General features: G+C 44.5%; 3 protein-coding genes across 3 annotated transcripts; all 3 read left to right on the plus strand.

The window, feature by feature from the left end:
- The first annotated feature begins 1,154 nt into the window (after positions 1-1,154).
- Positions 1,155-105,042, plus strand: LOC122120260 (signal-regulatory protein beta-1-like). The gene is made up of 9 exons (XM_042694434.1): positions 1,155-1,310; positions 16,365-16,712; positions 21,822-22,178; positions 37,890-38,249; positions 96,948-97,307; positions 100,840-101,157; positions 101,420-101,752; positions 104,062-104,168; positions 104,972-105,042. Exons 1-8 carry the CDS (start codon positions 1,235-1,237, stop codon positions 104,163-104,165), a joined length of 2,256 nt encoding a protein of 751 aa, XP_042550368.1. The 5' UTR covers positions 1,155-1,234; the 3' UTR covers positions 104,166-104,168; positions 104,972-105,042.
- Positions 105,043-115,362: 10,320 nt separating this feature from the next.
- Positions 115,363-128,738, plus strand: LOC122120393 (signal-regulatory protein beta-2-like). Its single transcript, XM_042694632.1, has 4 exons — positions 115,363-115,701; positions 116,945-117,292; positions 127,011-127,250; positions 128,611-128,738. The coding sequence occupies exons 1-4, from the start codon at positions 115,377-115,379 to the stop codon at positions 128,736-128,738; spliced, it is 1,041 nt and encodes a 346-aa protein (XP_042550566.1). The 5' UTR covers positions 115,363-115,376.
- A 487-nt stretch (positions 128,739-129,225) lies between these two features.
- LOC122120490 (signal-regulatory protein beta-1-like) lies at positions 129,226-132,848 on the plus strand. Its single transcript, XM_042694741.1, has 3 exons — positions 129,226-129,554; positions 131,857-132,171; positions 132,400-132,848. Exons 1-3 carry the CDS (start codon positions 129,260-129,262, stop codon positions 132,714-132,716), a joined length of 927 nt encoding a protein of 308 aa, XP_042550675.1. The 5' UTR covers positions 129,226-129,259; the 3' UTR covers positions 132,717-132,848.
- The last annotated feature ends 11,037 nt before the right edge of the window (positions 132,849-143,885 follow it).

A 143,885-nucleotide genomic window follows, 5' to 3' on the forward strand; every position in this document is an offset into this window, starting at 1 on the left:
TGAAAAGTTGTATTTGATCTTCCTGTCTCCATCTGGTACCAAGAGTACCAATAATGCCCTATGGTTATTTTTGTTTTTGTTTTCCTCAAGAATATTCCAGACAAGATTGCCTTTAATATCTGCTACCACACTTCAGGGCTAAAAAGTACCCAAACAATCAGAAAAAGACTTCTTATCCCAGGTTGAAGATGACAAGATGAAGTCAAGGGTGACCTGCCCAGCTCCTGGTCAGGTCCTCACCCCAGTCACTCACCCTGCCTTCCTCCTCAGCTCCATCTGGCGCAATGGGAAATGGCCTTGGTGCTTTCTATATAGAAAATACAGAGTCTGTGGTTGGAGGTTAGCTCAGTTGGTCACGCTCTGCCAGTGAGCTAATGCATCAGATACTGAATTTGAATCTGGTCTTGGACCAAAGAAACAAGAGAAAGAAAAAAGAAAGAAGAAGAGAAAAAGAGAAAGAGGAAGGAAGGAAGGAAGGAAGGAAGGAAGGAAGGAAGGAAGGAAGGAAGGAAAGAAAGAAAAGAGAACACAGAGTCTGTGAGGTGATGTGCCTGCCCAGGACTACAATATGCATAACCCTAGCCGCTTATATTAACCCCTAATCCCCAGCTTGCCCGACCAAGCAGCTATCCATCTAAACCCACTTTCTCCCCTGGAATGAATCAGCAAATGGTTCCTTTTGTTGAATACAGTGACGCAGATCCCTTTGGTCCACATCACACCAACTTTGGGTTATGTGAACCAGTTATCTCAGCAGAGGGGTTACAGCAGTGTGGCACTTCAGGAGCATGTGACTTCTGCTCCAACACTGAATGGGGCTGGGGAATGTTCCTTCTACCTCCAGATGAGTGGCTCTTCATGAAGCAGGTACAAGACAAAACCACAAGCCAACCAACCATATCTGAGGCTTAAGACTTAAGGGCAAATTCTTCGTAGCCAAGCAAAAGCTCAAAAACCTCAAGATGGGGTTCAGGTCTTAGTGGATGGAGCTCAAGCCCCAGTGAACAATAAGCATTCTTTCCATGAGGTGAATATTCTGAACTGTACCCTGGGTAACTCCTCCTTGTGTAGCTTCCTGTGTTAGTGGATTTCTATTTCCCAATACCAATACAGACTCTATGACAAACCACTTCCTCTTTCATGGAGAGAGGCAGGGTGCCTCATCTTTGCACACAGCAGAGTCTGGATTCTCCCCAACACTGACAGCAGGACACAGCAGACTGCTGAGGTCTCCATGATGCTCATTCCTGATTCTTGGCCCCAGTCTCCTTCTCCTGGCCTACTACTGATCCTCCTACTGGGATTCACAGGTGAGCATGGCCCTGAGCATATTCCCAGTTCCTAATCCAGCCCTGCCTGTGGACTTCCAGATAAACCCAGGCACAGCCACAGGAGACAAAGACAGGGCACTGAGAGCCTATAGAGCTAGACACTTGAGCCCTGTCTGTGGTGTCATCACCTACAGCAGGTGACCAGAGGCATCCAGTCAGAGTGCTTCCAACCATAGTCATGCCTGTATAATATTTTAGATGATAACCTGCTTTTCAATAGGATTATTATATTATGCATAATATATAATAATACTTATTATATTTACCATTCCTCATCTCTCGATGAAGCAACCTGCCCAAGGCCACAGAGAAAGCTTAGGGGCAGCTGCTTGAGTCTGTCTAGCTCTAAGGCTAGAATTTTCTGCTCATCCTCTGAAGACATGAACTCATTTGTCAGGCCTGACTATAACAATGCCCAGTGTGCTCAGTGAGAAAAGAAATAGATATGTAGCTCCTTGGCTGGAGGTCCAAGATCAATGTGTAGGCAGGGTTAGCTTCTCTTCTTGCCTTGCCCTGGGCATCTTCTCCCTGTCTTTGCACGTGGTCTGTCTTCTGTGCGTTTCTGTGTGTCTTCTTCTAACAGCACCAGTCCTTTTGGATGGCCCTCCCCCGACAACCTAATTTAAATTAGGTTAGTTAAATTAGCATCTGAGTAACAGCTCAGACCTTGTCTCCAAATAAAGTCTCATTGAGGTAAAGGGGCTCACAGGACTCACAAGTCAGCAGGTAACAGGTCCCCACAGACAGCCCTGCTCATCTGGCTTTTCTCTTGGGAACTTTTTTTTCCCTCTTTTAGGACAGCAAGATGGAGGCCTGTCTTAGCACAGGCCAGGACACCCTTCCCTGCTCACACCTCCCCCAACAGGCTGTTTTGCCTTTGTCCCCCTTTTGTCCATAAAGCTGACCCAAGGACCAAGTCCTGGGCATAACAGCCTTTCTGGCTCCACAGGTCGGGCCTGTGGTTATATGATCCCACACTTCCTAAAGGGCTGGGGGCCAACTTTTACAAGTATTTCTACTACATATACACTGCACCCAAATGAGCAGTGAGAGGTGACTGGCTGAGCCCATCTGAGGGGCAGGCAGGGCTGTCAGAACTTTGTTTATTCATTTGCTGAAAGCCTGCCTCGTTCCTGTGATAGATCCTCCTAGTATCCCAATTGCAAATGGGGAAACTGAAACCGAGAGTGGAACTTGTCCACTGTCACCTCCCCTGGTCAGTGGAGATGCTGAGATTGAAACTCAGTTTTGTAAGTATAGGTTTATTTCTTTTGTCCCCTCCTTCCTTCTTTCCTTCCTCATTTTATCCTTCCTTCTTTCCTTTGTCCTTCATTTTTTTCTCCTTTTTCCTCATTCTTTCTCTGTCTTTCTATCTCTGTTCATGCCTCTGTCTCTGTTTCTGTCTTTGTCTCAATCCCCCTCTCTCTGTCTCTGTCTGTCTGTCTGTCTCTCTCTCTCTCTCTCTCAGCTGGATATTGAGCAAAATGGCCCCATTCATGTTAAGCCATACCCTACCACTGGTGATACCCACAGCCCCCTAGATATCCAGATTTCTTTCTTCTTGCCGTGTTATGTTACTCAGCCTTTCAGTGCAGGTTGATTGCAGGAAGGAAGGCAAGAATGCAACCTGCACTGTGACCACTGCCTGTTGCACAACTCAGAAAAAAAAAACAAAGTTAAAACCCAGTGTTGTTCCCATGTAATGTGTGATGTGTTCTTTACCTGCATTTTATTCAACTTTCAATATGTAGCTTCATTAGGCCTCCAAAAAACCTTATATACTAGCATGGCAGATTACCCTGCTACATTTATGACTTGTGTGTGTGTGTGTGTGTGTGTGTGTGTGTGTGTGTGTGTGTGTGTACACTAATGTTAGTCTTTTACCAGGGTAGAGGTGAGGCGGAAATGAGCAGATGAAAGACACAGAGACACCTGGCTGCGGTACCTACATCTATGCCGTCCTTTGGATCTGAAATCTCTCAGCTCCTGTGTGTTAAAAGCTTGGTCTCCAGAATGGCCCACTGGAAGGCTGTGGACCTTTGAGAGTTGAAGCCAGTGGGAGTTCTCAGATCATGGTGGGGACACATCCTTGAAGGAGGAGGGACCCTGGCCTCTTCCCTTTCTGTCTCATGCTCCAGCATTGAGGTGAACAGGCTTTGGATCCCCTCATCCTCCTCACCGTGAGGTGCTGACTCCCCATAGACCCCAGAGCAACAGGGACAACTTAACCTTCACTGACTCCTCTGAAGCTGCAAGCCAAGGCAACCCTTTTTACTTGATAGGTTGATTTGTCTCAGGCATTTACAGTCACACTAATGGGAAGTTGGCTAACACAATCTATAATACATCCATGTTTGTTATCTATATGTGTGTCTATTTACACATACCCATCTATATCATCTAAGATAACTGAAAACTTCATACCCATCTACATCATCTAAGATAACTGAAAACTTTTTGTGGGCAATCTGGAGTGATAACTCCCCTCTCCACATGTCAGACACTGTCAGAAATGGTGTATGACTCTCCACCTCATGTGGTTAATATGTCCCTGTCACTCTACTTTACCAAAAAGGAGACAGGAACCCAAAATGCTCCAAGGCCACTCGATGAACTATCCTAATCTGAGGACCTCATGAGTGTTTATTGACATTTTTTTCCTTTTGATACTGAACTCAGAGCTTCATGCTTTTGAGGCAAGTATGCTATCATTTGAGCCATGTCCTTAGGACTTTGTTCTAAAGTTTGTTTTTCCAGTGGCATCCTATACTTTCTCCCTGGTTAGCCTTGGACTGAAATCCTCCCTCTGCATCTCCAGCAGCTGGGATTACAGGCCTGTACAACCACACCCAGTGGGAATGGTTTTAAGCATTAGTTTGTTAGACAATGTGCCCAGATATGACACATGATCTTTCAACAGTCTCTGTCAATTATGTGGAGGGGGAAGTGAGTTTGTGGTGTTCTTAGCAGGTCCTTTCTGCTTCCGGATATGCAAATAACCATTGGTTTTGGCCAAACTATTTACATAGGAAAGTCACTTTGTTACTGGGTCATTTCCACAGAAAATATCTCCAGTGGCCCATGGAGAGCTCACAGTGAGCAATCTATACACATGAATACTAGATATCTACTACATGCTGGTAACTCTTATGGGAACATGGATGCATTGGTGAGTAAAAGAGGCAGAGTCATTGTACTAGCCTCTACTAGGGCAAATGACAGGAATCAGTACCCACCACCACCACAAAATAAGGATAAGTGTAGTAAAGAAGAATTCACAGGTGGGTAAAGGGCTCAGAGAATCCACGTGAGAAATGCACAAAACCAGAAGTATCTGGGTGGTCATCACTGAGGGGAAAATCTGAGTAAAATTTAGAGCAGGTGCCGGGTAAAGGTTCTGGCTGCCTGGGAGAGGGGCTTCCTGATGGGGCACAGGCACATAATGCCCAGAGAATCATTTTGGCTTTCACACTTCACGTGGTCTGGAACATGAAATTGTATAAACTGAGATGAAGTACTGGTTTGGATTTTGTTGTTGTTGTTGCTTTTTCTTTGTACTGGTCCTAGGCTTGAACTCAGGACCTGTGAGTTGTTCCTGAACTTTTGTGCTCAAGGCTTTAGCATCTGAGTACCAGCTCCAAAGAAGAAAGATGAGACAGTGTGAGTGACTTTCCCATCATAGGTCAGATGAGGCCTGCTGCCTCCAGGAAGCACTTCTGCTTGGTGGCCAAGGCGTCTTTCAGGCCTCAGCCCTAAGGACTCACTGTGTGCCAGGCTATACAAGAAATTCATGGGAAGCAGCAAGTGGCCCAGGCGGAGGTTCTGCTCATCCTCACCTCCATGATTTCCTGATGTCTTCTTCACAAGCAGCACTGAGGAGACTCCTGAGGGCTCAGGTTCCCTGCTCAGTGCCTGCCCTCAGATGGAAGGGGCTGTGAGGTTGGGCCTCTGCCCTGGCTCTGTGTCCGCACCCTGAATTAGGTACTGAGGTGCTGAGGCTCTGAGCAGAGCTTTGTCATCCACCCAGGCTCAGTTCTCCTGTGGATGACATGGAGACTCGGGTGAGGCAGCAGAGTTGCTCCCTTGAATTTTTCTGTCAGGCCTAGGGACTTCTTACCTCCAGACCCTGTGATCCTCAGCACACATAGGATCATCCACCACCAACCTTAACCCCCTTTTCACACGAGAGAGCCAAATCCCAGATATGGTCAGGACCAGGAACTAGGATCAGATCCAGGTCATCTTCACAGCAGATGCTAGAAACCGTCTCCTCAGAGGAGCAAGGCCCAGCAGGTGCTGAATCAACCAAGAAAACAAAGGAAGTAAAACAACACAGCAACAAAGAGAAAAAGTCCTCGTGTTTCCATTTCCAGGAGTTCATGTAGATAAATATTATTTGATATACAACATAGCTATTGCACCTATATGACCCTAGCCTCACCCTGCATGAATGTCTAGAGACTTGAATAATTGATCATGGCCCAGCTTATTTTTTTCTTTTACCATCGATTGGGTTTACTTGTAGATTTTTGGAGGGTAAGTGAGGCACAGAAATGATGGGAAAAAGGGTGAGCAAATGAAACAGTGATACTCACTAGACACTATGTTGGAAATCAACGATACAACTTTTGGGTGGGGATGGGAGGGAAAAACTAGAAGAGAGGTAGGGAAGGGGTGACATTATCCAAAAGGAAATATACTCTTTAATTGACTTATTTAACTGTAACCCCTCTGGACATCATCTTTATACTAAAAATAAATAAATTTAAAAGAATAAAAAGGGATGGTAGGGGGAAAAACAAAGGAGGAGGCAACAATGCTTGATAAGAAATGTACTCATTACCTTGCTCATGTAACTGTAACCCCTCTGTACAGCATTTTCACAATAAAAAACTTATCTTTTTTTTTTTTTTTCATTCCTCTCTTTTATTTTTATTTTTATTTTTTTTTTCTTTTTTTATTGTAAAGCTACTATACAGAGGGTTACAGTTACATGAGTGAGGTTATGAGTACACTTCCTCTTGAACATTGTTACCCCCTGCATTGTTTTCCCCCTACCATCCCCTCCCTCCCTCCCTTCCCCGAGGTTCTTCTTTTTTTTTTGATTGTGATTAAATGATTACATAATTTCAAAGTCACAAGTTCATTCTAACTTCCCTAGAGCAAATTGTCTACCACAGTCTGTAATATATAACAGTGTTCACATGTTATATACCATATTTGTGATCAGCAGCATGAGGATATTTAGTAGTGGTTCAACCAGATGAGCGGGAGTTCTTTGTTCCTTAAGTCCTGTTAGTTTTGTCGTATCACCTAACCTTTTGGATTTAGCATCCACTTATCAGGGAGACCATGTACCGTTTGTCTCTTCGTTCTTGGCTTACCTCGCTCAACATGATTCCTTCTAGCTCCATCCATTTCCCTGCAAATGCCATTATTTTGTCATTTCTAATGGCTGCATAATATTCCATTGTGTATAGATACCACAATTTTTGGATCCATTCATCTGTGGTGGGGCATCTAGGTTGTTTCCATATCCTAGCTATTGCGAAGAGTGCTGCAATAAACATGGAGGTGCACGTGTCCTTGTATATTGGTTCCTGTTGTTCAGGGTAGATGCCTAGAAGTGGTATGACTGGGTCGTAAGGGAGGTCAATCTTTAGCTTTCTAAGGACCCTCCAGACTGCTTTCCAAAGTGGTTGTATAAGTGTACATTCCCACCAGCAGTGTAATAGGGTTCCTCTTTCTCCACATCCCCTCCAGCATTTGTCGTTGGCTGATTTGTGGATGTGGGACATTCTGACTGGGGTAAGGTGGTATCTCAGGGTTGTCTTTATTTGCATTTCCTTCACCACCAGGGATGATGAACATTTCCTCATGTGTTTCTTTGCCATTTTTATTTCTTCATTTGAGAAGTCCCTCTTTAGTTCCCTTGCCCATTTAGTAATTGGTTTGTTAGGTTTGGGAGGGATTAGTTTCTTGAGTTCCCTGTATATACAGGATGTTAACCCCTTGTCTGATATATTGCTGGTAAATATTTTTTCCCAATTAGTTGGTTGTCTTTCTAGCTTAGTTGCGATAGATTTAGCTGTGCAGAAGCTTTTTATTTTAAGGTAGTCCCATTTGTCGAGTCTCTCTCCAACTTGTTGTGACCCTGGGACTCTGTTCAGGAAGTTCCTTCCTGTGCCTATTAGTTCAAGTGTCTCTCCTACTCTGTCCTGCAGTAGTTTCAGAGATTCAGGTTTAATGTTAAGGTCTTTAATCCATTTTGAGTTGATGTGGGTGCATGGTGATAGGCTGGGGTCCACTTTTAGTTTTCTGCATGTGGCTGCCCAGTTTTCCCAGCACCAGCGGTTGAAGAGGCTGTGTTTCTTCCATTGTATGTCTTTGGCTCCTTTGTCGAATATCAGCTGGCTGTAGGCCTGTGGATTTATATCTGGATCTTCTATTCTGTTCCATTGGTCTTCGGGTCTGTTTTTGTGCCAGTACCATGCTGTCTTTGTGATTATAGCTCTGTAGTAGAGTTTGAAGTCCGGCATGGATAGCCCTCCCATATTGTCTTTATCCCCTAGAATTGTTTTGGCTATTCTAGGTCTTTTGTTGTTCCATATAAATTTTTGGACTGTTTTCTGTATTTCAGTGATGTACGTCATTGGGATTTTAATAGGAATTGCATTGAATTTGTATATTAGTTTTGGAAGTATCACCATCTTTACTATATTAAGTCGGCCTATCCAGGAGCATGGGAGGTCTTTCCATTTCCTAGTGTCTTCTGCAATTTCTTTCTTTAACTTTTTATAGTTCTTATTAAATAGTTCTTTTACATCTTTGGTTAGGTTAATTCCTAAATATTTTATTTTTTGGGAGGTTATTGTGAATGGGGTTGCTCCCTTTATTTCCCTCTCTTCCTGTGCGTTATCAGTGTATAGGAAGGCAACTGATTTTTGTGGGTTTATTTTGTATCCTGCTATTTTGCCGAAGTAACTTATGATTTCTAAAAGTTTGGGGATGGAGTTTTTGGGATCGTGGAGGTATAGTATCATGTCGTCTGCAAAAAGGGATAGTTTCACTTCTTCTTTCCCTATGCGGATCCCTTTAATGTCTTTTTCTTGCCTTATTGCCCTGGCTAAGGGTTCTAGGACTATGTTGAAGAGGAGTGGAGACAGTGGACATCCTTGCCTTGTTCCTGTTTTTAGGAGGATTGGTTGTAGCTTTTCCCCATTAAGTATAATATTGGCTATTGGTCTGTCATAAATGGCTTTTATTGTTTTTAGAAATGTTCCTTCTATTCCTATTTTCTCCAGAGCTTTTAGCATGAATGAATGTTGAATTTTATCAAAGGCCTTTTCTGCATCTGTGGCGATAATCATGTGATTCTTGACCTTGGCTCTGTTGATATGCTGGATTACATTTATTGACTTACGTATGTTAAACCATCCCTGTGTCTCTGGGATGAAGCCTACCTGATCATAGTGTATTATTTTTTTTATGTGTTTCTGGATTCTGTTAGCTAGAATCTTGTTAAGGATCTTTGCATCTGTGTTCATCAAGGAGATTGGCCTGTAATTCTCCTTTTTGGTTGGGTCTTTGCCTGGTTTGGGGATGAGTGTGATATTGGCTTCGTAGAATGAGTTTGGGATAGCTCCCTCCTTCTCTGTTTCTCTGAAGAGCTTGAGGAGTATGGGTATTAGTTCTTCTTTAAAGGTCTTATAGAATTCTGCTGTGAATCCATCTGGTCCTGGGCTTTTTTTTGTTGGAAGACTTTTGATAGCTTCCTGTATCTCATTATAGGATATTGGCTTATTTAATTGGTTAACTTCTTCTTTGCTCAGTTTGGGTAACTTGTATTTCTCTAAAAATGCATCCATTTCCGCCAGATTTTCTTCCTTTAGAGAGTATAGCTTTTGAAAGTAGTCTGTTAGAATTGTTTGGATATCTTGGGTACGTGTTGTGATGTTTCCCGTGGCATCCCTAATCCTATTAATATGGGTTTCCTCTCTTCTTTTTTTAATTAATCTTGCCAACGGGCCATCAATTTTGTTTATTTTTTCAAAGAACCAGCTTTTTGTTTGGTTTATTTTGGTTATGGTTTTCTGATTTTCTAATTGGTTAATCTCTGCTCTCAATTTGGTTATCTGGCTTCGTCTAGTAGCTTTAGGTCCCATTTTTTCTTGCTTTTCTAGCTGTTTTAGTTGCAACATGAGATTATTTACTTGGTCTGTCTCCATTCTCTTGATGTGGGCACTGAGGGCAATAAATTTGCCCCTCAGGACTGCTTTTGCTGTGTCCCACAAGTTTCTTTGTGAGGTGTTTTCATTTTCATTGAGTTGTAGGAAATGCTTTATTTCTTCTCTGATCTCTTCTGTTACCCAGGCCTTGTTAAGGAGTGTGCTGTTCAATTTCCATGTATTAGAGAAATTTCTGCGGTATGCTTTGTTATTGAGAGCTAGCTTGATTCCACTGTGGTCAGATAGGATACAGGGGATTATGTCGATCCCTTTGTATTTGCTTAAGTTCCTTGAATGAACTATGATATGGTCTATTTTGGAGAAAGTTCCATGAGCTGCTGAGAAGAATGTGTACTGTGTTGTTTTAGGGTGAAATACTCGGTAGATGTCAGTTAATTCCGCTTGAAGTATGGCCTCACTTAATTCGGTAGCTTCTTTGCCAATCCTCTGGTTGGTAGACCTGTCCTTTGGTGAGAGTGGCGTGTTAAAGTCTCCTAGTATTATCGTATTGGGATCTATTTTATTCTGTAAGTTTGAGAGCATTTGTTTAACATATCTGGGTGCACCGATATTTGGGGCATATAAGTTGATGATGGTTATATCCTCCTCTTGGATTGTTCCCTTTATTAATATGTAGTGTCCGTCCTTGTCTTTCTGTACTGATTTTAATGAAAAGTTTATTTTGTCAGATATCAGGATAGCTATACCTGCTTTCTTATTGGGGGCATTTGATTGGTAGATCCTTTTCCACCCCTTCACTCTGAGTTTGTTTGTATGTTTGGCTGAGAGGTGGGTCTCCTGAAGGCAACAGATGGATGGGTCTTGTTTTCTGATCCAGTCCTCAGTTCGTTTTCTTTTAATTGGCGAATTCAGCCCATTTATATTAAGAGAAAGTATAGAGAGATGCATTGTTGTCCCTGCCATTCCGTTTTCCTAAGTTTTTCTTCTTTCCTTTCCTCCTGTGCTTGCTCAGTTAGACTTTGAGTAATGCCTGTTTGGGGCAGGTCCCAGTTCCTGGTTGCTTTCTTCAGGTTGTGTCCCCCCTCTTAGAATTCTTTGTAATGCTGGCTTAATGTTTATGTATTCATTTAGTTTTTCTTTGCTATTAAAAGTTTTCAGTTCTCCATCGATTGTGAATGCTAGCTTTGCCGGGTATATCAGTCTGGGTTGGCAGTTATTGGCTCTCAGGGCTCGTATGGTGCTTTCCCAGGCTTTTCTTGCATTCATTGTTTGTGTGGAGAGATCTGCAGTGATTCTAATTTTTTTCCCGTTGTAGTATAGCTCCTTCTTCATTTTTGCTGCATGCAGGATTGTTTCCTTATTATTCAGATCCATCAGTTTTACTATAATGTGCCTAGAAGTGTTTCTTCTGGGATCTTGCTTGTTGGGTGTTCGATAAGCTTTTGTGATGTAGTTAAGATGGTCGTTTTTGAGGTGGGGAAAATTTTCATTGACTATCTTGTTAAATAGGTGTTGCATTCCCTTGCTCTGGAATTCCTCACCTTCGTCCACTCCGATTATGCGAAGGTTAAATTTTTTAGCATTATCTGCTTGCTCTTGAATTTCCCTTTGGTTTAATTTGAGTGATTTTTCCATATCTGTCACTTTTTGGTCCAGTTGGTGTATTCTGTCTTCTTTATCTGACACTCTACCTTCCATTTCATTCACTCTGTTGACCGTGGCTTCTATTGTGGTTTGCATGGTGGAGATGGATCCCTTTATGGATTCAATGTTGGTTCTCAGAGTACTGATCTCACCTCTCAATGAGGTGAGATCAGTATGCATTACCTCTAATTTGGCGTTTATCTCACTTCTTACTGAGGTTTGTGCAGCTTCTATTTTTGCATCCAATTTTTGTTTGATATCCTGTATATCTTTTGATAGTTCATCCTTGTGCTCTTTCAATTTCTGATCCATTTCTCGCTTTATTTCTTGAGTCATTGCCTCCAGCAACCCTTGGATGTAGTTTTTGTCTTCCATTCCTGCTTTGCTCCCACTGGGGCTCTCCCCTGCGTGGCTGCTGGCTTTTGAGGTGAGCTTGCTGTCCTGGGTAGTGGTAAACCTTGTGATTTTTCTCTGTGATTTTCGCTTGGGGGTTCAGGAGACTGCTCTTCAATCTTGTTTTGGTGTGTCTGTCTTTGCTAGGTTGCTGATTCTGTATTGGTAGAGAGAGTCTGTGCCTGATCTGGATTCTGTTGGGAGCCTATTTCCAGCTGCTATTCTGACTTACTTAGGATTCTCAGCTCTCTGCTGTAGCAATTCCCGGGAAGCCTTTGGAAGGGTTGAGCAGCCTAGACTGCTTGTGTTTGCTCCTGCGGGTGCTCTTGGGAAGATCAGATGCTCTGGATGCACTCTCCCAAATACTGGAGTCTGCTATGGGCTCCTGATATGTTTTTGTTTGTTTGTTTTGGGCTGGTTGTGGGCTTGAACTCTAGGTTTGGGTGCTGTCCCTCAGCTCTTCAGCTCAAGGCTGGCACCCTACCATTTGAGCCACAGCCCCACTTCTGACCCTTTTTGCTTTGTTCAGGCGCCGGTCCCCTGGTCTGGTTCCGGCCCCAGCCTGGAGCAGGCTCCTTAGGCCTGTGCTAGGAGGACACAGTTCAAATTTCTTCTACTGTTGGTAGTCTTGACCCAGGGGCGCTGTTCCTGGCTTGGGCATTTAAGCTCCCTTCCAGGGCCGCTCTTGCTCTGGCCTGGCCAGCAGAGTGTGCTCCACCGGCTGGTGGAGCTCTCGAAGAGTTCCCAGTTTTAGTGGGTCCTGTGGTCCGGATGTTGGGGTAGGGAGTCTAGGTCAGGGTCTGGGGATTCCCTCCAGCTCTGGTCTCCCTTGATGGATTCCCTGTCCCCTGATGGGTACTCACCCTGTAGGTCGTCAGTTGTTGTTGCAGTCCGTCAGTTGTTGTTGCAGTCCGAGTTCAGTTGGGGTGGTTGCGGGCTGGGTTGGGCGGCCCCCCCCCGCCAGGTAGTTGTGATCGCGATTGGGCGACAGGTCCCTTTGTCGCGCTGCTGGTGCCGGGCGGCTTTGGCGGGATGGAGCCTCTCCGCTCCGGTGGAGAGTGATGGGTGGGGTGGGATCCTCCTGGAGACTCCCGGCTGGTAGGTTTCTCTGTTCCTGGCGATCCGATGTTCTGCAATCCGGTACCTGGTGACCTGCAAGCAGCCCCCTGTGTCTCTGTGGCTCCGGCAGCCCCCGCCGGGCCGGCTGGCCGGCGGCTTGGCGCACTGCCGCGCGGTCAGTAAAGGTTGGGGGAGGGGTCTTCGCTCTTCTCTGTTCTGAATTTCTTCTTTTCCTCTCTTTCTTTTTTTGTTATTTTCCACCTCTGGTTTTTCTCTGAGTGTTCGTCTTTTTGTTGTTGTCGGTCTCTTGGGGAGATTAAGCGTTGGAACTCGAACTCTCTTTTTGGTTGGAGAGAGCTGTGGCGTTTCCCTACTGCCCCGTCGCCATCTTGGTCCCCCCCCAAAAACTTATCTTTTAAAAAAAGAAACAAAAACTTCATGAGATGATCACTGAGAAAGGGCCAGCACTGTGATCTTCATGAGCTTCCTGGGGCTCAGGTTCACTCTCCTCAACTCATTCCTGTGATAGCTATTCTTATTATTTCCAGATGGGGAAACTGAGGCAGAGAGTGAAAATTGTCCTTTGCCAACTGCCTTGGTCAGTGGAGACACTGAGATTAAAATTCAGGCCCATATTACACAGGTTTATTTCTCTTGTCATTTCCTTCCATTATCTTTCCTTCCTTCTTTCCTTCATCCTGCCATCCCTTCTTCCCACAATTTTATCATCACTCCTTTCTTTTTATCTTCCATCTTTTTTCTTCTCTTCTTCCCTCTTTTTGATCTTATTTCTCTCCCTTCCTCCCCCACCCCCTCAGCGTCTCAGCTGGACATTGAACAAAGGGCCTCACTCATGTTAACTCATACCCTACCACTAGCTACACCCACACCCTCCTAGATTCCAGATTTCTTTCTTCTAGCCATGTTATATCACTCTGCCTTTCAGTGGAGGTGAATCGCAGGGAGGAAGGCAGGGAGGCAAACCCCAGTGTGATCACTGCCAGTCGCACAACTCAGAAAGGACCAGAGTTAAAACCCAGTGCTGTTCTCATGGGTCACAGTGATGGATGTTTTTTTCTACATGTCAAATATTTTTACTTTCAAAATATAGTTTCATTGAACTCTTGATAAAACCTTACATACTAGCATAGCAGATCACCTATTACAGATATTTGTGACTCTGTGTGTGTGTGTGTGTGTGTGTGTGTGCGTGTGTGTACTAGTGTTCATCTACGAAGGTAGAGGTGAGTAGGAAGGAGGAGGTAAAAGATACAGAGGAGCCTGCCTGCAGTATCTACCTCTGCTGTAATTTGGATCTGAAATCTCCTCTCATCTGCCATGTGTTAAAGGCTTGGTCTCCTGAGTGGCCCCACTGGAAGGCTGTGGAGCTTTAAGAGTTGAAGCCAGTGGGAGTCCTCAGATCATGGTGGGGACACATCCTTGAAGGAGGAGGAGGGACCCTGGTCTCTTCCTTTTCTGTCTCAAGCTCCATTCTTGAGATGATCAGGCTTTGGACCCTCACATCCTCCTGACTATGAGGTGCTGACACTCCATATGCCCCAAAGCAACAGGGCCAACTGCCAACTGATCCTGAATGGAAACTATCTTGAACTCTGAAGCCATAAGCCATGACAACTCTTTTTTACTTGATAGGTTGATTTGTCTCAAGCATTTGTTATAGCTCATTTGAAATAAGGTATCATGGGCTTTCCTTCCTGAGCTGCCTTTGTTCTATGATCCTCAGATCTCAGCCTACTGAGTAGCTAGAATTACAGGTCTGAGTCACCTCTGCTCAGCTTGAGATGAGTTTTTAAAGGATTATGCTAGCGCTTGGTTGAACACAGACCATCACAGGACAGACAGAAGTCACCAGAGCATGCAGAAGGAGGAGAAGACAGCCAGTGCCTGTATCCACACACAAAGGGTGGTTTTGCAAAGACAACAGCAAGTAGAGCAAGGAGAAAGAGCTCAGATTATTTGGGTACATGTCAAAGAGGAACACTCGTAGAGGTGGAAGAAACACCAGGGTTTGGTTGGGTGTGTTGTATGCATGTATGGGCATGTTATGATGAAGCCCCTTCTGTACAATTAACGTGTACTGATATGAAATGTTTTAAAACTACACTGAACACAAAAGTTGCCATGTCAGGATTTCAAGTCGATGACATCGACCACACTCACTGTATTGTATAACCATCACACCCATTTCCCATTTCTGAAACAATATCCAAACTGAGTTCTGCACACGTATGTATCAACTTCCCCTCAGGCCTGCTAGCCTCTGCACATTCTGTCTTTGTGAATTTGTTGTGTGAGATGTAACCAGACCTATATTGTCTTTTTGTCTCATTTATTTTACTTACCATGATATTTTCAAGGTTCATCCATGAAGGACGTATTAGAATTAATTTTCTGTTAGGCCTAAGTAATATTCTATTACAAATGCCCATCTATTCACTTGTAGAAAATATATGAGCTATTTGTCTTTTCCCAATTATGAATATAATTTATTTATGAAGATTAGTTCAGATCCCTGCTTTGAACTTGTGGAGTATCTGCCTAAGAGCAGAATTATTGCACCACTGGGTAATTCTATGTTTAGAGTTTCTCAGCATTGCCACTGTTTCCCACAGCAGCCACACTGCTTTCTTTACTTTCCCACCAGGAAAGCCTACAGTTCCAGTTGCTCCACACCCTTGCCAACACTTATCATTTTCTGGTTTTTCTTTTTTGTTTATTTCATTTTACATTTGTCTTGGTAATAGTGATTCTAAGAGATGGGAATGGCTTCTTATTGTCATGAACTGTCCCAGCAAGTAGATTTGTCTAGTCTCTTTCCATGTGTTCATTGACTGCTCTATAGAGAAACATATGCTCCTGTGCTTGTTCTTTTAGAAGTGAATTGTGAGTTTTGTCATTCAGTTGTAGGAATTCTTTATATAGATATTTGGCAAATATTTTCTCCTTTTCAATTCTCTCATCTGCTTTTAAGCTCAACATATGAATTTATTAATGTTTATCACTTTTTTCTGATGTGAAAGAAATAGTTACCAAATCTGATATGATAAAGAATTTACTTGCACTTTGCATTTACTTAAGTTACCTTTTTTCAGAGTTAGGGGCGTTTTTTCATTTTAGAGGTTACATTTAGGATTTTGATTCATTTTCAACTAATTGTTGCATGAAATACAAGACAAGGCTCCAATTCATCCTCTTGCTTGTAGACATTTACTTTTCCCAGATGATTGAGTTGAACTGCATGGAGTTCGTTCCGCATGTTGGGTCTGTGGGGTTATGTTTGATCACATTTGGCGTGATATTGCATTGGGAGTTCTGACCAGCACCGTCAGTCTAGACTGTGGTGCTCTGGGGAGGAGGAAGCTGACCCTGAGTCGCCTGCTCTCAGCCTATTCTCTGGGCTGTCACCCATGCTCATTTCTTCATGGCCCACAGGAGTCACAGGACCCTCCTACTATCATGGACAGGAAGTACAGCGTACCATGAGGACAGAAACCATGAGTCCTACTGAGGACTCAGGGACTCAAAGCTGAGCTCTCCCATGTGTATAGCCCTCTCTGTGCCTCAGTTTCTCCTTTGTATTATAAGCTCCTGTGAACGTTCACCCTGGCCACATAGGCAGTGTGACAAGCTCATGTTGTACACTCAGTCAGTGAGAATCAGAGTTGATTAAATTTTGAGGAACTTCACAGAGTCCCATTAGGATGAATGACTTCTGTGTGTCCTCCAGGAGCAGAGTTGCAGGTGATCCAGCCTGACAGGGTGGTGTCTGTCGCCGCTGGAGAGACGGCCATGCTGCGCTGCACTATGACCTCCCTACGCCCTGTGGGGTCCATCCAGTGGTTCAGGGGGAAAGGACCAAGACAGGAGTCGATCTTCCATTTCAAAGAACCCCACAACCCACGCGTCACACCAGTTTCAGATCCCACACAGAGAGACAACATGGACTTTTCCATCCGCATCAGGAATGTCACCCCAGCAGACGCGGGCACCTACTACTGTGTGAAGTTCCAGAAGACAGCCACTGAGGGGTCCAAGGAGTTTAAGTCTGGACCAGGCACTGAGCTGTCTGTGAGTGGTGAGTACCGTGTGGCTTCTTTTGTCTCCTAGAGTGTGACAGTATGTGCAGAATGACACCCTCAGTTCTGTGAGCAGCAGCCTAGAAGCAGGGGTGGTGCTGGGTGGTGGTGTTCATGCTCTGGCCTTCCGTCTGTGGGCCAGTGAAGCACAGCTCTGCACAGGACCTGCTGCAGTGTTTCACAGCTGGCCAGTAGGGACCTCTCTCTTCTCTGCTCTTCCTTCTGCACAGCCAAGTCCCTTGGATCCAAAGAAGAAAGATGAGACAGGTCAGATTGGCTCGCTGCTTCCAGAGAGCATACTGCTTGGTGGCCCAGGTCTCTTTTCATGCCACAGCCCTGAGGACTTACTGTGTGCCAGGCTCTGTTCTGAAATGCATGGAGAAGCAGGGAGCAGTCAAGCTGTGCCTGGCCACTCTGGTCTGTCCCATGAGGACCACTGTGGCCAGGGAGGTGAGGGGCAGGGCCTGATTTCCTGAGGTCTTCTTCACTGGCAGCACTGAGGAGACTCCTGAGGCTCAGCTTCTCTGCTGAATGCCAGCCCTGGGGGGAGGGGCTGTGAGGTTGAGCCTCTGCCCTGGCTCTGTGTCCTCACCCTGGATTAGGCACTTGCTCCCACAGGTGCTGAAGCTCTTGGCAGAGCCGAGTCATTCACCCAGGCTCAGTTCTCCTGTGGGTCACATGGAGACTCAGGTGAGGGAGTAGTGAGGGTTTCTTGCCTGGTTCAGGATTTTCTTTCTACCTCCTGACCCCATGATTCTCTGCACACGTAGGACCATCCACCACCCATCCTTTTCACAGGTGAGAGCCAAATCCCAGACATGGCCGGGACCAGAACTAGAATCAGAGTCCCAGTCATATTCACAGCCCATGCTAGACAGCATCTCAGAGGAGCAAGTCTCAACACACGGCGAATCAACCAACCAGACAATTGAAAACAAAAACAGCAAGAAAGAGAAAAAAATTCTTGTTTCTAATTCTTGGAGTTCATGTCAATAAATAATGCTTTTAAAAATGATTATTATTTTTATTTTGCAGTTGTGGGTCTGAACTCTGGGCTGGGCGGTGTCCCTCAGCTCTTCAGCTCAAGGCTTGCACTCTACCACTTGAGCCACAGCGCCACTTCCGCCTTTTTTCTTTTTTCTTATGTGGTGCTGAGGAATCAAACCCAGGGCCTCAGGCATGTAAGGCAAGCGCTCTACCACTGAGCCACCTTCCCAGCCCGATAAATATTGTTTTATGTGGTCAGATGTACATGGCTATTGCACCTAAGTGATCCTCTCCTAAAATATCCTTCTTTGGCTTATAGAGTATATAGAGAGTGTACATGTAGGATAGTATAATTTTTCATATCCCAGTATATTTTTTCTTTTTACTATGCATTGTGTTTACTTGTAGATTTCTGGAAGGTAAGGGAGGCACAGAAATGGTGGGGCAAAGGGAGAGCAAATGAAACAGTGATACTCACTAGACACTATGTTGACAATCAACTATACAACTTTTGGGTGGGGATAGGATGGAAAACTGGAAGAGAGGAAGGGACAGGGTGACATTGTCCAAAAAGAAATATGCTCTTCATGTGACTTATATAACTGTAACCCCTCTGGACATCATCTTTATAATAACAATAAATAAATTTAAAAGAAAGAAAAAAAGGGATGGTAGGGGAAAAACAAAGAAGGATGCAACAGTGCTTGATAGGAAATGCAGTCATTGCCTTCTGCATGTAACTGTAACCCCTCTGTACAGTATTTTCACAAAAAAAACTTATTTTTAAAAAAAGGAAAGAAAAAGCTTCATGAGATGGTCACTGAGAAAGGGCCAGCACTGTGATCTTCATGAGCTTCCTGAGGCTAAGGATCACTGTTTTCAACTCATTCCTGTGATAGCTACTCTTATTATTTCCACATGGGGAAACTGAGGCAGAGAGTGGAAATTGTCCTTTGCCAACTACCTTGGTCAGTGGAGACACTGAGATTAAAATTCATGCCCATAGTACACAGGTTTATTTCTCTTGTCATTTCCTTCCATTATCTTTCCTTCCTTCTTTCCTTCATCCTGCCATCCCTTCTTCCCACAATTTTATCATCACTCCTTTCTTTTTATCTTCCATCTTTTTTCTTCTCGTCTTCCCTCTTTTTGATCTTATTTCTCTCCCTTCCTCCCCCACCCCCTCAGCGTCTCAGCTGGACATTGAACAAAGGGCCTCACTCATGTTAACTCATACCCTACCACTAGCTACACCCACACCCTCCTAGATTCCAGATTTCTTTCTTCTAGCCATGTTATATCACTCTGCCTTTCAGTGGAGGTGAATCGCAGGGAGGAAGGCAGGGAGGCAAACCCCAGTGTGATCACTGCCAGTCGCACAACTCAGAAAGGACCAAAGTTAAAACCCAGTGCTGTTCTCATGGGTCACAGTGATGGATGTTTTTTCTACATGTCAAATATTTTGACTTTCAAAATATAGTTTCATTGAACTCTTGATAAAACCTTACATACTAGCATAGCAGATCACCTATTACAGATATTTGTGACTCTGTGTGTGTGTGTGTGTGTGTGTGTGTGCGTGTGTGTACTAGTGTTCATCTACGAAGGTAGAGGTGAGTAGGAAGGAGGAGGTAAAAGATACAGAGGAGCCTGCCTGCAGTATCTACCTCTGCTGTAATTTGGATCTGAAATCTCCTCTCATCTGCCATGTGTTAAAGGCTTGGTCTCCTGAGTGGCCCCACTGGAAGGCTGTGGAGCTTTAAGAGTTGAAGCCAGTGGGAGTCCTCAGATCATGGTGGGGACACATCCTTGAAGGAGGAGGAGGGACCCTGGTCTCTTCCTTTTCTGTCTCAAGCTCCATTCTTGAGATGATCAGGCTTTGGACCCTCACATCCTCCTGACTATGAGGTGCTGACACTCCATATGCCCCAAAGCAACAGGGCCAACTGCCAACTGATCCTGAATGGAAACTATCTTGAACTCTGAAGCCATAAGCCATGACAACTCTTTTTTACTTGATAGGTTGATTTGTCTCAAGCATTTGTTATAGCTCATTCGAAATAAGGTATCATGGGCTTTCCTTCCTGAGCTGCCTTTGTTCTATGATCCTCAGATCTCAGCCTACTGAGTAGCTAGAATTACAGGTCTGAGTCACCTCTGCTCAGCTTGAGATGAGTTTTTAAAGGATTATGCTAGCGCTTGGTTGAACACAGACCATCACAGGACAGACAGAAGTCACCAGAGCATGCAGAAGGAGGAGGAGACAGCCAGTGCCTGTATCCACACGCAAAGGGTGGTTTTGCAAAGACAACAGCAAGTAGAGCAAGGAGAAAGAGCTCAGATTATTTGGGCACATGTTGAAGAGGAACACTCATAGAGGTGGAAGAAACTCCAGGGTTTGGTTGGGTGTGTTGTACGCATGTATGGGCATGTTATGATGAAGCCCCTTTTGTACAATTAACGTGTACTGATATGAAATGTTTTAAAACTACACTGAACACAAAAGTTGCCACGTCAGGATTTCAAGTCGATGACATCGACCACACTCACTGTATTGTATAACCATCACACCCATTTCCCATTTCTGAAACAATATCCAAACTGAGTTCTGCACACATATGTATCAACTTCCCCTCAGGCCTGCTAGCCTCTGCACATTCTGTCTTTGTGAATTTGTCTGTGTGAGATGTAACCAGACCTATATTGTCTTTTTGTCTCATTTATTTTACTTACCATGATATTTTCAAGGTTCATCCATGAAGGACGTATTAGAATTAATTTTCTGTTAGGCCTGAGTAATATTCTATTACAAATGCCCATCTATTCACTTGTAGAAAATATATGAGCTATTTGTCTTTTCCCAATTATGAATATAATTTATTTATGAAGATTAGTTCAGATCCCTGCTTTGAACTTGTGGAGTATCTGCCTAAGAGTAGAATTATTGCACCACTGGGTAATTCTATGTTTAGAGTTTCTCAGCATTGCCACTGTTTCCCACAGCAGCCACACTGCTTTCTTTACTTTCCCACCAGGAAAGCCTACAGTTCCAGTTGCTCCACACCCTTGCCAACACTTATCATTTTCTGGTTTTTGTTTTTTGTTTATTTCATTTTACTTTTGTCTTGGTAATAGTGATTCTAAGAGATGGGAATGGCTTCTTATTGTCATGAACTGTCCCAGCAAGTAGATTTGTCTAGTCTCTTTCCATGTGTTCATTGACTGCTCTATAGAGAAACATATGCTCCTGTGCTTGTTCTTTTAGAAGTGAATTGTGAGTTATTTTGTCATTCAGTTGTAGGAATTCTTTATATAGATATCTGGCAAATATTTTCTCCTTTTCTATTCTCTCATCTGCTTTTAAGCTCAACATATGAATTTATTAATGTTTATCACTTTTTTCTGATGTGAAAGAAATAGTTACCAAATCTGATATGATAAAGAATTTACTTGCACTTTGCATTTACTTAAGCTATCTTTTTTCAGAGTTAGGGGCGTTTTTTCATTTTAGAGGTTACATTTAGGATTTTGATTCATTTTCAACTAATTGTTGCATGAAATACAAGGCAAGGCTCCAATTCATCCTCTTGCTTGTAGACATTTACTATTCCCAGATGATTGAGTTGAACTGCATGGAGTTCCTTCTGCATCTTGGGTCTGTGGAGCTGTGTTTCATCACATTTGGCGTGATATTGCATTGGGAGTTCTGACCAGCACCGTCAGTCTAGACTGTGGTGCTCTGGGGAGGAGGAAGCTGACCCTGAGTCGCCTGCTTTCAGCCTATTCTCTGGGTTGTCACCCATGCTCATTTCTTCATGACCCACAGGAGTCACAGGACCCTCCTACTATCATGGACAGGAAGTACAGCGTACCATGAGGACAGAAACCATGAGTCCTACAGAGGACTCAGGGACTCAAAGCTGAGCTCTCCCATGTGTATAGCCCTCTCTGTGCCTCAGTTTCTCCTTTGTATTATAAGCTCCTGTGAACGTTCACCCTGGCCACATAGGCAGTGTGACAAGCTCATGTTGTACACTCAGTCAGTGAGAATCAGAGTTGATTAAATTTTGAGGAACTTCACAGAATCCCATTAGGATGAATGACTTCTGTGTTTCCTCCAGGAACTGCTGCAGATGAGCTGCAGGTGATCCAGCCTGACAGGGTGGTGTCTGTGGCCGCTGGAGAGACGGCCATGCTGCGCTGCACTATGACCACCCTGCTCCCTGTTGGGCCCATCCAGTGGTTCAGGGGGAAAGGACCAAGACAGGAGTCAATCTTCCATTTCAAAGAAGCCCACAACCCACGCGTCACACCAGTTTCAGATTTAACACAGAGAGACAACATGGACTTTTCCATCCGCATCAGGAATGTCACCCCAGCAGACGCGGGCACCTACTACTGTGTGAAGTTCCGGAAGACAGCCACTGAGGGGGACAAGGAGTTTAAGTCTGGACCAGGCACTGAGCTGTCTGTGAGTGGTGAGTACAGTGCGGCTTCTTTTGTCTCCTAGAGTGTGACAGTATGTGCAGAATGACACCCTCAGTTCTGTGAGTCACAGCCTAAAAGCAGGGGTGGTGCTGGGTGGTGGTGTTCATGCTCTGGCCTTCCGTCTGTGGGCCAGTGAAGCACAGCTCTGCACAGGACCTGCTGCAGTGTTCCACAGCTGGCCTGTGGGGACCTCTCTCTCCTGGTCTTCCTGCTGCACAGCCAAGTCCCTTGGATCCAAAGAAGAAAGATGAGCTAGGAAGGTAGCTCAGTGATAGCGTACTTGCCTTGCATGCATGAGGCCCTGGGTTCGATTTCTCAGCACCACATAAGCAGAAAAGGCCAGAAGTGGCACTGTGGCTCAAGTGGTAGAGCACTAGCCTTGAGCTGAAGAGCTGAGAGAACAGCGCCGAGGCCACTCAGGCCCTACAACTGGCAAAAAAAAAAAAAAAAAAACCCTCAAGGGAGGGAATTGGTCCAAAGAAGAAAGATGAGACAGGTCAGATTGGCTCGCTGCTTCCAGAGAGCATTCTGCTTGGTGGCCCAGGTCTCTTTTCATGCCACAGCCCTGAGGACTTACTGTGTGCCAGGCTCTGTTCTGAAATGCATGGAGAAGCAGGGAGCAGTCAAGCTGTGCCTGGCCACTCTGGTCTGTCCCATGAGGACCACTGTGGCCAGGGAGGTGAGGGGCAGGGCCTGATTTCCTGATGTCTTCTTCACTGGCAGCACTGAGGAGACTCCTGAGGGCTCAGGTTCTCTGCTGAATGCCAGCCCTGGGGGGAGGGGCTGTGAGGTTGAGCCTCTGCCCTGGCTCTGTGTCCTCACCCTGGATTAGGCACTTGCTCTCACAGGTGCTGAAGCTCTTGGCAGAGCCGAGTCATTCACCCAGGCTCAGTTCTCCTGTGGGTCACTTGGAGACTCAGGTGAGGGAGCAGTGAGGGTCCAGGGTTTTCTTTCTACCTCCTGACCCCATGATTCTCTGCACACGTAGGACCATCCACCACCCATCCTAATCCCCTTTTCACAGGTGAGAGCCAAATCCCAGACATGGTCAGGACCAGAACTAGAATCAGAGCCCAAGCCATATTCACAGCTCACGCTAGACATCATCTCAGAGGAGCAAGTCTCAACACGCGGTGAATCAACCAACCAAACAAATGAGAACAAAAACAGAAAGAAAGAGAAAAAAAATTCTTGTTTCCAATTCTTGGAGTTCATGTCAATAAATAAAGTTTTTGAAAATTATTATTATTATTATTTTGCAGTCATGGGGCCTGAACACTGGGCCTGGGCTCTGTCTCTCAGCTCTTTAGCTCAAGGCTAGCTCCCTAGCATTTGAGCCACAGCACCACTCCCAGCTTTTTCTTCTTATGTGGTGTTGAGGAATCAAACCCAGGGCCTCAGGCATGTAAGGCAAGCGCTCTACCACTAAGCCACCTTCCCAGCCCGATAAATATTGTTTTATGTGGTCAGATGTACATGGCTATTACACCTATGTGATCCTCTCCTAAAATATCCTCCTTTGGCTTATAGAGTATATAGAGAGTGTATATGTAGGATAGTATAATTTTTCATATCCCAGTATATTTTTTCTTTTTACTATGCATTGTGTTTACTTGTAGATTTTTGTAGGGTAAGGGAGGCACAGAAATGTTGGGGCAAAGGGAGAGCAAATGAAACAGTGATACTCACTAGACACTATGTTGACAATCAACTATACAACTTTTGGGTGGGGATAGGAGGGAAAAACTGGAAGAGAGGAAGGGACAGGGTGACATTGTCCAAAAAGAAATATGCTCTTCATGTGACTTATATGACTGTAACCCCTCTGGACATCATCTGTATAATAACAAATAAATTTAAAAGAAAGAAAAAACTTCATGAGATGATCCCCTGGGAAAGGCCAGTATTCTGATCTTCATGAGCTTCTTGGCGCTCAGGATCACTCTCCTCAACTCATTCCTGTGATATTGTCCAATTTCCAGATTGGGAAACTGAGGAAGAGAGTGTAAATTTTCTATTGTCACCTACGTTGTGTCAGTGGATACACCAAAATTGGAACTCAGGCCCATATTGCGTGTTTATTCCTCTTGTCATTTCCTTCCTTCCTTCGTCCTTCTATGCCTCCCTCACTCCTTTCCATCATGTCTCCTTTCTTTTCTTCCTTTTATCCTCCCTTCCTTTCCTACTTTTTTCTTCCATTCCTGCCTTCTTTTTCTCCTTCTTTCTCTCTATCCTCTCTCTTTCTCATTCCTTTGCTCTCTTAGCTTCTCAACTGGACATTGAATCTAGGGCCTCACTCATGTTAAACCATAATTTACCATTGGCTACACCCACAGCCTCCTAGATTTCTAGGTTTCTTTCTTCTATCCTGAATAACAGATTTCAAACTCTGTTACAGCACCATATTTTAAAATAATATACATACTGCAACGAACTTCAAAGATATGGCAACAAAGGACCTTTTTCTTAATTTTTTTTTGTCTCTGATGACTTTGTATTCTTTACCTTATTGTGTATTTACATGCACATCTGTGGGAGGGCCGGGGGAGGACACAGAATCTGAGAAAAGAGGTGAAAAGTGCAGCAGTGAAACACATTGGCTGCATGAGATATTGATGAAAGTGAGCTATGCCACTCGTGGGTGAAGATGAGCAAGAGAAGGGAAGAGAATGAGGGAACAGATGCCACTAGGCAAAAGGAAATGAACTTATTACCTGATGTGTGTAAAGGTAATCCCACTATTCTTTCTGGGTCTTCTAATCTGTTCCATTGATATTTGGGTCTATTTTTATGCCAATACCAAGGTGTTTTTGTTATTATGGCTCTATTGTAGAACTTGAAATCTGGTATTGTGATATTACCCCATTGCTTTTTTTCTTTGCCTAGAATTGCTTTAGCTATTCTAGGTCTTTTGTTGTTCCATATGTATTTTTTTTTTTTTTTTAGGGTGAAAATTTTAATTTAACAGAGTAAAGTAGGGAGAAACAGAAACAAGTTTCCCATGCAAGAAATGAAAGTTAAAGACTTAAAATAGCAGTTCCTATCCGATCTATCTATCTATCTATCTATTTTCTGTTGGTCATATTGCTTAAACTCAGGACTTGGGCACTGTCCCTGAGCTTTTTTTTTTTTTTTTTTTTTTTTTTTTTATTGTAAAGCTACTATACAGAGGGTTACAGTTACATGAGTGAGGTTATGAGTACACTTCCTCTTGAACATTGTTACCCCCTCCATTGTTTTCCCCCTACCATCCCCTCCCTCCCTCCCTTCCCCGAGGTTCTTTTTTTTTTTTTTTTGATTGTGATTAAGTGATTACATAATTTCAAAGTCACAAGTTCATTCTAACTTCCCTGGAGCAAATTGTCTACCACAGTCTGTAATATATAACAGTGTTCACATGTTATATACCATATTTGTGATCAGCAGCATGAGGATATTTAGTAGTGGTTCAACCAGATGAGCGGGAGTTCTTTGTTTCTTAAGTCCTGTTAGTTTTGTCGTATCACCTAACCTTTTGGATTTAGCATCCACTTATGAGGGAGACCATGTACCGTTTGTCTCTTCGTTCTTGGCTTACCTCGCTCAACATGATTCCTTCTAGCTCCATCCATTTCCCTGCAAATGCCATTATTTTGTCATTTCTAATGGCTGCATAATATTCCATTGTGTATAGATACCACAATTTTTGGATCCATTCATCTGTGGTGGGGCACCTAGGTTGTTTCCATATCCTAGCTATTGCGAACAGTGCTGCAATAAACATGGAGGTGCACGTGTCCTTGTATATTGGTTCCTGTTGTTCAGGGTAGATGCCTAGAAGTGGTATGACTGGGTCGTAAGGGAGGTCAATCTTTAGCTTTCTAAGGACCCTCCAGACTGCTTTCTAAAGTGGTTGTATAAGTGTACATTCCCACCAGCAGTGTAATAGGGTTCCTCTTTCTCCACATCCCCTCCAGCATTTGTCGTTGGCTGATTTGTGGATGTGGGACATTCTGACTGGGGTAAGGTGGTATCTCAGGGTTGTCTTTATTTGCATTTCCTTCACCACCAGGGATGATGAACATTTCCTCATGTGTTTCTTTGCCATTTTTATTTCTTCATTTGAGAAGTCCCTCTTTAGTTCCCTTGCCCATTTAGTAATTGGTTTGTTAGGTTTGGGAGGGATTAGTTTCTTGAGTTCCCTGTATATACAGGATGTTAACCCCTTGTCTGATATATTGCTGGTAAATATTTTTTCCCAATTAGTTGGTTGTCTTTCTAGCTTAGTTGCGATAGATTTAGCTGTGCAGAAGCTTTTTATTTTAAGGTAGTCCCATTTGTCGAGTCTCTCTCCAACTTGTTGTGACCCTGGGACTCTGTTCAGGAAGTTCCTTCCTGTGCCTATTAGTTCAAGTGTCTCTCCTACTCTGTCCTGCAGTAGTTTCAGAGATTCAGGTTTAATGTTAAGGTCTTTAATCCATTTTGAGTTGATGTTGGTGCATGGTGATGGGCTGGGGTCCACTTTTAGTTTTCTGCATGTGGCTGCCCAGTTTTCCCAGCACCAGCGGTTGAAGAGGCTGTGTTTCTTCCATTGTATGTCTTTGGCTCCTTTGTCGAATATCAGCTGGCTGTAGGCCTGTGGATTTATATCTGGATCTTCTATTCTGTTCCATTGGTCTTCGGGTCTGTTTTTGTGCCAGTACCATGCTGTCTTTGTGATTATAGCTCTGTAGTAGAGTTTGAAGTTCGGCATGGATAGCCCTCCCATATTGTCTTTATCCCCTAGAATTGTTTTGGCTATTCTAGGTCTTTTGTTGTTCCATATAAATTTTTGGACTGTTTTCTGTATTTCAGTGATGTACGTCATTGGGATTTTAATAGGAATTGCATTGAATTTGTATATTAGTTTTGGAAGTATCACCATCTTTACTATATTAAGTCGGCCTATCCAGGAGCATGGGAGGTCTTTCCATTTCCTAGTGTCTTCTGCAATTTCTTTCTTTAACTTTTTATAGTTCTCATTAAATAGTTCTTTTACATCTTTGGTTAGGTTAATTCCTAAATATTTTATTTTTTGGGAGGTTATTGTGAATGGGGTTGCTCCCTTTATTTCCCTCTCTTCCTGTGCGTTATCAGTGTATAGGAAGGCAACTGATTTTTGTGGGTTTATTTTGTATCCTGCTATTTTGCCGAAGTGACTTATGATTTCTAAAAGTTTGGGGATGGAGTTTTTGGGATCGTGGAGGTATAGTATCATGTCGTCTGCAAAAAGGGATAGTTTCACTTCTTCTTTCCCTATGCGGATCCCTTTAATGTCTTTTTCTTGCCTTATTGCCCTGGCTAAGGGTTCTAGGACTATGTTGAAGAGGAGTGGAGACAGTGGACATCCTTGCCTTGTTCCTGTTTTTAGGAGGATTGGTTGTAGCTTTTCCCCATTAAGTATAATATTGGCTATTGGTCTGTCATAAATGGCTTTTATTGTTTTTAGAAATGTTCCTTCTATTCTTATTTTCTCCAGAGCTTTTAGCATGAATGAATGTTGAATTTTATCAAAGGCCTTTTCTGCATCTGTGGCGATAATCATGTGATTCTTGACCTTGGCTCTGTTGATATGCTGGATTACATTTATTGACTTACGTATGTTAAACCATCCCTGTGTCTCTGGGATGAAGCCTACCTGATCATAGTGTATTATTTTTTTAATGTGTTTCTGGATTCTGTTAGCTAGAATCTTGTTAAGGATCTTTGCATCTGTGTTCATCAAGGAGATTGGCCTGTAATTCTCCTTTTTGGTTGGGTCTTTGCCTGGTTTGGGGATGAGTGTGATATTGGCTTCGTAGAATGAGTTTGGGATAGCTCCCTCCTTCTCTGTTTCTCTGAAGAGCTTGAGGAGTATGGGTATTAGTTCTTCTTTAAAGGTCTTATAGAATTCTGCTGTGAATCCATCTGGTCCTGGGCTTTTTTTTGTTGGAAGACTTTTGATAGCTTCCTGTATCTCATTATAGGATATTGGCTTATTTAATTGGTTAACTTCTTCTTTGCTCAGTTTGGGTAACTTGTATTTCTCTAAAAATGCATCCATTTCCGCCAGATTTTCTTCCTTTAGAGAGTATAGCTTTTGAAAGTAGTCTGTTAGAATTGTTTGGATATCTTGGGTACGTGTTGTGATGTTTCCCGTGGCATCCCTAATCCTATTAATATGGGTTTCCTCTCTTCTTTTTTTAATTAATCTTGCCAACGGGCCATCAATTTTGTTTATTTTTTCAAAGAACCAGCTTTTTGTTTGGTTTATTTTGGTTATGGTTTTCTGATTTTCTAATTGGTTAATCTCTGCTCTCAATTTGGTTATCTGGCTTCGTCTAGTAGCTTTAGGTCCCATTTTTTCTTGTTTTTCTAGCTGTTTTAGTTGCAACATGAGATTATTTACTTGGTCTGTCTCCATTCTCTTGATGTGGGCACTGAGGGCAATAAATTTGCCCCTCAGGACTGCTTTTGCTGTGTCCCACAAGTTTCTTTGTGAGGTGTTTTCATTTTCATTGAGTTCTAGGAAATGCTTTATTTCTTCTCTGATCTCTTCTGTTACCCAGGCCTTGTTAAGGAGTGTGCTGTTCAATTTCCATGTATTAGAGAAATTTCTGCGGTATGCTTTGTTATTGAGAGCTAGCTTGATTCCACTGTGGTCAGATAGGATACAGGGGATTATGTCGATCCCTTTGTATTTGCTTAAGTTCCTTGAATGAACTATGATATGGTCTATTTTGGAGAAAGTTCCATGAGCTGCTGAGAAGAATGTGTACTGTGTTGTTTTAGGGTGAAATACTCGGTAGATGTCAGTTAATTCCGCTTGAAGTATGGCCTCACTTAATTCGGTAGCTTCTTTGCCAATCCTCTGGTTGGTAGACCTGTCCTTTGGTGAGAGTGGCGTGTTAAAGTCTCCTAGTATTATCGTATTGGGATCTATTTTATTCTGTAAGTTTGAGAGCATTTGTTTAACATATCTGGGTGCACCAATATTTGGGGCATATAAGTTGATGATGGTTATATCCTCCTCTTGGATTGTTCCCTTTATTAATATGTAGTGTCCGTCCTTGTCTTTCTGTACTGATTTTAATGAAAAGTTTATTTTGTCAGATATCAGGATAGCTACACCTGCTTTCTTATTGGGGGAATTTGATTGGTAGATCCTTTTCCACCCCTTCACTCTGAGTTTGTTTGTATGTTTGGCTGAGAGGTGGGTCTCCTGAAGGCAACAGATGGATGGGTCTTGTTTTCTGATCCAGTCCTCAGTTCGTTTTCTTTTAATTGGCGAATTCAGCCCATTTATATTAAGAGAAAGTATAGAGAGATGCATTGTTGTCCCTGCCATTCCGTTTTCCTAAGTTTTTCTTCTTTCCTTTCCTCCTGTGCTTGCTCAGTTAGACTTTGAGTAATGCCTGTTTGGGGCAGGTCCCAGTTCCTGGTTGCTTTCTTCAGGTTGTGTCCCCCCTCTTAGAATTCTTTGTAATGCTGGCTTAATGTTTATGTATTCATTTAGTTTTTCTTTGCTATTAAAAGTTTTCAGTTCTCCATCGAATGTGAATGCTAGCTTTGCCGGGTATATCAGTCTGGGTTGGCAGTTATTGGCTCTCAGGGCTCGTATGGTGCTTTCCCAGGCTTTTCTTGCATTCATTGTTTGTGTGGAGAGATCTGCAGTGATTCTAATTTTTTTCCCGTTGTAGTATAGCTCCTTCTTCATTTTTGCTGCATGCAAGATTGTTTCCTTATTATTCAGATCCATCATTGTTACTATTATGTGCCTAGAAGTGTTTCTCCTGGGATCTTGCTTGTTGGGTGTTCGATAAGCTTTTGTGATGTAGTTAAGATGGTCGTTTTTGAGGTGGGGAAAATTTTCATTGACTATCTTGTTAAATAGGTGTTGCATTCCCTTGCTCTGGAATTCCTCACCTTCGTCCACTCCGATTATGCGAAGGTTAAATTTTTTAGCATTATCTGCTTGCTCTTGAATTTCCCTTTGGTTTAATTTGAGTGATTTTTCCATATCTGTCACTTTTTGGTCCAGTTGGTGTATTCTGTCTTCTGTATCTGACACTCTACCTTCCATTTCATTCACTCTGTTGACCGTGGCTTCTATTGTGGTTTGCATGGTGGAAATGGATCCCTTTATGGATTCAATGTTGGTTCTCAGAGTGCTGATCTCACCTCTCAATGAGGTGAGATCAGTATGCATTACCTCTAATTTGGCGTTTATCTCACTTCTTACTGAGGTTTGTGCAGCTTCTATTTTTGCATCCAATTTTTGTTTGATATCCTGTATATCTTTTGATAGTTCATCCTTGTGCTCTTTCAATTTCTGATCCATTTCTCGCTTTATTTCTTGAGTCATTGCCTCCAGCAACCCTTGGATGTAGTTTTTGTCTTCCATTCCTGCTTTGCTCCCACTGGGGCTCTCCCCTGCGTGGCTGCTGGCTTTTGAGGTGAGCTTGCTGTCCTGGGTAGTGGTAAACCTTGTGATTTTTCTCTGTGATTTTCGCATGGGGGTTCAGGAGACTGCTCTTCAATCTTGTTTTGGTGTGTCTGTCTTTGCTTGGTTGCTGATTCTGTATTGGTAGAGAGAGTCTGTGCCTGATCTGGATTCTGTTGGGAGCCTATTTCCAGCTGCTATTCACTTAGGATTCTCAGCTCTCTGCTGTAGCAATTCCCGCCTTTGGAAGGGTTGAGCAGCCTAGACTGCTTGTGTTTGCTCCTGCGGGTGCTCTTGGGAAGATCAGATGCTCTGGATGCACTCTCCCAAATACTGGAGTCTGCTATGGGCTCCTGATGTGTTTTTGTTTGTTTGTTTTGGGCTGGTTGTGGGCTTGAACTCTAGGTTTGGGTGCTGTCCCTCAGCTCTTCAGCTCAGGGCTGGCACCCTACCATTTGAGCCACAGCCCCACTTCTGACCCTTTTTGCTTTGTTCAGGCGCCGGTCCCCTGGCCTGGTTCCGGCCCCAGCCTGGAGCGCGCTCGTTAGGCCTGTGCTAATGTGTATACCACCTTGGTTATGCAGCCTGGAGGACACAGTTCAAATTTCTTCTACTGTTGGTAGTCTTGACCCAGGGGCACTGTTCCTGGCTTGAGCATTTAAGCTCCCTTCCAGGGGCGCTCTTGCTCTGGCCTGGCCAGCAGAGTGTGCTCCACCGGCTGGTGGAGCTCTCGAACAGTTCCCAGTTTTAGTGGGTCCTGTGGTCCGGGTGTTGGGGTAGGGAGTCTAGGTCAGGGTCTGGGGATTCCCTCCAGCTCTGGTCTCCCTTGATGGATTCCCTGTCCCTTGATGGGTACTCACCCTGTAGGTCGTCAGTTGTTGTTGCAGTCCGTCAGTTGTTGTTGCAGTCCGAGTTCAGTTGGGGTGGTTGCGGGCTGGGTTGGGCGGCCCCCCGCCGGGTCGTTGCGATCGCGATTGGGCGGGTGGTCTGCGGACGGGTCCCTTTGTGGCGCTGCTGGTGCCGGGCGGCTTTGGCGGGATGGAGCCTCTCTGCTCCGGTGGAGAGTGATGGGTGGGGTGGGATCCTCCTGGAGACTCCAGGCTGGTAGGTTTCTCTGTTCCTGGCGATCCGCTGTTCTGCAATCCGGTACCTGGTGATCTGCAAGCAGCCCCCTGTGTCTCTGTGGCTCCGGCAGCCCCCGCCGGGCCGGCTGGCCGGCGGCTTGGCGCACTGCCGCGCGGTCAGTAAAGGTTGGGGGAGGGGTCTTCGCTCTTCTCTGTTCTGAAATTCTTCTTTTCCTCTCTTTCTTTTTTTTGTTATTTTCCACCTCTGGTTTTTCTCTGAGTGTTCGTCTTTTTGTTGTTGTCGGTCTCTTGGGGAGATTAAAGGTTGGAACTCGAACTCTCTTTTTGGTTGGAGAGAGCTGTGGCGTTTCCCTACTGCCCCGTCGCCATCTTGGTCCCCCCTCCTCCCTCCCCATATGTATTTTTGGATGGTTTTCTCTGTCTTGGTAAAGAATGTCATTGCAATTTTGATGGGGATTGCATTGAATTTGTTGATCATTTTTGGCAGCATTGCAATTTTCACAATATTGATTCTACCTATCCATGAACATGGAAGGTCTTTCCATTTCCTGATGTCCTCTTTGATTTCTTTCTTTAGATTTTTATAGTTTTTGCTATAAAGATCTTTTACATATTTGGTTAGGTTAATTCCTAGGTATGTTTTTTGAGACCATTGCAAATGGGATTTTTTTTTTATGATTTCTCTTTCTGCTTGTACATTGTTGGCAAACAGAAAGACTACTGCTTTTTGTGGATTAATTTTTTATCCTGCTACTTTTCCAAAGTGGTTAATCAGCTTTATAAGTTTGGGGTGGAGCTTTTTGGGTCCTTTAGGTATAAGATCATGCCATCTGCAAGTAAGGATATTTTAATTTTTTCTTTCTGTATGCAGATCCCTTTTATGCTTTTTTCTTGCCTTATTGCTCTGGCGAAGAGTTCCAGAACTATATTGAAGAGGAGAGAAGAGAGTGGACATCCTTGTCTTGGTCCTGGCTTTAGGGAAATAGCTTTAGTTTTTCCCCATTTCGTATGATGTTGACTGTCATATATAGCCTTTATTGTTTTAAGGAATGTTCCTTACATTCCTAGTTTCTCTGTGAATGGGTGTTGTATTTTGTTGAAGGGTTTTTTTTGGCACCTATTGAGATGATTATGTGGTTCTTGTCTTTGTCTTTGGTGTTGATATGGTGAATTACATTTATTGATTTGCATATGTTAAACAGGCCTTGCATCTGTGGGATGAAGCCTACTTGGTCATTTTTTTATTAATAAGTTTTTTTATTATGAAAATACCATACAGAGGGGCTGTAATTACACGAACAAGGTAATGAGTACATTTCTTATCAAGCATTGATGCCTCCTCCTCTGTTTCCCCTTACCATCATTGCCCTCCCATCCCCACCCCCTCAGCCTACTTGATCATAATGTATGATTTTTTTTTTTTTTTTTGGTCATGGGGCTTGAACTTGGCCTGGACACTTTCCCTCAGCTCTTCAGCTCAAGACAAGCGCTTTACCACTTGAGCCACAGCACCACTTCATAATGTATGATTTTTAAGATTTGTTTCTAGGTTCTGTTAGGAAATATTTTATTGAAGAGCTTTCCATCTGTGTTCATCAGACAAATTGGTCTGTAGTTCTCTTTTTTTTGTTGGATCCTTACCTGGTTTGGGGGTTAGTGTAATATTGGCTTCATAAAATGAGTTTGGGTTTGTTTCCTCTGCTTCTGTTTCATGGAAAAGCTTGAAGAGTGTTGGTATTCGCTCATCTTTAAAAGTCTAATAGAATTCAGCAGCAAGTCCATCTGGGCCTGGGCTTTTCCTTATTAAAAGACTTTTGATTATTTCCTCTATCTGGTTGTATGTTATTGGTTTGTTTAGCTGGTTTATATCTTTTTGGTTCAGTTTAGGCAACTTCCTTGTTTCTAAAAATTCATCCATGTCTGCTAGGTTTTCCTTGTTTAGTGAGTATAGGTTTTGAATCATTTGGATTTCTTGGATGTTGTAATATTTCCTGTGGCATCTCTGATCTTGTTGATTTGAACTTCCTCTCTTCTCTTTTTCATTAATCCCGCAAGTGGTTTGCCAAGTTTATTAATTTTTTTTGTTATTGGAGTTTCTTTATTACATCACTTCATGTTACCATTAATGATCGCCAAATTCTACATTTTATTAATTATTTTAAAGAACCAGCTATTTGTTTCATTAATTCTATGTATAGTTTTTTTAGTTTCTGTTTCATTGATTTCTGCTCTAATCTTTGCTATCTCTTTCCATCTACTAGTTTTAAATTTGATTTTTTTGTTTTTCTAGCAGTTTTAATTGCATCATGAAGTTATTTATTTGAGATGTTTCTGTTTTCTTTATGTGTGCACTTAGGGCTATGAACTTTCCCCTCAGTACTGCTTTTGCTGTACTCCAGAGGTTCCATTACAATGTGTTTTTGTTTTCATTAAATTGTAAGAACTTTCTAATTTCTTCCTTAATTTCTTTTGTGACCTAGGTGTTATTCAGTAGTGTGTTATTTAGCCACCATGTGTGAGTGATTTCTGCAGTCTGTTTTTTTTGTTAAGAACTAATTTGATTCCACTGTGGTCAGAGAGGATGCAAGGACTTATATCAATCCTCCTGTATTTGCTTCGGTTCTTTGTGTGTACTACGATATGATCGATTTTGGAGAATGTTCCATGGCTGCTGAGAAGAATGTGTATTGGGTTATTGTTGGGTGAGAATACTCTGTAGAAGCCTATTAAATCCATTTGGGTTATGGTGTTATTTAGTTCAGAGGCTTCTTGGCTTAGCATTTGTTTGGTGGGGTATTAAAATCTCTCACTATTGTGTTTGGGTCTATCTTGTTCTGTATTTGTTTAATGTATTTAGGTGAGCCATTGTTTGGTGCATAGATATTGACCACTGTGATTTCCTCTTCCTGGATCATTCCTTTTACTAATATGTAACGACGTTCTCTGTCTCTGTACTGATTTTAATGATATCAATATGGCTACTCCTGCCTTCTTGCAGGGAGCATTTGCATGGAAGACCTTTTTCTATCCCTTCACTCAGAATTTGTTTTTTGTTTTTTGTACTTTTGGGCATGGGGCTTGAACTCTGGGCCTGGGCGCTGTCCCTCAGCTCTTCAGCTCAAGGCGAGCACTCTACCACTTGAACCACAGAGCCACTTCCAGTTTTCTGAGTGGCTTACTAAAGATAAGAGTCTCATGGACTTTCCTGCCCAGGGTGGCTTTGAACCATGATCCTCAGATCTCAGCTTCCTGAGTAGCTAGGATTCCAGGCATGAACCACCAACACCTGGCTGAGAATTGGTTTTTATCTTTGTGAGATGGGTCTCTTGGAGGCAACAAATGGATAGATATTTATTTGGAACCAATCTGCTGTCCTTTTTCTTTAGATTGGAGAATTGAATCCGTTAATGTTTAGGGTTAGCATAGGGAGATGTGTTGTTTCCTGATATTTTCTTGATTTCCTGTATTTTGTTTCTTTCCTCTTCCTGTGCTTACTAGATTTGTCTTCTAGTAATTTTTGTCTGATGTGTATCCCTGATTTTGATGGTTTTCTTCAGATTGTATTCATCCCTTTAGTATTCTTTGTAATGCTGGTTTAGTTTTCATGAATTCCTTTAATTTTTGTCTCTAATGGAAGATTTTGGTTTCACCATCAAATGTAAATGATACCTTCACTGGATATACCAGTTTGGATTGGTAGTTGTTGGTCTTCAGGGTTTGGGTTATAACATTACAGGATCTTCTTGCATTGAAGATTTGTGTACAGAGGTCTGTAGTGATTCTGATTTTCATGCCATTATAATATAGCTCCTTCTTTGATTTTTCAGCATTTAAAAGCAATTCCTTGCTATTACAAATCTAATATTTTCACTATGATGTATCAAGAAGTGTTTCTTTTTTTGAGGGGGAAGGGTTCGGTCGTGGGGCCTGAACTCTGGGCCTGGGCGCTGTCCCTCAGCTCTTTAGCTCAAGGCTAGCGCTCTACCACCTGAGCCACAGTGCCACTTCCGCTTTTTTTCTTTTTGCTTATGTGGTGCTGAGGAATCGAACCCAGGGCCTCAGGCATGCAAGGCAAGCGCTCTACCACTAAGCCACCTTCCCAGCCCTCTCTGTACTCTTGAAATTGTTTTTGCATCTCCCTTTATTTCATTGGCCATTTCTGCCATCATTTCTTTAATATTTCTTTTGTCCTCCATCTCTTCTTCAATCTTACTGTGGTCCTTCACTGAATTGTTGTTGGCTTTTGAATTTGGCTTATTGTCTTTATTGTTCATGAATCTTGTAATCTTTTATTGTGATTTATGCATTTGGGTTCAGGGATTGTCAGGACTGTGGCCAGAGCTTGGCTTTGTTTGCACCCAACAGATGACAGCCCTTGCTTGGCCCAGGCTAGCCCATACTGGATGGACTAGACCGCACTGGGTCCCTGGGTCAGCAAGCACCTAAGTGGGTGCTTGGCCCAAGGGTAGCTGAAAAGCTCTCAGTCCCTTATGCAGCAGTCCTGGGAAGATCAGATTCAGGTCTTGGGATGAGTGCATGCTTCAGAAGCAGAAAGGAAGTTTGCACTTTGGTTCTCCCTCTCAGGTGGCTGTTGCCTGGTGGGTGGCTTCTGCATGTGTGTGTGAGTTTGTGTGTGTGCAAGGGTCCAAGGGAGTGTGTGTGTATGTGCAAGGTTCCAGGGGAGAGTGTGTGTGTGTGTGTGTGTGTGTGTGCAAGGGTCCAGGGGAGTGATCCGCCAGCAGCTGCTCAAATGGGCCTGTTTGCTGCTGTAGGCTGGGGAGAGTAGCTTCAGGCCACTGGGATGGGCCAGATGGGCATGAGGCTTCAGAAGGGGCAGCCGCCCATTGGTGCATGGAATTTTGTCTATGTTGTTTTCAAACAGGCCAGGTTCCCCTGCTGATAGGGTTGTGGAGGTTGCAGGGTCCTCGGTCCCACCCACCATAATTGTGATGGCTTTCTGCTGGAAGCTAGTAGGTGGAGTGGGAGGAGCGAGGAAGGGCTCTGGCCCCTTCATCCTCTTCAACTGTGGTGCCCTTCTTGGGCAGGAGGAAGGGGTCTAGGCCAAGCTTCTGTGGGTGACCACCAGTAGTGGTCTCTTGTGGGCAGAGGGGAGGGGTCTCAGTAAGAGGGTATGATCCTGGGATGGGCTATGGACTGACCAGCAGCCCAGTGGCAAATCTCTGTGTCAGAATACTGCAGCTTGCAGACTAGGTCCAGAGGCCTGGGCAGCCGCAGAGCCAGTCTTGCAACTCTGCCCCATTGGTTGTGGGCTGACTGGTGGCACCATTGAAACTCTCTGAGTCATCACAGTGCCTTGCCACTGGTCTCTGTCTCTTTTATGTTTCCATGATTGCAGTCACCTATGACATAGATGCTTTGCAAATATTTGCTCCTTTTCTATTCTTTCATCTGGTGGTAAGTTTGTGACTTTGTTGTCATATGAAAGAAATAATTGCTGAATCTGATGTTATAAAGAGTGTGCTTATGTTTTGAGTTTACTTATATTTTCTTTTCTCAGAGTGTAGAGTTTTTTTTATTTTATTTTTAGTGTTGTCATTCGGGTCTTTGATTCATTTTGAGCTATTTTTTGCATGTAGTACAAGGTAAAGCTGTGAATTCATTCTGTTGATTGTAGACATTCAGTTTTCCCAGATTACTGAGTTGAACTAGATGGAGCTCATTCTACATCTTGGGTCTGTGGGGTTACATTTGATCAAGTTTGGCATGACTTTATCCTGGTAGTTCTGAGCACCACTTTCACTCCAGACTGATGGGAAAAAGCCATCCTGGTACCTGTGGCACTCTGGGGAGGAGAGAAGCTGACCCCGAGTCTCTTGTTCTCAGGCCCATTCTCTGTGCTGCTACCCATGCTCATTTCTTCATGCTTATTCTTCACATGACCCACCCACTATCATGGACCAGGAAGTACAAGACACCATGTGGACAGAAACCATGAGTATTGCAGGGGACTCAAAACTGAGCTCTCCCATTATGTTTTCTTCTCTGTGCCTCAGTTTCTCCTTTATATTACTAGCCCATATGAGATTTCATCCTGATCACACAGGCAGCGTGCTCTACTCATGTTATATACTTGGTTAGTGAGAGTCAGGGTTGATTAAACTTTGAGGAACCTCACAGGGTCCTGTCAGGAGGAATAACTGCTGTGTTTCCCCCAGGAGCAGCTGTAGATGGGGAACTGCAGGTGATACAGCCATACAGATTAGTGTCTGTCGCCGCTGAAGAGATGGTCACACTGCCCTGCACTGTGACCTCCCTGCGCCCTGTGGGACCCATCCAGTGGTTCAGGGGGAAAGGACAAAGCAGAGAGTTGATCTTCCAGTTCCAAGAGCCCTACCATACACGCATCACACCAGTTTCAGATGACACACAGAGAGGCAACATGGACTTTTCCATCCGCATCAGGAACGTCACCCAAGCAGACACGGGCACCTACTACTGCGTGAAGTTTGAGAAGACAGCCACTGAGGGATACAAGGAGTTTAAATCTGGACCAGGCACTGAGCTGTCTGTGAGTGGTGAGTAGTGTGGCTGCCTTTGTCCCCTAGAGTGTGACAATATAACCAGAATAATGCCCTCTGTTCTGTCAGCAACAGCCTAGAAGCAGGGGTGGTGCTCATGTTTATGCTCTGATGACCTTAGGTGGGCCAGGGAAGCCCAGGTCTGCACAGGACCTGCTGCAAGGTTTCACAGCTGGCCAGTGGAGACATTCATCCTCTGGTCTTACTAGACCATTGATGGCCAGTGAGAACATCTGTTCCCTGGTCTCCCTGCTCCACAGCTGACCAGTGGGGACATCTAGCCCCTGGTCTCCCTGTTCCATGGCTGTCCAGTTGGGACCTTCACCCCCTGGTCTTCCTGGGCCACAGCCAAGCCCCTTGGCTCCAATGAAGAAAGGCCAGACAGTGTGATTGACTTTCCCTTCACAGGTCAGGCAAGGCCTGCTGTCTTCAGGGAGCACTTCTCCTTGACGGCCGAGCTCTCTTTTCAAGCCACAGCACTGAGGACTGGCTTTGCTCTGAAAGCCATGGGGAACAGGGAGCATCCCAGGCTGAGGCTTTACTCCCTCCAAGCTTTACCTCATCCCTCCTGTCCCTCCTCTTCTCTGGGGACAAGCTGCAGCACCAGGACGAAGAGGGACAGGTCATGATTTCCTGTCTTTTTCACAAGCTGTACTGAGGAGACACCTGATGGACTCAGATTCCCTGCTGAGTGCCAGTAGGAGCCAGGCTTCAGTATGAACAGAAGTGGTCACAAGAACAGAGCCTCAGTGTCTCCAATGGATCAAAATCTACCAGGACCCTCACTATATATCCACAACATGGAAAGAAACGTTTCTGTTTGAGCTTCTGCCACCTTTAAACACCTTATGAGTTAAAGGATTCACAGACAAGGAAACGAGGACTGGGGAACAGTTAGGGTGCTGTTGATGACTCCTTGCCCTTAGAACAGGGGATTACACAAGCTTATCAAAGGACATCTGAGGTTCTTGAGGACCTGGCCACCAGCGGCCTGTAAAGCCGATGTGTGCTGATGGATGAAATGCTCCCCTCCAGTGCTCACTGCCCCAGTGGCTGGCTACAGTCCTTCCTAGAACCACTCTGTGTTATTTTCCTGCCATGGAATACAGGAGCGCTTTTCCTCTTTTTGAAAAGACCAGGATCCTCCCAGCACAATGAGTGTTGTGAGACTAATCTTCTGGGTCAATGCTGGGTCAGTGGTTTGATTGTGGGAAATGTAAAGATAAGAAGCAAAGAACAATTTCATTGCTAGAGAAATGAACAGAAGATGCATAATCACATCCACTAAGAGTTCAGGGCTGGCTGGACATCCAATGCAAACAGAGTCCAGAGTTGGGTGACCAAGTGATTAAAGACATTGTCCTACAAAAACAATATCACTCTCATAGTTAATAAGATTTAAAATAATTCTTCCACATCTAAAAGAGAGTAGTAGGTACTGGTAACTCACATTTGTAATCCTATGTCCTAGGAGGCTGACATCAAAGGATTGTGGTTTGGAGCCACCCTGGGCTAAAATGTTTGTGAGATGCTTGTTTTCAATTAATCAGCAAAAAACTAGAAATGAAGTTGTGACTCAATTAGTAGAGTACTAGCCTTGGGCAAAAAGGCTAAGGGACAGTGTCCAGACCCTGATTTTAAGCCCTAGTATGGAGATTAAACTAACAAACTAAATAAACAAGTAAATAACAGTACATATTTTTCAAAACAATTTTTGTTTTAATTTGTGTGTGTGTGTGTGTGTGTGTGTGTGTGTGTGTGTGTGTGTGTATTTGTGCACATGCGCATGTGCATGCCCTTCCTGGGATTGAATTCAAGTCCTTGATACTGTCTCTGAGCTTTTATGCTCAAGGTGAGCACTCTACCACTTGAGCTACAGTTCCCCTTCTGGCTTTTTGATGGTTAGCTGGAGATATGAATCTCAAAACTTTCCTTGCCAAGGCTGGTCTCAAACTGTGTTCCTAAGAGGTCAACCTCCTGAGTAGCTAGGATTACAGGCACCAGGGTTATTTCATCTTTAAATGGTAACATTTTCCTGTGAAAGTATCTGGGTGTTAAAAAATCTCTGAAAACCAGGAGCCCATCATTCATGCCTGTAATCAAAGCTAATCAGGAGGCTGAGGTTGGAGGATCATCATTCAAAGCCAGCCCAGGAGCCCTTGAGACTTTTTTTTTTTTTTGGTCATGGGGCTTGTACTTTGGGTCTGGGGAGACTCTTATCTCCAATTAAACACTCAAAAACCAGAAGTGGTACTATAGCTCAAAGGGGTAGAACAGAACACATTAGCCTTGAGCAACAGAGCTCAGGGACAATGGCAAGGCCCTGAGTTCAAGCCCTCAAACCACCAAAAAAAAAAAAATCAAAATTGTTAAAATGATGAATTCAGCATCCCTTAAGATTCTGGGCCACATAGTACTCCCTCTTATGTCAAATGCATGGTCCCTAGCCACTGATGCCATTTGAGGAGGTTCTGGAAACTTTAGGAAAAGGGGCCCAAATTGGAAGGATTAGGTCACTGGAGCATGGTTTAGGAAGCTCCGTCTTGTCCGAAACATTTTTTTCTCTCGCTCTTTCTCTGTTTCCCTTAATAAACCCCATGACACATCCTGAGTAACCCATATCACATGGATTCCAAGGCCAGGATGCTCTCTACCCAGGTGTCAAGAGTCAACAGAGCCCAGAAACATGACCTGAAACCTCTGTAAATGGAACAAAATCAATCCTCCCACCTTTTAAATTGGATTTCTTGGACATTAACAGAACCATTCCCATTAACTACATTAGGTTGAACCAATTGTAGGCAGTGGTGTTTTTTGATGAACTGTCTCCTCTTCAGGGTCAATTTTCTGCATGCAGAATTCCTCACTACATACCCTTACCATCCCTGTGATTTATCTAGGATCAGCCACGGGTCCCCTGGTTCCATCCTGATGAGATAATGTGTGCGTTTCTCCTGGGCATCATCAGTCTTACTAGAAGATCTCAATTTTATGACTCTTTTCAATGACCCAACTTCATGTTTCAGTAATCTTGGCCACTGTTTCTCTGTTTTCTACTTTCAGCTACTTCTAAAAAATTATTCCCTTTCTGTTGATTTTGCTCTTCAGTGTGTAGTATTGTGAGGTAGGAGATTTTGAGAGTGGATTTTAGACTTTCCTCTTCCTTTATCCTCCAGCTTGAACCAGGGTAGCCAGGACAGGGCCCAGGTTCAAAGTCTTCAGAGTGTGGTAGGCCCAGGTCACTGTGGATGGGGCAAGTGCTGGCTCTGGGGAGAAATAACTCCAGGGGGCTCTCTAATGGCTCTTCCTGTGTCTTGATTTTTCAGGTATGATGTATTTTAATCTTGCTGTGCTCCTGATAGTTCTGCTCCTCAGCTCCAAGGTGTTGCTGGCAGTTGGAGTCTCTGCCATCTACATCCATAGGAAACAGATGGTAAGTTGAAAGGCAGGGAGGGCAGGTAAATGAAGGGTCAGCTGGCAACCAGTTCACTGTCACACAGTGTCAGAGTCAATGGAGTCTAGAGGGGACAGAGGTGCCTCCCCACCTCAGAAGTCTCATGGAGCCTTGTGAGAGGTGCCCAGCTCCCAGAGCGAGTGTGAGTGCTGCAGGAGGGGTGAGGTCAAGGGTTTGGAAAGGGTGTCCACAGGGTCTCAGGGGCTGCATGGAGGAGATGGAACAAAGAGTGGGAGGAGGGACAAAGCACTCCATAGTCCCCTTGGAGGCCATCACTAGATTCCTTCAAGGCTGGGACTCCCTGGGACAAGGAGCATGCAACTTGGAGCAATGTGAAAAGTTTCAGGTGTGCAGATTAAGGGCTGGCCTTTCTCTGGCTGAATGGATAAAAGAGAGCCATTTGACCCAACACAATGGACAAAGAGTGGGCATGTAAGCAGGAAGCTGAGGGACGGGAACAGTGCTGTCCCAGGGGCTCCTGTCCTCTCTGGACAGCTGCCCAGGAGTGAGCAGCACCAGGAACATAAGAGCACTCAGGAGACACTTCATGAATGAGGTAAGGACTCAATGTGACATCTCCTCCACAGCGCTCTCCTTCCTCCAACTCTGCCAAACAGGACTCTCGGTCACTGACATCTTCACACTTGACAACATCCAACCTGGGGTAAAAAGTAGAACCAGAACTTTTCAAGGACTCTGCTCCAAATGCCCCCAGATTTCTGTTTCTCATCTGTATGGAGACTTGATGCCCACCCACCACCCCCACAATTTAGACTGCATTTCTGCTCCTGAACTGAAGCTATAAAACCAGCTCTGAGGACTGACTCAGAACATCGCTTCAGGATGTGAAAGATGAGCGCAGCCTGAACACATTAAGAGGCTCCCACCCATCACTTCTGGATGACCCTCCCACATGACCCATCAGTTATGGAAGCATGATTGTGTACCTAGGGCAATGCTCATGTAAGATCTGTGGTGGAGAAATTGAGGAGGTAAATTTAATATAGCTGGGTAGCGGATAGACATGAAAGGATGAGTGTGATTTTTTTCTGAGTTTAACCAACCCGAGGAGATGACATGACCACACCCTCAGCAGGAATGAGGTAGGAGATTGTAGCTCCATAAGAGCAGATGTCAAATTCATATCTGAATAGTTGATTTACACAAATAAAGATGTCAAGAAGGCTGAAGAATATATGTCCACATCATGAACTCAAATGACTCAAATAGCAACAGGTAGATTAAAAATTTTGCTTTTTTGTATTTGTTGGTACTCTAGTACTCTACTTCTTGAACTATAGCTCTGTTCCTGCCACTCCTGGCATTTTGGTAGTTCACAAGAGATAAGACCCTCATAGACTTTCAAACCATGATCTTCAGATCTCAGCCTCCAGAGTAGCTGAGATTACAGGTATAAAGGACCGGTGCCTGATGACAGGATTTTAACCTGGGTTGTATCTGGTTCAAAAACCGGGCCTCTTGCACATTAATTCATTACCCATCCTCTACAGAGCTCAGAGACACATGAAAGCAGTGTGGGATGATGTAGAGACTGACTATGTGTCTCTTGGAAGAATGTAGCTTTCCAGAACAATGGGATGTTCAGTAGGGGGGTGACATTAAAGGGAGAAAAGAGAGTTATCTTTGTACATTACCTAACAGCAGGTGTAGCCTCTGCTTTCCTTTCTTCCCTTGTTCTAATTGCTGGCTCTGAAACTTAGTGGGAAACAGAACAGGAGACATTAGTCCCAAAGACACCATGGATAGGGAAAGTGATTAATAGGAATGCTTGGTTGTTGAAGGCTTAGCAGCTGAGTATGAGAGTCTCTAGAAATAAGCTTGGTGATTGGGTAGAGCCCATTCCAGGGTTGAAGGAAGGAAGAAGGTTTATGCTGGTTCTGGTTTTGTTGGCATTGTTGTTGCCTTTATTTTTTTGCTGGCACTGGGGCTTGAACTCAGAGCCTCATCTCTCACTTGGCTTCTTTTGATCAAGGCTGGCGCTTAACCATTTGAGCCACACCTCCAAGTCTAGCTAGTTTTCTGGTTGACAACAGTGTCTCAGATTTGTCTACTCCAGTTACCTTTAAACTATAATTCTCAGACCCCAGGCTTCTCCGTAGCTAAGATTACAGGCAGGAGCCTTCTGTACCTGGCTTTGGTTCTGAAATTTCTCAGCTTTTATTCTGCCTATTTTTCCTTCAAAAGTTGGCACTAATTGGAAGGATCAACATCGTGAAAATGGCAATACTTCCCAAGGCTATCTACAAATTCAATGCGATACCTATCAATATTCCAACCTCATTCTTCAAGGAAATAGAAGAGGCAATCCAAAAATTCATATGGAACAATAAAAGACCCCAAATAGCAAAAATGATCCTTAACAGAAAGAATAGTGCTGGAGGAATATCAATACCAAATTTCAAACTCTACTACAAAGCCATAGTAATTAAAACAGCTTGGTACTAGCACCAGAACAGACCTGAGGACCAATGGAATAGAATTGAAATCCCAGAAATGAAGCTACAGACATATAGCCATCTAATCTTCAATAAGGGAGCTAAAAAAAATAGAATGGAAGAAAGACAGCCTCTTTAGTAAATGGTGCTGGCAAAATTGGTTAACTACTTGTAGAAAACTAAAACTAGATCCTTATATTTCAGCCTGTACCAGAACCAACTCCAAATGGATCAAAGACCTTGAAGTCAAAGCAGACACTCTGAAAACATTACAGGACGGAATAGGAGAAACCCTAGGTTTCCTTGGCACAGGCCGAAATTTTCTTAATAGAGACCCTGAAACACAACAAATCAAAGAAAGGTTGGACAAATGGGATTGCATGAAGTTGCAGAGCTTCTGCATGGCAAAGGACATAGCTAGCAAGATCAATAGAAAGCCCACGGATTGGGAGAAGATCTTCACTAGCCATACAACGGACAAGGGTCTCATATCTAAAATATACCTGGAACTCAAAAAATTAAATCCCCCAACAACAAATCCTCAAAGAAACAACTGCCCAATAAATAAGTGGACTAAAGACTTAAAGAGAAACTTCTCTGAAGAGGAAAGAAGGATAGCCAATATACACATGAAGAAATTCTCAACTCACTAGCCATAAAAGAAATACAAAACAAAACAACATTGAGATACCACCTCACCCCAGTTAGAATGGCTATAATCAAGAACTCTAATAACAACAGATGCTGGAAGGGATGTGGACAGAAGGGAATCCTACTGCATTGTTGGTGGGAGTGTAATCTTGTTCAACCACTTTGGAAAGTGGTATGGAGGTTCCTCAAAAGACTCCACATAGAGCTCCCTTATGACCCAGCAATCCCACTTTTGGGCATTTACCTGAATGATCACAAACAAGACCATACTAAAGCTACCAGCACGACTGTGTTTATTCCAGCATTATTTACCATAGCTAAGGTATGGAACCAACCCAGATGCCCCCTCAGTAGATGAATGGATCAAGAAAATGTGGTATATATACACAATGGAATTCTATGCCTCTATCAGAAAGAATGACATTGCCCCATTTGTTAGGAAATGGAAAGACTTGAAAACAATTATATTAAGTGAAGTAAGCCAGGCCCAAAAATAATATAGGTCCCATGGTTTCCCTTATTTGCAATAACTAGTATATATCTGAGACAAACAGAAACTGTCAGATAAGTTGATGTTAGGCAAAATGAACCACAAGATAAGGATTCAAATGGTTTTACTTTCTTATGATTGTTTCTAACATATTTATAAGATGATTTCTTTGTTGCTTTGTATGTCCTTCCCCTCACGGTATAACCCCTGCTTTCATTGTATTTGATGTTGGTATAATTTGTGGAGGGGAAGATAAAAAACAAATTGTTTAACTAGGGATACAGGTGGACCCATTGCAACAATGATATGTACAAGACGTTATGTGGAAAAATGAACTTTACAACTTTGGTGGGAGGTGGGGGGTGGGAGGTGGGGGGTGAGGGGAAGGAATGGGAAGGGGAAACAAAGGAGGCAACAATGCTTGATAAGAAATGTACTCATTGTCAAGCGGAAAAGGTCAGATAATGTGATGTCAGGAAAATGAACCCTTAGATGTGTATTTTAATGTTTTTTTTCTTTCATGCATGTGTTTCTAACACATTTATAAGATTATCTCTTTGTTGCTTTGTATGTCCCTCCTCCACAGTATAACCCCTGCTTTCACTATATTTGATGTCAGTATAACTTGTGGAGGAGATGGGGAAAAACCAGTTGTTTAAGGATACAGGTGGACCTGTTGCAACAATGAGAAGTACAAGTTGTCATGTCCAAAATGAGCTTTACAACGTTGGTGCGGGGGGGGGGGGGGGGGGGGAAGGAGAAGGATTGGGATTAGGGGGGAGGGGGGAGGCTGGGAAGGGATGTGAAGGGTAAACAAAGGAGGAGGCTGCAATGCTTGGTAAGAAATGTACGCATTATCCTGCCCATGTAACTGTAACTCCTCTGTACAGTATGTTCACAAATAAAATTAAATTAAATTTAAAAAAAAAAAAAAAAGAAATGTACTCATTATCTTGCCCATGTAATTGTAACCCTTCTGTACGGTATTTTTACACACACACACACACACACACTGTATATACATATATGTATATACATGTATATGATTTTTAAAAAGTTGGCACTAGAATCAGTGAACTCATTCAGGAAAATCTCCATAATCCAGTGTAGATAGATGACCTTCAGTTGGCTGAGAACTGAAGAACAAAAATGCAGAGGAAAGGCAACCTTGCTCTCTCTTCTGATGCTAGGATGCCATAGTCTCCTGTATTTGGACATTAGAATCCTTGGTTCTGCCACCCTCTGGGCTTGAGACTTGCCCCAGCACCTCATCCTCTCCCCCACCAGGTTCTCAGAACTTCAACCTCAGAATGAGAGTTATGCTACCAGCTTCCCCATGTGTCTAGCTTGCTTATGGCACAGCATGGGATTCTTCATTCTCTGTAGTTGTTTGAGTAAGTCCCATGAATCCAGTCATACCTATCATTTATAATATCTGTCTGTCTGTCTATCTATCTATCTATCTACCTATCTATCTATCTATCTATCTATCTATCTATCTATCTATCTATCTATCTATCTACCTGTTTACCTACCTACATATTCATCTATCCATCCTATTCATTGTGTTTCTCTACAGAACTTGGATTAATTTTATTTTATTTTTTTTGGGGGGGTCCGGTCTTGGGGCCTGAACTATGGGCCTGGGAGCTGTCCCTCAGCTCTTCAGCTCAAGGCCAGCACTCTACCCACTTGAGCCACAACGCCACTTCCGGCTTTTTTTCTGCTTATGTGGTGCTAAGGAATCGAACCCAGGACCTCAGGCATGCAAGGCAAGCTCTCTACCACTGAGCCACCTTCCCAGCCCCTCTTTCTGTGACTTTTCTTGTCTTTTTTTCCTATCTTATTGCTTTGTCAAGTACTTCCAATACTGTGTTAGAGTGCTCAGAGAGGAGGGCAAGCTCTCAGAAGAAGTCATATGGAGCTGAGGTGACACTGTACTCCTGGAGCACACAGTAGCCAGAGGGAAACCAGGTGTTCAACACTAAGCCTTATCCAAATGCTAAGTGCAATTGCCCAAACCCACCCTCTAAATGCACACAGAAAGGATGATTACCAACTAGGCTGTTTTGATGTTGAAGACCATCATAATAAAAGCTCAGACCAGATGATATTTATTATGCTAAGGCAACAAGGTCCCAGTGACAAAGTTGGAGTCATTAAAACGGAGAAGCTGACTGAATGGAATAATAAATTGCCATCAAGTAAGTTAGAGCCATACACAGAGCACCTGTGAATGGAGAAGCAAAGAGTTTGTGTTGGAACATGTTGTTTTCAATGACCTTTCAATATCTGTGAAGATATTGAAGTTAGATATCAATCTGGACTTTAGGAAATTGTATTGGGTTTGAGGTGTTAATTTGAGAGGTACTGGCATAGAATGATTACTAATAAAGGAATGGAGACATAATGCTAGAAGGTAAAAATCTGAGCCCAGAACTCCTCAACATTAAAGTTTCTCCTGCTAGTTACTGCTTTATATCTAATGGCCATAAAGTTCAGGGGTATATAACAAGTAGCTGTAGCTCAGCTGATTGAGGCTGGTCTAGGCTGAGATTGATTTGTTGAGCTTGGCTTTAAGCTGGGTTGTGGCTTAGTTTGTGTAACAATGGATTTGCTTTGTAATACAAGCTAGCTGTTGCTCAAGCCACATTTATTAGCCCCCATGGATCAAGGCAGGTCAAATGGATGAGTTCAATAAAATAAAGCAGGCAAGATTGACTTTCTGTGGAGTTAAGAGAAAGAGATTGAGCCAGGCTCTGGTGGCTCATGCCTGTAATCCTAGCTACTCTGCACCCTGAGATCTGAGGATCGTGGTTTTATGCCACCCTGAGTAGGAAAGTCCATGAGACTCTTATCTCCAATTAGCTACTAAAAAATCAGAAGTGGAGCTGTGGCTCAAAATGGTAGCACACTAGCTTTGAGCATGGAGACAGTGTCCAGGACCTGAGTTCAATCCCCACGACTGACAAAATTTTTAAAAACAAAAGAGTCTCACAGACTTTCTTGCCTGCACTGAGTTTAAACTGCGATCCTCAGATCTCAGCTTCTTGAGTAGCTAGGATTACATTGTGTGCTACTAGTGCCTGGCCCCTCTGAGGTTTCTTCCCTTCAGTGGAGCAAAACTCGAAGGCCCTGGAGCTGCACACCCCCTTGCCCCACATGGAAGACCAAAGGCAGCTGGTAAATCAGGCTCTGGTGGAGCCCACCAGGTTACACTCTGGTAAAATACTCTCTCATGTTGAACATGGAGTCTACAAATACCATGGGGAAAACATGTCTCAGACATGTGAACAGAGCCAGGCAGGGGCAGGATGTGGGAAAGTTTCCAAGAGCAGAGCTCACAGTTCACACCACACAGAGAGATGATACATCTCCCTTTTCAGCAATCTGCCTCCTCCAACCCTGTACACCAGCAAAGCAGGGAATGTAGAAACCCGTACATGCCTTAGATGTCCATCTCCTAACCCAAATGTATTCAAGCCATGTAATGTGGCCAGGCTTATACCAGGGGGCAGCCAAGGCCTCAGATGAAGCAGCTGCCCCTTCCATGCACCAATAAGGAATAGAGGTGCTGAGAATCCCAGAGGGCGCAATTGATCTCAGAAGTAAGTTCTTTGAGATAAGGCATCCTTGAAAAGCTGTATTTTCTCTACCTACCTCCATCTGGTACCAAGAGTATCAATAATGACCCATGGTTTGTTTGGGTTTTTCCCAAGAATATTCCAGACATGTTCCCTTTAATATCTGTTGAAACACTGTGGGGGTGGAGGGATGGTGATAGATAACTCCTTATCCCCAGGTTGGAGATGACAAGATGAAGCCAAGGGTTACTTGCCAGCCCCTTGGCAGGTCTCCATCCCCAATCACCCTTCCTTTCTTCCCAGCTCTATCTGGCACAGCAGGAAAAGGCCTTGGTGAATTCTATATAGAGAACCCAGAGTCTGTGGTTGGGGGTGTGGCCCAGTTGGCAGAGGGCTAGCCAAGGAGCAAAGGCATCAGACACTGAGTTTGAATCCCAGTCTTGATCTTTAAACAATTAACAAGAACATAGAGTGCCCAAGCAAATGTGCCTGCACCAGGACTTGCCCACAATATACATAACTCTGGCTCTTCATATTAACCCACAATCCCCAGCTTGCCCGACGAAGCAGCTGTTCATCTAAACCCACTTTCTCCCCTGGTACAAATCAGCAAATGGTTCCTTTTGGTAAATACAGGGACGCAGATCCCTTTGGTCCATATCACACCAACTTTGGGTTGTGTGAACCAGTTATCTCAGCAGAGGGGTTACAGCAGTGTGGCACTTCAGGAGCATGTGACTTCTGCTCCAACACTGAATGGGGCTGGGGAATGTTCCTTCTACCTCCAGATGAGTGGCTCTTCATGAAGCAGGTACAAGACAAAACCACAAGCCAACCAACCATATCTGAGGCTTAAGACTTAAGGGCAAATTCTTCATAGCCAAGCAAGAGCTCAAAAACCTCAAGGTGGGGTTCAGGTCTTAGTGGATGGAGCTCAAGCCCCAGTGAACAAGAAGCATTCTTTCTATGAGGTGAATATTCTGAACTGTACCCTGGGTAACTCCTCCTTGTGTAGCTTCCTGTGTTAGTGGATTTCTATTTCCCAATACCAATACAGACTCTATGACAAACCACTTCCTCTTTCATGGAGAGAGGCAGGGTGCCTCATCTTTGCACACAGCAGAGTCTGGATTCTCCCCAACACTGACAGCAGGACACAGCAGACTGCTGAGGTCTCCATGATGCTCATTCCAGATTCCTGGCCCCAGTCTCCTCCTCCTGGCCTACTACTGATCCTCCTACTGGGACTCACAGGTGAGCATGGCCCTTGGGTAGAATTCATTCTTCCATCTCCTAATCTAGCCTTGCCCCTGGACTGCCAGATAAACCCAGGCATGGGCACAGAAGACAAGAACAGGACACTGAGTGCCTAAAGAGCCAGACACCTGAGCATTGTCTGCGGAGCCACCACCTACAGCAGGAGACCAGAGGCTTTGGATCAGAGAGTGCTTCCAACAATAGCCATGACTATTATATTTCAGCTGATAAGTTCCTGTTCCAATGGGATTTTTATTTGAATCCTGGTCATTGCTCGTCTCTTGATGAAGCAACAAGCCCAAGGCCATGGAGCAAGCTCAGCAGCCACTGGGTCTCTCTAGCTCCAAGGCCAGAATTTTCTGCTCATCCTCTGAGGACAGAAAGTCTGTCATGGGGCCATCTTGATGTGGGCAAGGGTTTAAGGATCCCAGATTCTCAGTCATTGCCATTCTACAGTGGGGGTCCTCTGCCTCCACAGCCTCTACCTCTTTAATATATCTCACATTTTGTGCTGCACAGTTCATGTGTTCATTTGTCAGGCCTGGCTATAACAATGCATGTTGGGCTGGGTGAGAAAAGAAATAGACATGTATTTCTTCACAGCTTCTTGGCTGAAAGTCCAAGATCAATATGTAGTCAGGGTTGTCTTTTCTTCTTGCCTTGCCTTTGGCACCTTCTTCCTGTCTCTGACACATGGTCTTTCTTGTGTATGTTTCTGTGTATCTTCTTCTAACAGTACAAGTACCATTGGATGGCCCTCCCCTACAACTCAATTTAACCTCAGTGATCTCTTAAAGGCCTGATTTCCAAATACAGTCCCATTGAGGTAAGGGGGTTCACAGCTTCCACATCTAGGACAGGTCTGGCCTGTGGTAATATGACCCCACAGTTCCTAAAGAGTTGGGGGCCAACTTTTACAAGTATTTCTACTACATACATAATGCATCCAAATGAGCAATGAGAGGTGACTGGCTGAGCCCATCTGAGGGGCAGGCAGGGCTGTCAGAACTTTGTTTTATTCATTTGCTGAAAGCCTGCCTCATTCCTGTGATGATCCTCCTAGTATCCCAATTGCAGATGGGGAAACTGAAGCCGAGAATGGAACTTGTCCACTGTCACCTCCCCTGGTCAGTGGAGATGCTGAGATTGAAACCCAGCTCTATAATAATAGGATTGTTTCTTTTGTCCTTTCCTTCCTTCTTTCCATTCTTCCTTCCTTCTTTCTGTTGTCCCTTGTTTTTACTTTCTCCCCATTCTTTCTCAGTCTCTCTGGCTCTGGCTCTTATTCTCTGTCTCTCTATCAATTGGATTTTGAACAAAGGGTCTCACTCATGTTAATTCATACCATAACCACTGGCTATAACCACAGTCCCCTAGATTTCTAGATTTGCTTTTTCTAACCATGTTACATTAATCAGCCGTTCAGTGATGACTAATTGCAAGGGGGAAAGGCAGGGAAGCAATCTGAATTGAGATTGCTGCCAGTTGCACAATTAAGAAAGGAACAAAGTTAAAACCCAGTGTTACTCTCATGTTCCACAGTGATGCATGGGATATTTTCTCTTCTTGCCAAATATTTCATTCAATTTTTAACATATAGTTTCCTTTAGCTCTCCCCAAAACTTGCATACTAGCATAGCAGATCACCCTGTTACAGATGTTTGTGGCTACATGTGTGTGTGTGTGTGTGTGTGTGTGCATATGTACTAGTGTTTGTCTTCTACCAAGGTAGAGGTGAGTAAGAAAGGAGGAGATGAAAGACACAGAGGTATCATCTGCAGTACTTACCTCTGTGCTGTATTTTGGATCTGAAATCTCCTCTCATCTCCCATGTGTTAAAGGCTTGGTCTCCTGAGTGGCCCCACTAGAAGGCTGTGGAACTTTAAGAGTTGAAGCCAGTGGGAGTCCTCAGATCATGGTGGGGACACATCCTTGAAGGAGGAGGGTCCTGGCCTCTTCCTTTTCTGTCTCAAGCTCTGGCCTTGAGGTAAACAGGCTATGGATCCCTTCATCCTCCTCACTGTGAAGGGCTGATTCCCCATAGGCCCCAGAGCAACAGGGCCAACTTTTCCTTCACTATATCCTCTGAAAATGGAAGCCATGACAGCCCTTTTTACTTGATAAGTTGATTTGTCTCAGGCATTTGTTACAGTAATGGGAAGTTGGCTAACACAGTCTATAATACATTCATGTTTGTTATCTGTATCTATTTACAAATACCTATCTGTATCATCTAAAGCCACTGAAAACTTGTCATGGGCAATCTCCTCAATGATAACTTCCCTATCTATGTGTGAGACATTGACATAAATGGTGTATGACTCTCCACCTAGTGTGGTTATTATGTCCCTGTCACCCTACTTCACCAGAAAGGAAACAGGAACCCAAAGAACTCCAAGCCTACTCAATGAACTATTCTAATCTAAAATCATCCTGAGTGTGTTTATTGTTAATATTTCCTCCTTTAGAAGCTGGAGTTAGGGCCTCATGCATTTAGGAAAGTGCTCTATCTCATGAGCCAGGTCCCCAGGACTTTGTTCTAAAGTGTGTTTTCCAGTGGCATCCTACACTTTCTCCATGGTTAGCCTTGGACTGAAATCCTCCCTCTGTACCCCTAAGAGATGTGATTACAGGCCTTAAGCTACACCCAGTATGACTGGTTTTAAGAATTATTTTTCTTAGACACTGCTCAGATATGGTGCATAATCTTTCAACAGTCTCTGTCAGTAATACTGAGTGGGAAGTGAGTTTGTGGTGTTCTTAGCAAGTCCCTTCTGCTTCCTGCCTATTTGCAAATAACCATTCATTTGGGCCAAACTATTTGCATAGGAAATTCACTTTGTAACTGGGTCATTTCCACAGAAAATATCTACTAGACAGAATCCAGTAGCCCAGAGAAGTATCACAGTGAGAAATTTATACATCACATACATGGTTACTAGGTACCTACTACATGCTCCTAACTCTTAGGGGAACTTGGATGCATTGGTGAGTAAAAGAGCCAGAGTCACTGTACTAGCTCTACTAGGGAAAATGACAAGAATCAGTACCCACCACCACCACCACAACAAACTAAGGGTAAGTGATGGATTATCTTGAAAAGTCAAGAGTGCTAAGGAAGAAATTCACAGCTGGGTAAAGGGCTCAAAGAATCCTCATGAGAAATACACAAAACCAGAAGTATTTGGCTGGGTCACCACTGAGGGGGAAATCTGAGTGAAGTTTAGAGTGGGTGCTGGGTGAAGGGTGTGGCTGGCTGGGGGAGGGGCTTCCTGTCAGGGACACAGCCATGCAATGCCCAGAGAGTAGATCATTATTCAGCTATGCCCAAGCATTTGGCTTTCACACTGCAGGAGATGGGAGCCTTTACATGGCCTGGAACCCCAAGAGGCATAAACTGAGATGATGTGCTAGTTTTCATTTTGTTTCCTTTTGTTTTGTTTTCCATGCTGGTTCTTGGCTTGAAATCAGGATCAGGGTGCTGTCCCTGAGCTTTTGTGCTCAAGGCTTTACCATCTGAGTAGCAGCTCCAATTCCAGGGTTTGGGGTGGTTATTTGTGTGTAAGAGTCTAATAGACTATCCTGTGTGGACTAGCTTTAAACTGTGATCCTAGGATTACAGGTGTGAGGCACAGTGCCTGGCTTGAGATGAGTTTTTATTTTATTTTATTTATTTTTGGAGGGGTCCGGTTGTGGGTCGTGAACTCTGGGCCTGGGCGCTGTCCCTCAGCTCTTCAGCTCAAGGCTAGCGCTCTACCACTTGAGCTACAGCACCACTTCCAGCTTTTTTCTTTTTGCTAATGTGGTGCTGAGGAATTGAACCCAGGACCTCATGCATGCAAGGCAAGCGCTCTACCACTGAGCTACCTTCCCAGCCCCGAGATGGGTTTTTAAATGATTATTCTAGCGCTTGGTTGAACCCAGACCATCACAGGACAGACAGAAGCCACCAGAGCATGCAGAAGGAGGAGGAGGCAGCCAGTGCATGTGTTCACACACAAAGGGTGGTTTTGCAAAAGACAACAGCACATGGAGAAAGGAGAAAGAGCTCAGATCATTTGTAGAGACTCCAGGGTTTGGCTGGGTGTGTTGCATGGGTGTGCGGACATGTCATAATGAAGCCCCTTTTGTACAATTATCGTGTGCTGATACAAAATCTTTTAAACATGCACAGCACACAAAACGTGCCCTTTTGCAATTTCAGTTCCACAGCACCTACCACATTCACTGTGTTGCTTAACCATCACCATTATCCATTTCTGAAAAATCACGTGAGTTCTGTACACATATGTACCAACTTCCCCTCAGGCCTGCTAGCCTCTATGCCTTCCATCTCTGAATTTGTCTGTGTGAGGTGCTTCATATAACTGTACCTATATTATCCTTCTGTGTCTGGTTTATATACATGCCATGATATTTTGAATGTTCATCTGTGAAGGATGTAGTAGAATTATTTTGCTTGTTAGGCCTGAGTAATATTCCATTACAAATGTCCATTCATTCACCTGTAGAGGACTCTTTGAGCTGCTTCTACCTTTTGGCAATTGTGAATACAATGCATCTATGAAGATTATTTCATGTCCCTGCTTTGAACTTGTGGAGTATCTGCCAAAGAGTAGAATTATTGCACCACTGGGTAATTCTATGTTTAGAGTTTCTCAACACTGCCACTAGTTCCCACAGAGACACACTGCTTTCTTTACTTTCCCATCAGGAAGGGATAAAGGTTCCAGTTGCTCCACACCCTTGCCAATGCTTATTATTTTCTGTTTGCTGTTTTTCTCTGCGTGTGTTCCATTTCTCTTTTGTCTTGGTAAGATCCGTCCCAAGAAATAGGAAGGGAATTTTATTGTTGTCTTGTTGTGCCCTGTCCCAGAGATGTCTGGCATTTTTTCCATGTGTTCATTGGCAGCTCTATAGAGAAATATGTGCTCCTGTGCTTTGTTCTTTTACAAGTGAATTGTGAAGCTGAAGCCTGTGGCTCACAACTGTAATCCTAGCTACTCAGGAGGCTGAGACCTGAGAAATGAGTATGAATTCAGCACAAAAGTCCCCATGAGACTTTTTTTGAATGATTACAATTCTTTTTTATTATTATTATTGTGGAAACACTGCACAGGGGGTTATAATTACATGAGGAAGGTAATGAGTACATTTCTTATCAAGCATTGTTGCCTCCTCCTTTGTTTCCCCTTCCCATCCCTTCCCATCTCCCTCACCCCCCTTCCTCTCCTGCCCCCCCCATGCCAAAGTTGTAAAGTTCATTTTTTGACATGACATCTTGTACATCTCATTCTCATTGTTGCAATGGGTCCACCTGTAACCCTATTTAAACAATTTGTTTTTTCCCTTCCTCTCCACAAATTATACCAACATCAAATACAGTGAAAACAGGGGTTATACCGTGGGGGAGGGACATACACAGCAACAAAGAAACCATCTTATAAATATGTTAGAAACAATAGCAAGAAAGAAAAACCATTTGAGTCCTTAACTTGGGGTTCATTTCGCCTAACATCAACTTACCTGACCATTTCTGCTTGTCTCAGACATATACTAGTTATTGCAAATAAGGGAAACCATGGGACCTATTTTTCTTTGGGCCTGGCTTACTTCACTTAATATAATTGTTTCCAAGACTTTCCATTTCCAAGCAAATGGGGCAATGTCATTCTATCTGATGGACTCATATCTAAATTATACCTGGAACTCAAAAAATTAAATCCCCCAACAACAAATCCTCAAAGAAACAACTGCCCGGCAACAATGAGAAGTACAAAAAGTCATGTCAAAACCAGCATTACAATGTCGGTGGGGGGGGGGGGGGTATGATTGGGTGGGAGGGAAGGGGGAGGCTGGGAAGGGAGGTGAAGGGTAAACAAAGGAGGAGGCTGCAATGCTTGGTAAGAAATGTATGCATTATCCTGCCCATGTAATTGTAACCCCTCTGTACAGTATGTTCTCAAATAAAATTAAAAAATAAATAAATAAATAAATAAATAAATAAGTGGGCTAAAGACTTACAGAGAAACTTCTCTGAAGAGGAAAGAAGGATGGCCAATACACACATGAAGAAATGTTCAACCTCCCTAGCCATAAAAGAAATACAAAACAAAACAACATTGAGATACCACCTCACTCCAGTTAGAATGGTTATAATCAAGAACTCTAATAACAACAGCTGCTGGAGGGGATGTGGACAGAAGGGAACCCTACTGCATTGTTGGTGGGAATGTAAACTTGTTCAATCACTTTGGAAAGTAGTATGGAGGTTCCTCAAAAGACTCCACATAGAGCTCCCCTGTGACCCAGCAATCCCACTTTTGGGCATTTATCTGAATGATCACAAACAAGACCATACTAAAGCTACCAGCACAACTGTGTTTATTGCAGCATTATTTACCATAGCTAAGATATGGAATCAATCCAGACGTCCCTCAGTAGATGAACGGATCAAGAAAATGTGGTAGATATACACACAATGGAATCCCCATGAGACTCTTATCCTCAATTGACCACCCAAAACCCACTGTGGCTCAAGTGGTAGAGCACTAGCCTTGAATACAAAGAGGCTCAGGGACAGCATCCAGGCCCTGAGTTCAAGACTCACACCAACCAAAAAAACCTGAATTGTGGGTTCTTTTGTTGTTAAGTTATATGAATTTTTTATGTATTCTTCATAACAGTCACTGTTGTCATCCATCCTTTGCAAATATTTTCTATTCTCTCATATTAATTTATTCTATTAATATTAATTTATTCAACATATTAACTTATTCTATTCATGTTCATGACTCTGTTGTCACATGTAAGAAATAATTGCCAAATCTGATGTCATAAAGACTTTACTTACGTTTTCTTTTCTCGGAGTTTGGAACTTAGAATTTGCCTTTTGATCGTTGATTCATTTTGAGCTAATTGTTACATTTTGTATAAGGTAAAGCTCCAAATTCATTCTCTTGCTTGTAGACATTTAGCTTTCCCCGATTACTGAGTTGACCTACATGGAGTCTACATCTTGGGTCTGTGGGATTGTGTTTGATCACGTTTGGCATGACATTGTACTGGGAGTTCTGAGCACCACTGTCACTCCAGACTGATGGGAAAAGCCATGCTGGCACCTGTGGTGCTCTGGGGAGGGGAAACTGACCCGAGTCTCTTGCTCTCAGGCCCACACTCTGTGCTGTCACCATGCTCATTGCTTCATGGCCCCCACGAGTCACATGACTCACCTCCCCACTGTCGTGAACCAGGAAGTACAACGCACCATGTGGACAGAAACCATGAGTCCTGCAGAGGACTCAGGGACTCAAAGCTGAGCTCTCCCATGTGTATTTCCCTCTCCGTGCCTCAGTTTCTGCTTTGTATTACAATCTCAAGTGAGGGTTTACCCTTACTACCCAGACAGTGTGCTGTACATTGGGTCAGTGAGAGTCAGGGCTGATGAAACTTTGAGGAGCCTTACAAGGTGCTGTCAGGATGAATGACTACTGTGTTTCCTCCAGGAACCGCTGTAGATGAGGTGCAGGTGATCCAGCCTGACAGGGTGGTGTCTGTCGCCGCTGGAGAGACGGCCATCCTGCGCTGCACTATGACCTCCCTGCTCCCTGTGGGGCCCACCCAGTGGTTCAGGGGGAAAGGACCAAGACAGGAGTCGATCTTCCATTTCAAAGAACCCCACAACCCACGCGTCACACCAGTTTCAGATCCCACACAGAGAGACAACATGGACTTTTCCATCCGCATCAGGAACGTCACCCCAGCAGATGCGGGCACCTACTACTGTGTGAAGTTCCGGAAGACAGCCACTGAGGGGGACAAGGAGTTTAAGTCTGGACCAGGCACTGAGCTGTCTGTGAGTGGTGAGTACAATGTGGATGCCTTTGTTCCCTAGAGTGTGACCATAGGTGCAGAATAATATGCTAGTTCTATGAAGAACAGCCTAGAAGCTGGGGTGGTGCTGGGCACTCGAGTTCATGCTCTGGTCCCCTCTCCCTGGGCCAGGGAAGTCTGGGACTGCACAGGACCTTCTGCAGTGTTCCACAGCTGGCCAGTGGTGACATCTGTCCCCTCCTCTTCCTGTTCCACAGCTGGCCAGTGGGGATATCTATCCCGTGGTTTCCCTGCTCCACAGCTGGACAGTAGACATATGCCCCTGGTCTTCCTAGGCTACAGCCAAACCCCTTGGTTCCCAAGAAGAAAGATCAGACAGTGTAAGTGACTTCCACTTCACAGGTCATAGGCCTGCTGCCTCCAAGGAGCACATCTCCTTGGTGCCAGAGGTCTCTTTTCATGCTGCAGACCTGGGGACTTACTGTGTGCCAGGCTCTACTCTGAAATCCATGGGGAAACGGAGCAGCCCAGGCTGGGGCCCTGTTCCTTCCAAGCTTTGCCTCCTCTGTCCACTCGCATCCCTCCCCTCAAGTAGGACCACTGTGGCCAGGACAGGAGGGGCAGGGTGTCATTTCCTGATGTCTTCTTCAAAAGCAGCATTGAGGAGATTCCTGAGGGCTCAGGTTCTCTGATGACTGCCTGCCCTGGTGGTAGGGGCTGTGAGGTTGGGCCTCTGCCCTGGCTCTGTGTCCGTACCCTGCATTAGGTACTTGCTCTCTCCGGTGCTGAGGCTCTGAGTAGAGCTTTGTCATCCACCCAGGCTCAGTTCTTCTGTGGCTCTATTGAGGCAGCAGAGATGCTCCCTTTGGATTTCTTGTCAGGCCCATGGTCTTGTTTCTAGCTCCCAATCCCATGATGATTCTCAGCACACAGAACTGTGAAATCACCCAACCCAGTCTCCAAGTTTATGGTTTATGATGGGATTTAGCCTCCCTCCAGTTGTCAGTCTCCACCTTCCTCGTCTGTAAGATGATGGATGCCATTGCCCTGGACTATCAGTGTTCTGAGAACGTGGAGACACACACACCAAGAGTGTCAGGGTCATTGCTGCTGTCAGTAGCATAAGTGTCAAGAGGACTAGAGATGGAGCCCCATGGCTGGTCCCACATCCCAGCCCAGCCACTTGCCAGCCTGTGGCCTGGGACAATGTGCTGCCCACAGTGGCCTTGATGATCCCTCCTAGAGCATGCATGGTAGGACAGAAGGACGCAAGTCCTGGGGCACTTAAAAAAGTGCCTGGTGTGTAAGAAATGCCCCATCTATGTGAGCGTGATGGGCCAAGGCCAAGGGACCTTGTACAGGTCACTTTCCCTCTCTGAGCCTTACCTGTCAATGGGATGGTGTGATGTTGGTAGTTCCCCACCTGACTTCTCACTGGAACCACCTGGAAACCTGAAGTAAAGCCCAGGCCCAGACTCCACCCTGGAAATTCAGCTGTACTTGTTCTGCTGTGGGTGTGAAGTTTCCAAGTATGGCAGAAGAGTCTAAAATACAGCTAGGATTGAGAATCTCTGAGGTTCTCATGTTCACCTTCAGATCAGAACAGAAAAGTGGATGGGCAATATGGTATGAGACCCTGTTCCCTGTGGTTGAGTCAGAAAGCCATGTGCCAGACACAGCTCTCTGCGTCACCGAGGACTTAGGCACCCCCTCCCTCCGCCCCACCACCCACACACAGCACTCCCAGCTTTCGGTTCACAGCTGCTCTGGGGAAAGGCCCTGAGCCCCATGTTTTTAGAAAGTTACATGCTTCCTAAAGGATGATCCTTTCACCGAGAAGGTACTGACCTGGTGCTTTCTGCTCCATTCTCATTCGGGTACCTGCAGGAGCAGGATGGAGCCTTGTCCTGCAATGCCTGAGCAGCTTGTTGTGAATGAACGTGTAGACATGGTGCCATTCGTGATGTAACTACTATACAACAGATGCTGTGTCCAAATCAATGCTCATTCACTTCCCGGGGGCTAGGGGTGGCACAGGCAGGGTGTTGTATCCATTTTCTTTTCTTTAGTTTTTTTGTTGTTATTATACAGAGACGTTACAGTTACCGAGTCAGGTAGAGTACATTTCTTTCTGGACAGTGTCATCCACTCTCTCACAGTTTTTCTCTCCACCCCCACCCACAAATTGTGAAGTTCATTTTCAACATAATGTCTAGTAAGTATCACTGCTGCATTTGGTCAGCCTTTGTCCCTCTGTTTCTGTGCTCCTCTTACCCTCCCCAAAACGGATAAGTGAATGAACAAGTCAAAAAGAATAAAAAAACAAACCAGTAATGAAGAAAAACACCTCTTGTTTCTATTACCTGAAGTTCATTTAGACAAATATGATTTTATATGTGTAGATGGACATAAGCATTGTGCCTTTGTGTTCTTCTCCTAAGAATATCTTCCTTTGGTCTCACTGTGTGGGAACACCTAGAGTTCTGTATTCTTTATCATGTTCCAGTGTGTTTAGATCTAGCTACTGCATATGAAAGCAAACATGCACCATTTGTCTGAGCTCGGCTTGCCTCACTTAACATGACTTATTCTAGGTCCATCCATTTCCCTGAAAATGGCGTAATATTATTTTTCTAATGACTGTATAAAATTTCACTGTGTATACATACCACATTTTTTGTTCCACTCATCTATTGTAGGGCAGCTGGGCTGTTTCCATAGCTTGGATATTGTGAATAATACAGCAAAGATCATGGATGTGCAAGTGTCTTTATGGTATCCTGGCTTGTGATGTGCTGGGTAGATGCCCAGGTGTGGTATGGCTGGGTCATAACGAAGATCTCTGTGTATCTACTTTTTATAGAAGGGGATACTGAGGCTGAGATAGAGAACAGGTATATGGGGAGGTGGGCCAGTGCTAGAACACTTGCCCACATCCACATGGGCCTGTGTTTGATCCCCTACTGTGGTGCATGCACATGAATATACAAAGTGTGTGGTGGTGTCTGTGGGTATCTCTGTGTGTGTGAGAGGGGGAGGGCAAAGGAATGTGTATGTAATTGATCAGACTATATGAGATAGATGACCTAGGTGCCCAACCCCAGATAGAACACTCATCCTTATTCCAGAAAGAATCAAACACTTGTAACACCTCCCCCAACATTAACATGATGGAAGAACTGAGGGGCCTAAAGCAATTGGGCTAGCATCAGGACCCACAAACATTTGATATAATGAAGGTAATAACAGCCTCCCACATTCCAGTATCTGGTGGGATACTGGAGTCTTGATGGCCTGGAGTCCAGCTGGGCACATTTTTTTGACTTCTGTACCTCTTAGAGCCTTTGCATCTTCTGAAATAAGAAATTAAGTGTGTTTCTTTCCCATCATTATTAGGAGGTTTAATAATATCTTATCATTGGTGTCTGAGGACAGAGCTCAGAGGTAGATCCTGTGTTTAGCAGGCATGAGGCCCTATGTTCAGTGTTCAGAACAGTAGTAGTCATAATGACAATAGCGTATAGTAGTACTAATAGCAGCTGTGTGTGGGAAGGTTGCTCACAGCATCTCTCCTGCACGGCAGGGCAGGCTCTGCAATCACATCTCTGTCTGTAAATGCTCCTTTGTAGCCAGACCTTCTCTTCCCGTGGTTTCCGGCCCTGCAGCCAGGGCCACACCTGGACAGACAGTGAGCTTCACCTGCAAGTCCCACGGCTTCTCCCCTCGGAACATCACCCTGAAGTGGTTCAAAAATGGGAAGCAGCTCCCTGACTCCCAGACCAGCCTGGACCCCAAGGGAGAGAGTGTCTCCTACAACATCTCCAGCACAGCCAAGGTGGTGCTGACCCCCGGGGACGTCCGCTCTCAGGTCATCTGTGAGGTGGCCCACGTCACCTTGTCCGGGAGCCCTCTCCGTGGGACTGCCGACTTGTCTGATTCCATCCGAGGTAGGTGACCCCAAGTCCCAGACCAAGCCCCTACCTGCCCACCAAGCCTGACCCTCATTAGGGATTTTGCTGTGGAGTCTGAAGGGCCTGGAATTGGTGCCCAGCAGTCCTGCTGCTGAGCAGCCATGCCCACCACTCTGCTGGAGGCTGCACTTCCTTTACCAGTGGCAGCTACACATACTGGGCCCGCGTGCATGCCCAGCCCCCTCATGCTGTGAGTCTCGTTGGTTTTGCTGTCCTCATTGCATCCATCTGCATGACAGGGCTGCATGTGTTGGTGTCACTTATTATTCATTTAACAACAGCCACGAGCACATGAGGGCCTTCTGTGCCGGTGCTATGCTTAGTGATTGTGTCCATGTGTATACCCTCAGTAAAGGAGCACCTACTATGTGCCCAGCACTGTCCTGGGTGTTGCTCTGGTGTTGGGGGTCAGTACTCCAGCTCCTCCTCTGGGGTCTCTGAGCCACAAGGTCAGATTGTGTGCCTGTGCTGTTTTAGTGCCGCCCACCTTGGAGGTCAGCCAGCAGCCCAAGATGGCAGGGAACCAGGTAAATGTCACGTGCCTGGCGTCCAAGTTCTACCCTTCAAGCCTCCAGGTGACCTGGATGGAGAATGGAAACCTATTGCGGACAGAAGCCAGTGGGGCCCGCACCGAGAACAAGGATGGGACTTACAACCAGACGAGCTGGCTGCTGGTGAACGTCTCTGCTCACAGGGAGAACGTGGTGCTCACCTGCCAGGTGGAGCATGAGGACCAGCCCGCCGTCACTGCCAACCTCACCCTGGAGGAGCAAAAGGAGCAGGGCGCAGAAACAACCCCTGGTGAGCCCTCCATGACAGAAAACCAGCTCCTGGAATGTTTCATTAGATGTTATTTCCATTTAACACGTTTAAATGTCCAAAGTAGTGAATAGTGCTGATGACAGACTAATCTAAAAGTCTAGAAAATAGACTTTTAAAGTCAGTTCTCACACTGACTCATAGACCTGGTTGCACAGCTCCATGGGTCTTTAGACATAAGCAGATATTGAAGGAGGGAGGAGAGGGTCGGTCCTGCCCAGGCATCAGGCCTCCTGCCTTCGTTATCTTCAGTTCTTCTGTTCTCTTTCCTCATGGCCCTCTCCCTCTTCTTCAGTATTTTAACCTCCATCCAGTCTCCCTTCCATCTTAGACTTGTCCACACAGCTGGACCCTCACCCAGCAGACACTGGCACCTGCTGACTTAAATCTAAAGAGTGTCCCTGGGAACATGGGGTTGAAAGAGGAACCAGGCTTCAAGATGATCAACAGTGATCATATAACAGAGCCTCCATGTTTCCTGATTTGTGATAATGGGCCCAGTCCACCCTGGCCCTCACTATACATCCATGACAAGGAATGAGAAATTTCTCTTTGAGCTGCCACCTTCTAGCACCTTGTGAGTTAGAGGTCTCACAGACAAGGAAACCAGGACTAGGGAACAGGTGGGGTGCTGTGGATCACTACTTGTTCTTAGAACAGGGGATTGCACAAGCTTATCAAGAGACATCTGAGGTTCTGAAGATAAGGCACTACCAGTTGTTAAAGCCAATCTGTGCTGATGAATGAAATGCTCCCCTCCAGTGCTAACTGCCCCAGAGGCTGGCTAGAGTCCTTCCTAGAATGAATCTGTGCTATTTCCCTGCCATAGAATGCAGGAACACTTTTCCTCTTTCTTTGAAGGTCTAAGATTCTCCCATCACACTGAGTGTTGCAGGACTAATCTTGTGGGTCAGTGCTGTGTCAGTGGATTCACTGTGGGAAAGTAAAGATAAGAAGCTGAGGATAACTGGGTGCTGGTGGCTCATGCCTGTTAGCCTAGAACTCAGGAGGCTGAGATCTGAGGATCATGGTTGGGAGCCTACTGGGAAGAAAAGTCCCCATGGAGCTCTTATCTCCCAAAAACTGGATGTGCAGCTCTGGTTCAAAGTGGAGAGCACTAGCCTAGAGTAAAAATGCTCAGGAATAGTGCCCAGGGCCTGAGTTCAGCCCTAGAGAGAGAAAAAATGGAGTCAAGAACAGTTTCATTGCTAGAGAGATGAAAAAAAGATGCATAATCAGATCCACTAAGAGTTCAGGCCTGAATTTTCTTAATAGAGACCCAGAAACACAACAAATCAAAGAAAAGTTGGACTAATGGGATTGCATGAAATTGCAGAGCTTCTGCATGGCAAAGGATATAGCTAGCAAGATTGATAGAAAGCCCATTGATTAGGAGAAGATCTTCACTAGCCATACAACAGATAAGGGTCTCATATCTAAAATATACCTGGAACTCAAAAAATTAAATCCCCCAACAACAAATCCTCAAAGAAACAACTGCCCAATAAATAAGTGGACTAAAGACTTACAGAGAAACTTCTCTGAAGAGGAAAGAAGGATGGCCAATACACACATGAAGAAATGCTCAACTCACTAGCCATAAAAGAAATACAAATCAAAACAACATTGAGATACCACCTCATCCTAGTTAGAATGGCTATAATCAAGAACTCCTATAACAACCAATGCTGGATGTGGACAGAAGGAAACATTACTGCATTGCTGGTGGGAGTGTAAACTTGTTCAACCACTTTGGCAAGCAGTATAGAGCTACCTCAAAAGACTCCACATAGAGTCCCCTATGACCCAGCAATCCCACTTTTGAGCATTTACCCAAATGATCACAAACAAGACCATACTAAAGTTACCAGCACAGCTATGTTTATTCCAGCATTATTTACCATAGCTAAGATATGGGACCAACCCAGATGCCCCCTCAGTAGATGAATGGATCAAGAAAATGTGGTATATATACACAATGGAAGTCTATGTCTCCATCAGAAAGAATGACATTGCCCCATTTGTTAGGAAATGGAAAGTCTTGGAAACAATTACATTAAGTGAAGTAAGCCAGGCCCAAAGAAAAATAGGTCCCATGGTTTCCCTTATTTGCAATAACTAGTATATATCTGAGACAAACAGAAACTGTCAGATAAGTTGATGTTAGGCGAAATGAACCCCAAGATAAGGATTCAAATGTTTTCTTTTTCTTTCTTGCAATTGTTTCCAACATATTTATGACTATTTCTTTGTTGCTTTGTATGTACCTCCCCCAGGGTATAAGCCCTGCTTTCACTCTATTTGATGTTGATAAAATTTGTGGAGGGAAAGGGAAAAAGCAAACTGTTTAAATAGAGTTACAGGTGGATCCATTACAACAATGAGATTTACAAGACATTATGTCGAAAAATGAACTTTACAACTTTGGCAGGGTGGGGGGGTGGGGGTATGGGGGTGGGGGTAGGGGTGGTAGGGGGTGTGGGAGTGGGGGGTGAAGAGGGGAAGGGATGCTATGGGGAAACAAAGGAGGAAGCAACAATGCTTGATAAGAAAATGTACTCACTATCTTGCCCATGTATTTGTAAGCCCTCTGTATGGTATTTTCACAATTAAAAAAAAAAAAAAGAGTTCAGGCCTGGCTGGACATCCAATGCGAAAAGAGTCCACAATTGGGTGATCAAGTGATTAAAGACAATTTCTAATAAAACCAACATTACTATCATAGTTAATAAACTACAATAAGTACCAGGTGCTGATGGCTCACAGTTGTAATCCTAGATACTCAGGAGGCTGAGATATAAGGATTTTGGTTTGCAGCCACCCTGGGATGAAATGTTTGTGAGACTCTTGTTTTCAATTAATCAGAAAAAAAAACTAGAAATGAACCTGTGACTCAATTAGTAGAGTGCTAACCTTGGGCAAAAAGGCTAAGGGACAGTGCCCAGACCCTAAGTATAAGCCCTGATATGGAGATTAAACTAAATAGAGTACTATTTTTCAAAAATAATATTTACATTCTTGCTAATTTGTTTCCCAATAACTTTTGTTTCAATTCATCCATGTGTGTGTGTGTGTGTGTGTGTGTGTGTGTGTGTGTGCGCCCACATGCACATACCCATCCTGGGGCTTGAATTCAGGGCCTGGATGCTGTTCCTGACCTTTTGTTCTCAAGGCTAGCACTCTACCATGAATCTCACCTGTGCTTCTGGCCTTTTGGTGGTTAACGAGAGAGAAGAATCTCACAAATTTTCTTGCCTTGGTTGCCTTCAAACCATGATCTCAGCCTCCTGAGTAGCTAGGATTACAGGGTGAGCCACTGACAAATGCTTGAATTCATCTTTAAATGCTTGGTCACAGCTTTCTGTGAAAACATCTGGGCACTAAAATATCTTTCCAGGACTAAAATCACTAATTCAGCTCTTTAAGGGTCCAGTTCACAGAGTGCTCCCTCATATGTCAAATGCATGATCCCTGGCTACTGGCCATTTGAGGAGGTTCTGGACACTAGGAAATGGGACCAAGCTAGAAGAAATAAGTCACTGTGTAATGGATTCAGGAGCTCCATCTTGTCCTTAGCTCCTTCCTCTTCTTTTCCTCTCTTTGCCTCCTTCTCCTTTCTCCTCTTCCTTTCACTTTTCCTCTCCCTCACCCTTTCCCTTTCTTCCTCCCTATACTCTCTCCCTTAATGAATCCCATGACACAACCTGAGTAGCCTCCTTCACATGGTCTCAAGGCCAGGGTGCTCTGTCTACCTAAGTGTCCAGAATCAATAGATTCCAGACATATGGCCTGAAACCTCTGAAATGAAGAGCAAAATCAACCCTAGCACCTTTAAGTTGGATTTCTAGGACATTAGTAGAGCCATTCTCATTACTTATTTTTATATTAGAGGAATTGTGGTGACGTGCTGTTCATGAATTTTTTTCTGTCTCTTCTCTTGAACTTTCTACATTAAGAATTCCACACTACATATACTCAGAGCCCTGTGCTTTCTCAAGGAATAGCCATGGGTGCCCTCATTTGATCCTGATGGAAGAAATGTGTGCCTATTTCTCTTGGACAGCATCAGTCTTTCTAGACAATCTCAATTTTATGGCTCTTTTCAATGCCCCAACTTCGTGTTTCAGTGATCTTGTCTCAAATCTCTACTTTCATTGACTTAAAACTTATTTTCATTTTCTGTTGATCTTGCTCTTTGTTCTGTAGTTTCTTGAGGTAGGAAATTGACAGTATTGATTTAGACTTTCCTCATCCTACTTCCTCAAACTTGAACCAGAGTAGCCAGGACGGGGCTCAGGTTTAAAGTCTTCAGAGTGTGGTAAGCCCAGGTCGCTGCAGATGGGGCAAATGGTGGCCCTGGGGAGGAATGGACTCCAGGGGGCTCTCTAATGGCTCCTCTTGTGTCTTGATTTTTCAGATACTATGTGTTTTAATCTTGCTGTGGTCCTCATAGTTCTGCTCCTCAGCTCCAAGGTGTTGCTGGCAGTTGGAGTCTCTGCCATCTACATCCATAGGAAACAGATGGTAAGTTGAATGGGAAGGAGGGCAGGCCAAGGAAGGGTCAGCAAGCATCCAGTTCAGTGTCAGAGTCAATGGAGTCACCACATGGAGCCTTCTGAGAGGTGTCCAGTTCCCAGAGCAAATGTGAGTGCTGCAGGAGGGGTGAGGTCAAGGGTTTGGAAAGCGTGTCCACAGGGTCTGAGGGGCTGCATGGAGGAAGTTGAACAAAGAGTGGGAGGAGGGACAAAGCACTCCATGGTTATGTGGAGGCCATTGCTAGACTCCTTCAATGTCAGGACTCCCTGGGACAAGGAGAATGCAATTTGGAGCAATATTAAAAGTTTCAGGTATGATCCTATGTACATGGCTTTTGATCTTTTCTGCTTGCCCTAGACATATGCTAGTTATTGCAAATAAGGGAAACCATGGAACTTACCTTTCTTTGGGCCTGGCTTACTTCACTTAATATAATTTTTTCCAAGTCTTTCCATTTCCTAACAAATGGGGTGATGTCATTCTTTCTGATGGAAGCATAGAATTCCATTGTATAAATATACCATATTTTCTTGATCCAGTCATCTAGCAAGGGGCATCTGGGTTGATTCCATATCTTAGCTATGGAAAATAATGCTGCAATAAACATGGTTGTGCTGGTAGCTTTGGTATGACCTTGATTGTGATCATTTGGGTAAATGCCCAAAAATGGTTTGCTGGGTCATAGAGGATTCTATGTGGCGTCTTTTGAGGTAGCTCTATACTGCTTTCCAAAGTGGTTGAACAAGTTTACACTCCCACCAACAATGCAGTAGGGTTCTCTTTTGGCCACATCCCCTCCAGCATCTGTTGTTACTAGATTTCTTGATTACAGACTGGGGTGAGGTAGAATCTCAATGTTATCTTGATTTGCATTTCTTTTATGGCTATAGAAGTTGAGCATTTCTTCATGTGTGTCCTGGCCATTCTTATTTCCTCTTCAGAGAAGTCTCTCTTAAATTCTTTAGCCACTTATTAATCAAGCAGTTGTTTCTTTGAGGATTTGTTGTTGGAGGATTTAATTTTTTGAGGTCTAAGTATATTTTAGATATGAGACCCTTGTCTGTTGTATGGCTAGTAAAGATCTTCTCCCAGTCTGTGGTCTTTCTATTGATTTTGCTAGCTGTGTTATTTACCATGCAGAAGCTCTGCAGTTTCATGCAATCCCATTTGTCCACCTTTCTTTGATTTGTTGTGTTTCTGGGTCTCTATTAAGAAAATTTCAGCCTGTGCTAAGGAACCCCAAGACAGGGACACAAGTGTTTTTTTTTTCTTTCTTGCTATTGATTTTAAGGTACTTGTAATGCACTGTATGATTCTTTTGTTTCTTCTGTATGTTCTTCCCCTACAGTATAACCCCTGTTTTCACTGCATTTGATTTGGGTGTCCTGCATCTTGTATATACATTTTTGTAATTTGAAGAGGGGAAGGAATATAACAATATGCTTAATTAAGTGTCTGGGAAGGTGGCTCAGTGATAGAGCGCTTGTCTTGCATGCATAAGGCCCTGGGTTCGATTCCTCAGCACCACATAAGCAAAAAGAAAAAAGCCAGAAATAGCGCTGTGGCTCAAGTGGTAGAGCGCTAGCCTTGAGCTGAAGAGCTGAGGGACAGCGCCCAGGCCCAGAGTTCAGACCCCACGACTGGATCCCCCAAAAAATGCTTAATTAAAGATACAGATTGACCCTTTGTAAAAATGAGATGTACAAGACACTATGTTGAAAACAAACTTTACAATTTCGAGGTGAGGAGTAAGGAGTTGGGGAGATGGGGAGGGAAGGGATGGTATATGGAAAACAAAGGAGGAGGTAACAATGCTTGATAGGAAATGTACTCATTACCCTACTCATGTAACTGTAACCCCTCTGTACAGTATTTGTACAATAAAAATGTATATGAAAAAAAGTTTCAGGTAGTAGATTGAGGGCTGGTCCTCCTCTAACTGAATGGACAAGAGAGAACCATTTGACCAAACACAGTGGACAAAGAGTAGGGATGCAATCAGGAAGCTGAGGGAAGGGAACAGTGCTGTTCCAGGGGCTCCTGTCCTCTCTGGACAGGTGCCCAGGAGTGAGCAGCACCAGGAACATCAGAGCACTCAGAAGACAATTCATGAATGAGGAGAGGACTCAATGTGACATCTCCCCCACAGCGCTCTTCTTCCTCCAACCCTGCCACATGGGACTCTCAGTCACCACAACCTTCACACTTGGAGACATACAGCCTGGGGTAAAAAAGCAGACAGGAGCTTTTCAAGGACTCTGCTCCAGAGGCCTCTTCTCCCAGGACAATGCCAGTCCCCAGACTTCTGTTTCTCCTCTGCACAGGGACTTATCCCTACCCCTAGCAGTTGGGCTGCTTTTCTGCTCCTGAACTGAAGCTATGAAATCAGCTCTGAGGACTGATCAGAACACCGCCTGAGGATGTGAGAAATGGGCCCAGCCTGAACACATCAGAATGGTCGTACCCATCACTTCTGGTGACCATCACCGCCCCCTCAGTCTGTCACGGAAGCAGTAACATTCCTTGGGGAAATTGCTCATGTAAAAAAAGTGCCTTTGAACCTGTGGTGGAGAAATTGAGGAGGTAAATTTAATAATGCTGGGTAGCGGGTAATTTTTTCTGAGTTTAACCAACTCCAAAGGGGGACAAGAACACATCCTTAAAAGGAATGAGATGGGAGATCAATGCTATATAAGAGCAGATGTCAAATTCACATTTGAATGCTTGATATATGCAAATAAAGATGTCAAGAAGGCTGAAGAGTATATGTCCACATCATTAACCCAAATTAATCAGATACTAGTAGGTGGATGCAAGATTTTACTTTTTTCATATGGCTAGTACTGGGGCTTGAACTAAAAGCCTGGGCACTGTCCCTTAACTTTTTTTCACTCAAGTCTAGCACTCTAACTACTTGAGCCACAGCTCCTCCTCCAGTTTTCTGAGAGGTTAACTGGAGATAAGACTCTCACAGATTTTCCAGCCAAGAGTCTCAGATCTCAGCCTCCTGAGTAGCTAGGATTACAGGTGTTGAGCTACCCATGCCAGGCCTGGATATAGGATTTTAACCTAGTTTGTATCTGGTCCCAAAACTGGTGCTCTTGCCCATTAATCCATTATTCCTCATCCTCTAGCGAGCTCAGAGGCACATGAAAGATGTGTGGGATGATGTAGGAGATTGGTTGGGCAACTCTGCATAGACTGTAGCTCTGGGACAGAATTGTGACATCACAGGGATAAAGGAGACTTAACTCTGCACATAATCTCACAGAAGGTGTGTAGCCTCTGCCTTCCTTTCTTCCCTTGGTCTAACTGCTGGTTCTGAAACCTAGTGGGACCCAGAGCATGAGATATTAGTCCCAAAGACACCATGGATAGGGAAAGTGATTAATAGGAATGCTTGGTTGTTGAAGGGTTAGCAGTTAAGCATGAAAGCTTCTAGAAATAAGCTTGGTGATTGGATAGAGCTCATTACAGTGTTGAAGGAAGGAAAAAGGTTTATGCTGGTTCTGATTTTGTTGGTATTGTTGATGTCTTTGCTATTATGCCATAATGAGGCTTGAACTCAGAGCCTCATGCTCTCACTTGCTTCTTTTGATCAAGGATGGGTGCTTAACCATTTGAGCCACACCTCCAAGTCTAGCTTGTTTACTGGTTGATAACAGTGTCTCAGATTTGTCTACTCCAGTTGGTTCTAAACCATTATTCTCAAACCTCAGGCTCCTAAATAGCTAAGATTGCAGGTAGCAGCTTCCTGCACCTGGCTTTGGTTCTGCGATTTCTGGGCTTTCATTCAGCCTTCTATTCCTTCTCCAAAAGTTGGCACTGAAATCAGTGAACTGAATCAGGAAAATTCCCATCACTAGTGTAGATAGGCATCATTCAAGTGGCTGAGAACCAAAGAACGAAAAGGCAGAGGAAGGCAATCTTGCTCTCTCTCTTTTGGTGCTGGGATGCCATGCTCTCCTGCCTTTGCACATTAGAATCCTTGGGCTTTGAGGCTTGCACCAGCACCTCATCCTCCCCCTACCAGGTTCTCAGACCTTTGACCTCAGTTTCCCCATTGTCTAGCTTGTTTATGGCACATGATGGAATTCCTCATTCTCTGTAATTGCTTGAGCAAGTCCCATGAATCCTACCTGTCATTCTGTCATCTATCTATCTGTCTGTCTGTCTGTCTGTCTGTCTGTCTGTCTGTCGCCTATTATCTATTCATCTGGACTTTGGGAAAATGTCTTGGTTTGGGAGGCACTGGCATAGAATGATTACTAATAAACAAATGAGACATAATGCTAGAAGGTAAAATCTGAATCTAGGCTCCTCAACACTAAAGTTTTGTGTTCTATCCAGTACTGCTTTATAACCAATGGCCATAAAGTTCAGTGGCATACCACAATAGGCATCTGTTACTCAGCCAAGTAGCTGTAGCTCAGATGATCGAGGCTGATCTAGGTCAAGATTGATTAATTGAGCTTGGCTCTAAACTGGGTTCTGTCTTAGTTTGTATGACAACTGATTTTCTTTGCAACACAGGCTAGCTGTTGTACAAGCCACATTTATTAGCCCCCTTTGATCAAGGCAGGTCATATGGATGAGTTCAACAAAATGGGGTAGGCAAGGATGACTTTCTCTGGAGTTAAAAAAAAAAGAAAGGGACTGAGTCAGGCGCTTATGGCTCATGCCTGTAATTCTTGCTACTCTAGAGCTTGAGATCTGAGGATCATGGCTTGATGCCACCCTAAGAAGGAAGTCCGTGAGACCCTTATCTCCAGTTAACTGTGAGAAAATTGGAAGTGGAGCTATGGCTCAAAATAGCAGTGCACTAGCCTTGAGCAAAAGAGCTTAGGGACAATGCCCATGCCTCTAGTTCAAGCCTTTGGACTGACAAAATTTAGAGAGAGAGAGAGAGAGAGAGAGAGAGAGAGAGAGAGAGAGAGAGAGAGAGAGAGAGAGAAAGAAAGAAAGAAAGAAAGAAAGAAAGAAAGAAAGAAAGAAAGAAAGAAAGAAAGACAGAAAGAAAGAAAGAAAGAAAGAAAGAGAAAGCAAGAGGAAGGAAGAGAGAGAGGAAGAGAAGGAGGAGAAAGAGGAGGAGGAGGAGGAGGAAGGTCTCATGGACTTTCTTGCCTGGTCTGACTTTAAGCTGTGATCCTAAGATCTCTTGAGTAGCTAAGATTACAGTGAGATCCACTGGTACCCAGCCCACATGAGGTTTCTTCCCTTCAGTAAAACGGAACAGTTGAATTGCACATCTTCTACATGAAAGACCAAAGACAGCTGGCATTGGTGTTTCCTTTCCTTTGGGAAAATCAGGCTCTGTTGGAGCCCACCAGGGTACACTCAGGTAAAATAGTCTCTTATGTTGAAAATGTAGGAATCTACAAGTCCTTAAGGGGAAAATAAGTCCCAGACAGAGCTGATGAATACAACCAGGCAGGGGCAGGATGTGGGAAAGTTACCAGGAGGAGCAGGGCTGGCCTGGAGAGTTCCATGAAGCTCACACCACACAGAGGGATGATACATCTCCCCCTCCAGAAATCTTCCTCCCCAAACCCTGAATACCAGCAAAACAGGGAGTGTAGAAACAAGTGCACGCCTCAGGAATCTATCAACCTTCACATATGCAAGTCACGTGATGTGACCAGGTGTAAACCAGGAGGCAGCCAAGGCCTCAGGTGAAGCAGCTGCCCCTTCCATACACCAATAAAAGAAAGGGGGTACTGAGAATCCCAGAGGGTGCAATTGATCTCAGATGGAGCTCCTTGAAAAGCTGTATTTTGTCTTCCTGTCTCCATCTCATACCCAGAGTATCATAATGACCCATGGTTGATTTGTTTGTTTTTTCAAGATTATTCCAGACATGTTCCCTTTAATATCTCCTAAAACACTGTGGGAGGAGGGGGAAACAGCTATCCCAGGTTGGAGATGACAAGATGAAGTCAGGGGTGACCTGCCCAGCTCCTTGGCAGGTCCTCATCCCAGTCACTCACCCTTCCTTCCTCCCCAGTTCCATCTGGCACACTGAAATGGCCTTGGTTCTTTCTATACAGATAACACAGAATCTGTGTGGCTGGAGCTATGGCTCAGTTGGCAGAGGGTTAGCCAAAGGACGAATGCATCAGATACCTACTTTGAATCCCAGTCTTAGACTTAAAAGAAATAAAAGGAAAAGAGAACACAGAGTCCCCAAGCTGATGTGCCTGCCCCAGGACTTTCCCACAATGTACATAATCCTAGTCCTCATATTAACCCATAACCCCCAGCTTGCTCCACCAAGCAGCTACTCATCCATCTAAACCCACTTTCTCCTCTGGAACTAAACAGAATACAGGGACACAGATCCCTAAGGTGCACATCACACCAACTTTGGGTTAGGTACACCAGTGATATCAGCAGAGGGGTTGCAACGGGTGACATTTCAGGAGCATGTCAAATCTGCTCCAACACTGAGTGATTCTTGGGAATGTTCCTCCTGCTTCTACCTCAGGGGCTCTTGGTGAAGCAGGTGCAGGACAAAACCACAAGCCAGCCATATCTGAGACTCAGTCATAAGACTTAAGGGCAAATTCTTCTTGGCCAAGCAAGAGCTCAAAGACCTCAAGATGGTGTGCAGGTCTTAGTGGATGAAGCTCAAGCCCCAGTGAAGAAGAAGCATTCTTTCCATGAGATGAATATTATTAAGAACCTCAACTGTACCCTGGGTAACTTCTCCTTGTGTAGCTTCCTGTGTTGTCAGATTTCTATTTCCCAGTTCAGAGACAGGCTCTATGAAAAACTACTTCCTCTTTCATGGAGAGAGGCAGGGTCCCTCATCTTTCCACACAGCAGAGTCAGGATTCTCCCCAACACTGACATCAGGACACAGCAGATGCTCATTCCAGACTCCTGGCCCCAGTCTCCTGGCCTACTACTGATCCTCCTACTGGGACTCACAGGTGAGCATGGCCCTTGGGTAGAATTCATTCTTCCAGCTCCTAATCCAGTCCTACCCTTGGACTTTCAGATAAACCCAGGTTTGGCCTCAGAAGACAAGAACAAGGCTCTAAGTGCCTAGAGAGCCAGATACCTGAGCATTGTCTGTGGAGCCTTCACCTACAGCACTGACCATAGGCATGCAATCACAGAGTGCTTCCAACAAAAGTCACACCGTAGACTATTTCAGTTGATAACCTACTTTTCCGAAAGGATTATTATTTAATTCCTTGTCATTCTTCTTCTCTTGATGAAGCAACCTGCCCAAGGCTGTGGAACAAGCTTGGGGGCAGCCAGTGAGTGGGTCTAGCTCCAAGGCCAGAATTTTTGCTCATCCTCTTTGGACAGGAAGACTCTCAGGGAACCATCCTGAGGTGGGCAAGGCTTTAGGGATTCTGGATGATCAATTACAATTGTTCTTCGGTGAGGGCCTTCTGCCTCACTTTCCTCCACAACCTCTTCCTCTTTAATACATCCCATGCTTTCTGCTTCATGGTGCATGTGTACATTTGTCAGGTCTGGCTATAACAATGCACATAGAGCTGGGTAAGAAGAGAAATAGATATGTATTTCCTCACAGGTCTTTGGCTGCAAGTCTAAGATCAATGTGTAGGCAGGGTTAGCTTCTCTTCTTGCCTTGCCCTTGGCATCTTCTCCCTGTCTCTGCACACGGTCTGTCCTCTGTGTGTTTCTGTGTGTCTTCTTCTAACAGCACCAGTCCTGTTGGATGGCACTTCCCAATGTCCAAATCAATGATCTCTTAAAGACTTTGTCTCCAAATACAGTCTCATTGAGGTAAGAAGGTTCACAGCTTCTACATATAGGACACATAGGTCAACAGGTAACAGGTCCCCACAGACAGCCCTGCTCATCTTGCTTTTCTCATGGGAACTTTGTTTTCCCTCTTTCAGGACAGCAAGATGGAGGCCTGTCTTAACACAGGCCAGGACACCCTGCCCTGCTCACAGCTCCCCAACAGGCTGTTTTGCCTTTGTCCCCTTCTTTGTCCATAAAGCTGATCCCAGAGACCAACTCCTGAGCATAGCAGGCTCTCTGGCTCCACAGGTTGGGACTGTGGTAATGTGACCCCACATTCCTAAAAGGCTGGGGACCAACTTTTACAAGTATTTCTACTACACATACACTGCACCCAAATGAGCAGTGAGAGGTGACTGGCTGAGCCCATCTGAGGGGATGCCACCTATTATCCCAAATGCAGATGGGGAAACTGAGCAGAGAGTGGAACTTGTCCGTTGTCACCTCTCGTGGTCAGTGGAGATGCTGAGACTGAAACCCAGGCCTGTAATTATAGGTTTATTTCTTTTGTCCCTTCCTTACTCCTTTCCTTCCTTCTTTTTGTCCTTTCTTCTTTCTTTCCTTCATCCCTATTTTTCTCCTTTATCCCCATTCTTTCTGTCTCTCTATCTCTCTGTGTCTATCTCTTTCTCTCAGTCTCTGTCTCTGTCTCTGTCTCTGTATCTCTCTCTCTCTCTCTCTATCTCTCCCCAGCTGGACATTGAACAAAGGGCCTCACTCATATTAAGCCAAACCCTACCACACCATCCACAACCCCTAGAATTCTAGATTTGTTTCTCTATCCATGTTATATTACTCAACCTTTCAGTGATGACTACTTGAAACAGGGAAAGGCAAGGAAGCAATGTGAACTGTGATCATTGCTCGTTGCACAACTAAGAAAGGAACAAAGTTAAAACCCAGTGTTAGTCTCATGTGCTACAGTGATGTGTGTGCTGTTTTCTCTTCCAGACAAATACTGCATTCAACTTTCAACATGTAGTTTCATTTAACTTCTAAAAACCTTAAACACCAGCATAGCAAATCACCCAGCTACAGATATTTGTGACGCTGTGTGTGTGTGTGTGTGTGTGTGTGTGTGTGTGTGTGTATACTACTATTCATCTTCTACCAAGGTAGAGGTGAGTAGGAAAGGAGGAGATGAAAGACACAGAGGTATCATCTGCAGTACTTACCTCTGTGCTGTACTTTGGATCTGAAATCTCCTCTCATCTCCCATGTGTTAAAAGCTTGGTCTCCATAGTGGCCTCACTGGAAAGTTGTGGGCCTTTAAGAGTTAAAGCCAGTGAGAGTCCTCAGATCATGGTGGGGACACATCCTTGAAAGAGAAGTGCCGCTGACCGGGTTCTGTCGGGATGACGGAGGACACCTAAGGGAGGAACCTGGAATAGGATGGGGAGATGGCAAACAGACAACTCACACACATTAGGAGTGGATGCTGAGTGCTGAGTGCGATTTAATGCAGAGGATAACAAACTTTTATAGCAAAGGTCTCCATGAGAAAGGGCAAAAGGTTACACAATCTTGCTGCAGGGCTTCTTTCTTGGGTGGTCACCAGCTGGTCACCTGATAGGCACTTGTCTCCGGCTTATCTCTAGGGAATACAATGGGTTTGGGTTTCGATGTTTGTCACCAATTAACCATTACCTATCTTTATAGAGGCCTTAACTTTCCCATACAATCTTTCTTGTTTTTTCTTTAATAGTAAACCTCAAGGAGACCTAGATCTAGCAAGTCTCTTAGTAAATAGCAGGAAATTCTTTCTCCTAAATAGTTATCTCAGCAATTGCCATACATTCTTTCTGCTCTAGCTGAGCCTACAGCTTCTTGTAAGTCCCTTACAAACAATTCCTTCGGCTGAAGTGACTTCGTGAAACCCCCAATACTTTTATATTTACTTATAACTTGTCTACTAGCCTCCATAAGAGGGGTTTCAGGGTAGCACTTAACTCTGGTGAGTTAGTCATATTTTTAAGACACTCATCAGATATTGGAGTCGTCAACACTCTTAAGAAAGAGCTTTGAATAAGGGAACGTTGACAATGAGTAAGTACAAAGAGCAGTAGAAACAGTAAAAGATTAATAGGCACTCTTATACAGTGAAGAAAGGCAGAAACACATCTTTCCCAGGGGTTTGCCAGCCTTTCCAGGAGTAGGCCTCTTTGAAGCCCTATTCTCCGAGGTAGACTTTGATGAAGTCCCATTTCAGAGATAGGTCTCTGTAAAGCCCCATTCTCAGGTCTGAAAGCAGGTTTCCCATGCTAAGCAGACTCCACTGGAGTAGGCGTGGCAGAGAAGGAGGGACCCTGGCCTCTTCCCTTTCTGTCTCAAGCTCCAGCATTGAGGTGAACAGGCTTTGGATCCCCTCATCCTCCTCACCGTGAGATGCTGACTCCCCACAGACCCCAGAGCAACAGGGCCAACTTATCCTGCACTGAATCCTCTGAAGCTGTAAGCCATGACAACCTTTTTACTGTTTAGGTTGATTTGTCTCAAGCATTGTCACAGTAATGGGAAGTTGGTTAACACAATCTATAATACATCCATGTTTGTTTTCTGTATCTATTTACAAATACCTATCTGTATCATCTAAGGTCACTGAAAACTTGTCCTGGGCATCTCCTGAGTGATAGCTCCCCATGTCAGACACTGTCAGAAGTGGTTTATGACTCTGCATCTCATGTGGTTATTATGTCCCTGTCACCCCACCTCACTAAAAAGGAAACATGAACCCAAAGAGCTCCAAGACCACTCAGTGAACTATTCAAATCAGAGGTCATCATGAGTGTGTTTATTGCTCATTTTTCTTCCTTTTGAAACTGTAGTTATGGCCTCATACATTCGAGGCAAGTGCTCTATCATTTGAGCCATATCTCCCAGACTTTGTTCCAAATTTGTTTTCCCAGTGGTAACCTACGCTTTCTCCCTGGCTAGCCAGTAGCTGGAATTACAGGTCTGTACAACCACACCCAGTGGGAATGGTTTTAAGCATTATTTTTCCTTTTATATATTTTTATTGTAAAAATATTATACATAGGGGTTACAGTTACATGAGTAAGGTAATGAGTCCATTTCCTATCAAGCATTGTTACCTCCTCCTTTGTTTTTCCCCTACCATCCCTTTCCTCCCATCTCCACAACTCCTCCCTCCCCCCTCCCCAAAGTTGTAAAGTTTGTTTTCAACATAGTGTCTTGTACATCTCATTGTTACAATGGGTCAACCTGTATCTTTGTTTCAGCATTTTGTTATTTCCATTCCCCTCCCCAAATTATAAAAATATATATGCAAGATGCAGGGCACTGGAATTAAATACAGTGAAAACAAGGGCTTTACCAAGGGGGAAGAGCATATAAAAGAAACAAAAAAATCACATAGTACATTATAAATACATTAAAAGCAATAGCAAGAAAGATAAAACCACTGGTGTCCCTATCTTGGGGTTCATTTCACTCAGCATCATCTTATCTGGTCATATGTACATAGCTTTTGACCTTTTCTGCTTGTCCTAGACATATACTAGTTATTGCAAATAAGGGAAACCATGGGACTTATGTTTCTTTGGGCCTGGCTTACTTCACTTAATATAATTTTTTCCAAGTCTTTCCATTTCCTAACAAATGGGGTGATGTCATTCTTTCTGCTGGAGGCATAGAATTCCAGTGTGTGTGTGTGTCTATGTGTGTGTGTGTGTGTGTGTGTGTGTGTGTGTGTCTGTGTCTGTGTCTGTGTCTGTGTGTGTCTGTGTGTCTGTGTGTCTTTGTATGCCACATTTTCTTGATCTATTCATCTACTGAGTGGCATCTGGGTTGGTTTCATATCTTAGCTATGGAAAATAATGCTGCAATAAACATGGTTGTGCTGGTATCTTTGGTATGGCCTTGTTTGTGATCGTTTGGGTAAATGCCCAAAAGTGGGATTACTGGGTCACAGGGGAGCTCTATGTGGAGTCTTTTGCAGAAACTCCATATTGTTTTCCAAAGTGGTTGAACAAGTTTACACTCCCACCAGCAATGCAGTAGGATTCTCTTTTGGCCACATCCCCTCCAGCATCTCTTGTTATTAGATTTCTTGATTATAGCCATTCTAACTGGAGTGATGTGGAATCTCAATGTTGTTTTGATTTACATTTCTTTTATGACTATAGAAGTTGAGCATTTCTTCATGTGAGTATTAGCCATTCTTATTTCCTCTCTAGAGAAGTTTCTCTTTTAAGTCTTTAGCTCACTTTTTATCAAACAGTTGTTTCTTTGAGGATTTGTTGTTGGGGGAAAGCATTATTTTTCTTAGATAATGTGCCCAGATAAGACACATGATCTTTCAACTGCCTCTGTCAATGATATAGAAGGAGAAGTGAGTTTATGGTGGTCTTAGCAGGGCCCTTCTGCTTCCAGCCTATTTGCAAATAACCACTGATTTAGGCCAAACTATTTACATAGGAAGGTCTGTGGATCATCTCCACAGAAAATATCTACTGGACATAGAATCCAGTGGCCAAGAGAAGCATCACAGTAAGCAATTTATGTACCACACACATGGTTACTAGATACCTACTACATGCTGGAAACTCTTATGGGAACTTGGATGCATTGGTGAGTAAAAGAGGCAAATTCATTGTCCTAGACTCTACGAGGGAAAATGACAGGAATCAGTACCCACCACCATCACAACAACAAACTAAGGGTAAGTGATTATTTGCCTTGAAAAGAGAAGAGTACTAAGGAAGAAATTCACATCTGGGTAAAGGGCTCAGAGAATCTATGGGAGAAATGCACAAAACCAGAAGTGTATGGATGGTTCACCACTGAGGGGGAAATCTGAGAGAAGTTTAGAGCAGGTGCTAGGTGAAGGGTGTGGCTGGCTGGGGGAGGGGCTTCCTGTCAAGGGGACAGCCATGCAATGCCCAGAGAGTAGATCATTATTCAGCTATGCTGAAGTGTTTGGCTTTCACACTGCATGAGATGAGAGCCTTCTCATGGCCTGGAACCCCAAGAGGCATAAACTGAGATGAGGTGCTGGTTTTGGTTTAATTATTTATTTTTTGGGGGGCGGGGTCGGGTTGTGGGGCCTGAACTCTGTGCCTGGGCGCTGTCCCTCAGCTCTTCAGCTCAGGGCTAGCGCTCTACCACTTGAGCCACAGTGCCACTTCTGGCTTTTTTCTTTTTGCTTATGTGGTGCTGAGGAATCGAACCCAGGGCCTCATGCATGCATGGCAAGCACTCTACCACTGAGCCACCTTCCCAGCCCCTGTCCCTGAACTTTTGTGCTCAAGGCTTTACCATCTGAGTAACAGATCCAATTCTGGAGGTTTTGGTAGTTACTGCTTGGAAGAGTCTCAAGGACTTTCCTGTGTGGGCTGGCTGGTACTGTCATCTTCAGATCTTTGTGTCCTGAGTAGCTAGGAATACAGGCATGAACCACTGGTGCCCAGCTTGAGATGAGTTTTTAAAGGATTATTCTAGCACTTGGTTGAACACAGACCATCACAGGACAGACAGAAGCCACCAGAGCATGCAGAAGGAGGAGGAGACCATGGCATGTATCCACACACAAAGGGTGGTTTTGCAAAGTACAACAGAAAGTAGAGAAAGGAAATAAAGCTCAGGTCATCTGGGTACATGCTGAAGAGTAACACTTGTAGGGTGGAAGGGATTCTAGGGTTTGCTTGGGTGTATTGTATGCATGTGGGGACATGTCATAATAAAGCCCCTTTTGTATGTGTGTGCTGATATAAAATCTAAAACTGCACAGCACACAAACAGTGCCATTTTAGGCTTTCTTTCTGATCAACAGCACTATTTTGCTTAACCACCATTCTCCATTTCTGAAAAATTATCTGAGCTCTGTTCACGTATGTTCCAACTTCCCCTCAGGCCTGCTAGCCTCTGCGCATTCTGTCTCTGTGAATTTGTCTGTGGGAGATGCTTCAGATAACCTGACCTATATTGTCCTTCTGTATCTGGTTTATTTACTTACCATGATACTTTGAAGGTTCATCTGTGAAGGATATATTACAAGTATTTTGCTTGTTAGTCCTGAGTAATATTCCACTATAAATGCCACCCATTCACCTGTATAGGAACCTTTGAGCTGCTTCTACCTTTTGGCAATTCTGAATACAACGCATCTATGAAGATCATTTTGCATCCCTGCTTTGAACTTGTGGAGTATCTGCCTAAGAGTAGAATTATTGCATCACTGGGTAATTCTATGTTTAGAGTTTCTTGGCACTGCCACTGTTTCCCACCGCAGCCACACTGCTTTCTTTACTTTCCCACCAGGAAGGCCTAAAGATTCCAGTTGCTCTACAGCCTTGCCAATGCTTATTATTATCTGTTTGTTGTTGTTTATATGTTTCATTTTTGCTTTTGTTTTGGTAATAACCATGCTTAGAGATGGGAAAGGCATCTTCTTGTGGTCTTGTTATGCCTTGTACCAGTGAGTAGATTTGTCTGGCATCTTTCCCTATGTTCATTGATTGCTCTGTAGAAAAATATGTGCTCCTGTGCTTTGTTCTTTTTTTAATTTTTTAATGGTAAAGATACTGTACAGAAGGGTTACAGTTACAGGAGTAAGGTAATGAGTACATTTCCTATTGAGCATTGTTACCCCTCCTTTGTTTTTCACCTACTATCCCTTCCCTTCCCACATCCCCAACTCCTCCCTGCCTGCGCCTCCGCCCCCTGCAAGTTATACAGTTTGTTTTCAACATACTGTCTTATTTGTCTCATTGTTACAATGGGTCAACCTATATATCCTTGTTTCTTTGTTCTTTTAAAAGTGAATTGTGAAGCTAGGTGCTGGTTTCTCACACCTGAACTCCTGGATACTAAAGAGGCTGAGATCTGAGGATCATGGTGCAAAACCAGCTTGTGCAGAAAAGTCTCCGTGAGACACTTATCTCCAAAACAGAAAGTGCTACTGTGTCTCAAGTGGTAGGGCACTAGTCTTGGGCACAAAGAGACTCAGGGACAGTGCCTAGGCCCTGAAATCAAACCCCACAATCCACCAAAGAAAAAATGAATTGTGGGTTATTTTGTAATTAAGTTGTACGACTTCTTTTTTTTTTTTTCTGGATTGTGGGGCTTGAACTCCGGGGCTGGGGGCTGTCCCTGTGCTCTTCAGCTCTACCACTTGAGCCACAGCACAACTTCCAGTTTTTGGATGGTTAATTGGAGAGAAGGGTCTCATGGACTTTCCTACCCAGGCTGGCTTTGAACAGAGATCCTCAGATCTCAGCCTCCTGAGTAGCTAGGATTATAGGCGTGAGACACCAGCACATGGCTGTATGACTTCTTTATGTATTCTTGATTTCAGTCCCTGTTGACATAGATACTTTGCAAATATTTTCTCCTTTTTAGTTCTCTCTTCTAGTGGTAAGCTAAACATATGAATTTATTCTATTAATGTTCGTGGCTTTGTTGTTATATTTAAGACACAATTGCTGAATCTGATGTCATAAAGAGTTTACTTATGTTTTCTTGTCTCAGACTTAGGAGCTTTTTTTATCTTAGAGGCTACATTTAGGTCTTGGATTCATTTTGAGCTAATTGCTGCATTTAGTACAGAGTAAAGTTTCATTCATCCTCTTGCTTGTAGACATTTACTTTTCCCAGATTACTGAGTTGAACTACATGGAGTTTATTTTACATCTTGGGTCTGTGGGATTGTGTTTGATCACGTTTGGCATGACATTGTACTGGGAGTTCTGAGCATCACTGTCACTCCAGACTGATGGGAAAAGCCATGCTGGCACCTGTGGTGCTCTGGGGAGGAGAGAAGCTGACCCCAAGTCTCTTGCTCTCAGATCCATTCTCTGTGCTGTCACCCATGCTCATTTATACATGGCCCCCAGGAGTCACAGGACCCACCTACTATCATGGACCAGGAAGTACAACGCACCATGTGGACAGAAACCATGAGTATTACTGAGGACTCAGGGACTCAGACCTGAGCTCTCCTATGTGTATTTTCCTCTCAGTGCCTCAGTTTCTCCTTTGTACTACAAACCTGTGTGAGGGTTCACCCTGACCACACAGGCAGTGTGCTGAGTTCATGTCATACGCTGGGTCAGTGAAAGTCAGGGTTGGTTAAACTTGAAGGAACCTCACAGGGTCCCATCAGGATGAATGACTACTATGTTTCCTCCAGGAGTGGCCACAGATGAGCTGCAGGTGATCCAGCCAGACAGGGCAGTGTCTGTTGCCCCTAGAGAGACGGCCATGCTGCGCTGCACTTTGACCTCCCTGCTCCCTGTGGGGCCCATCCTGTGGTTCAGGGGGAAAGGACGAAGCCAGGAGTTGATCATCCATTTCAAAGAACCCCACAACCCACACATCACACCAGTTTCAGATGTCACACAGAGGGACAACATGGACTTTTCCATCCACATCAGGAACATCACCCCAGAAGACGCGGGCACCTACTACTGCGCGAAGTTTGAGAAGCCGGCCACTGAGGCGTACTAGGAATTTAAGTCTGGACCAGGCACCGAGCTGTTTGTGAGTGGTGAGTACAGTGTGGCTTCCTTTGTCCCCTAGAGTGTGACAATATAACCCGAATAATGCCCTCAGTTCTATGAAGACCAGTCTAGAAGCACAGGTGGGACTAGATGCTCCATTTCATCCTCTGGTCCCCCCTCCATGGGCCAGGGAAGCCCGGGTCTGCACAGGACCTGTTGCAAGGCTCCACAGCTGGTCAGTGGGGACCTCTGTCCCTTAGTCATCCTGGGCCAAGGCCCAGGCCAAGCCCCTTGGTTCCAAAAAAGAAAGATCAGACAGTGTGAGTGATTTTCCTATCACAGGTCAGAGGAGGCCTGCTGTCTCCAGGGAGCACTTCTCCTTGGTGACCAAGGTCTCTTTTCATGCCACAGCCCTGAGTACTTGAGGGCCTACTATGCTGGTGCTATGCTTAGTGATTATGGCCACGTGCATACCTTCAGTGTTGGAGCAAATACTGCATGTCCAGTATTGTCCCAGTTGATACCCATGCCCTGATGTTGGGGCTCAGCACGCCAGACCCTCCTCTAGGGTCTCTGATCCACAAGGTCAGAGTCTGTGGTTGTGCTGGTTCAGTGCTGCCCACCTTAGAGGTCAGCCAGCAGCCCAAAATGACAGGGAACCAGGTGAGAGTCACCTGCCTGGCATCTGACTTCTACCCCTCAAGCCTGCAGCTGGCCCGGAAGGAGAGTAGAAAAGTTTCACTGACAGAAGCAGGCTGGGCGTCCACTGAGAATGAGAATAGGACCTACAACCTGATGAGCTGGCTGCTGGTGAACGCCTATGCACACAGGGAGAACGTGGTGCTCACCTGCCAGGTGGAGCACGAGGGCCAGCCCGCCATCACTGCCAACCTCACCCTGGAGAAGGAGCAGGGCAGGGACCCCACCCCCGGTGAGCTCTCACTAGATGTTACTTCCATTTAACCTGTTCAATATCCAAAGTAGTGTAGAGTGCTGGTTATAGATGAATCTAACAGTCTGGAAAATAAAGTTTTAATGTCAGTTTGCACATGGAGAGGCGCTGGTAGGAGTGTGGTTCACAGCTTCATGGATCTTGAACATAAACAGATACTAAAGGAGAGACAAAGAGAAGGATGGTCCTGCCCTAGGACCCAGCCTCCTGCCTTCTCCATAGCTGCTCTCTTCTCCTTCCTCATAGCCCTCTCCTTCCTCCTTAGTCTTTTTAACCTCTGTCCATTACATGATAGACTTGTCCACACACAGCTGGATCTTTACCCGCAGATACTGGCACCTGCTGATTTAAATCTTAAAAAAGCCCCTGGGAACATGGGGTTGAAAGAGGAACCAGGCCTCACTGTGACCAGAAGTGGTTATACAAGAGGGCCTCAGTGTCTCCTGATTGGTGGTAATGGACCCTAACCCACCCCGGCCCTCACTACACATCCACAACAGGGAAAGAGAAGTTTGTCTTTGAGTTGCCACCACCTTTGAACTCCTTGTGAATTAGAAATTTCACAGACAAGGGACTGGGAAAGAGCTGGGGTGCTGTTCATGACCCTTTTCCCTTAGAACAGGGGTTACATAAGCCTATCAAGGGACATCTGAGGTTCTTGAGGACCTGGCCACCACCAGCCTGTAAAGCCAATGTGTGCTGATGAATGCAGTGCTCACTGCCCCAGTTGCTGGCTACAATCCTTCCTAGAACCACTCTGTGTTATTTCCCTGTCATGGAATATAGGAGCAATTTTCCTCTTTTAGAAGGGTCCAGGGTTCTCCCAGCATACCCAGTGTTGCAGGACTAATCTTCTGGGTCAATGCTGGGACAGTGGTTGGACTGTGGGAAAAGTAAAGATAAGAAGCTGAGGATAACTGGGAGCTGATGTTTCATGACTGTTATACTAGATGCTCAGGAGGCTGAGATCTGAGGATTGTGATTGGGAACCATCCCAGGCAGGAAAGGCCCCATGAGGTTCTTATCTCCAATTAGCTACTCAAAAACCAGAAGTGCAGCTGTGGTCCAAAGTAGCAGAGTGCTAGCCTAGAGCAAAAGAGCTCAGGAACAGTGCCTAGGGACTAAGTTCAACCCTACAGAGGAAAAAAAAGCCCTGGACAATTTTATTGCTAAAGAGATGAACAGTAGATGCATAAGCGTGTCTACTAAGAACTTGGTCGTAGCTGGAAATCCAATGCAGAGTCCACAACTGGGTTGTCAAGTGATTAAAGACATTGTCCTACAAAAGCAAAATCACTATCATGGTTAATAAAATTTACAGTAATTCTTCCACATCTAAAAGGGAGTACCAGGTGTTAATGGTTCACAGTTGTAATCCTAGATACTCAGGAGGCTGAATGTAAGGATTGTGGGATGAAATGTCTGTGATACACTTGTTTGCAATTAATCAGCAAAAAATCTAGAAATGAAGCTGGGATTCAATTAGTAGAGTGCTAGCCTTGAGCAAAAGAGCTAAAGGACAGTGACCAGACAATGAGTCTAAGCCCAGTATGGAGATAAATCTAAATAAATAAACAAATAGAATATTATTTTTCAAAAATTAATTTTATATTATTTCTAATGTTTGTGCCAATAATTTTTGTTTCAATTAATCTGTGTGTGTGTGTGTGTGTGTGTGTGTGTCTGCATGCACACACCCATCCTGGGGCTTGAATTCATGAGCCTCACCTGCACTTCTGGCCTTTTGGTGGTTAATTGGACATAAGAATCACACAAATTTTCCTGCCTTGGCTGCCTTCAAACCATGATCTCAGCCTCCTGAGTAGCTAGGATTACAGGTGAGCTACTGACAATCAGTTGAATTCATCTTTAAATGCATGTCACAGCTTCCTGTGAAAACATCTGGGCACTAAAATATCTTTCCAGGATTAAAATGACTAATTCAGCTTCCCTTAAGGGTCCAGTTCACAGAGTGCTCGCTTATATGTCAAATGCGTGATCCTTGGCTACAGGCCATTTGAGAAGGTTCTGTACACTTTAGGAAATGGGACCAAGCTAAAAGAAATAAGTCACTGGGTAATAGATTCAGGGGCTCCATCTTGTCCTTAGCTTCTTTATCTTTCTCCCCCTCCTTCTCCTTTCTCCCTCTTCCTTTCACTTTTCCTCTCCCTTTCTCTCTCCCTTTCTTCCTCCCTATACCCCCTGTCTTCCTTAACAAACTCCCGAGTAGCTTCTGTCATGTGGCCCCAAAACCAGGATATTCTGTCTAGCCAGGTGTCCAGAATCAACAGAGCCCAGATAGGTGACTCTGAAACCAAAAGCAAAATCAACCCTAGCACCTTTTAAGTGCCATTAGTAGAGCCATTCCCATTAACTACTTTTATGTTAGAGGAATTGTGGTGAGTTGTGCTGTTTCATGAATTTTTGTCTGTCTCTTCTCCTGAACTTTCTGCATTAAGAATTTCACACTACATACTCTCTGAGCCCCGTGATTTCACTAGCATCAGCCATGGGCACCCTCATTCCATCCTGATGGTAAAAAAGTGCCCATTTCTCTTGGACAGAATCAGTCTTGCTAGAAGACCTCAATTTTTTGTTGTTGTTGTTGGCCATGGGGATTGAACTCTGGGCCTGGGAGCTGTCCCTCAGCTCTTCAGCTCAAGCCAAGTGCTCTACCACTTGAGCTACAGCGCCACTTCCTGTTTTCTGGTGGTTTATTGGAGATAAGAGTTTCACGGACTTTCCTGCCTGGGCTGGCTTTGAACCACGATCCTCAGATCTCAGCTTCCTGAGTAGCTAGGATTACAGGCATGAGCCACCAGCGCCTAGCAAGATCTCAATTTTTATGTTTACTTTTTCTCCAATCTCTGCTTTCATTGACTTAAAAAATTATTTTCATCTTCTGTTGCTTTCTGCTGATTTTGCTCTTTTTTTTGTAGTTTCTTGAGGTAGGAAATTTACTGTGTTGATTTAGACTTTCCTCTTCCTATTTCCTCAAATTTGAACTAGGGTAGCCAGGACAGGGCCCAGGTTCAAAGTCGTCAGTGTGGTAGGCCCAGGTCACGCAGATGGGGCAAGTGCTGGCTCTGGGGAGGAATGGACTCCAGGGGGCTCTCTAATGGCTCCTCTTGTGTCTTGATTTTTCAGATACTATGTGTTTTAATCTTGCTGGGCTCCTCATACTTCTGTTCCTTGGTACCAAGGTGCTCTGGCAGTTGGACTTTCTGCATCTGCATCTACAGGAAATAGATGGTAAGTTGAAAGGGAGGGAAGGCAGGCCAAGGAAGGGTCAGCAGGCAACCAGTTCGCTGTCACACAGCGTCAGAGTCACTGGAGTCTAGAGGGGAAAGAGGTCCCTCCCCACCTCAGAAGTCTCATGGAGCCTTGTGAGAGGTGCCCAGTTCCCAGAGCGAGTGTGAGTGCTTCAGGAGGGGTGAGATCAAGGGTTTGGAAAGGGTGTCCACAGGGTCTGAGGGGCTGCATGGAGGAAGTAGAACAAAGAGTGGGAGGAGGGACAAAGCACTCAATGGTCCCCTTGGAGGCCATCACTAGATTCCCTCAATGATGGGACTCCCTGGGACAAGGAGAATGCAACTTGAGCAATATTAAAAGGACTAGCCCTACCCTGGCTAAATGGACAAGAGAGAGCCATTTGGCCCAACACAATGGACAAAGAGTGGGCATGCAAGCAGGAAGCTGAGGGAAGGGAACAGTGCTGTCCCAGGGGCTCCTGTCCTCTCTGGACAGCTGCCCAGGAGTGAGCAGCATCAGGAACATCAGAACACTCAGAAGACAATTCATGAACGAGGCGAGGACTCAATGTGACATCTCCCCCACAGCACTCTTCTTCCTCCAACCCTGCCACATGGGACTCTCAGTCACTGCAACCTTCACACTTGGAGATGTCCAGCCTGGGGCAAAAAGCAGACAGGACTTTGCTCCAGACTTCTCCTCTCCCAGGATACTGCCAGTCCCCAGAGTTGTGTTTCTCCTTATCTCCACCCACCACCTCCAGCAGTTGGGCTGCTTTTCTGCTCCTGAACTAAAGCTATGAAATCAGCTCTGAGGACTGACTCAGAACACCGCCTGAGGATGTGAGAAATGGGCCCAGCCTGAACACATCACAAGGGTCCCACCCATCACTTCTGGTGACCATCACCGCCCTCTCAGTCTGTCATGGAAACATAATTGTGTACGTAGGGCAATGCTCATGTAAGATAAGGTGTCTTTGGATCTGTGGTGGAGAAATTGAGAGGGAAATTTAATATGGTTGGGTAGCGGATAATCATGAACAAAAGAAGTGAGTAATTTTTTTCTGAATTTAACCAACCCCAGTTCAAAGACAAGACCACATCCTTAAAAGGAATGAGGTGGGAGATCAATGCTGTATACAGGCAAATACTAAATTCAGATTTGAAAACCTGATGTAAGTCAACAAGGCTGAAGAATGTATGTTCACATCATTAACCCAAATTAATCAGATACTAGCAAGTGGAGTCAAGATTTCACTTCTTTGCATGTGCTAGTACTGACTGGGGCTTGAACTCAAAAAGCCTAGGCTCTGTCCCTTAGCTTTTTTCACTCAAATCTAGCACTGTAACTATTTGAACCACAGTTTCACTTCCAGCTTTCTAGTGCTTAACTGAAGAAAAGACTCTCACAGACTTTTGAGCCAAGATTCTCAGATCTCAGCCTCATGAGTAGCTAGGAATACAAGCATTGAGCCACCATTGCCAGGCCTAGATACAGGATTTTAACCTAGTTTGAGTCTAGTCCCAAAACTGGTGCTCTTGCCCATTAATCCATTATTCCTCCCCCTCTAGAGAGCTCAAAGGCATGTGAAAGAAGTGTGGGATATGTAAGAAATTGGCCTGGCATCTCTGCATAGAAAGTAGCTCTTCAGAACAATGGGATGGGAGAGAGACATCACAGGGAGAAAGGAGAGTTATCTTTACACATAATCTCGCAGAGCATGTATAGCCTCTGCCTTCCTTTCCTCCCTTGTTCTAACTGCTGGCCCTGAAACCTATTGGGACCAGATCAGGAGACACTGGTCCCAAAGAGGCCCTGTGTGGGGAAATTGATTGCTAAGAATCCTTGGATGTTGAAGAGTTAGAAGCTAAGTATGATAGTCTCTAGAAATTCTCTTATAATTAGATAGAACCTATTTCAGGGTTGAGGGAAGGAAGAAGGTTGCCTTTTAGTTCTGGTTTTGTTAGGATTGTTGTCTTTGTTTTTTTGTTTTGTTTTTTTTTTTTTACCAGTACTGAAGTTTGAACTCAGAGTCTCATGCTCTCACTTGGCTTCTTTTATACAAGGCTGGTGCTTAACCATTTGAGCCACACCTCCACATCTAGCTTGTTTGCTGGTTGATAAAAGTGTCTCAGATTTGTCTGTTCCAGTTGCCTTTAAACCACGATTCTCAGATCCCAGGCTCTTGAGTAGTTAAGATTATAGGCAAGAGCCTCCTGCACCTGACTTTGGTTCTGCTATTCTGGACTTTTATTCTGCCTATCTATTCATTCTCCAAAAGTGGGCACTGGAATCATTAATCTGAATCAGAAAAATCCCCATCACCTAGTATGGTTAGGTAACCTTCAAGTGGTTGAGAACCAAAGAACAAAAAGGCAGAGGAAAGGCAACCTTTTCTCTCTTCTGGTGCTGGTTGCTCATGCCTGTATTCCTAGCTACCCTAAAGCCTGAGATCTGAGAATCATGGTTCGATGCCACCCTGGGCATGAAAGTCCATGAGACTCATCTCCAATTAACTACCAGAAAATTGGCAGTGGAGTTGTGGCTCAAAATGGTAGCACATTAGCCTTGAGCAAAAGAGCTCTGGGACAGCACCCAGACCCTGAGTTCAAGCTCCATGACTAACAAAATTTTAAAACGAAGAGTCTCACAGACTTTCCTGCCTGGACAGAATTTAAACTGTTGTCCTCAGATCTCAGCTTCTTGAGTAGCTAGGATTACATTGTGAGGCACTGGTGCCTGGCCCCCATGAGGTTTCTTCGCTTCAGCGGAATAGAACAGTTGAAGGCCCTGGAGCTGCACACCCCCTTTCTCCACATGGAAGACTAAAGACAGCTGGAGTTGATGTTTCCTTTTCTCCATGTAAATCAGGCTCTTGTGGAGCCCACCAGGTCTAACTCATGTTGAACATGGAGTCTACAAGTACCTAAGGGGGGAACATGTCCCAGACATGTGAACAGAGCCAGGTAGGGACAGGATGTGGGAAAGTTTCCAGGAGAAGCAGGGCTGGCCTGGAGAGTTCCATGCAGTTCACACCACACAGACGGATGCTGCATCTCCTCTTCCAGCAATCTGCCTCCTCCAACCCTGAACACCAGCAAACCAGGGAGTGTAGAAACACATGCATGCCTCAGACATCCATCTCTTAACCTGCATGTCTGCCAGTCACATGATGTGGCCAGGTGTAAATCAGAAGGCAGCCAAGGCCTCAGGTGAAGCAGCTGCCCCTTCCATACACCAATAAAGAATAGGGGTGCTGAGAATCCCAGAGGGTGCAATTGATCTCAGAAGGTAGGTTTTTAAGATAGGAGCTCCTTGAAAAGCTGTATTTTACCTTCCTTTCTCCATCTGATTCCAAGAGTATCATAATGATCCATGGTTGATTTGTTTTTTCAAGAATATTCCATACATGTTCCCTTTAATATTTGCTAAAACACTGTGGGAGGAAGGGGAAACAACTCCTTATCCCCAGGTTTCAGATGACAACATAAAGTCAGGGGTGACTTGCCCAGTTCCTTGGAGGTCCTCATCCCTGTCACTCATCCTTCCTTCTCCCCCAGCTCTATCTGGCAGAGAAGGAAAGGGCCTTGGTTCTTTCTATACAGAGAACACAGTCTATGGTTGGAGGTGTGGCTCAGTTGGCTGAGGACTAGCCAATGAAAGAATGCATCAGATACCTAGTTTGAATCCTAGTCTTCTACTTGAAACAAAAAGAAAAGAGAACACAGAGTTCCCAAGCTGATGTGCTTGCCCCAGGACTTGCCCACAATATACATAATCCTAGCATCTCATATTAACTCATAACCCCCAGCTCACCCCACCAAGCAGCTACTCATCCATCTAAAGCCACTTCTTTTTTGAATACAGGGACACAGATCCCTAAGGTCCACATCACACCAACTTTGGGTTATGTGCACCAGTTATCTCAGCACAGAAGTTGCAATGGGGTGACGTCGGGAGCTGCTCCAACACTGAGCTGGGCTTGGGAATGTGCCTCCTGCCTCCAGCTGAGGCACCTTGGTGAAGCAGGTGCAGGACAAACTACAAGCCAGCTATATCTGACATTAAGCAAAAGCTCAAAGACCTCAAGAGCTCAAGCCCCAGTGAGGTGGATATGATTAACATTCTGAACTGTTCCCTGGGTGACTCCTCCTTGTATAGCTTCCTGTGTTGGTGGATTTCTATTTCCCAATATCGAGACAGACTATGACAAACTAGTTCCTCTTTCATGGAGAGAGGCAGGATCTCTTGTCTTTCCACACAGCAGAGTCAGGATTCTCCCCAACACTGACATCAGGACACAGCAGACTGCTTAGGTCTCCATGATGCTCATTCCTGACTCCTGGCCCCAGTCTGCTCCTCCTGGCCTACTACTGATCCTCCTATTGGGACTCACAGGTGAGCATGGCCCTTGGGTAGAATTAATTCTTCCAGCTTCTAATCCAGCCCTGCCCCTGGACTTCCAGACAAACCCAGGGACAGCCTCAGAAGACTGGACAAAGCACTAAGTACCTGTAGAGCCAGATACCTGAGCACTGTCTGTGGAGCCTTCACCTACAGCAGGAGACCAGACACTTCTAATCAGAGAGTGCTTCCAACAATAATCACACCTCTATAATATTTCAGCTGATAACCTGCTTTTCCGATAGATTTGTTATTTAAATCCTTGTCATTCTTCGTCTCTTGATGAAGCAACCTGCCCAAGGCTGGGGGCAGCCAGTGAGTGGGTCTAGCTCCAAGGCCAGAATTTTTGTTCGTCTTCTAAGGACAGGAAGACTCTCATGGAACCATTTTGAGGTGGGCAAGGCTTTGGGGATCCCAGATGCTCAGTCACCATTGTTCTTCAGTGAGGGCCTTCTGTCTCACAATCCTCCACAGCCTCTTCCCCTTCAATACAGCCCACATTGTCTGCTTCTTGGTGCATTTGTTTAATTGTCAGGCCTGGCTATAACATCGCACCTTGGGCTGGGTGAGAAAAGGAGTAGTTATGGATTTCCTCACAGCTCCTTAGCTAGAGTTCCCAGATCCATGTGTAGGCAGGGGCAGCTTCTCTTCTTGCCTTGCCCTTGGAATCTTCTGTCTCTGACACATGGTCTGTCCTCCCTGTGTTTCTATGTATCTTCTTCTAACAGCATCAGTCCTGATAGATGGCCCTCCCCTACAATTTAACCTCAATGATCTCTTAAAGGCCCACTCTCCAAATAAAGTCTCATTGAGGTAAGGACGTTCACAGGTCAGCAGGTAACAGGTCCCCACAGACAGCCCTGCTCATCTGGCTTTTCTCATGGGAACTTTGTTTTCCCTCTTTCAGGACAGCAAGATGGAGACCTGACTTGGCAAAGGCCAGGAGACCATCCTGCTCACAGCTCCCCAACAGGCTGTTGCCTTTGTCCCTTTCTTTTTCTATAAAGCTGACCTGGCCTATCTTCAAATAACCATTCGTTTGGGCCAAACTATTTACATAGGAAAGTTACTTGGTAACTGAGTCACTGCCACAGAAAATATCTACTGGACATAGAATCCAGTGGCCTAGAGAAGCATCACAGTGAGCAATTTATATACCACACACATGGTTAATAGATACCTACTACATGCTGGAAACTCTTATGGGAACTTGGATGCATTGGTGAGTAAAAGGCAAATTCATTGTCCTAGACGCTACTAGGGAAAATGACAGGAATCAGTACCCACCACCACCACAACAACAAACTAAGGGTAAGTGATGGTTTATCTTGAAAAGAGAAGAGTACTGAGGAAGAAATTCACATCTGGGTAAAGGGCTCAGAGAATCTACAGGAGAAATACACAAAACCAGAAGTATTTGGATGGTCACCACTGAGGAGGAAATCTGAATGAAGTTTAGAGTGGGTGCTGGGTGAAGGGTGTGGCTGGCTGGTGGAGGGGCTTCCTGTCAGGGACACAGCTATGCAACGTCCAGAGAGTAGATCTCATTCAGCAATGCCCAAGCATTTGGCTTTCACACTACATGAGATTGGAACCTTCACATGGCCTGGAACCTGAGATGAGGTGCTGGATCTGGTTTTGTTTTGTTTTGTTTATTTTGCTGGTTCTAGTCTTGAACTCAGGGTTTGGGCATTGTCCCTGAGCTTTTGTGCTCAAGGCTTTACCCTCTGAGTAATAGCTCAATTCTGGAGTTTTGGGTGGTTAATTGGAGGTAAGAGTCTCACAGACTCTCTGGTGTGGGTTGGCTTTTATTGTGATCTTCAGATCTCAGTATCCTAAATTTTTTTTTTTTTTTTTTTTTTCTTGTTATAATTTGTTAGAATTGCTTTATTTTTCTCCCCTTTTTCATTCACATACATTAATTATACAATGGAGTTTCCCTGTGACATGTCCCATATATGAACAAAGTAAACTTGGATCGTATTCACTTTCCCAATACTCTTATTCCTCTCCTCATTTTTTAAATAGTTTTTGTGTGGTTTATTACTCTGTTTTCCTGTGTGCATGCACTTTAACCATATTCACATTCTCTCATCTTCTCATCTGCCTAACCCCTCCTGGTCGCTGTCCCCCAAAACACTCCTCTTTTATCTAATGTCATCTTTTCAGGATTCTGCATATAAGAGAAGAAATGCAGTATTCACTTTTTTGAGTCTGGCTAATTTCATCTAACATGATGACCTTCAGTTAAATTCATTTTCCTGCAAATGACATAATTGCATCCTTCTTTATGGCTGAGTTATATTCCATTGTGTGTGTGAGTGTGCATGATACATTTTGTTTAACCATTCATCAGTTATTAGGCATGTAGGCTGATTCCATAGATTGGCTACTGTAAATAGTGCTGCAGTAAGTATGGATATGAAAATACTTCTATTGTATAGTGACTCATTCTTTTGGATATGTGCCCAGGAGTTTATAGCTGGATCAAATGGCAAATCTTATTTTTAGTTTCTTAAGAGTCTCACAGACTCTCTGGTGTGGGTTGGCTTTTATTGTGATCTTCAGATCTCAGTATCCTAAATTGCTAGCATTACAGGCATGACCCACCACTGCTTAGCTTGAGATGGGTTTTTAAATGATTTTTCTAGTATTTGGTTGATCACAGACCATCACAGGACAGACAGAAGCCACCAGAGCATGTGCATGTGTCCGCCACTGCATGTGTCCACATACATGGTTTTGCAAAGGACAACAGAGAGTAGAGAAAGGAGATAAAGCTCAGATCATTTGGGTACGTGTTGAAGAGGAATACTCATGGGGTGGAAGAGACTCCAAGGTTTGGTTGGGAGTGTTGTATGTGTGTAAGGAGAAGTAATGGTGAAGCCCCTTTGGTAAATTAGTGTGTGCTGACATAAAAATCACTTTGAAATGCACAGCACACAGCATGTGCCATTTTAGGGTTTCTGTTCAACAGTGCTTACTATATTTGCTATGTTGCTTAACCATCAACATTATCTTTTTCTGAAAAATTATCTGAGCTCTGTACACGTATGTTCCAACTTCCCCTCAGGCCTGCTAGCCTCTGTGCATTCAGTCTCTGTGAATTTGTCTGTGGGAGATGCTTCAGATAACCAGACTGTCCTTCTGTATCTGGTATCTGATATTTTGAGGGTTCATCTGTGAAAGATGTATTACAAGTATTTTGCTTGTTAGTCCTGAGTAATATTCCATTATCAATGTCCATCCATTCACCTGTAGAGGAATCTTTGAGCTGTTTTTACCTTTTGGCAATTGTGAATACAATGCATCCATCAAGATTATTTCGCATCCCTACTTTGAACTTGTAGAGTATCTGCCTAAGAGTAGAATTATTGCATCACTAGGTAATTCTATGTTTAGAGTTTCTCGGCACTGCCACTGTTTCCCACAGCAGCCATGCTGCTTTCTTTACTTTCCCATCAGGAAGGGATAAAGATTCTAATTGCTCCATACCCTCAGTGTGCTCCACAGCTCATTACTTATTATTTTCTATTTGTTTTTTTTTAATGTTTCATTTTGCTTTTGTCTTGGTTATAGCCAGGCTAAGAGATGGGAAAGGCATCTTCTTGCGGTCTTGTTGTGACCTGTCCCAGTGAGTTGATTTGTCTGGCATCTTTGCATGTGTTCATTGATTGCTCTGTAGAGAAATATGTGCTCCTGTGCTTTGTTTTTCAAAAGTGAATTGTGAAGCTGGGTACTGGTGGCTCACACCTCAGGAAACTGAGATCTGAGGATCATGGTGGAAAACCAGCCTGGCAGAAAAGACACATCTCCAATTGATCCTCCCCAAAACAGAGTGCTGCTGTGGCTCAAGTGGTAGAGCACTAGCCTTGGGCACAAAGAGACTCAGGGATAGCGCCTAGGTCCTGAATTCAAACCAAAAAATTGTGGGTTATTTTGTCATTAAGTTGTACGTCTTCTTTATGTATTTTTGATAACAGTTGTTGTTGGCAAACATATGTTGCAAATATTTCCTCCTTTTCAGTTCTCTCTTCTGGTGGTAAGCTAAACATATGAATTTATTCTATTAATGTTCATAACATTGTTGTTATGCTTAAGAAACAATTGCTGAATCTGATGTCATAAAGAGTTTACTTATGTTTTCTTGTCTCAGAGTTAGGAGGATTTTTAGTCTTATGGGTTACATTTAGGTCTTGGATTCATTCTGAGCAATTGCTACATTTAGTACAGCATAAAGCTTCGTTCATCTTCTTGCTTGTAGACATTTACTTTCCCCAGATGACTGAATTGAACTACATGGAGTGACTTCTACATCTTGGGTCTGTGGAGTTGTGTTTTACCACATTTGGTGTAATTTTGTACTGAGCACCACTGTCACTCCAGACAGATGGGAAAAGCCATCCTGGCACCTGTGGTGCTCTAGGGAGGGGGAAGGTGACCTGGAGTCTCCTGCTCTCAAGCCCATTCTCTGTGCTGTCGCCCATGCTCATTTCTTCATGGCCCCCCAGGAGTCATATGACCTACCCACTATCATGGACCAGGAAGTACAACACACCATCTGGACAGAAACTATGAGTCCTGCAGAGGACTCAGGGACTGGATATATATTTCCCTCTCTGTGCCTCAGTTTCTGCTTTGTATTACAATCTCACGTGAGGGTTCACCCTGACCACACAGGCAGTGTGATGAATTCATGTCGTACACTTGGTCAGTGAGAGTCAGGATTGATGAAACTTTGAAGAACCTCACAGGATCCTGTCAGGATGAATAACTGCCGTGTTTCCTCTAGGAGCCACCACAGATGAGGAGCTGCAGGTGATACAGCCATACAGGGCTGTGTCTGTCGCCGCTGGAGAGACGGCCATGCTGCGCTGCACTGTGACTGTCCTGCACCCTGTGGGGCCCGTCCAGTGGTTCAGGGGGAAAGGACCAAGCCAGGAGTTGATCTCCAATCTCAAAGAACCCCACACTCCACGTGTCACACCAGTTACAGGTGTCATGTGGAGATACAGCATGGACTTTTCCATCCACCTCAGGAACGTCACCCCAGCAGACGCGGGCACCTACTACTGTGTGAAGTTCCAGAGGACAGCCACTGAGAGGGACAAGGAGTTTAAGTCTGGACCAGGCACCAAGCTGTCTGTGAGTGGTGAGTACAGTGTGGCTGCCTTTGTCCTCTGGAGTGTGACAATATGTGCAGACAATAATGCCTTCAGTTCTATGAGCAACTGTCTAGAAGCATAGGTGGGGCTAGGTACTTGAATTCATCTTCTGGTCCCTCCTCCATGGGCCTGGGAAGCCCAAGTCTTCACAGAACCTGCTGCAATGTTCCCAAGCTGGCCACTAGGGACATCTGTCCCCTGGTCATCCTGGGCCAAGCCCAAGCCCCTTGGTTCCAAAGAAGAAAGCTCAGACAGTGTGAGGGGCTTTCCCTTCACAGGTTAGAGGCCTGCCGCCTCCAGTGAGCACTTCTCCTTGGTGCCAGAGGTCTCTTTTCGTGCCACAGTCCTGAGGACTTACTGTGTGTGTCAGGCTCTGCTCTGAAAGCCATGGGGAAGCAGGGAGGGGCCCAGGCTGAGTCTCTGCTCCCTCCAAGCTGTACCTCCTCCCTCCCTTCCCATCTCTCCCCTCAAGTGAGCACCAGCATGGGGGGGGGGGGTGGAGATCAGGGTGTGAATTCCTGATGTCTTCTCCAGAAGCAGCACTGGGGAGAGTCCTGAGAGCTCAGGTTCCCTGATGAGTGTCTGCCCTGGTGGGAGGGCTGTGAGGTCCGGCCTCTGCTCTGGCTCTAGTGTGCACCCTGCATTAGGTACTTGCTCTCACAGGTGCTGAAGCTCTGAGTAAAACTCTGTCATCTACCCAGGCCCACTTCTCCTGTGGGTGACAGAGGGGACTCGGGTGAGGCAGCAGAGATGCTCCCCTTGGGTTTTCTGTCAGTTCCAGGGTCTTCTTTCTACCTCCTAACCCCAGTATTCTCAGCACTCAGAACTGTCAGATTCACCCAAGCAATCCCCAAGTTTATGGTTTTTGATGGGACTTAGATTCCCTTGAGTTGTCAGTCTCTACCTCCTTCATCTGTAAGGTGATAGATGTCATTGCCCTAGACTATCTGCATTCTGAGAGAGTGGAGGGACACACACCAAGAGTGTCAGGGTCATTGCTGCTGTCAGTAGCATAATGGTCAAGAGGACTAGAGATGGAGCCTCATGGCTGGTCCCACATCCCAGCCCAGCCACTTGCCAGCCTGTGACCTGGGACAATGTACTGCCTACAGTGGGACTCCGTGTCCCCAGCTGGCCCTGATGATCCCTCCTAGAGCATGGCAGCACAGCAGGATGGAAGTCCGGGGGCACTTAGAGCAGCACCTGGCTTATAGGAAATGTCCCATCTAAATGAGCTGTGATGGGCAGAGGCCATGTGACCTTGCACAGGTCACTTTCCCTCTCTGAGCCCCAGATGTCAATGGGATTGGTGGGATTGGTAGTTCCCCACCTGACTTGTCACTGGAACCACCTGGGAACCCAGACGGCACCCTAGAAATCCAGCTGTACTTGATCTGCTGTGGATGTGAAGTTCCCAATTATGGCAGGAGATTCTAAAACAGAGCCAGGGTTGAGAATCTCTGAGGTTCTCATGTTCACCCTCAGATCAAAGGAGAAAAGTCCACGGGCAATGTGGTGTGAGACCCTTTCCCTGTGGCTGACTCAGAAAACCACATGCCAGGCACAGCTCTGTGTCACTGAGGACTTAGGCACCCCACCCTCCACCCCACCACCCCCACACAGCACTCCCAGATCTCTGTTCACAGCTGCTCTGGGGAAGGCCCTGAGCTCCGTGTTTTTAGGAAGTTGCTTTGTTGTAAATGAATATGTCTATGTCAACATGGTATCATTCAAGATGCGCTTACTATACACCAGATGCTGTGCCCTGACCAGCCTTCACTCACTTCTGGGGGCGGGGGAGGAAGGGGAGAAGGGGACAAGCAGGTATTGTATCCATTTTCTGTTGTTTAGTTTTTATTGTTATTATGGAGGTAATATACAGAGGGGTTACAGTTACATAAGTCAGGTAAAGAGTACATTTCTTTCTGGACAGTGTCATCCACTCTCTCACAGTTTTTCCCTCCATCCCCCCCCCACAAATTGTAAAGTTCATTTTCAACAAAGTGTCTAGTGAGTATTACTGTTGCATTTGTTCACCCTTTTTCCTTCCACTTCTGTGCCCCTCTTACCCTCCCAAAGACAGATAAATGAAAGAACAAATCAAAAAGTAAACAAAACAAAAACAGCAATGACGAAAAACACCTTTTTTCTATGACCTGAAGTTCATTTAGATAAATATGATTTTATATGCTTAGATACACATAGGCATTGTGCTTTTGTGTTCCTCTCCTAAGAATATCTCATCTCCTTTTGGTCTCACTGTGTGGGAATACCTAGACTCCTGTATACTTTATCATGTTCAGTATGTTTAGATCTAGTTTCTGCATATGAAAGAAAACATGCCGGTTTGTTTGAGCTTAGCTTGACTCACTTAACATTATCTATTCTAAGTCCATCCATTTCCTTGCAAATAGCAAAATATTGTTCTTTCTAATGGCTGTATAAAATTTCACTGTGTATACATACCACATTATTTTTAGTCCACTCATCTATTGTAGGGCAGCTGGGCTGTTTCCATAGCTAGGATGTTGTGAATAATACAGCAAGGATCATGGATGTGCAAGTGTCTTTATGGTATCCTGGCTTGTGATGTGCTGGGTAGATGCCCAGGAGTGGTATGGCTGGGTCATAAGGAAGATCTATGTGTATCCACTTTTTATAGAAGGGGACACTTAGGCTGAGATGGAGAACAGGTGTATGGAGAGGTGGGCCAGTGCTATAACATGTGTCCACATCCACATGGGCCTGTGTTTGATCCCCTGCTATGCTGTATGCACATGACTACACAAGGTGTGTAGAGGTGTCTGTATGTATCTGTGTAGTGTATATATATGAGAGAGAGAGAGGCAGAGAGAGAGAGAGGAAGGAGGGAGGTAGGGAGAGAGAAAGGGAGGGAAGGAGGGAAAGGGGGCAAAGGAATGTGTATATAATTGATCAGGCTATATGGGATGAGATGAGCCTAGGTGCCCTAGGCCAGACAGAGCACCCATCCTTATTCCATCAAGAATCAAACACTTGTAACCTCCCCCCAACAGGAGCAGGATGGGAGAACTGAAGAACTGAGGGGCCTAAAGCAATTGGGCTAGCATCAGGACCCACAAACATTTGACAGAAGGAAGCTAATGACAGCCTCCCACCCTCCAGTTTCTGGTGGGCTGCTGGGGTCTTGATGGCCTGGAGTCTACTTGGACACACTATTTTTACTTCCTCGCCTCTTAGAGACTTTGCATCTTCTTCTGAAATAAGAAATAAAGTGTGTTTCTTTTCCAGCTTTATTGGGAGGTTTAATAAACACGATCTTATTATCATCGGTGTGTGGGGACAGAGCTCAGAGGTAGATCCTGTGTTTAGCAGGCATGAGGCCCTAGGTTCAGTGTTTAGAACAGTAGTAGTCATAATGACAATAGCGTATAGTAGTACTAATGGCAGCTGTGTGTGGGAAGGTTACTCATAGCATCTCTCCTGCACAGCCAGGCAGGCCCTGCAATCACATCTCTGTCTGTAAATGCTCCTTTGTAGCTAGACCTTCTCTTCCCGTGGTTTCTGGCCCTGCAGCCAGGGCCACACCTGGACAGACAGTGAGCTTCACCTGCAAGTCCCACGGCTTTTCCCCTCGGAACATCACCCTGAAGTGGTTCAAAAATGGGAAGCAGCTCTCTGACTTCCAGACCAGCCTGGACCCCAAGGGAGAGAGTGTCTCTTATAACATCTCCAGCACAGCCAAGGTGGTGCTGACCCCCAGGGACGTCCGCTCTCAGGTCATCTGTGAGGTGGCCCACGTCACCTTGTCTGGGAGCCCTCTCCGTGGGACTGCCGACTTGTCTGACGCCATCCAAGGTAGATGACCCCAGGTCCCAACCCAAGCCCCTGCCTGCCCACCAAGCCTGTTGCCCAGTGCTCAGCAGTCCTGCTGTCGAGCACCCGTGCCCAGCACTGTGCTGGAGACTGCACTTCCTTTACCAACAGCAACTACATGTACTGGGCCCGCGTGCATGCCCAGCCCCTCATACCTGTGCCCTGATACTGGGGTTCAGCACTCCAGCCCCTCCTCTGGGGTCTCTGAGCCAAAAGGTCCGAGTCTGTGCCTGTGCTATTTCAGTGCCAGCCACTTTGACGGTCAGCCAGCAGCCCACGATGGCAGGGAACCAGGTGAAAGTCACCTGCATGGCTTCCAACTTCTACCCCTCAAGCCTGCAGCTGGCCTGGATGGAGAATGGAAACATGTCGTTGACCAAAACTGGCTGTGCCCACACCGAGAACAAGGATGGGACCTACAACCAGATGAGCTGGCTGCTGGTGAATGTCTCTGCACACAGGAAGAAGGTGGTGCTCACCTGCCAGGTGGCGCACGAGGGCCAGCCTGCCATCACTGCCAACCTCATCCTGGAGGCCTCTGCCCAGCAAAAGGAGCAGGGCGCAGAAACAACCCCTGGTGAGCCCTCCATGACAGAAAACCAGCTCCTGGAATGTTTCACTAGATGTTATTTCCTTTAACAGGTTTAAATATCCAAAGTACTATATAGTGCTGATTATAGACGAATCTAGAAGTCTAGAAAATAGAGTTGTAAGGTCAGTTCGCACCCCAAGAGGTGGGGACCAGGTGGGGTGCTATTGATGACCCCTTGCCCTTAGAACAGGGGTCACACAAGCTTATCAAGGGACATCTGAGTTTCCTGATGACTGGCCATCACCAACCTGTAAAGCTAATGAAATGCTCCCCTCCAGTGCTCACTGCCCCAGTGGCTGGCTACAGTCCTTCCTAGAACCACTCTGTGTTAGTTCCCTGCCATGGAATACAGGAGCACTTTTCCTCTTTTAGAAGGGTCTAGGGTCCTCCCAGCACTAATCTGCGGGGTCAGTACTGAGTCAGTGGTTTGACTGTGGGAAAAGTAAAGAAGCTGAGGAAAACTGGGTGCTGGTGGACCATGCCTGTTAGCCTAGATACTCAGGGGGCTGAGATCTAAGGATCGTGGTCAAAAGCCATCCTGGGAAAAAAAGTCCCTATGAAGCCCTTATCTCCAATTAACCACTCAAAATCTGGATGTGCAGCTGTGGTTCAAAATGGTAGAATACAAGTCTTGCCAAAATGCTCAGACACAACTCCCAGGACTTGAGTTCGGCCCTACAGAGGAAAAAAAAGGCAAGGACAATTTCATTGCTAGAGATGAGCAGAAACTGCATAATTACGTCCACTAGAAGTTCAGTCCTAGTTGGACATCCAGTGCAAACAGAGTCCACAACTGGGTTGTCAAGTGATTAAAGACATTGTCCTACAAAACCAAAATCACTATCATGGTTAATAAAATTTACAGTAATTCTTCCACATCGGAAAGGGAGTACCAGGTGCTGATGGCTCACAGTTGAAATCCTAGATACTCAGGAGGCTGAGATATAAGAATTGTGGTTTGCAACCATCCTGGGATGAAATGTCTGTGAGATGCTTGTTTTCAATTAATCAGCAAAAACCTAGAAAGGAAGCTATGACTCAATTAGTAGAGTGCTAGCCTTGAGCAAAACTCTAAGGGACAGTGCCCACACCATGAATGCAAGCCCCAGTATGGAGAGTAAATGAAATAAATAGAGTACTATTTTTTCAAAAATTACTTTTATTTTCTAATTTGTGTGCCAATAAATTTTCTTTCAATTCATCCATGTGTGTGTGCACACACACACGCGTGAGCATGCACGTGTGCACGCATGTGTGCACGCACGTGTGCCTGCATGGCACACCCATCCTGGGGCTTGAATTCAGGGCCTGGATGCTATCCCCGAGCTTTTGTGCTCAAGGCTAGCACTCTACCACGAGCCACAGCTGCAGCTCAGGCCTTTTGGTGGTTTACTGCAAGTAAGAATCTCACAAATTTTCCTGCCTGGGCTGGCTTCAGATCTCAGCCTCCTGAGTAACTAAGATTACAGGTGAGCCCCTGGCAATGAGATGAATTCATCTCTAAATGCTTGGTCACAGCTTCCTGTGAAAACATTGGAGCTTTATAAATCTTTCCAGGATTAAGATGACTAATTCAGCTTCCCTTAAGGGTTCAGTTCACAGAGTGCTCCCTCATATGTCAAATGTGTGCTCCCTGGCTACTGGCCATTTGAGGAGGTTCTGGACACTTTAGGAAATGAGACCAAGCTAGAAGAAATAAGTCACTGAGTAATGGATTCAGGGGCTCCCTCTTGTCCTTAGCTCCTTCCTCTTCTTTCCCTCTCTTTGCCTCCTTCTCCTTTCTCCTTCTTCCTTTCACTTTCCCTCTCCCTTTTTCTATCCCTCTCTCTGTCCCTTTCCCTCTGTCCCTTTCTTCCTCCTTACATGCCCCTGTCCTTTAATGAACACCATGACACAACCTGAGTAGCTTCTGTCAAGTGGCCCGACAAGTCCAGGATGCTCTTTCTACCCAGGTGTCCAGATCAACAGAGCCCAGAAACATGACTTCAAACCTCTGAAACGAAGAGCAAAATCAACCCTTCCACCTTTTACATTGCATTTCTCGGACATTAGTAGAGCCATTCCCATTAATAATTTTTATACTAGAGGAATTGTGGTGAGTTGTACTGTTTCATGAATTTTGGTCTGTCTCCTCTCCAGTGTGAACTTTCTGCATTAAGAATTCTACACTACATACACTCTGAGCCCTGTGATTTCTCTAGGATCAGCCACTGCAGATGGGGCAAGTTCTGGCTCTGGGGAGGAATGGACTCAGGGGGCTCTCCAATGGCTCCTCTTGTGTCTTGATTTTTCAGATACTATGTGTTTTAATCTTGCTGGACTCCTCATACTTCTGTACCTCAGCTCCAAGGTGGTGTTGGCAGTTGGAGTCTCTGCCATCTACATCCACAGGAAATAAATGGTAAGTTGAAAGGGAGGGAGGGCAGGCCAAGGAAGGGTCAGCAGGCAACCAGTTCACTGTCACACAGTGTCAGAGTCATTGGAGTCTAGAGGAGACAGAGGCCCCTCCCCACCTCAGAAGTCTCATGGAGCCTTGTGAGAGGTGCCCAGTTCCCAGAGCGAGTGTGAGTGCTGCAGGAGGGGTGAGGTCAAGGGTTTGGAAAGGGTGTCCACAGGGTCTGAGGGGCTGCATGGAGGAGGTAGAACAAAGAGTGGGAAGAGGGACAAAGCACTCGATGGTCCCCTTGGAGGCCATCGTTAGATTCCCTCAATGATGGGACTCCTTGGGACAAGGAGAATGCAACTTGGAGCAATATTAAAGGTTTCAGGTGTGTAAATTGAGGGCTGGCCCTACTCTGGCTGAATGCACAAGAGAGAACCATTCGAACCAACACAATGGACAAAGAGTGAGCATGCAAGCAGGAAGCTGAGGGAAGGGAACAGTGCTGTCCCAGAGGCTCCTGTCCTCTCTGGACAGGTGCTCAGGAGTGAGCAGCATCAGGAACATAAGAGCACTCAGAAGACAATTCATGAACGAGGCGAGGACTCAATGTGACATCTCCCCCACAGCGCTCTCCTTCCTCCAACCCTGCCACCTGGGACTCTCAGTCACTGCAACCTTCACACTTGGAGACATCCAGCCTGGGGTAAAAAGCAGACAGAAACTTTTCACGGACTCTGCTCCAGCACCTCTTCTCCCAGGACAACACCAGTCCCCAGACTTCTATTTCCTTTCTACTTGAGGACTTATCCCCACCCCCAGCAGTTGGGCTGCTTTTCTGCTCCTGAGCTGAAGCTGTGATACCAGCTCTGAGGACTGACTCAGAACACTGCCTTAACATGTGAGGAATGAGCCCAGCCTGAATACCTCAGGAGGGTCCTACCCATCACTTCTGCGTGACCATCACCACACCCCCAGTCAGTCACGGAGGCATCAGTATTCCTCAGGGAAAGGCTCATGTAAGATAAGGTGCTGTTGGGTCTGTGGTGGAGAAACTGAGGAGGTAAATTTAATATGGCTGGGTAGCAGATAGACATGAATGGATGAGTGTGATCTTTTCTGAGTTTAACCAACCCGGGGGATGACAAGAACACATCCTTAACCTGAATTAGGTGGGAGTCATGGCCATATAAGAGCAGATGCTAACTTCATATTTGCATAGCTGATGTACAAATAAAGATGTCAAGAAGGCTAAAGAGTATATGTCCGCATCATTAACCAAATGAATCAGATACTAGCAGGTGGATTCAAAATTTTGCTTTTTTGTATGTTAGTTCTGGGGCTTGAACTCAATGCCTAGGCACTGTCCCTTAGCTTTTTTTCACTTAAATCTAGCACTTTAACTACTTAAGCCACAGCTCCACTTCCAGCTTTCTGGTGGTTAACTGAAGATAAAACTCTCACAGACTTTTGAGCCAAGATTCTCAGATCTCAGCCTCCTGAGTAGTTAGGTTTACAGGTGTTGAGCCCAGTGCCAGGCGTGGACACAGGATTTTAACCCAGATTGTGTCTGATCCCAAAATGGATGCTCTTGTGCATTAATCGATTATTACTCACTCTCTAGAGAGCTCAGAGGCTATGAAAGAAGTATGGGATAATGGCTGGGCATCTCTGCATAGAATGTAGCTTTCCAGAACAATGGGATGAGATGGTGACATCATAGAGAGAAAGGAGAGTTATCTCCACACATAATTTCACAGAACATGTGTACCCTCTGCCTTTATTTCTTCCCGTGTTCTGCTGATCCTGAAACCTAGTGGAACCCGAGGCAGGAGACATTGGTCCCTAAGAGGGCATGGGTAGGGAAAGTGGTTGGTAGGAATGCTTGAATGTTGAAGGGTTAGCAGCTAAGTATGAGTCCATAGAAATAAGCTTGGTGATTGGGTAGAGTCCATTCCAGGGTTGGGGGAAGGAAGAATGTTGCATGCTGGTTCTGGTTTTGTTGGTATTCTCATCTTTATTTTTATGCCAGAATTGGGGTTTGAACTTAAAGCCTCATTGCTCACTTGGCTTCTTTTGTTCAGGGCTGGTGCTTAACCATTTGATCCATACCTCCACTTCTAGCTTGTTTGCTGGTTGTTAAAAGAGTCTCGGATTTGTCTGTTTCAGTTGGCTTTAAACCATGATTCCTAGCTCCCAGGCTCCTGAGTAGCTAAGATTACAGGCAGGAGCCTGCTGCACCTGGCTCTGGTTCTGTTGGTTCTGGGCTTTTTTTTTCTACTTCTGTATTCCTTCTCCAAAAGCTGACTCCAAACACAGTTCAGACAGTACAGGCAACCCTCACTCTCCAAGGTATGTTGCTAGGTATGTTGCTTTTCCTCTTGGAGAGGGTTCCCAAAGCCCTACCTTCCCTCCTGTCCTCTACAGTACAAGCAATGGCCATCTCCAAAACTCGGGTCCCTCTTTCAGTTGCCCCTGATTCCTCTGCAGGAAGCAGGGAAGAAAGTCACTTCCAGTATTGTATGGAGGGATCCCAGCAAAACCCAGAGCCCTCAAAAGACATTCCATCAGAATTCGGTTTTGGTCTTTGACACTTCTGGAGTCCAAGCAAAGGGTTCATTGTAAATTCCACCTCGCCTAGCAGTGGGCAGCTCAGCAAGCTCCAGTTGTAGGGCTCCTGTCTGAGTAGGATCCATCCTGCCCTTCACAGGGCTTTGTGCTCCTGGTGCAGCCCAGCTCTTCAGGGCTCCTGCCGAAGCAAGGGCTCTGGGTCTGGAGAAGCCTTCTGAGGTAGAATGAGGTTCTGGAACAGTATATTCTCACAGGTCTGAGGACTGTCACCTAGGACAATCCTGGACTTTGCTAGCAATGACTTCTCAACTTACAGCAAATGTGTCTGTCCCACCTTATAATTCCAAAGGAAAAACTGTCTCTCCCCTATGGCCTTTCCCCTCATCACAATCCCCTTCCTCTGACATCATGGAGGCTGGCACTATAGTCTACCCTCACCAAGCCAAGTCCAGGGCCTCTCCAGGAAAGGCATTCAGATAGAGTAGGCTCTGCAGACCACCATGATACCCATTCCTGCCTCCCCAGCCCGCCCACCTCTGCTTTCCCTCCTGCTGCCCCTGCTGCTGGAACTCAGAGGTCAGTGGAGTCTTGCTATGGTGTGGATGTCATTCATACCTCAAGGTTCATGTGCTGGAATCTCAGTTCTTAGTAGGGTGGTGATGGGGATGTGTAGATCTTTAAAAGGTAGAGCCTACAGAGAAGTCATTAGATTCCTAGATACTGCCCTTGGAAGGGATTAAGGTGTTTCTCATGGGACCTTCATTGGCTGTGGTGGGAGAGTTATTAGAAATTCCCCAGGCTGGCCCCATTCTTCCTCTTTCTGGCTTCCTGTTTAGCAGTGGGTTGTCTTCCTCCTCTGTGCACTACTGCTGTTGCTACCTGTCATGAGGACGTTCAGTCAAGAGGGCAGGGGACTGTTTGCAAGAACCTGTGCTGTGCTATTTGGACTTTCAATCTCCTGAACCATGAGCTACATAAACTTCTCTTCTTAAAGTTTGTCTGCCCAGGGGAATTTGTTATAGTCACAAACAAAACAGACTAGTAAAGTATAGGTATGGTAGGGACTCCCCCTCTACCTGTTTAATTTGCTCTCTTGATCTTTTCCCATAGACTCTTTCTTTAGAAGGTTTTTCTATGGTCCATCCTGGAACAATTAGAATTTAGAACATCAGAGATTGCCCCCAGCTTACAAAATCTGGCTAGTGTTCCATTCCTTTGTTCCAATAATGGACTCACACCCAGGGGTCACAGGGCTGAGTACCCACCTCTTCAAAACTCCTGCCTTCTAACCTCTGGAAATTTATTACCACTTCACCAATATGAAATCATAAAGCAAGAGAATACTCTACGGTGTAACAACCTGGAAATCATTGCTGGAATTTTTTTTTAAAGTTACTGCACTTGTGGAACATGGCCAGAAGTTTCTCCAGACCAGCAATAGTGCCTCCTGGTTCTGCTTCTATTCTGAAGCATCTTAGAGACCCCTGGAGTCTCTTACTCAAGCCTTTGTTCCATATTATTAGAAGCTTTGAGTCCCAATTTGCCATCGTGGGGAAAATCAAATGTTCAGAGCAAATGGAAGCAGAATCAAAACAATTACCTCAGTATGAAGAAGGAGCAGGAAACCCTGAGTGTTTGAGTGGATGAGACCTCCCAGATCCACTGGGAAACGTTAGCAAATACCAAGCTTATGTAATCTCTTCCAGGAAACAGAAAAGGACCGACCACTTCCCAAATCATTTTATGAGGCTATTATTATCTAAATAGCAAAACAAGATAAATATTGTACAAAAGAGAAAAAACACTATACATCAATATCTCTCATGACCTTAGGTGCAAAATCCTCAACAAAGTGTTAGCGAATACAATCTGACAATGTGTAAAGTTTATAACACCATGACTAATTGGATTTATTCCAGACATGCAAGGTGTTTCAAAACTGGAAAATCGGTCTTTGAAATCCACCATACCAAGAGGTTAAAAGAAGGAAATTTGCAAGATGATACCAATTGGTGTGTGGGAGAAAAAAACTCACAAAATTCAACACCCGTCATGACACAAGCTCTCAGCAAACTTGAGAGGAAGATTCTCCTCAATTTTGAGAGCTCATTGACAAAACCTGATCATTATAATAATACTTAACAACGAAAAACAGGATGTTTTTCCCCTAAGAAAAACTCACACATCTTGATGAATATTTTATTTTCCAGACAATGTATAGTATACTTGGGGGCTGACTTTTTAAAGAGAAAGTGACAATGCATAAAGATCATAGACTTTATTCCTAGTTAACGTTTTTGAAGGGGGAGCAGAAGCCATCCTGAAGAGATCCCCCAGTGATGACTGAATATACCCAAGTGCGTGGATGACTCTTGGAATGATACTTGAATAAACCTGAATGCGCCCAGTCAGTATTTACAAGGACTTTGTAGAAGCAACCCATTGTAAGAAAAAGTAATCTTGGTTTTATGAATAGGAAATCCCTTTCTAAATGTTACCCTTCTATTTAGTTTCAAGGTTTAAAAAGGCTTCAGTGATTATCTATCTTCATATTGATTTAATTTAGGTCAAACAAAAGCTAGTCTCAAGGATGTGTGAATGTTTTATAGGCATTATAGAAGAGGCGCTTCAGTGTTACACTGGAAGCTTACAATTGCTCATAACTTGCTGACGATGGAGACATATAGAGACACATAGATCTCTATAGAGACATATATATATATAGATAATTTCAGGAAATGTAAATTTACTTTGAAATTACTGAACTGGGTACTAGTGGCTCATCATCTCTGTAATCCTCCTTACTCAGGAGGCGATATCTAAGGATCAAAGTTCAAAACCAGTTCAGGCAGACAAATCTGTGACTCTGATCTCAATCAGCTAGCAAAAAGCCAGAAGTGAAGGCATAACTCGTAGTTGATCCCCAGCCTTGAGTAAAAAAGCCAAGCAAGAACATGAGACCCTGAGTTCAAGCCCCAATACTGACACAAAAGAAAAAGCAAGCAAGGAAGGAAGGAAGGAAGGAAGGCAGGAAGGAAGGCAGGCAGGCAGGAAGGCAGGCAGGAAGGAAGGAAGGAAGGAAGGAAGGAAGGAAGGAAGGAAGGAAGGAAGGAAGGAAGGAAGGAAGGAAGGAGGAAGGAAGGAAGGAAGGAAGGAAAGAAGGAAGGGAGGAAGGGAGGGAGGGAGGGAGGGAGGGAGGAAGGAAGGAAGGGAGGGAGGGAGGGGAGGAGGAAGAAAAGGGGAAATAGGAGAGAAAGGGAAAGGGGTGAATGAGCAGAGGGGGAAGGGAGAGGGAAGTAGGAGAGGAGAGAGAAGAAGAGAGAAGATGAGATGATAGGAGAGAGGAGAAGAGAGGAGAGGAGAAGAAAGGGGAGGGAAGGAAAGGGAAGGGGAGGGGAGGAGAGAGGAGAAGAGAGAAGAGAAAGGAGGGGAAAGGAGAGGAGGGAAGGAGGAGGGGAGGTGCAGGGGAGGTGCAGTGGAAAGGAGGGGGAGAAAGGAGAAGGGGAGAGAAGGGAAAGGGGAGGAGAAAAGTTTACTGAACCTGAACTAAATAATTCCTTTAAAAACCAAAGAGAAGGGAGGCCAGAATTCTTGTGCCTACATTGTATCTTTGGCTGTAGTTTTGCTTGCTTTTCCCCTCACTACTAGAGGCCTTTACTCTTTAAGCCAACAGTAATGAACAAGTTATAATTTTTATTTTTTCTGATTCTGAATCTTTGGTCCTCAAAATCTACCCAGGGTTTATAGCACCAGTAGAATGGGAGATGGGAATCAGTAGACTTGGAAGGTTATTTTTTTTCCCTTTAGACATAAGGTCTTATCATGTAAATCATGCTTAAATTGTCATGTCAAGAAGCTCTCTTCAGCTAAGTAAGGTGGTACAAGCCTGGAATCTCAGCTACTCAGGAGACAGAGGCTAACTCAGAAGGGAGAGCATGGCACCACTGAGATTTTTCTCCCGGGCAGCTCCTCCCTCTCATGCCCATATAGGCCACACCCACTGAGATCCCTGCCCTCGTCACCATAGGCTGTCTGCCACAGGAAGGACAGGACAAAGGTGAGGGGGAGATCCTCAGCACAACTTCTTTTATAATAGCTGAGGTAAGCTTTCTGTTGCTGCTGACTCCTGGGGCCTCTGACGGAACAGGGGGTAGCTCAACTACTGTATTGTTTTGTTTCTCAGTGGTGGGGCTTGAACTTGGGGCCTAGGCACTGTCCCTGAGCTTTTCTACCCCAAACTAGTGCTCTACCACTTTGAAGCACAGCACCACTTCTGGTTTTTAGGTGGTTAATTGGAGATAAGAGCCTCACAGACTTTCCTGCCCGGGCTGACTTTGAACCATGATCCTCAGATCTCAGCCTCCTGAGTAGCTAGGATTACAGGCATGAGCCACTGCCGCTCAGCTTAGGACAGGTTTATCTTCAAATCTTTATTCCTCCTCCTTTCCTCAGAAACCCAAGCAGCCTGAGCTTCTCCAGGCCTGGCACAGTCTCCCAACACCCATGATGGACTAGAGGGTCAATGGACCATAAATAGGGGTCTGAGTGGCCACACAATCCACTTGGGACCACAGTCCCATCTTAGAAGTCCATGAGTGGAGTGGACCCTGCCAGGGACTACAGCTGCTTTGGAGGATTTCAGACAAAATGGAACAGGGATTCCCACCTGGCTTGTTGGAAACCACCCAGGGAGAGCTCAGCTCCACACACCTTGATGACTTCACATCCCCAGAGCCAACGTTGGCAATGCTGTTAACTCTGTGCTCCAAGCTCAGCTCTCTGTCACCTTCCTCCTGAATTCACTTCAGAAGATGTAGTGACAATTCAGAGATCTATCCGTGTGCTCAGCGTGGCTTCTCCCTCTAAGGCTTCAAATCCAGCCAGCATCCCTGCTATCTACTCCCCTGGGGATAACTCACGGGTCCTAGGTGTGTCACACAAAGGCAGGTGGTACAGTGCCATCTCCTTCTGGTTGGATGAGCTCATCCATAAGCTCAGCCATAAGCTGTCTGCTTGGCTCACACTTAGAGAAGAAAGAAGCCCCCAATTTCCACTTAGAGGTGGAGAGATTATATGTTCAACTAGAAGGATCGTTACAGTACAGTTTTTCCTGTGCTTTTGTTGGCTTTCAAAAAGCAAAGAAACTAGCCACCCACTGGTGGCTCACATCTGTAATCCTACCTACTCAGGAGGCTGAGATCTGAGGTTCAAAGCCAGCCCAGGCAGGAAAGGCTGTGAAATTCTTATCTTCAGTTAACCACCAGAAAACCAGAAGTGGCACTGTGGCTCAAGTGGTAGAGCACTAGCCTTGAGATGAGGGACAACGTCCAGGCCCAGAGTTCAAGCCCCATGACCAACAACAAAAAAAGCACAGAAACTGCCTCTGCCAAGCCCCTTATATTCAGGACCTGAAGGAAGCCCGTACGAATTGAGAGTCTCAGTTCTACAACTACAAGGTCCATGATCCTGCCAACTGCTGGAGTCAACTATAAACCTTTCCCAGTTGAATCTCCAGATAAGAACACAGCCCCAGCTAGCTCCTTGATTGGAGCTGGGTAAGTCTGAAATAGACATAGTCAAGATGTGACTAAAATACATACAAGATGAAATAGTTAATATGCCACTACATTTCTGGCAATTTGTCATCCAGCAACAGAAAACAAACACAATGAATAAGCAAAATCAATCAGAAGAAAGTTTTCTACAGTTTTGAAGACCTTATAAAGCCCTTTAAAAGCTTACAGTTTGATGTCTTTGAAGTCTGGTTTTCAATTCATAAATAATGTTTATATATTTATGGAACCCAGTGTGTTATGGGTATACATCAATGATCAAAGCTGGATAATATACCCATCACCTTACATAGTTATCATTCACCAGTGATGAAAATATAAAATCTGCTCTTTTAAGCAATGCAACAGCTGGACACAGATGGCATATGTTAATAATCCTAGATCCTCAGGAAGCTGACGGAGATCCTAGTTCAAAGCCAGCTTGACAAAAAGGTTGCCATGAGACCCTTATTTCCAATTAACTAGCAAAAAGTCAGAAATGGAGCAATGGCTTAAGTGGTAGAGCATCAGCTTTGAGCAAAAATATCAAGCAAGAGCTCAAAGCTCCAACCAAGTTCAACAAGCCCCCCAAAAATATAAAACTAAACAATGCAATGTATTACTATTAACTTGTCATTTTGCTGTACAGTGAATCAGAAGATCTTATTCCTCCTGTCTAACTGAACCTTTTGCCTTTTGACTAGCATCTGCCATTTCCCACCCACTTCCTTCACCACCATCCTCAACATCTGGTTTAAAAAAATCCATTCTATGTGGATTTGACATTTTTTTAGGGTCTGTATATAAGTAGAATCATGTATTATCTGTCTTCTGGACCTGGCTTGTTTCACATAGCATAATTGAAGGACTTGCCTCTCCTCTCTGGCCCAGTCATTTAATGTATCTAAAGATGGAATATGAAGGATTGACCTCCACCCTATTATCCCAAGCGCCCAGGCAAAAACCCCAGGTAGGCAGGGCAATCTGACCTGAGACATTCCGTTTTGGGGCTAGCCTGTAAGGCTCTGAGGCTGAACTGTGAGGCCAGGAAAGGGTTAAGAGGTTGGAAGATTAAGAACTGTATCCTGTGAAGGTCAACTTATCTAGGCAAGACAGATATAGAGCTTCTGAACACTAAAATAAGGGATAAGGGCCTACTTACCCTATTCTCTGTCTGCACCTGCAGTCACCCCCTATACTAACTCATGTAACCCCTTCCTTCCTCAGATCCTATAAAAACCTTAACTCCAGTCCCCTGCCCCGCCCCCCACCACCACACACACAGCCTTCAAGCCAGAGGGAAAGCTGTGTCACTTACTGTTCCTCAATAAACAGTCCTAGCCTGTGGAAGATCGAGTCCAGCCTATTTCCTTCCATTCTCCTCCATTTTCCTGACAATAATGTCCTCTAAGTTCATTCATGGTATTACAAATAATGAATATATAGTATTGTACACACACGTATATGTATGACATAAATGTGAGTATATAAGGATATAAATATGATATCTATAAGTGATATAAATGTGAAATATCCATATTTTTATTTGTTCACCTCTTGGTGGGCACTTTGGTTATCTCCATACCCTGGTTATTATAAATAAATGCTACATTTTTGTACGATTCATCTTGTATACATTTTGTGTATCTTGCCTGAACTCAGTGTTCCTTGTGTGATACTCAAGAACACCTAATAGTGCACAGTGGCTGTTATCCCAGCTACTCAGGAGGCTGAGATCTGAAGATAGAAGTTTGAAGCCAAATCGAGCAGAAATGTCCATGACATGGACTATTATCGCCATTAAACTACCCCATAAAACAGAAGTGGAGCTGTGGCTCAAGTGCTAGAGCGTTACTTAGCCTTGAGCAAAAGAAGCTCAAGGACAGCACCCATGCACTGAGTTCAAACCCCAGGACCAGGATACATACCATAGACAGACAGACAGACAGAAAGAGAGAGAGAGAGAGAAAGAGAGAGAGAGAGACAGAGAACAAGTTAACAAAAGCAATTAAGTACTAAGTGCTAAGGGAAGAGATTTTGTTGGACATGATTGACTATTGACAAACACAAACATTTCTAATGTCTATGACATTTTCACACTCCACAAAACAATTTTCACCCAGTAGGGAAAATATCAACTCCATTGAAAATGTGTGCCTCAAGGCTTGTTTTGAGAGAAGTGGATGAAAGGGCCTTCTCAGCAACAGATGTGGTATACAAGGGAGAGCCTTCCACATGGCTGTCTCTCTGAGTATGCTGTGTAGGCCTTAGCTTGAGGCTATATCCCTAATTCTGAGACAACTAGAAAAAAACTGCCTCAAATTATGCCTTGCATTTTTCACTTGATAAAAATGTATTTATCTATTTACTAACAGGTTCAAAAATTTCTTGACAGAATAAAGGACCTATTTACTAACCAACACAACCCCAGTCCCCAATTCCACAGGCACCAAATACTGGAATTGTCTTATGACTGGTGCTTTTACAGAATGCTGTAACAAAGGTAATATAATAAGACTCCACCTTTATCTACAACCAGACCCTCAAATGAGGCCTGTTGGGACAAGATGGAAAAACAGAGATGATTCTAGTTTTTTTTTTTTTTTGCTTGTCCTGGGACTTGAACTCTGGACCTAGGTGCTGTCCCTGAGTTTCTCTTTGCTCAAGGCTAGTGTTGTACCACTTGAGCCACAGTGCCACATCCAGCTTTTACTGAGTAATTTATTGCAGATAAGAGTCTCATGGGGGCTGGGAAGGTGGCTCAGTGGTAGAGTGCTTGCCTTGCATGCCTGAGGCCCTGGGTTCAATTCCTCAGCACCACATAAGCAAAAAAGAAAAAAGCCAGAAGTGGTGCTGTGGCTCAAGCAGTAGAGCGCTAGCCTTGAGCTGAAGAGCTGAGGGACAGCGCCCAGGCCCAGAGTTCAAGCCCCACGACCGACAAAAAAAAAAAAAAAAAAAAAGAGTCTCATGGATTTTCCTGCCCAGGCTGGCTCTGAACCATGACCCTCAAATCCCAGCCTCCTGAATAGGTAGGATACATGCGTGAGCCACTGATGCCGGGCTGATTCTAGATTTCCCTTCAGGAACTTCACATGAAGAGTTTAAGATGAACCAGCCTGACAGCTCAGTGTCGGTCATTGCTGGAGACGACGTCATCCTGTCCTGCAGCATGCCTCCTCAGTCACCGAAAGGGATCGTCTCTTGGTTCAAAGATGCCGAGCCAGAGCCACAGTTAATCTACAGTTTCAACGGAAGTCAATTCCCCCGGGTAACCCAAGTAAAGAAAAAAAATGCTAATCAAGCAGACTATTCCATCCGCATCAGCAACGTCTCGCCCAAGGATGTCGGCACCTACTACTGTGTGAAATTAAAGAAAGGGGATCATGACGTGAAGCTCAGATCTGGTCCGGGCACCTATGTGTCAATAAAAGGTGAGTACAGCTTGGTAAGCTCCATCCTCCGACTCGTGTTTAACATCGTTTCTGTGTATCACATCATGACTGCATGTGGACACTGCAGGCTAGGACTCCGCAGACGACCCTTCTGATAAGCTACAGCCTCATGTCAAATATTGTGTCAAGCCACATGGACAGGTCAGAGGCTCTTCTTCCAGGACCCAAAGACATGGAGATGAGAAGTTTCCAAACAAAAGTATACTAACTACGCACATGTAACTACACATGGTTAATGTGCAGTATAGACTGAAGGAAAACAGACCTAAAAGGCTAGTAGGCTTGTTCCTCCTCCTTCTTCTTCTTCTCTTCTTTTTTGTGCAGATCCTAGGACTTAACCTCAGGCCCTGGGCACTGTCCCTGAGCTTTATTTTTTACTCAAGGATAGCACTCTACCTTGAGCCACAGCTCTACTTCTGGATTTTGTTTTGTTTTGTTTCGGTGTTTAACTGGAGATAAGAATCTCGTGAACTTTCTTGCCTGAGCTGGCTTCAAACCACAACTGTCAGATCTCTTCAGCCTCCTGCGTAGCTAGGATTACAGGTGTGAGCCACTGATGCCTGGCTTACACATTGTATTTATGACACTGTTTTAGCCCAGGCTGACCTCAAACACAATCCTCTTTCCTCAGCTTCTCAAGTGCTGGAATCATAAGCATGTACCACCATGCCTAACTATGACTTATTTTGAGCCTCAATCCTTAGATCTCAGCCTCCTGAGCACCTAAGATTATAAACAGGTACCATGGGTGCCTGGCTGCCACTATCCTATTTCTTGATGCCCTTTTTCTTCACAACTCTCCAGCACTGATCTCTCTACAAATTGCAATAGCTCTCACCCTTCTCACAAGAGATGAAGGCCAGTCCCATCCTCATGGGGTGGACCCAGGTAGAAGGAATAGCATTGCATATTTAAGTCCTGGCTCTTGGATGGGTAGAACTGGTCTCTGTCTATAAATACTAACCCTGCATCATGTCCCCACACCTCCTGTCTTCTTCTGGCCTTGGTTAGGATCCAAGAAATGGAAATGGGATGGTGAATGTGGTCCTCTGGATCACTGAGAGCACAAGGCCTCTCTGTACTCACTCACTGTGTGGGCAGTCATGTGTGTCCTACAAAGAAATAATGAGTGAGACCCAACCATGGCCTGCATCCAGGTTCTCCCTAGGTTGGCCTGAGCCAGAGCAGGGGAAATGAGAAATGATTTTCAGTTTCTTTCCAGGAAGCAAAGAGGAAGTATCCCAGGTGCAACAGAACGAGATGTCACAGACTGTATCAACGGGAGAGACAGTCACCTTGAGTTGCACTGTGCCCGACACCCTCCCCAGCGGCCCTGTTGCGTGGTTTAAGGGATCTGGGCCAAATCGGAAATTAATCTTCAACTTCAAGGATGATCGCTTTCCCAGAGTAAAAGCAACTGCAGACACCAGCAAAGCTGGCAATACGGATTTCTCCATTCGCATCAGCGAAGTCTCTCTTGCAGACGCTGGAACCTACTACTGTGTGAAGTTCAAGAATGGGAAGCCTAATGAATATCAATCCGGTCAGGGCTCCCAGGTGTTCGTGACTGGTGAGTGACACTCCTCTACCCTTTGCTGTGTGCTTTATTCTCAGCAATAATCTCTGTGTGATAGACTCTCAGCAATCATCTCTTCCTTTTAATGGTCAACTATAATACGAAAATATTCTTAAAGGTCCAATACATCCTGATCTTATCCTTTTCCCAGTAAGCTATGGGTACTTTTTAGACAGAAAGATTAACTGGGTGATAAAGGGTATTTCTGTGGACTTATCAATACTTAATCAATCCCAGGGAGCTAAACTGAACACTAAGATAATCTTATATCCACTACCAGTGGTGGATCCAAGTATAGAGCTCGTTAAATCTAGTGTGGATCTCTCTCTAACAGAGAAACAAAGCATCTAAAATAACTCTCCCCACAGTTGTCTGTGGGGATCTAAGTGGTCTAGACACATATCCAGACAGGCCAGAAAGGGAGCCAGACTGGAAAAATCTACTGTCGATGAAGGCAGTGCTGTTGATCTGCATTGCTTACATTTATTGTATAGTGATGCTATCTATGGCTCTAAAACTGTGGGGACCCACTAATGAGAGAGAAAACATCTTTGTTAAGCCAACTTGTCCTAAGGAATGCCACATAGTAAAGGCCATACAGCCACAGAATACCAAGTCATAGGGACTTACCAATGTCATTTCCCTGCTATCAAAGCCTTACTGTCTCATATTGTTTTGCTACTTATGACATTGAACAATGTCCTTCCTGAGATATTACCAAATTACTAACATAATAATGCTACCATTTATAGCACATTTACTATATTCCTAAGACTCTGTTTGACCTACACAGCAACCAGGCAGTAGAGAGATGTGCATGTTGATTGTGTAGATAAGGAAACTGGCTCAAGGAGGCTCAGCATCTGAGGTAGAGAGGGAATAGAGGTGGGGCTGTTTAGGGCTCAAGCTGACATGCTATATCTTCGTGAAGAGTCTCTTCTTACAATGGATAAGAAGCTAATACTTGCCTGGTGTTGATGACTCATGCTTTGAATAATAGCCACTTGAGAGGTAGAGATCTAATGATCCCAGTTTAAAGCCAGCCTAGGCAGAAAACATTTAACCAGTAGAAAACCAGACGTGGAAGTACGGCTTAGGTAGTAGAGCACCAGCCTTGAGTGAAAAAGCCAAGTGAGAAGCTCTGAGTTTAAGCCCCAGTTCAAGCACAAAATAATAATAGTAATAATAATAATACTTTAATCAAAAAGTAAGAATTGACTGGATAGTGAGGAGGATTCTGGATTCCTCGTGCATTCAGTGAAGAACTTTATGGACCAGAGACTAAAATGTATGTCATGTCTCAGTGCCCCCAAATTCTCACTTCTAAAATGCTCTCATCTCTATCCATCTGGCTTTGTTTCTTGGTACGCATAGACCTTGTCTATATGTTAGAAAAAATAAATGCAGAAAATGCTGACATTTCATTATTTAAACTTACAAACCAGAGTGGAAAGAGGTCTTGTTCCCTGCCCCCTCCACCAGCATCCACAAATGAGTAATGGAAATCAATGTCCAACATAGAACTCATAACAGAAATAGGAGGTGCTGTGGTCTGGAACCCTTCAGCCCCATTCAATAAATCTTAAGCAGATTGATTTAAAAAAAAAAAATGTCTTAAACAGAATCAAGAACAAAAATCACATGATCATCTCAATAAGTACAAAAAAAAGGTTTGGACAAAAATTCAACATCCCTTCACAATAAAAGCTTTGAAGAAACTAAGAATAAAAGAGCATATCTCAACATAGTAAAAGCTATATGTGATAAATCTGTAGCCAACATTGCTTTCAGTGGGGAAAAACTAAAACTAGTGTCTCTAAAAATCAGAAATGAGTTGAAATGACCACTCTGTCCATTCTTATTCAATATAGTGCTCCAATTCTGAGCCAAACCAGTAAGGTAAGAGAAAAAATAAAAGGGATATAAACAAGAAAGGAAAAGTCAAATTGCTCCTATATAGAGATTACATGAGGGGGCTGGGAGGCAGGTCTTGAACTCAGGACATTGTGTTGTCCTTTGGCTTTTTTTTCTGTTTTTGGTTGGTTGTGGGGCTTGAACTCTGGGCTTGGGCACTGTCCCTGAGCTCTTCAGCTCAAGGCAAGTGCTCTACCACTTGAGCCACAGTGCCACTTCCGGTTTTCTAGTGGTTTATTAGAGGTAAGAGTTTCAGAGACTTTCCTGCTTGGGCTGGCTTTGAACTGTGATCCTCAGATCTCAGCCTCCTGAGTAGCTAGGATTACAGGCGTGAGCCACCAGCGCCCGGCTCCTTTGGCTTTTTTGCTCAAGGCTAGAGCTCTACCCTTCAGCCATGCCTCCATTTCTTATATGATCCTATACTTAAAGGACCTTAAAACTCTATCAAAAAAAACGCTTAGATCCAATAAACACCTTCAGCAAAATAGCAGGACACAAATCAGCATTAAAAGAATTAGTAGCTAGGTGTTGGTGGCACATGCCTGTAATCCCAGCTACTCAGGAGGATAAGATCTGAGGATCACAGTTCAAAACCAGCCGAAGCAGGAAAGGCTAATGAGATTCTTATTTCCAATTAAGTACAAAAAGTCAGAAATGGAGCAGTGGCTCAAGTGGTAGAGTGCTAGCTTTGAGCAAAAAAGCTCAGAGACAGCAGCTAAGCCCTGAGTTCAAGCCCCAAGTCTGGCACCAAAATGAATTAGTAGCTTTTCTATAGATTGATGATGAACAGAGAAATAAACCAGGAAAACAATCCCATTCACAGTAGCCTCAAAACTATCAAATATCGAGAGATGGGTGACAATGTTGTCAGACACTTTGTACTCATATACTTTTTTTGTAGAACGGGAACTTCTTTGTACAATTACTTAAAGATAATAATAAAAAAATTTAAACTATCAAATACCTTGCCAATCACCAGTGGCTCACACTTACATCCTCGCTACTCACTTGAACATTCAGGCACAAGTAATGTTTTCCTAATAAAACCCCAGTTGCTCATAAAATAAGAACAAGAATTAAACAATGGGACTACATCTCTGTAGCAAAGTAAACAATTACTAGACTCACAAAAATCTGCAGCATGGAAAAAAATTTACCATCTATTCACTAGACCAAGAATTGATAACCAGAATACACAAACAGCTTCAACAATAAACAACCAAAAGAATAAATAACCCAAATTAATAAGTGGACAAATGAACTGAATAGTTTCCAAAAGAAGTCCAACTGACTAGTAAATTCATGAAGAAATGACCAACATCATAGGCATAAAACAAAGCAAATAAAAACATCATTGAGAAACCATCTCACACCTGTCAGAATGACCATCAGCAAAAGAAACAAATAACAGAGCCTGGCAAGAGTGTCGGGGGAAATGGACCCTTACACACTGTTAATGAGATGTAAATTAATGCAGCTACTATGGAAATCAGTGTAGATGTTCCCTAAAAAAACTAAAGATAGAACCACAATATGATCCTGCTATACCGCTCCTGGAGATACATCTGAAGAAATAGTAATTAGCATACAGTCAAGATACTTGCACACCTATGTTTATTGCAGAACTATTCACCATAGCCAAAATATGGAACTACTCTATGTACCCATCAACTGATGAATGGGTGAAGAAAATGTTATATATATATATATATATATATATATATATATATATATATATATATATATGCACACAATGAATTATTTACTCAACCATAAAAAAATGAAATTACATCATTTGCAGGTAAATGGATGGAACTAGAGATTATTATGTATGACAAATGAGCCAGACTGAAAAAGACAAATATTGTATCTTTGCTCTCATATTCAAAATCTAGTCCTTAAAAATGAATGACAGGAGCTGGGGCACTGGTGGATCATACTTGTAATCCTAGCTACTCAGGAATCTGAGATCAAAGATTTACAGTTCAAAGCCAGCCAAGGCAAGAAAGTCTATCAGACTCATCTCCAATTAACCATCAGAAAACTCAAAGTGGAGCCATATAGCTCAAGATGGTAAAACACTTACCTTGAGCAAAAGAGCTCAGGAACAGTACCCAGGCCCTGAGTTCAAGCCCCACAGCCAACAACAGCAAAAAGATAAGAATGCAATCTGTTGAAATGACTTCATTCCCAGAATCCTTTGGGTTTCTGGCTCTCCCAACTATGAGAAGACCAGAGTTAAAGTGGAGGTAAAGGTGTGCTTTAAAATGATTTAGGGGAGCAATGTGAATGGATTTGACCTCCCTTTTAAAATTCAAACTTTAAGGCTCAGAATGCTTTAATTTTATTCACACATAAATATTCAGATGCATATGTTTAAAAATACTGAGCATGGCCGGGCGCTAGTGGCTCACGCCTGTAATCCTAGCTACTCAGGAGGCTGAGATCTGAGGATCGCGGTTCAAAGCCAGCCCGGGCAGGAGAGACCGTGAGACTCCTATCTCCAATAAACCACCAGAAAACCGGAAGTGGCGCTGTAGCTCAAGTGGTAGAGCGCTCGCCTTGAGCTGAAGAGCTGAAGGACAGCGCCCAGGCCCAGAGTTCAAGCCCCACGGCCAACCAAAAAAATAAAAATACTGAGCATGTATTTGGCTGGGGAGGGGGGATGTATTGTAACTAATTTCCACAAACTTCTAGGTCTAAAAGGGAAAAAAAATATCTCAGTGGAAAGATAACCTAAGAGGCTCTACCAAAAAACTAGTGAAATTATAGGCATAGTGGGGCATGCCTATAATCCCAGCTATTCAAGAAGCAGAGGCAAGAAGAATACAAGTTCAAAAAATACTCAGCCAAGAGGTATACGCTGCTCTAAAAAACAGAATGTAAACAAAAGAGCTTAAGTGGAAGAGCATTTGTCTAGCAAACATGCAGCCCTAATTCAATCCTCAATGTAGCAAAAAAAAAAAAGTAAGTCTTGAGTCATGAGTGTTAGGAGAGATCAAGTGGATGAAAGAAGGAAGCAGCAGAGAGCAGACTTTAATCATGGCTGCAAAGGGGCTCCATGAAACACCAAGCAGGGTTGGAGACACAAAAAGTGGGAGTAGGGGTGAGAAGGCTAGGTTTTTATACATTCTAGGGTGGAGCTCTTCTTTGGAATTTCTTTGTCTTGTCCTGTTGGGGGTTTATGGCACAAACTGTCCTGTTTGGGATTTATGGGGCAAACTCTCTCGTTTGGGGTATTATGCAGTAGTCCTGCACATTCAGATAAGGTCAGATGTGAGGTTTTCCTGAGAACCAGGAGGGGTCCCTGGAGGAGGGTGGTCAGTGGGCCCTGGGAGCAACATGGAGCTATGAGAACAAAGCAGATCCCCATCATTGAGGAATGACATCAGCAAGTTGACTAAGAAGCTCTAGTCCTTGGGGCTGGGAAGGTGGCTCAGTGGTAGAGCGCATGCCTTGCATGCCAGAGGCCCTGGGTTCGATTCCTCAGCACCACATAAGCAAAAAGAAAAAAGCTGGAAGTGGCACTGTGGCTCAAGTCGTAGAGCGCTAGCCTTGAGCTGAAGAGCTGAGGGACAGCACCCAGGCCCAGAGTTCAGGCCCCATGACCGGACCCCAAAAAAACAGAAAAACAAAGAAGCTCTAGTCCCTCATTCTCCCATGAAGACACAGAGTGAACGGCAATATACCAGAAAACCTTGGGGAGAATTTTAGAGATCAATTGAAAAATGGCAGTACCCCTCCCCCAAACCAATGCAAACCAAGCAGGGATGCCAGTGAAAGCGGTAGGCAAGCCTGCACATTTGCCCTTGCCCCTCCCCTCCCCCTCCCATCCCCCCTCCCCCCCAGGCATGACAGCTAGGAGGAAACCTCTCCTAGGGAAGAGCGAACGGGGATGAACACAAGAGAGTGGACCCTGTGGTTGTCTGGGGAATACCCCAGAGAATTTTTTTTTCTGTCTCATCTGCCTCAGGGTGTTGACATGAACAACAGCACAGTTGGAAGCTGCCACAATCAGAGGCCATTACTGAGCCTCATTAGTGCTGCAGAGATTCTGCGTTCCACAGAAAGATGTGAGGGAGAGCAAGACATTCTGAGTTCTCAAGAAGGAACAAACAAACTGCTGCATATTTGAGATAATGAAAAGCCTAGGAATAAACCCATAGGAGACAACCCCTCAGAAAGGACAGAGATTTCAGAATCTCTAGTTTGGCTGATTATTCATTTTCCCCTACAACCCCCATCCCCTAAAGAAATGCAGATCTGGACTTTGGAGTAAGACAGTGAACTGGATGTTTCCTCCCTGTGACTTCATGCACGAAAAGGATTAGGAAAACAAAGAAGTGCCTACATTCAAAATAGAGACCGCCAAGCACTGGTGGCTCACGGCTGTAATCCTAGCTACTCAGGAAACAGATCTGAGAATCACGGTTCAATATCCCAGGTAGGACAGCCCATGAGACTCTTATCTCCAATTAACCAACAAAAAGCCAGACTTGAAAGGAAAAGCCCACCTGAATTCAAACTCCAGTATCCAGCGCTGGCGCGCGCGCGCACACACACACACACACACACACACACACACACACACACACACACACACACACACAAAGAAAGAAAAGGAGCATCAGAGTATCAAGAATCAAGGAAAAGAATGGAGAAACAGAAGCAAGACAATGCAAAACTCCAGGCATCGGTGGCTCATGCCTGTAATCCTAGCTACTCAGGAGGCTGAGATATGAGGATTGAGGCTCGAACCAACCCAGGCAGGAAAGTCCATGAGACTCCTATACCCAATTAACCACCAGAAAACCAGAAGTGGCTCAAAGTGGAAGAGCACTAGCCTTGAGCAAAAGAGATCAGGGAGAGTGCCCAGGCCCTGAGTTCAAGCCCCACAAGCAGTCCAAAAAAAAAGCAACAAGACAATGCAGAGAAAAGTCAGGAAGAGTTCATAGCTCCCACCCTGACTTCCCAGGGGGAGGAAGTGAAGGTTGAGCACACAATGCAGGCAGCCCTGGTGACAACAGACTGTCAGTCCTAGCCAGTCTCACAAGTCTCAAACCCAGTGCAGGCTTTGATGTGACAGGGACTCCTTCTGCACAACAGGCAAACATTGGAGAAAACATTCATTACATCAATTCCCATAGCTCCGAGAGCTTTAGCCAGGCTCCATCTTGACACAAGCCTACTAGACTGAGCTAGTCTGGGGACATGAAAACAATGAACAATCACAAGCCAGGGATACAATTTCAATGCCATTCCCATCAAAACTCCAATAATATTCTTCATGGAAACAGAGAAATCAATCCTAAAATCCATATGGAAGCATAGAATAGCCCAAACAACCAAAGAAATTCTGGGCAAAAAGAGAAGTGCTGGAGATATCACAGTATTTGACTTTAAATTATATTACAGAATCATAGTAACAAACAAACCCAAAAAAAGCATAGGAACAGACATGTGAACTAATGAGATAGAGCTGAAATCCCAGAAAAGGTAGCTGCACAGCTAAACCATCTGATTTTTATTTTCATTTTTACAAAAACGTCAAAATCCTACATGAGAGGATTAGTGCTGGGAAAACAGGGTTTCTACATGTAGAAGACTGAAACTAGACCCTACCATTCCCCCTATATGAAAATCAACTAAAATGAGTCAGAGACATTAGTCTGAAACTCTTAAACTGCTATAGAAAAACGTAGAGGACACACTTGAAGAAGCAGGTATGCATGATGACTCTAGTGGCTCTGGAAATAAACGCAAGAATTGACAAATGAGCAAATTAAAAAGCTTCTGCACAGCCAAGGAAACAGTTATTACCAAAAAAGACCCTCTACAGAATGGGAGAAGATCTTTGCCAGTTAGTTATAATGTATTTGTGATCTATATTTACAGTCTGTAAAAATGAGTCCTAAAGTCATATAGTAAATAAACATCTATTCACAAAAACTGGCAAAAATAAGTAATAACTAGGTATCAAAAATAAGAATCAGCAAGACAAAGTCCACCCAGACAGATAGGCCAAGAACATAAGGGTGAAGTATTAACTTAAAACAGTAATATTTATTTAAGAATAAAGAAGTTGTAACCTTCACCCTTGTATATTTTCCTCTAGGGTTTAAGCAGGATCTGCAATGTGCTTCTGCTCAATAGAGCCCCATTATAGCATAACTGATTGCAATGACATAAGAGTCATCACTACTATTCCTTTCTCTCTTCTGATTGTCTTGAAGTAGAAAGAAGCCAGACATTTCAAGCAGTAGGGACTGGCTAGAAAGACCCACATGACAAAAAAAAAAATACTTGAGAGCCTCAGTCTTATGACATGCTCATGTTCTGCCAACACCGTGAGCAAACTGAGAACAAACCTTTCCCCAGTTGAACCTCCAGATGAGAACACAGCCCAGCTGATATGTTGATTGGTTCTAGGTGAGACCTTGAAATCAAGAACCAGTTTGGCTGTATCCAAGATACAGACTCACAGAAACTATGAAATAGTTCATAGGTGTTCACAGCCACTGTTTGTACCAGTTTGTTACCTAGCAACAGAAAACAATTATACTAGTTGAGTATACTGGTTGAGTATACTAGTATACTAGTGATGCATGCCTTTAATCCCAGTTACTGGGGAAGTAGAGGTAGGAAGATCATGAGTTTGAGGCCAGCCTGGAAAAAAATAGGCAAAACTTGAAAGCAAAATACAACCCAAAGATCTGGTGGTATTGCTTACCTGGTAGAAAACTTGCCTCATGTGTTAGAGAGCCATGGTTTTATCCTTAATTCTAGGAGAAAAAAACAACATACCAACATACTCTGACTAAAATAAAGCAAACATGAAAAGAAAGTCTGCAGAGTTTTGTAGCACTTATCTGGCACACATCTTGTGTATCTTATGCAAACTCTGTCAGCGCTGCTTGTGTGATAGATACTCAAGGACACACATTGCAAGAGTAATTGGGTACTAACTAATACAATTGAGCTGGGAAGTATTGAGTTTTGCTGAAGGAAAAACAATCATCATATCTGAGATGCTTGTACAGCCAAGGAATCAAATTTCACCCCTTAAGGGAAATATCAACCTCATTAAAAATATATGTTTCCATGTTTATTTGGGGAGAAGGCGATGGATGAGTCAGACTTTGTGGGATGACAGAGCTGGTATACAATGGGAACTACCTCCACCTGTAGGCCATTTGTAGATTGTCTGCATAATACTTGACCACAAGTGGAATGTTTCTCATTCTAGGACATAAAGGAAAATCAGACTCAAATTCAACCTCACATTTTTTTTAAATGCATTTGTGTATTCACTTAAAATGTATTTAGTGCTGGGTGTTGTTGGCTCACACCTATAATTGTAGCTACTCAGGAGGCTGAGATCTGAGGATACCGGGGCAGGCAAGTCCATGAGACTCTTTTCTATAATTAACCACCCCAAAATCTGAAAGTGGTGCTGTGGCTCAAGTGGTTGAGTGCTAGCCTTGTTCAAAAAAAGCTCAGCGGTAAAGCCCAGGCCCTGAGTTCAAGCCCCAGGACTGGCATTTTTTTTTAAATGTTATTTAGTGCCTGTGTTTCAGGCACTAAACATTTTGCCCAAAGGAAAAGGAATGAAATTCTATCTTGGCCTTGAGCCAGACACTCAAAGAACCAAAACAGGAAACATGAAAAATGATTCTAAGTTTCTTTCCAGGAAATTCATTTGAAGAGTTAAAGGTAGACCAGCCTGAGAGTTCAGTGTCTGTCGATGCTGGAGATGAGGTCACCTTGCCCTGCAGCATGTCTTCTCTGTCACCTAAAGGAACTGTCTCATGGTTCAAAGAGGACGGGCCCAAACGGCAACTAATCTACAGTTTCAATGGAAATCACTTTCCCCGAGTAACTCAAGTACAGAAAACAGTACCCAATCAAATGGACTATTCCATCCGCATCAGCGACATGTCACCAAAGGATGCCGGCACCTACTTCTGTGTGCTGTTAAAGAAAGGGAATCCTGCCACGGAGCTCATGTCTGGTCCTGGTACTTATGTGTCTGTGAAAGGTGAGTAACAGCCTGACACACTTATTCCATTCCCCGGGCATGCATCTGCATGTGTAAAACTCTTCACGGTACCCTCAATGAATTATTACAGCTCATTGGTTAATAGGCCTCTTCTTGCACAAACCATTCTCTGGGGTTGGGTTCTACAAGAAAGGACCTTCTGATAAAATTCTAGAGTCAAATGTCAAATATTAAATCAATCCATATCTGGAGGCCACAGTCCTTCTTCTCTGATGGTCAGACCTACCAAGGTCCAGAGACACAGGGAAAGAGACTCCCATGGTAAAAGATAGCTCATGGCATGACCCAAATAATAGGGAAATGGAGACCCAGAGGCTTGACTGGCTCTTTGAAGGTCTCAGAACTATTCCTAGGCTCAAATATAGGCAAGGCACTGCATTAGACTGAGAGTCTTTGAACTTTTAGTTACAGCCCTTTAAGGTGTAATCATGTGTCTGGATTAAGTTTGGCCCCAAATGTCCAACACATCCTGATCCAAAGGAAAGAGCGATCTCCAGGCAGACAGATCTTCACATGCTCCCATGATTCCCTTCATCTACCTCCATTACCAATGGGGATGTGATTGGGGCTCAGTAGCAGGCTGCAGGTGAAGTCTGGGACCACCAATGTTCATACAACAGGTCAATCACTAGGCGTGCAATTAATCACTCCACAGCCAGAGAATTCATCACGCCATGGCCTGGGAATTGTGGAGCCAGAGGTGGGGGCTTGTGTTTGACCATCTCCAGACTCTGGAGGGGCAGGATATCTTGATGAAGGGCCCAATTGTATGCCTGACACTTGGGTTTCCCCAGGTGAGCCCTGAGCTTCCATGCCCTCATTCCTTGATGACAACCAGTGTTTCATTCTGGTCAAATTCATGTCATGAAGGGCCCTTGAGGCCACAGGCCCCTCTGTTCAGAGGCAATGTTTCCCTGGAATCAAGGCACCTTTTCAAGGCACACAACTGGCCATGGAAAATCCATGTGTCCCTCAAACTCACTGGTGTGGCTACAGGCTACTTTGCTTCTCTCTTGTCCTGACCTCACCGCACAAGAGTTCCCTTCCCAGCTAACCTGCTCTTTGTCTGTGATTTTGATGTCTTAGAGGCAGTGCTATTACCAGGGCCCATCACATCATGAAGTAGTAATGGCAGCTATGTTGAGAAGGGAGTGCGGGTCAGGAAAAGTCTTCCAATTATGAGGATCCCTGAGACAATGGTTCTTATTTTTGAGAGAAAATGAGCCTTCCACTTTCCTTGTACCTCTTGAAGGATAAGTAATGGAACCATGCATAGGGTCAACCATCAAATGTTTCAGTTGTGCTGTCTCTCCACTTTCCCCTCTCCAAAACTCTCCAGCACTGATCTCTCCAGAAATTGCAATAGCTCTCTCGCCCTTCTCACAAGAGATGAAGCCGGTCCCATCCTTACTGGAGGACCTGGGGAAGGAGCAGAGTTGCACATTTAAGAATGTGCTGGGAATGTAGCTTAAAGGTAGAGTGCTTGCCTAGCATGCATGAATCCCTGGGTTCTATTTCTCAGTACCATATAAACAACAACAACCAAAAAAAGGTGGTTCAAATGGTAGAGTGCTAGCCTTGAGCAAAAGAAGCTCAGGCATAGTGCCCAGGCCCTGAATTCAAGCCCCAGGACTGGCAAAAAAAAAAAAAAAGTCCTGGCCTTTAGATGAGTAGAAAAACCAGTTTCTGTCTATGAATGTTAACCCTGCATAAGATCCCCACACTTCCTGTCTTCTTGCCTTGGTTAGGAGCCAAGAAATAGAAACGAGAGGATGACAAGTGTGGTCCTCTAGACCTAACAATACCAGAGGACGAGCCATCTCTACATAGAAGTCATGAATAAGACCCAACCATGGCCTGCATCCAGGTTCCCCCTAGGGTAGCCTGAACCAAAGCAGGGGAAATGAGAAATGACTGTGTGTTTCCTTCCAGGAACTACAGACCAGACATCCCACGTACAACAAAACGAGATATCACGGACTGTGGAAATGGGGAAGACGATCACCTTGAGTTGCACTGTGCCCGACACCCTCCCCAGCGGCCCTGTTGCGTGGTTTAAGGGATCCGGGCCAAACAGGAAATTAATCTTCAATTTCAAGGATGATCGCTTTCCCAGAGTAAAAGCAACTGCAGACACCAGCAAAGCTGGCAACACGGACTTCTCCATCCGCATCAGCGAAGTCTCTCTTGCAGACGCTGGTGTCTATTACTGTGTGAAGTTTGTAAAGGAAAACATGAACAAGGATTACCAGTCAGGCCAGGGCACCCAAGTGTCTGTAATTGGTGAGTATGTCCTCTCACTACACTTCTTTCTGTCTCCCAATCATTGAATGATTGTTACAGGTCAAGTATGATCAAGGGGAGAATATATATTAGATTTTCCCCCATCTAACACCTAACTTTTCAGTTAGGTATTTTACAAGAGGGGAAACTGAGATTTAGAAAAGTAAGTGATTGAGTGATAAGGGAGATTTTGGCTAACATCTCAGCATTTATTCTGTCTCCTACTATTCAGCTAAACCAGTTAAAGTAACCCTACATCCCCTATCACTGGCCAACTCAACTATGGGACTAACTTCAGCCAATTTGGGCTCAGGGTTTTGCCTACTCCTTAATACAAAGCCTCTGGTTAGCTTAGAGGTGGGATAGCTGATGACAGTTGCTTAGAAAAAGAAAATTGTGAATGAGCCCAACATTCCTGTTAACATCCAAATACTCCAGGCTAGACATGTACTAAATGTATGCCATTCCTACAGAAAGAATAAAGTGTGCATACATTTTAAAATGACGAGCTATATATTCATTTCCTGGGGTCAGTGTAGCTAATGGACACCAGTAATGGATAACTGAGACAATGGGAATACATCATCATGAGTCAGGACAACGAGGAGTTGTCAATCATCCACTCCACAGTAACAAGTAAAAATTGTTTTTAAGACACACCTAACGCTGGGCACTGGAGGCTCATCCCTGTAATACTAGCTACTCAGAAGGCTGAGATCTGAGGATCACAGTGCAAAACCAGCCTGGGGAAGACAATCCCTGAGACTTTTATTTCCAATTAACTACCAAAAAAGCCAGAAGCAGAGCTGTGTGTGGCTCAAAGTAGTAGAGCACTAGCCTTGAGTGAAAAAGCTCAGGGACAGCTCTCAGGCCTTGAGTTCAAGCCCTACCACTGACAAAAAAAAGGGGGGGGGGGAGGATAAGAGAAAAGAGAAGGCTTAGAAAGAATAACATAGAAGGGGCAAATTTAAATAACTAGTATACATCTAGGATAATCTTACCAGACAAGTAGAAAAGGTCAAAAGCTATGCACATATGACCATATAAGATGATGCTAAACGAAATGAACCCCAAGATAGGAACACAGAGGTTTTATCTTTGTTGGTGTTGTTTTTAATGTACTTATAATGTACTATGTGACTTTTTTGTTTCTTTTGTATGTTCTTCCCCCATGGTATAACCCGTTTTCACTGTATTTGATTCCAGTACCCTGCATCTTGTATATACAATTTTCTAATTTGGGGAGGGGAACGGAAATAACAAAATGCTGAAACAAGGATACAGGTTGACCCATTGTAACAATGAGATGTACAAGACACTACGCTGAAAACAAACTTTACAACTTTGGGGAAGCAGGGAGGGAGGAGTTGGGAAGGGAAGGAATGGTAGGGGGTAAACAAAGGAGGGGTAACAATGCTCAATAGAAAATTTACTCATTACCTTGCTCATGTAAGTATAACACCTCTGTACAATATCTTTACAATTATATGTGTGTGTGTGTGTGTGTATGTGTGTAGATAGATAGATAGACAGACAGACAGACAGACAGACAGACAGACAGACAGACAGACAGACAGACAGACAGATAGATAGATAGATAGATAGATAGATAGATAGATAGACAGATAGACAGATAGATAGATAGATAGATAATTCAAAAAAGAGCCAGGCACCAGTGGCTCTGGCCTGTATCCTAGCTACTTAGGAGGCTGAGATCTGAGGATCACAGTTCAAAGCCAGCCCAAGCAAGAAAGTCCATGAGACTCTTTTTTTGGGGGTGGGGGGGTCGGTTATGGGGCTTGAACTCTGGGCTTGGGCGCTGTCCCTGTACTCTTCAGCTCAAGGTGAGTGCTCTACCATTTGAGTTACAGCACCACTTCCAGTTTTCTAGTAGTTTATTGGAGATAAGAATCTCACTGACTTTCCTGCCAGGGCTGGCTTTGAACCATGATCCTCAAATCTCAGCTTCTTAAGTAGCTAGGATTACAGGTGTGAGCCACCAGCACCCAGCTCTGTGAGACTCTTATCTCCAATAAACCACCAGAAAACTAGAAGTGGTGCTGTGGCTGAAGTGGTAGAGTGCTAGCCTTGAGCTGAAGAGTTCAGGGACAGCGCCCAGGCCTAGAGTCCAAGACCTACAACCGACTAAAAAAAAGGGGAGGGGTGCAAATTTAGTCAAAGTGCATCACATATATGCATGCTCAAATTATCACAATAAAGCCTCTTTGTACAATGAATTTGAAGTACATTTAGTATTGCTGACTCACCAATCCTAACTGTCTACCCATCTTCCTCCTTGAAGCTCCACCTTCTCTGCCTGTGGTAATAGGCCCCTTGGAGAGGGCCCTGATTAAACAGGCTGTGAATTTCAGTTGCATGTCCTACAGTTTCTTTCCCAAAAACATCACCCTGAGATGGTTCAAAAATGGGAAAGAACTCTCCTCCCTCCGGACCCAGGTGATCGAATTGAAGTACGGTAGTGGTGACAAAGTCTTAAGTAGCACTGAGGTGGTGCTGGATCCAAAGGACTTCAATTCCCGTGTCACCTGCAACATGGACCATCCAAGCTTTCCACACCCTCTTCATGGGAAGACCGAGTTGACAGACACCATGCTAGGTAGGTGACATCAACCCTGGCCAACCTTCTGGAGCACACACTTTCCCCCTAAAGATTGTTTTAGTACCTTAAGTCTAAACCACAGAACCTTTTAGCTATTAAGAGCATCTACTGTGTGCTGAGGACTGCCTCAGTGCTAGGTAGCTAGCAAAGTCAATAGCTATTAAGTAAGCCAGAATAGCTCTGATTATAGTTCCAGATCTGAGCCTCTGTCCTGTGCTCTTTCAGCTCCACCAACTGTGTTTATTTTTCAACACCCTATCTCAAATGACAAGATAAACGTCTCCTGCAAGGTCAAGAAGTTCTACCCCCAGAACGTCCGCCTCGCCTGGCTGAAGAATGGAAACATCTCCCACATCGATGAGACCCTGATCTCCACCAAAGGCAGAAACGGGCTGTACAGCGTGCAGGGCTCCATCTTGGTGGCGAACGCTAACCACACGGAGGACATTCTCCTCACCTGCCAGGTGGAGCAGGACGGGAGGCCCGAAGTCACTGAAAAAACGTTCTTGCTCTCCTCGTACCTGGACAAGCCTAAGATGTAGCCCCTGGAACGGCCTTCACGATTATGTAAGGAGGCTGGGCTCTGTCTTCATTCCTCAAAGCTTGCTTTTTAAGAATATAACATTTTAACTTACAAAAGCAAAATCTACTCTTCCCTCCCTGTCTCTCTCCCTCTCCTCTCTGCCTCCTCTCCTTCTCTCTCTCACACACACATATATGCATACCTATGTGCACATACATGTGCAATATCCTCTTTTGCTCCCTCTCTCTCTCTTTCTCACACACACACACAAGCATGCATGCACACAAGTTCACACAACCCAAACTTGTCTCATTATCTATTAGAAGTATCTAGTAGAGAACAAATACACCTAATCCAACTCTGCAGATGTCTGATTTCATGATATTCTATCGATTCTTTGAAAATCTCATTGAGCTGGGTGCCCGGGCCTCATTCCTGTCAACCTAGTTACTCAAGAGGTTCAAAACCAGCCCAGACAGGAAAATTCATGAGACTCATCTCCAATTAAACACCAAAAAAAAAAGCTGGAAGCGGTGTTGTGGCTCAAATAGTAGAGTGCTAGCTTTGTGCACAAATGCTCGGGAATAGTGCACAGCCCCTGAGTTCAAGCCCTGGGACTGGCATCGAAATCATTATCATTATCATCATCATCATCATCACCACCATCATCATCATCACCATCATCAAGTCACTGATCCATACAGTAGGTTTCAGGCTGGTGAGAGGACGGGGTGATGAACGAGATTCCTTGCCAAGTCACACAAGTCTAATGTTCTTTATGGTTTCTGGCTAGGAGGATTTTGTTTCCTCATTTCCAGAGTGAATCCAAGTACTGACACCAATCAAGTCAACCTTGAAAGTCTCCAAGAACACATTCATGTTCTTACCGCACATGGCATAGACAAATAATACACAGCTTGATCAGAACTCAAGGGGTAATGTGTGACCTCCCCGGGGTGGATATCAACTCTTAATCCTCTGCTAACCTTCACCTGGGAGAGTGTTTAATAGAGTCCAGAGCCAGGGGCTGTGGCTCACACCTGTAATCCTAGCTACATGGGAGGCTGAGATCTAAGACCCAATTTGAAGCCAGCTCAGGCAAGAAAGTCCATGGGACTCTTATCTCCAATTAACCACTAAAAAGATGTTAGTAGAAGTATGGCTCAAGTGGTAGAGAACTAGCCTTGAGAAAAAAAAAGGCTAAGGGACAAAGTGCCCAGGCCCTGAGTTAAAGCCTCAGTACTTGTGCACATGCATATGTGCACGCACACACATACACACACACCATATACACTCATGGAGCAGAATCCAGCCCTAATCAAAAAAACATGTCTCTTTGTAACTACTACTGTGCCTAATTATTGAGTGTCAGGATCTAAGGTCTTACAGAGGTAGGGGACCCCAAGAAGGGGAGAAAGGAAAGTAAATGCTCCTGTGGAATATCAAAGGTGATCCTGAGGCTCTAGTGCCTTAGTGCTTCTAGTGAGAGTTAGACTGGAGGTCAACTCCTGAGGTCACTGCACATACGTATGGTGAACCATAAAGACAATTGCTGGGCATCCAGAGTGTGAGGACAGAGCTGGCCCTGTTCCCACCACATGGTCCAGTAAGCAAGGTCAACATCAAACACAAGCATGTGACTCTACTGTGCAGCTTTCCATCACTGCAGCCTCACAGCTGGGAGAACAGTTAAAAGCAGAAAAGATTTCTTCTGCCTGTGGTTTCAGGGGCTCAGTCCACAGGTACTTGGCCCCATTCCCTGGGACAGAACTTCATGGTGGTGCAGGTGGGTAGTGAAGGAGGAAGAGGAGGTTCTTTACCTCACTGCAGCCACAAAGAGCATGAGAAAGGAACTTGAGACCTAGCCAAGCAATAGTGGCTCACACCTAACTATCCTAATTACTCCAGAGGCTGAGATCAGAAGATGGCAGATTGAAGTCAACCCAGGCAGGAAAGTACATGAGACTTTTATCTCCTATTATTCACCAAAAATCCAGAAGCAGAGCTGTGGCTCATGTGGTAGAGTGCTATGCTTGAGTGAAAAAGCCAAGTGCAAGGCTGTGAGTTCACAATATCGGAGGCATCTCTCTTCTGGCCAGCTATGGCTGGCTAGGTGTAGAAGGAGGAAGGGGAGGGGGGAGAGGGGGGAATGAGTGCAAGAGAGAGTGGGAAAAAGAAAGAGAAAGAAAAAGAGAAGCCAAGTACAGGTAGCTCATACTTGTAATCCTAGTTTCTGGGGAGGCTGAGATCTGCCAGTCCAGGCAGAAAAAATTCATGAGACTCTTCTTTCCAATTAACCACCCCAACCAGAAATGGAGCTGTGGCTCAAGAAGTGGAGCTCCAGCCTTGAGCAAAAACAGCTCAAGCACTGCTCCCAGGCCCTAAGTTGGAGCCTCTTAAGTAGCCCCCAAGAACGTACTACTCTGGGGCTGGAGGCTTGAGTCAAGTGGTAGAGTATCTGCCTAGCAAATGTAAAGCTCTGAGTTCAAATACTATTACTACCAAAGAAATAAGAGAACCACTTGAACTGCAGTGTGAGGGCAAGACTGAAAAAGAAAGAGTGAATGAGGCAAATTTAAGAGACTGTCAGAGACAGAGATGAAATGTAGAGAGAGTAAGAGAGAAAGAGATTTAACTGGATTACAGCAAAATCCCAGCACTGGGGAGACTGAGACAGGAAGAGTCTAAATTCAAGGCCTGTCTGGGCTACACAAAACCCCCTCTCAAAAACAACAGCCAAAAGAAATCCCTAGGAAGACTGAATGTTTGATCACCCCTGATTCATACGAAGTCCTAACACACAACGTAATGGTATCATGAAGGGGGCCTTTGGGAGGCTCATATAGCATGAAGGCAGGGGCCTCGTGAGTGGGGCCCCTTGAGAGAGGAGCCAGGGAGCTGCCACATGATGACACAGTGAGAAGGCACCATCTGTGAACCAGGGAGCCGGCTCTCCCCAGACACTCAATGTGTACTGCTGCCTTAATCCTGGCCTTCCCAGTCCTGGAACTGTGAGAAACAAATTGCTAAGGCTCATAAGTCACCTAGCCTATGATATTTTGCTATGGCAACACTCACCAAGTCAGAAGAAGATCCTTTTCCAATGAAAGTATGAATAGGGTTGAAGTAGATTGTTGGAATGTATGAAAATAGAATGATGAATCCTGCAGAAATTGTTTTAGAAAGGGAGAAAGGGAAAAGGAGAGTGAAGAGGAAGTAGTATTTATTGGAATACATTGTAAACATGTGGAAATGTCACAGTGAAATCCCTCCTTGTAATGTGAGATAGATAGACAGACAGACAGACAGATTGATTGATTGATTGATAATAAAGTGGGGGGGGAGGATAATAAGTGGTCAAAAATGGCATCAAGGTATTCCAGCATAACAGAGTAGATGGAGGGGAAGAGGCAGCGGTTGAGCACAATGGGTAAACTGAGTCACAGCAGGTGACCATCTTGTGATTAAGAAGCGTATGCGTTGCTCAGAGCTAAAAGAGGAAGTGTGTCTTGGTGTGCGCTTTCCCATCCCTCCACTCTTGTCTCCCCAGACCTAGATGCCCAGGAAAGCTAACCCTCTTCCACCCAGCAGAAAGAACATGCTAAGACTCACTTCTCTCTCTCTTTCTCTCTCTCTCTCTCTCTCTCTCTCTCTCACACACACACACACACACACAGAGGCCTCCTGTACCCTATAGAACTGAGACTATCTTCCCCCTCCCAAAGTATAATTCCTTACTCACCCAAAGCATTACCCCTAGAGGAAGACTCAAAGCCAGGATCCCCACCCACCTGGGCCTCAAACTTGTTTACCACCGATGCCTCAAGAGCTGAGAGGACAGGGTCCTAGCCCTTTGAAGCCCCATGCCCAGAAGACCTCTTCCTAACTCCAACTGTGCTGCTCAACTGAGCTGTCATACAAGGCCATGCACCTCATACACCATAGCAGACTGTGTCTTCAGGCTCCAGTGCCTGAATGAGGGGTCCATGGAACAAAGCTTGGATCTCAGAACATCTGCTAGGATATTGGCAATCACCTAGAAACATATATGTGTTCTATATAAATGGGGGATACGCAAAGAAAAATGTAACAGCGGGAACTAAAAAGGTATTGGAGCCAGGCATTTGTGGCTCCTGTCTGTAATCCTAGCTACTCAGGAGTCTGAGATCTGGGGATTACAGTTCAAAGCTACCCTGGGCTCAAGGAAAGTCCTTGAGATTCTTATTTCCAATTAACTGAAACTGATGCTGTGGCTCAAAGTGGTAGAACACTAGCCTTGAGCACAAAAGCTTAGGGACAGAGCCCAGGCTCTGAGTTCAAGGATGGCTTAAAATATATATATATGGGTTTAGAAACTCCTGGATTCCAGCTGCTCAGAAGGCCTAGGAATAGCCGCTAAGCCACTCCAGAACAAGGGGCTGCAGGGTTATGAGGACCATCTTGAAATGAAAATATGGAATTGATAGAATATTCAAATAGTCTTCAATCTCATGTCTACTAATGCTGTTAACATGTGTTGCAGTCTTAAGCAATGCTTTAATAAGGGGAAAGGAATAAATATTAAGAATGATAAATTAAATTGGAAAAATATAAAGGAAAGGGTATAAAACATAGTAGAATCAACACTAAACTACTAACAAACAGTAAGTTAGAAAAATCAACAAGCAGAAATCAATAACCTTTACTTGTGCAAGCAAAGCTCCATTAGAAGACATGACAGAAGATACAAGCATATACACAAGAACAAATCAAGTTAAATAGACAATTTCCACCAAAATAGAGACCAGAGTCTGGATTTATTCTCTAAAAATCTGGGGAAACTATTCATAGTGATCATAGACATGACATTAGACATGGAGCCAGAAAACTTAAGTTGCCCCATTGGACGGAACATCAATGAAGTAAGCAGAGATTGCCCTCAGATTGCTCCCTGAGAAGACATCACCACCATGTGAGAAGGGAGATCTTGGGTGAAGCCCAGAGGTTTCTCTGGGTTGAGAAGGAGCTGAAAGTCCATGGAGGCCACAGTAGCTGGAGTTCTCAGGGTGACACACAAAATATAGACAGCTTCACACAGAGAGACCTCCCTGTACAAAAGGCCCCTTGAATGCTCAACAAAAAAAACTGGAAAATGTATTCACATGAGGGAACAACCCAAGGCAGAGGTCGGGGAGAGGGGTAGGACAGTTTTCTAGACCTCACCCAAGGCTAAGAATAAAGCCTGATCCTACCAACCCAAGAGAAAAAAAATCTCATCATCCACAGAACATTTGCTGGAGCAGACAAGTTCCTACTCATCACAGAAGAATAATGATCCCAACACTAAATGAGGTTGTTTTTCTGGCCCACAAAGCTTAAGCATGAGATGTAAAAAAAAATTTAAACTGTTTTCATACAATTTAACCACATCCCCAACAAGTTCAAACCTATTTATAGAAATTCAAACCATTCAATACCCACTGCAGTAAAATTCACAATGTCTGACGTTCAATTAAAAAAAATTATCAGGCATGAAAATGGCAGGAAAACATGATTTAGAATAGGGAAAAAAATCAATCATCTGAAACTTAACCAGTAAACACAGATGGTAAAATTGAAGTACAAGGACATGAAAGTTACTATAAGTCTATTTCTGTGTGTTCAAGAAGCTAAAGAGGGTGCAGATAAATATGTAATCCTAGCTACTCAGGAGTCTGAAATCTAGAGGATTTCAGTTCAAAGCCAGCCCAGGCAGAAAAGTTCAGGACACTCATCTCCAATTAATTAGAAAAAATCTTAACTGGAAGCATGACTCAGGTGGTAAAGCATCAGTTGTGATCAAGCTGCCCAAGTATGAAGCCCTGAGTTCAAACCCCAGTACCAAAGGAGGGAAAAGGGCAACAAAACCAGAACCATCAAAAGTGAACAACACAGGGACTGGGAAGGTGGCTCAGTGGTAGAGCGCTTTCCTTGCATGCCTGAGGCTCTGGGTTCGATTCCTCAGCACCACATAAGCAAAAAGAAAAAAGCCAGAAATGGCGCTGTGGCTTAAGTGGTAGAGCACTAGCCTTGAGCTGAAGACCTGAAGGACAGCGCCCAGGCCCAGAGTTCAGGCTCCACAACTGGACCCAAAAAAACAAACAAAAAGTGAACAACACAGAGATAGAAGTCTAAAGAAAAATTAACAGAGCAGCACTCAGCTGTAGGAAAACTTCAAGTGGTCTAATAAACAAGTTGTGAGAGTCCCACAAAAATGGGAACAGACAGAATATTTGAAGAAATAACAGTTCCCATGAATGCCAAAGGTAACAGAAACCATAGGCCACAGAGCAGAAACCATATGAGCCCCACGTCACAGTAACAAGATAAAAACCACACCAAGGCCAGACACCGGTGGCTCACACCTATAAACCTAGCTACTCAGGAGGCTGAGGTCTGAGGATCACCGTTCAAATCCAACCCAGGCAGGAAAGTCCATGAGACTCTTATCTCCAATAAGCCACCAGAAAACTGGAAGTGGCTCTGTAGCTTAAGTGGTAGAGTGCTAACCTTGAGCTGGAGAGCTGAGGGACAGTGCTCAGGCCCAGAGTTCAAGCCCCACGACCACTACCACCAACAACAACAACAATAACAAAAAAGCACACCAAGGAGTATCGTATCAGATTACATAAACTGGTCATAAAAAAAGAATTTTAAATGAGACATGAAAAAGAACTGTTAGATTCAAAGAAACATGGATAAACAAGATAGCAGATCTCTCACTAGAAATAATGCAAGCCAATTGACAATGGAAGGTCAATTGTGTATGACGCAAATGTAAAAGAAGCCAGGCCAGGCGATGGTGGTTCACATCTGTAATCCTCACTACTGAGGAGGCTGAGATCTGAGGATCATGGTTTAAAGCCAGCTGGGCAGGAAAGTTCTTGAGACTCCTATCTCCAATACTGGAAGTGGTGCTATTGCTCAAGTGGTAGAGCACTTGCCTTGAGCTGAAGAGCTCAAGGACAGTGCCAGGCCCAGAGTTCAAGTCTCAACAAGAAAAAAAAGAAAAAAGAAGCCAGGTGGCTCAAACCTGTAATCCTAGTTACTCAGGTGACTACGATATGAGGATCATAAGCCCAGGCAGGAAAGTCCATGAGAAGTACTGACATAACTCAAGTGGTACAGCACTAGCCTTGAGCAAAAAAGAAAAAAAAAATGAAGCATGAGACCCTGAGTTCAAGCCCCAGTACCAGCACATAAACAAACAAATAAACTGAATGTGAAGAAGAAGCCGCACTCCATTTCAGAGTGTCCCACAGGATAGGATTGAACAGGAAGGCAACATTCGGCATAGTAGGCAGAAGACACCACCTTTTTTGTTTAAAAGAGTAAAATGTACAAGCATATAAAGTTGCTCATGTTTTTTAAAAGAGAAATAAAATAAAATGTTATGTATCTTAGAGGGAGGAAATAGAGTGGAAGGGACAGGGATGAGAACTAGATTTCCATGAATGTTGGCAGGGAGAGACTAGGAGAGGCTGAGGGAAGGGAAGCACTGTACAAAAAGAAATGAGTCCTTACCTGACTCATGGAATCTCAAGCCCTCTGTACATCATCTTTATAATGACAATAAAGTGAATTTTTTAATAAACATAGATGTATGCTCAAAATAATCTAAATTGATGATCATTGCTGTAACTGATTTGAATTTTAGCAAAATCACCATGGCTTGCCTTCCAAGGATGAGTAGTTAAGTATTGAAAAGCCGAATTAGGGAGGCTACCTTTTATAAGAGTAGTGATAAAGATTTATTAAGAGAAGAACGCTGGAGTTGAGACCTTGGAACAAGGCGGACCAGGAAGGTGGATATTATGCTAGAGAGTAACTCGCCATCTTCATTTCTCTTCTCTCTCCTTCCTCTCTCCTCCTTTGTCTGATGGAATCTCAGCCCTCCCTTACAGAGATTTCTGACCCCTAGGCCCAGTGCCAGCCCGTGCTGGTTGCTGACCCTCATCTGCACATGAAGTGGCTTTTATCCCAAAGCCATCAATGTGAGACAGTTTGAGAATGATGTGGAGCTTCCAGATTTCCACACCCTGGTCTTCCTGCCTGGAGATGCTTCCTCCTACAGCTTCGTCAGCACTGCCCTGCTGTTCTGTGCCTCTTCCTTACTCCACTCCCTGCCAGGTAGTCCACCGTGAGGTGCAAAGGATCCTCAGAGCTCATTTCCTGGGTCCTCTGAGGCAAGAAACACACACACACACACACACACACACACACACACACACACACACACACGGTCAACCTTTGCAGCCACCACAGGCTGCCATATTATAGAGCTCTCTGGCTTCACTCTCTGCTAGCTCCCAGGGAGGTGAGCATGAGGTTCCTTGCCCTGTAGAACTGTCCTCCTCTCCTCCATGTGGGCCTTTCCTATCTTCCTTCCAAATGGGCCATGTTTAAACTTCCTTCCAGGTTGCGGCTGGGTTCAAAAGATGCCCCCAATAGATCGATGGGTGAAAGCCAGATCCACTTTTGTGACAGCCTGGGGAGTCACACGCGCGGATGGCACATCTTCTACATTCTGTTTATCAGCAGTCACAAAGTCCCACTCTGATTCCAGGGACCTCTCTAGTGAGGAGTGGCAAAGTTATGGAAAACCACAGGGGGCTTGTTGTCACTATTTGTGAGAAACAAAATCTGCCTCCTACTGTTGTCTCCTATTGTGTTATCCTTTGGTATTTGCACCCAAGGGTCACTTCCTCCAGATACCTTTCCTAGCCTGCCTACCAACACACTAAGTCAGGGACCCCTATTGTAGACTCTCAGGACCCTTGTTCAGGTCATGTGACTCCTACCTTTCCTCCTGCCCTCCCCATCAGAGTAGGAGTTCCCTGGGGACGGGACCAAGATGAGTGCAAGCTTAGATGGGTATAGATGCTACTTAAGCATGTTTTGCATGAAGAGAGAATGTGGCGGAAGCTGGACATCGGTGGCTCACGCCTGTAATCCTAACTATTCAGGAGGTTGAGATCTGAGGATTGTGGTTCAAAGCCAGCCTGGGTAGGAAAAGTCTATGAGACTCTTGAGTTAATCACAGAAAAAGCCAGAAGTGGAAGTGGCGCTGTGGCTCAAGTGGTAGAGAGCTTGCCTTGAGCTGAAGAGCTGAGGGACAGCACCCAAGCCCGGAGTTCAAGCCCCATGACTGACAAAAAGAAAAAGAAAAAGCCAGAAGTGGTACTGTTACTCAAGTGGTAGTGCTAGCCTTGAGCAAAAGGAGCTTAGGGGCAGCACCCAGGCCCAGAATTCAAGGCCCAGGAACAGAAAGAAAAAAAAAAAAGAATGTGAGGGAAGAAGGCTGTTGTTTCAGTTGTGTCCACAGTGAACTGCTCGGCACACCATGTCCTGGAACTCCAAGCACTATCATCACATGTCACATGCAAAGATGTACAAATCACCTGGCTGAAGAGGAGCTTGTTGGGACCATTGATCTCTTCAAGAATTCAGATGGGACATTCCGCCAAGACAGTCACATCCTGGTCAATACTTCAGGAAGAAAAGATGTTTAGCTGCCAAGTGTTTCAGGACATCCAGGCATTGGAACAGGCAAGCATTTACCTGAGCAAGTTCAGAGACCAACCAGTGGACTTGAGTAAGTAGGAGTGGAATAATCAAGCAGCTAAAAGCTCAGATCTCCTGTCATACCAGCTATGTGGAAGATGAAGATGTGAAGACCATGGAGAAAGGAGAATAGTGTAGCAAAGCCAGCCCCAGAAAAAAAATAGTTAATGAAATCCCCTTGCAACACATAAGCTAGGCTTGTTGGTGCACACCTGTGATCCAAGCTACATGAGAAGTGAAGATGAGAAGACTGTAGCACAAGACCTGCCCCACAGCAAAAAAAAAAATGTACTTGTAAAATAAAGAAAAAGGAGTTGGGGATGTGGTTCAAGTGGTAAAATGCTTGCCCAGCAAGTATAAGGACCTGATTTCAAATTTCAGTATAACCAAAAGGAAAAAACAAAAACAAAAAAACAATGAAGTAGAGACGGGTACCAATGGCTCATACCTGTGATCCTAGCTACTCAGGAGCCTGAGAGCTGAGGATCAAAGTGCAAAGTCATTCTGGGAAGGAAAGTTCTCATGACTCTTATCTGCAATCAATCAACAAAATGGCAGAAGTGAAGGGGTGGCTCCAATGGCAGAATGCTAGCCTTCACCCCAGAACCATGACAAAGAAAACAAAAAGGAAGGAAATGGAAGGAAGGAAGGAGAAAGAGGGGAGAGATGGAGGGAGAGAGGGAGTAAGGGAGAGAGGAAAGGAGGGAAAGAAAAGGGGAAAAAAAGGAAGGAAGGAAGGAAAGAAGGAAACAGATCAGACTCCAGGCAAGGGAGCTAGTTTAGGCACTAGGTTCAAATCTCAGTCTCACACACACACACACACACACACACACACACACACACTCAGCAGACAAGCTAGATTCTCATGCTAACTGTACTATGCTCACTATGTGTGGTTTTACCTGTCCAAAACTCCCTTCTTTATTGTAAAGTGAGGAAGAAATCATAGCACCCTCTTCCTTGGATGCCTTTGGTACTGAACAGCAGGAAGTACTGTTTTCATCACTCAGCTGGATGCTGATACCACCTGCTCATTTTATCAAATGCTGTTGAAAATCACTACATTAGTAGGAGCTGTCTTTTTCCAGTTCTCACACAGAAGCCATCCAGCTTTAACAGGTACTGAGCATTATTAGGTACTTTTCTTGGCTGTTCTGGTTTGATAAAATCTGTCTTCCTATCCCAAGTTTAAAGGTAAGGGAAATGGACCTTGGTACTAGTGTCACATGCCTTTAATCCTTACAACTAAAGAGACTAAGATCTGGAGGAACGTGGTTTGAGGCCATCCCAGGCAGAACAGAGGGAAGCTAGATGAAGTAGTATGAGCCTTTCATCTTAGATAAGACTGGGATCCTAAACTGGGTAGATCAAGGTCCAGATACATACCCAGGCAAGAAGTGAGACTATCTTAAAAATCACCAGCCTACCTAGCTACTCAGGAGGCTGAGGATCATGATTCAAAGGCAGCCTGGGCCAGGGACCAGTGGCTCACACCTGTAATCCTAGCTACTCAGGAGGCTGAGTATGAGGATCACAGTCAAAGCCAGCCCAGGTAGGAAAATCCAGGAGACTCTTATCTCCAATAAACCACCAGAAAACTGGGAGT

This window comes from Dipodomys spectabilis, unplaced genomic scaffold (genome assembly GCF_019054845.1).
Source record: "Dipodomys spectabilis isolate Male_0828 unplaced genomic scaffold, ASM1905484v1 ptg000175l, whole genome shotgun sequence".
NCBI classification, from domain to species: domain Eukaryota; kingdom Metazoa; phylum Chordata; class Mammalia; order Rodentia; family Heteromyidae; genus Dipodomys; species Dipodomys spectabilis.

What these genes read in the sequence shown, in the direction of transcription:
- LOC122120260 (XM_042694434.1), top strand. Translation starts at nt 1,235, where the DNA reads ATGATGCTCATTCCTGATTCTTGGCCCCAGTCTCCTTCTCCTGGCCTA. An exon ending in CACTGAGCTGTCTGTGAGTG is followed by an intron (nt 22,179 to 37,889) that starts GTGAGTACAGTG and finishes TGTTTCCCCCAG; the next exon opens with GAGCAGCTGTAGATGGGGAA. An exon ending in CACTGAGCTGTCTGTGAGTG is followed by an intron (nt 38,250 to 96,947) that starts GTGAGTAGTGTG and finishes TGTTTCCTCTAG; the next exon opens with GAGCCACCACAGATGAGGAG.
- LOC122120393 (XM_042694632.1), top strand. Translation starts at nt 115,377, where the DNA reads ATGAACCAGCCTGACAGCTCAGTGTCGGTCATTGCTGGAGACGACGTC. An exon ending in CACCTATGTGTCAATAAAAG is followed by an intron (nt 115,702 to 116,944) that starts GTGAGTACAGCT and finishes GTTTCTTTCCAG; the next exon opens with GAAGCAAAGAGGAAGTATCC. An exon ending in CTCCCAGGTGTTCGTGACTG is followed by an intron (nt 117,293 to 127,010) that starts GTGAGTGACACT and finishes TGTCACCTAAAG; the next exon opens with GAACTGTCTCATGGTTCAAA.
- LOC122120490 (XM_042694741.1), top strand. Translation starts at nt 129,260, where the DNA reads ATGGGGAAGACGATCACCTTGAGTTGCACTGTGCCCGACACCCTCCCC. An exon ending in CACCCAAGTGTCTGTAATTG is followed by an intron (nt 129,555 to 131,856) that starts GTGAGTATGTCC and finishes TCCTCCTTGAAG; the next exon opens with CTCCACCTTCTCTGCCTGTG. An exon ending in GTTGACAGACACCATGCTAG is followed by an intron (nt 132,172 to 132,399) that starts GTAGGTGACATC and finishes GTGCTCTTTCAG; the next exon opens with CTCCACCAACTGTGTTTATT.